Raw genomic sequence first — 121,896 nt, forward strand, 5'->3', positions numbered from 1 at the left:
GTTGTTGCCCACATCTTTTTTAAATAAGAAAGAGAATAACAGCAGTGCCCAAGTTCTCAGAGCTGAGATTTTTTTGGTTGTGTTTTTTTTTTTTTTTAAACTGTTATCAGGAGGACTGCAGGAGGCAACACAGGGTTAACAAACACTGTCAGTACAAGAAAACTGTGGATGGTGCCTGCACATGTGGGATTTCTGGCTTCATTGTGCCCTGCCTTTAGCAAGGAGCATTAATTCCCCAGGCCACTCTTCGCACAGGCACAGCATATTGGTCTTACGGCAATTTTAAAGTTTTCTTTGTCATGGTGCATTGTATACAAAAAAATGGTCGAACTCTTTCCAGTTCACTGTATGCAAAATCAAAACAGAGAATTACCTGCACCACTGTTTTCAGAGAGCTCCCAGGTGCTGGAAAGCTTTAAAAGGCAAATTTCCTTTTCACAGGAATCATTTTCTCACCTTGAAGTGGCACGTTGTTGGCTGTATGAGAGGTTGGCCCAAAGAGGCAACCTGAATGAGTGACCGTGGATGAATGGATGGCAAAAAAGTCCTTTTCAAGGCACCCTGAGATCAGGGATCTCATTGTCAACCAGGACAGTGAAACAATATTGACCAGAGGAACAAAGAGCTGCCTTTACAGAGCTCTGTGCTCCATGTGGCACAACACAATTGCTCACCTCGGGGCAGCACCCAAGGGCTCACTGGAAGGGGCCTCAGTTTGATGGGTCCTCTGGAGAAATGACCATGGGGACCATCAGATGGACCAGCACGAGGTGTGATGCTCATTAATAGGTTCACCGCAGTAGGACACAGCAGTTCCTTTCCTTGCAGTGGGGAAATAAATGTGACCCAGTAAAACGAAACAAGTTGTTTTTAAATATTAAAAAAGCAATGACTCTAGAGAACAGATACATAAAATCATCAAACTCACATTAAAACTGTTGTGTCGTTTGCTCTAAGAAGCTGGTAGCTTTTTAAAAACAGTAAAACATGAGCATGTTACATCCCAGACGGTTTGCTTTTCTTCCCCATGTCTTTTATTCTGCCCTGAGCCTCTGAAAAGCACTCCTTTCCCCCTCCTTTTGTTTTCTGTTTGTAAAGCTTTATACATTTCAGGTTTTCGTCATCTTCTCAGATCACTATCTTATTTTTTCATCTTTCTTTTCAAGAAACTTCTTTTTTCCCCATCTGCCACCATCTTCAGTATAATACTTGTCCCTTTAGGATTTCTTTTATCCTTCTCATCTTTACGCTTTTCACTTATTCTTCCCCAGATCCTTCATTCTTGCTTTTGCTTGTCAAAACTGTGTTTCTTCCTCCTTCATGGGGGAAGAAGTGGGAAGGTTGGGTGGACTTTTTTGCTATGAACACCCAGGAATGCTCCAAATAATACTTTGAAACCCTGCAGAGGAGAGCTTGCACGAGTCCTTCAACACTTTCAAAATCTGCAATAGCAGTTAATGGAAGTCTGACTAATGCTTGAAAATCAGCAGCTTATTTTAAAGCGGTGCTGTACCTTCCCACCAATAACATTATCAGGCCTTCCTCAACAAGCTTTTATTTTTACATTAGAGGCTCTACTCCATGCTTTGAAACCCTTGCAGCCCCGTAGCAACTTCTCTCTTCTAAACCCCAAGACACAGAGCAGGTGACGGACGCAGTCTCAGACACCACGCGGACACCTTTAGCTCTGGCTGGATTTCTGTTCAAATCAAAGGAGAGCCATATTGCTATCCTGCTCACAGAAAACCATGTCCAGGTGTACCCAGGGAGATTTCAGAAGAGCAGCGAATCCGGTTTAGCTGGAAGTGAGCGTATGTAAAACATCTTCAAGCCTGAAAGTAGGGGTCTAGCCATGGCTGCAGGCCTCTGTCAGGAGAGCAGCGGCTCAGCCCTGTGGGCACTGCCACCCCCGAGGGCTGGGGTAGCATTCAGTGCCAGGGAAGGATACTGGGGGAAGGATCTAGAGCCTCTTCCCCGCTTCCCGATAGATGTGCCCTTGCTATTTATTTTGTTCCAAAAGGAATTTGCAGTAGTAGTTTGGGGATCTTCTGACATTTCACTGACATTTCTTCAGGGCTTTTTGTAGCATGATTATTATTGTCATTAGGTACCCTCACATGTTAATGCCTACACTAGATTTAATTGTGTGCATTCCATCTGGGGGCCAGTTTTTGCTGTGAATTCTTAACATGCACCCAACCTAGTGCCTCCATGGGCCTGTTTCAGCTGGACCTGTTCTCCTAGATAGATCACTTAAGAGGTCTGGAAAATCCTCTGCAGAGCTTGCAACAGATAGAATTGACTGTTCCTGACAAGTCTACCATTTTTACTGTTTTCCATCTGCCTACCAAGACTGCCTCATTCTTCTGAAGTACCTAAGACCACTTAAAATGTGTCTAAAGTTTGATGCCAACTTCCTAGCCCTGCTTGCCAATTCAAAAAATCTGTTGCAAAATATATGTCAATACATTTATTCCCAGACTAAGGCAACCACATATTACTTAAATGCTGGGGTAATCCTAAATGCGATCGAGAGGCTGGTGCTGATAACAGCGTCTTCAGATACAAAACAGCTTTTGTAGAGAGTATCATTTCTAGCATGAGATATTTAAAACCTTTTCTTCTCTCACTGAACGCAACAGGCCTGTTTCGGCAGTCTGGGCATGTTTCCTGGCTTGCTGTCCGGAGGGCAGCCGAAACTCGGCAATTGCTTGCTCAGGTATGAAATTCATGAAATCGGAAATCAAGGGCAGGAAGGCCCTGCCACGAGCAATCTAGGTATGAGTATCTGTTCTTGCTCCTTGAGTTTCCTGGTTAGCTTTTGCTCTGCTAAGACTAAAATTGTTTGGAAATCACTGTCTGTAGATTTTAGGCTTTTCTTCCCCGCTGGTAAGACTTGAAGCTATTTGAGATGTTAAACAATTTGCGGCTTCTGAGGTTGGTTGTGGTGCTGCCTTTGTACAGATAAATATAGAACCTGTGGCATTTTGAAAAGCCATTTGGAACAGCTCTTCAATACAAGCACTTTCAGCAGAGATTAAATACATTATTTGGGTTTTCTGCCTAAAAAAAAAAAAAAAATCACTTAAAAAATTGGCAGAAATACCATTTTCTTCAAATGACAAAGTTCTCTTTCCCCAAATTGAGGCTGGCAGTTGGCAGCTCTTTACAAAGACAATTTTTTTTTCTTTCCTCTCTCCCTCCCCCCACTCCTTGATTTCAAAATAACCTTCAAGGCAAAAAAGCAGGACATAACAATGTAAAAAAGAAATAGAAACTGATTAAAATTTTTCACTCCTTGAACAGAATGCTTTACATTTTAACTAACTTGTATCAGATAAAATGCTATCACATTCCTACACCAGAAATTAACACATTGCAGGAAACTGGACACATACGTTCCTCAAGGAATTCGCTATTCGGAAGTCCTACGGAAGAAATTGAAACACAATACAAATAAAGACCTTTATTAAAATCACTTGGAATCTTATATGAAATTTAATATTGTATAATATAGGTGCAAAACCTCTGATATTAACAAGACATGATACATGTGAAGAGAGGACATTAATATACATATAAATAGAAAAACTAAAATGTGTTTGACAGTGATATATTAAATGGCTACATAAATGTGATCAGAATTAGGAGAATATGTAATTTTGTATTCCTTAAGCAGCGTCTTCTAAAGCAGTATACATAGTAAATTGCTTTTACCTCTAGTGTCTGCTTTCCTATGAGTAACAGGAGATGCGTAGCAATATTATAGGCACATGCAAAAGCAATGTAAAAGATATAAAAACAGATGCAGAAGCCAGGGACTTATTTGTTCTTGGCTGCCAGAGGCTTACGGCTGATCTTCTTTGACTTGTCGTTGTTCTTCTTTGGAGGTTCAGGATTCGCCTGCATGTGTCTGCCATAAAGACTGTAAGGAAATGAGACAAAGAATATTTGTGATACAACCATTAAACACAGGCTTTTACTCTGCAGCACGTTAAACAATGCATCTAGTTACTAGAAATAAAAAAAGGAAGGTCATATTTATTTTGTCTCAACACACTGAACTTTCTATTAGATCTCATGCTGCAGTCCATAATACTAGGTTTTTCGTGACTTATCAGGAGAGGAACATCGGGAAGAGCAGGCCTTTGGAGCAGTGAAGGAGCAATCAGTTTTGCCTTCAGAAACTAGCAACCTTTATTCTGCAGTTATGGGTTTAAGGCTCAGAAAGCTGCAAGGATGTGTATTCAGGTCGACAATGACAAAAATTGGGTTGAACTGGAGAGATAGAGTGCCCACTTAGAGCAAAGTGAGCATCATCCCTAACCAGAAAACCCAAGGGCTTGATAATGTGACAGAGAGCAATGGTGTCACAGCTGCCTTAGCTGCTCACACATGATTGATAGTACTGGGACAGCTACCAACACATCAATGCCACATTAGTAAGTACCACTGATTAAATGTTGACAAAGTATCCTACAATTAAGACGGCTAGCATTCACAGCGAAGCTAAATAGACTACATGGCTGAGAGGATCTTGCTAAATATCACATAGTAATTAATAGATAATTTATGAGTAATCCTGATTAAACTAAATTAAAAACCTACCCAAAATAAACACAGCTCAAACTTAACTTCCCTTATTGACACAAAGTGCTTTTTAAAGACGTACTTTGTGGGGGTGTCAGTGCATCTAGAAGGGAACAGAGATGAGCTTTGTTTCTGCTCATTCAGCTGTATAAACACTGGCAATGCTGACACCAATACTGAAATCCCTCTGAAAGGTGTCCCCCTGCTAATACTTCAGCCCGATGCTGGTGAGTGTCCGCCCCAATCCGTACTAAGTTGTTGCCAGTCAAGCTGGACACTAACTTCTACCACTTGATAGGAATTCTGCTACTGAAGATAATGGCACCAGTTCCCACAACAGCCTTCCTTGTGTCACTGCACCTTCACCTTCTGGTGGACTTTTTCAAGAAACAGGACAGATCAGGGGCTTGGGGTTGAGAAACTGCGTCTTCCTAGAATTGCCTTTTGCTGTGTCAAAATCTGGATGGGTAGCTGTCAGCACTGTCACCACAGAACCCGCGTCCTGCATTTTCACACATCTGGGGCACGCAGAAGGACCCAGCTGTCACAGGCGAGCTGCACTGGTCCATCACACACCCCCTCACATGCACTCTCCCCTGCTGCAGTCTGTGCACGCAGCTTGCATGTCCGTCCAGCCCTTGCTGCAAACAAGGACCAGGTACAGATCCTTTTGCTACTTTTGCTTAGTCCTGTCAGGACAGACTTAGTTACTCATGATATGTTGTCGCTTACCCAGAAAGCCTGACCAGATAATACACAGTTCTGCAGTGGGTATCACCCTGAGCAGGTATCTCAGGGATAAAGTGACTCTTTATTTACAGTGACCTCTTTTGCTTGGCAGGCTGAAACTAATTTCAGCAGAGGACAAGCCCTCTTTCTTCTACAGGGCCTGGTGGACTATGCAGTCAACTGTATGCAAGAGACATTGAACAAGGATCCAAACAGATAGAAATACTCTTGAATTACTGTGCCATAAGGCATGGCCATGGAGGGGCTATTTATGTCAGATACAGAGAGATTTTAGCTAAGACATACATTGCTCCCTACAGCTTCCTGAGGAGGGGAAGTGGAGAGGGAGGTGCTGATCTCTTCTGCCTGGTATCCAGTGACAGGACGCGTGGAAATAGTTCAAAGCTGCACCAGAGGAGGTTTAGACCGGGCATTAGGAAGCATTGCTTCACCGAGAGGGTGGTCAAACATTAGAACAGGCTTCCTAGAGAGGTGGTTGATGCCCCAAGCCTGTCAGTGTTTAAGAGGCATTTGGACAACGCCCTTAATACCATGCTTTAACTTGGTTAGCCCTGAATTGGTCAGGCAGTTGGACTAGATGATCATTGCAGGTCCCTTCCAACTGAAATTATTCTATTCTATTCTATTCTATTCTATTCTATTCTATTCTATTCTATGTCAGGAGGTTAAAAGCTACCACCTTCTCTGAGCTTTATTTTGCTGTATCTGGAAGATACCTCAACCCTGGGGTTCCTGGACTGCAGAATGGGATTAGAACTTCTCGTAGGGTGGGGTGGGGAGGCAGCACTCGCTTTCACCTCCTCAGCAGGTGCAGTTTTATATCATGCTGCTAAGCAGGCTGCTATCAAGGTACACTGTACCCAAAACAGCCTTGCTCAAGGAAAATACAACTGTAAACTACGACATTACTTCACCTTACGGAAATTTTATGTGTGCCATCACCTACCGTCAACAAGGGATCAGATGCCATTTCCTGATAAACACAGAGAGCCCTGACCCTCTGTGACAACTGCATGTTTACTATTAGCTACAATACACATATTTTTCTTTTCATAAGAGATACAGCCCCAACAGCACAAAGCTATATTTTATCCAAGTCAAATATCGATCGTAAATAACTGTCCTGTTTTGGAAGGTGTTGAGTTGAGGGAGGGAAGATATGGAAGGAGATAGTTCGGTATCAGGAAATACTATCATTGTGGAAGAGCACAGAAGTGTCATCAAGGAGGTTGTCCCATCAGAAAACAATCCAGGGTAGAAAAAGTCAGGGAACAAGCAGCATCTTGTTCTCAGTGATACGTAGTGCAGCATTTGGACCACTGTCAGCAATAATTTTGTAACTCTGAGAAGTCAGCAACAGCGCAGTGGAAATGCATGCTCAAATCTGTGAACACCAATAGTTAAATACTAAAATCACATTCAAGTTGTTTTTTGGCTCTAGAGGAATAATGCTATGTTGGAGTAGAATGTGAGTTTTTTTCATATAATAAGAAAGTCCCCATTTGGGACTTTAAGCACTGAATTAACAGAGAATCCACTGATCCACTGTATCTGAGCACAAAAAAACTTCGCAGATGGGAACAGAAGTCCCCTGTCACTGTCCTGTCTTCCATCTCCTGCTGCCCCACAGCTCCTTTGCCCTGCTAGTGCCAACCCAGAGAGGACTATAACAGCTTTAGTGGTTTTCAGGTGTTACATACCCTTTTTTTGCTCAGGTTGGTTTAGGCTCCAGTTTTTTGCTTTGGAAACCTTACATGAATTTCCCTCTCAGATGACACTTTTGGCATTCATTCTGCCTCTCATTTCCTGCCTTCTCAGTGCAAATGTTCAAGTTGGTGGACTGGCAGAGCTCAGATTAGTGAACTTTTTCTAAGTAAAAGGGTGTGGTGGGAATTCTAATGACTATACGGATGCTTTTGAAGTGCAGAAACTGAATATTGACAATTTTGAATGAACTTCAGAGTTCTGGTAAAGTCTACTTGGGCAACGCCTTTTGACTGCGAAATGAGGTCCAGTGGCCGCTGCATGTGTTAAGCAGTAAAAATCCCAATTGACCTGTAAGTATTTTTGGTAGCAGTTTTTCTTTGATATTTGCTCCTTACAATATTCAGTGCTATTGGTGCTCCAACAATTCTCTCCGCCCTGTAAAAATACTATGTCAGTAGCAGTAGATGTGCACGAGTTGCAGACATCTGCAGCACTTTCACATTCTTTTTACTTATTCTGATGTCCAACCACTTCTATCGGCACATGCACTGAAGTTTCATCCAGGAAAATAATTATTGGGTTTGAAATAAGCAAATCAAATATATCTACTTAGGTTTCTCTGGCAAAATTTCAAGGAAGTTTCAGCTGCACATTGCTATCTCAACTGAATATAAGTGCTTTACAGTTCATCACAGTAGTCTGCTACACAAAGAGCAAGGATCAGACGTATTTAGATTATACAAGCCTTCACAGACAGGGACTCTCTCTTGTGTTTGCACACATCAAATACGAGGAGACATATGGTGTCACAACAACATTTAAATACAATAATGACTGTGATAATGCCTCTGGGACAGAATTTGCCTTCTGTTACACTAGGGAAAAGAGAATTCACGATTTTCAATGAACTTCTGGTACAACAGACACCACTTTTATAGCTCCCAAGGAAAAAAAAAAAAACAGAAAAAAACAAAAGAAAAGAACTAATGGAGCTGATCCGCATGGAGAAGCAACTATCTGAATTACATGAGAACCTATAACCCTTTGGCTGTAATAGATGTGGAGTTTACATATACAATCCTTAATGATTTTGATACCTACTGGAAGGATACAGCCACAGAAACCATAGCTTGCACGTCACCGTCTGTCAGCCAAGCTGTACTAACTGTGTACATGCTCTTGCTCTGGCATCACTGCGAAGTCAAACGTGTTAGGCAGAAACACTCGCACACCGTCCTCGGCAGCGGAGGTCAGCTTAAGACATGCACACAGACAGTTACGCAGCTCAGTTGATGGACGGTCATGTACTAGGAGATGGCACCTAGACCCTTAGCGAAGGCAGATGGTCTCCATAAACAGACAACGGAATATTGAGGCAGATTGTGGCTACTGTTTCAAGGCAGATTTGTGAGATAAGTGCCGATAATACATTCATGGCAGCACCTTCACACTTGATATTTTGGAACGTCACCTCTTCACGGGGTGGGTATAGCTCCGAGCAGGACACTACACACAGCTTGCAGACCAAAACCTCAGCTGAAGAATAAAATCTACAGTGCAAATAAATATTTGAGATGTTTGCTGTTTGCAGCAACAGTCAGAAGCTAGTTATTATAACCACAGTTCACAAAACTGCTGAACCTTTGTAGACTTAGCAGCTACAGTATTGCATGCAGCCTTCTCATTATGTTAAAGTGAAAGGGGAGATTAAATGCAAGACTGAAAATGCAGAAAGCCCTCAGATAGAGATTTCCAGTTGCTTTCTTTCCTTGTATATATTTTTCAAAGCAAATATCTCTCATGAACATAGATGTTTCTTTGTATGCAAATATAAACATAAACAAAATCTCCCTGCATTCTCTATCTGCCCCATTGGAAGTAACAAATGAGAGCACTATGGCTGCTGCAGCAAAACTAACAATATCAAGTGAGAAAGATGCTCATTAAACTTCATCATTCTGTCTACTTTAATGATGCTTTTACTTAATAAAAATTCCCCAAGCAGTTGCAAGGATATTAGGCAAGGTCTTTGGTTATGTATCAGAGGTCTAAGCTGTCACTAGCAAGCATGCACTTCAGGAGGGGCATTCCCAAGAGAAAAGAGTGAATACAGCTTTCTTGTAATAAATTCAGAGAGAATCAATAACCACAGCCTGCCACATTACTTAAGCATTTAGGAAAGTAGGTGATCCTTCTAAATTAAACTACAAATTGCTAAATGTTGCAATTTACAGCATAAGATCAGGCATGGAGCCTTGTAACTTGAAATCATACAGTCTTGCTACCAAAATCTCTGAATTTAAAAAAGAACCATAGTTAAAATTCATAAAGTTCAAAAGAGCAACTTTCAAAAACCACCTTCAGCACAACTGCCTCCAATTTTCCTCTCTTGTACAACAAAATACTCACTGGCTGAAGGCTACGTGCTCCCAGAGATGAAAAGAGCAAACTTGCAGAAGCTAGTGAACTACTGTAAAGTGTCTGATGTACACATTGATTTTCCTGAGTTTAAGCATTTTGAAAGAGGAGGATTTCAAGAACGAGCCATAAGAAATACGTTGCTCTCACTTTACGTCTGTAATAGACCTACAGGGTGAGTATGCAGTATGAAAAGGACGCACACAGTTAAATAAGATCCTGGAGAGGTGCTACCTCCAGGCATGTACCCTAATCTGAGAAACAAAGGTGAAACATTCCAGCACTGCTCACTTGGAGCTCAGGTTCAGGCGGGTATTTAATGCTTAGAGGAAGCTTCAAATGTGGGTATTCACAGTGACCTCAACAGGATGGTCCCCAGTCCCAGCTGCTGAAGCAGGAGAGGGGAAAGTCTAAATCAGTGGTGATATCACTAGAGACCCAAAGCTGAAAGAAGTGCTTACAAGACTGATATGTGCTGGCTAGCCTGTATCAGTTAAAATTCTCAAGCACTTACTGCAAGATGCTTTTGCCCTGGCAGTTTTTGTGTAGCTTATTGCTGCTTCTGGTATCCCCTCTGAGTGACTGAGGTTGGCCTTTTCTCCTGTGGGAGCTGCTAACCTGTCACCTTCTCAAACCGCATCTTCTCCCAGGAAGGGGACAGATACCGGAGTTTAATTTGCCAGAAATGTACCAGTGAGGGAAAACAGTGGGGGTTAAAATTACTTTGCAAGTATCATATTATTTTGGTAGTTTACCAATAATTTATTTTTACTCTCTGTGACATAAGTTAGATGATTAAATTAAGAGGAACATTGCATGGGTAAGTGAAACGAGTATCTGGTTTCCTTGCACACTCGGATGGCAAGCTGAAGTTTTTGGATTCTTAATAAGGAAGAACAGACAAGAGTGACTCATTTTATTCAGCTAATTTTTTGCCCCTTGTTTGCAATTGCTCTGAGAGCAGATGGCAGCAGTGTCAGAGATGTTCATCATCTGAAGCTCTCTGCAAGTTTCTTCAAAAAACTCAGCTTTGGCCTCTCATCTGTCTGTGTACCAGTTCACTCCTCATGCTCCAAAATGGAGGCAGTGCTGACTGGTTGAAGGGGGCAGGCGCTGGCGGTGCTGCATGCCTGCTACGCTGCAAAAGCCTCTGGGCTACTAAACCTGCAGCTCTTAATGTGCTGTAAAACTGCTCCAGTATTTTTAGGTCTGTAACAGTTTGTCTTCCTCTATTGCCCACTCACACTCTGGTATGCCTAATACTTCAGACTGCCCCAAATCCCCACACCCCAGAGCCCAGCCCCAAGACACTCCGAAGTGTAACAACCTGTGATATTTTTCCATTCCCTCCACTTGCCCCAGTAATCTTCATAACCCAAAGTTCCTGCAGAGTTTGCCCTGGCATCACCCTCCCTAATCCCCCCAAGTCCTGCACTTCACCTTTCAAAGAGACTTTCTGCATCACCAGAAATCCCTAATCCCCTGAAGTGCTTTCTGGGGTCTTACCCCCTAGAGGTGCTCCCCAGGGGAACTGATCACCTCTTCCCATCTTGGTTTAGCTCTTTTTTGTAGCTAGTTTCATTTTTTGGAGCCCGAATTAGATAAGAAAGAGAGGATTCAGTACAGGTGGAGAGCTAGGTATCCAAGCCCATGTTGCAGTCAGTGGAGATCTGGCTAACAAAGCCAGTGGAGTAGAGAGCTTTTTGGCTGACCAAATGTCTGCTGTGAGATGCTTAGTTGCTATACTCTGTTACCGATTTTCACCAACTACCATGGACAGTGGGCAGTGGGCAGCTAGCTGACACTTAGACACTCTCGTTTAGATATTTTAAAATGCTAGATGAAGTCTACCCAAAGCAACCACTCCCTCTCTGTTCCCACTTTGCACGCTCTCACAAGCTGTTAGCTACCTTACATTATAGAGTCCGCTGAGTCACACAGTCCAATGTTGACTTACTGCAAATTCCTACCTAAAAACACTCCAAATCTCGATAAGCAAAAAAAAGTATTCTGCAAAACTGTCTTACAGCTCACTGTCTCAGCGACTGTGTAGAACGTGCATCCTCCAAAATAAGCCCACCCATCCCATGTGTCTCCTACTAGCCACTTCACCGTTCAATTCCCCACAGGGCTCCCTTCTGCCGGATCCCTCAACCCCAGTCTCTCCCCTTTACATTTGCTGTACCATATACCTGAACAAGAGAAAGACTCAACCCCTATGTGCCATGTTTCCCACCCTCTTTCCCTACAGGTTACTGTCAGAGATGGACCCTGACCAGAGGGACCTCTGGCCTGAGCTCAGGAGCTCCCTGTGGTGCTCCTCACAACAGCATCGTCAGTCCTGCTGTGACAACTCAGCAGTCCAAACACAGCAGTTGTAAAGGCAATACAGTCCCGTCAGATGCATAAGGAGACGTGTCTGTGTGGGGAGATTTGAGCCGAGGTAACTATGATTTACAAACACCTGCTCTCCTATAGGGCTGGCAATTGCTGGATAATTTTAATTCTGCCAGACATGTCCACTCTTAAACTGGTTAATTTAATCCCTGCTTCTTTGAATTCACCATCTTGCATGTTAAGGAGAACTAATTTTTTTTTCCAGAAAGGAATTCCAAGTAGGTGTTAGGCATTTCTTTAATTAATATACAGTAATAAAGGAAAGCCTTCTCCTTATATTCTCTGAGGCTAGCAGCTTTTTGAAGCAAGTACTTTAAATGTGAGGCTTGTTAGGGGAGCACAGCTGGAAGCTCATAGAAACCTAGCAAAAAAAAAAAAAGTCTTTTTTAAAGGAAAATGTACAGGCCAAGATTTGCAAAACTGGCTAATGACTTTGCACACCCAACTTTAAAGACCTTACAAAAATGTGGCTTTTGGCAGAGAGGGTTTTGAAAGCATATGGAACACCAGCATCTGCTTTCTGAAAGTCAGACCTATCTAATACCTAGGGAGCCCAGCACTGAAAATCTCAGCTGTGCTACAAAGCCAGAGAGACACACAAGGGGGACCTCCATGGAACTGTCATGAAAATGGAAAGGAGAGGACGTGCTTATGCTTATTTCTTTAAAAACAGAGACAAACGTGAATTAAGATTTCATCTAGAGAATCTATTATGCTGATAAAACAACCCCCAGCTAGTCCAGTATAATGAGATGGCAGCCTGAGAGGACCAGGGAGAGAACAATTTGTTTCTGCACCTGGATAGTCCTATCAGATTATCTCAATTATGAAGAATTTCTCACCTGGGACTCACATCTTCAAGTGCATCCAGGAGGGCTGACCTCCCTTCTCATGCTCCATTTCAAATGGATCGGTGAGTGGTTCAGCCTACACGTGCAGCCCAGTCCCTGGATCCACCCCAGGCACGGAGAAACGTCATAGGTCAGAACCTGAAGTCCTCACGGCTGAGGATTCCCACAGACTGCAGTGGAATACTTTTCCCCCTGTTTTCTTTTCACAGATCAAATGGTGCTTTCCCACTTACGTATGACCAGAAAAAACAATTTAGTGCCAGATACAGGCATCAGCTATAAACCCTGAGCACTGAGGTATCCACTAGAACAAATTACGTCCTTCACCTAATGAATCAAAAGGAAGTAAGAGCCGCAGAATCTGCACGAGCAGGCTCAGCTTCTTTGGCAGAAGCCAGCACAGGTGGCTGCAGAGAAAAATGCACCAGCAAGAAGGAAAAAGACTGTTCAAGTGAGAAAGTGTGTTCTGTTTACTGAAGTCATCTGTATCATCACAACCGTTGTCTTTATGTAGTTGTAATTCCATGAGCATGCAGTAGATAAATCAACAGTTTGCTCCATTTCACCAAACCATGTTGTTGGGACCATATTCAGGGCCTCCTGCCTGCTCTCAAACTAACCCCGGACAGGCAGCGAACACAGTGCAGAAAACATACTGGCACGCAGCACAGACACCTTCCTGGAGCCACCTGAACACACTCTTCTTCATTCTTGTGTTATTTTAATGTTGTTGTCCACATGAAGTCCTTTGGGCTTAAGTAAACCAGTGCTCATTTTCCTTTTTGAATGCTACACTAAGGGGCTTGCTGCTCAGATAAATCCCCTTACATAATCTTTATTATTGATTTACTACATGCATTTTGCTGTGCACCTAATTAATATTAAAAAAAAGGAAAACAGAGGGTAAAAATAGCTAAGTGCAAGCCAAGGAACTTTCTTTAAGTTATTCTATGCCTGGCAGGTATGTATTTCTTTTCCCGTAACTAGACAAAGTGTACCAATAGAAAGTATAGAAGTGACTCTGGGGAAATACTGATACACAGAGTCTCTTTTTTCCTCTTTTTTTTTTTTAAGCAAAACTGAAGTGTCTGAGTTAATCTGAGCCTGCTCTGCTGCAAACTGAGGATGACCAATTTCACTGGCAGTAGCAGGGAGAACATTCAGGGGACTGCAATTCTCCACATGCAGGGTTTATATAGCTGCCCTGCTCTGCTGGGTCAGCTCACACACCTCTCCCAGGGTGTCTACCTTTGTCATCCCTACTGGCTGCAGGACCGGCTGCCTAACGGCTCCTCAAAATAGACACAAAGACCGAACAGTGACGGGGGACACAGTGACACGGTGGGGAACTCTACCAACCTAACTCCCCTGAATCACCACTCCCGAGACCCTCAAAGGTGAAGGACTAAGCCTCGGTCCCACCACACAACCCACTTGCGTGACCCAACACAAGAAATTCTTTCTGGAAGGCTGTGCAACCTCTGGGGACCACTGTGTAAAGGGGGCATAGGACTTACTGTGGGATGCTTAGGGGGAGTCTTGGGATTGAGCAAAAGTATTTAAGGATTATACAGGATTTATGAGATGTTTAGGGGAAGGACCAAGAGAGTGGAAGGGAGGGATCAAGGTGGATGGCAGACAACTAGTACAGGAAAATGGAGAGAGGATCAGGCAGGGGAATAAATGAGGCCAATAGTGTGCAAGCAGGAGGCTGGTCAGCACACTTGTTTGGCTAAGCTCTGTGCCAGATCACCTCTACTTTGTCCTACCCAAACCCTGTTTCTAACTGTTTTCTGTGTGAGTGTGCCCTCTGTTCTGACAGCATGCACGCATGAGCCATCAGCAAAGTTCAACCCAGACTAGCTGGTCACTAGGATGGACTGAGTCCTAGATACTGGAGAGACCAAGGGTCTGGGACCAGCTTCCAGGGAGGCTGAGGGGCTGTAGGCTGGTAAGACTGGGTCTGGGGGCCTGATACTTGAAACATCAAGATTTGGGAGCCAGGTACCAGAGAGATCCCTGACATAGGGTTTTCCCTGAGCATTGATCTCTAGAAATGCAGCCTGGCTGTTGTTTGTCCCCTCTGTGTTTATGTGGCCATCTGTCCTCCCGTCATGCTAATGTGTTCATGGCTGGCCATGTGTATATACGTGTATATACATGTTCTGAATTTGTGGTTAGCCTTGCTACTGGCAGGACAAAGGAACAGGGATATGGAGCAGCTGCTCACTGCCATTGGTGGAGGAATCCCCTGGCTCCTCCAGCCCACTGGATTTAGCTGCTCAAAAGCACTACCAGGAAAAAGGTGAAGAAATGAGGAAACTCACTTCACCTTTTTGACACAAGGGACCACATCTGAAGTGCTACACATCACAGACAATCCAATTTCACCCAGTCACTTGAGTTGGCTTTGTTTGACTCATGTTGGATATACTTTCCAGAAAGGCTGTTCCAGGGGAACCTTCTTGGATTGAATTTTTGAGCATGCGTAACACGTCAATGCAAATATTGAATTTTGCCATCTTCCTCAGGAAATCTCTTTCCAGTTCCCAAATATAGCCCTTTCAGCTACCCCCTAGCCAACATTGGCACAAACACGCCAATGACGTCAATCTTCCAGACGCTCTGATGAGTTGTGCTCAGACAGGTCCACATACGTGCAAAGGAGCAAGGAGATTCAAAGCCAATTTCAAAATCATTGTCACCATTCATGTTAAAATGCTGGAATTTTGAAAGTCAGAGATCAAGTACTTCATTATGGAAGCAAAAAATATCAACACAATGGTTTTCCAGTTATATACATCTACTGCGGAAGACCAAAGATGGTCACACAGATACCATGTAATAAAATGATCCATACTATTCACCCCATTTTCCAGCCAGTTTTGAACAAAGCATCACACCATTAATATTTGGCAAACAATTACTGGGTTTTAAGCAAATCTTTGGCATTTTTCCATGGCTTTTACTGTGCCAACAAAGCTGTTCCAGAATCTTTTCAGGAGGGACCTATGTTATGTGGCAGCCAATAATCTTTATGGTAACACTGCAATGAAAATGTCGCTTACTGTAATGAGCAGAGATCATAAGTTAAGCCCCCAGCTACCTTTCTATTATTTTTCATTACAGTCTTTCTGGGTTTGTTATGCTTCAAGAGTACTCAGGGAATTACACCAAACTAGGCTCACTAGTCAGCTCTTCATTACTCAGACCACACTGAAACTGAGCAATCAGCAAACTGAACCAGCTCCTGAGGTGACACAAGACACTAACATTTGTTTGAATATTTACCATTTCTTTTTTATCTTGTCCTCTTTCTTAAAGCTCTGTTCTGTAAAACAAACTTGCCTACAGTTGGAGGTGGTTCTGAAACAACAGGAAAATCACATAATATTTTTTCATGCTATTAACACCTTGAGTGAAGGGTTGGGCTTCCTTTCGTCTACCAGAAACAAACTGTGATATACTCATGTTTGCCTGACAGCAGTGTTTTTCCTAGATCTGTGTTCCATAGTGCTGGATGAGCTGGGTGAGACAAGAAGTCTCACTTGCTATGTGAATCCTTGTCCCTGCTCCATTGCAGATTTTTACATTGGCTTCCTTCCCTCTGGCAAAGCAAGAAGCTGACCACCCCTTTGGAAAACAGCAGTTACACTGACATCAGTAAGTTCTGATGTCATCCAATCCACACAACTTCCCAAGTTGCTTTCAGTGTCTTTCAAGGTCCACAGTGTGAAGAACGTAGAGCCTTTTGAAAGGCTTTCTTCTCCCCTGATATCCGTCAAGATGAAATGACAACATAGTGTCAGTCTGATTTTGGTTTCAACAAAATCAATACAAGTTTTGCTTCTGATTTCAGTGGGTGCAAGGTTTGGCCTTTAATGTCACGCAATCTATTCTTGACAACTGAAAATCCACTAGTGCACACCATGCAGCACAGGCTATCCCGTGAGACAGGTCTCATCACAGTCTTCTTGGAAATCACCTACATTTCTTATTTTAGCTCTCTCCTGAACAGAGTGACTTGGGAAGTGCAAAGACCTCTAGATTACTTAAGAATTACAACAGAGGTTTCATAATAATTTGTGTTGTAGTTAGTGTTAGCAACTGAGGCATATCTTGGAAACTGCAAAACCAAACACAGCTTTATGATGTCAATCAAACAGCATGTTCTTTGTTATTTAAATCATCTACACATGGCCACTATTATCCATGCAAGCAAACCGCACTTGCAGTACAGCTCACAAGCCCCAAACTATCCAGCTACCTATGAACAACATCTAGGCTGGCTATGAACACTGGAGTGAAAATTATGTCTTCTCATCAAGTGTTAGTAATAGCTTGGGCCAATGAGTCACTCTGTAAACTTCTTAATGCACGCATTAACCAAAATAGTTTCTCTTCCAAGGAAGGTGGGATTATGCATACCGATATGATCTGTTTTTGCTGAACATCTTTTTGCCGTAGGTAGGCAGCACTAATCCTAAATCATTGGTGCTTATGTACGCTCATGAGTTAGAGGAACAAATATGGAACTTTTACTTAAAAGGACAAGAACTAGTTTACTCAATCATCAGACATTTGCAAAAGGCACCCACAGGAGCCTTCAAGAGTGATGCAAAATAAACCAGTGGTTCCACCTGCTTCTGGGCAAGAGGAAAAGGAACATGGTGTTGAAACCACTTGCACTGAATCAGTCTAAGTGCCACGGTAGCAATGAAGGCAGAAAGAGTGCAGCAATGGGGAGCCAAACCCCAAGCTGCAGTCTTAGAGGATAAACTGCAGGACATCTACTCTGCAACTTCTTAGAAACATGCTGGAAAACACATTGCAGGGAAGGCAAACACAGTCCTTGGACTACTGTCCTTACTTTCTGGTTCCTCACCACACAGGCTAGTAACATGTTTGCCAAACCCCAGGCTATGCAGGCAAGGTAGCAAACAGGCACCCCCCTACTTATGAAACCGTCCTAGTATTCCCCAAGCTGGCAGCATGGAGTGGATTAATGAGAAACGCAGGAGTGGGAAAACCAAAGTGGCAAAAGATTTGTCAACAGCTCTCTGTCACTAAGAAAGTACTTCATTAGCCTGTCAATTGCACAGTGTCTAGGAGATACATTTATTGACAGCTCACTGCCAATTGATACAACATCTATAAAAAGCTCTTCTTATGCAATGAGCTTGCTGACTCACATGATCATGAGATCTATAGAGAACTAATAGCTGTACTAAGCCCCAAATTGCTCTAATTTCTAAACAAAATGAAACCAGAAGTGGTAAAATCCCACCAACATCTCAGCAGCTAGACCATATTCACTGCTTACAGCACAACATTTTAAAATGAGATTCATTTTTTATACACTTCATAGGTGGGGTATGAACTCACGGTGAATAAAAGTCCTTATACAAAACACTGTTTTTCACTTCTATGGCCATTTGTGCTTATGGGATTACTTTTGAAATACAGGGAGTCGGCATTTTCTACTCCCTCCATTTAGCATGGAAGTACCCAGTGATGTTCAATTCTGTATGCCAACCAACTGCTCTGTGTGGTTGGGTTCCTCAGCCTCTCATCGGGTTAGGATAATGCTGCGAATGGCTAATTGATCCTGCAGTGGCTTTAACAACTGGCAGTCACTTCACACAGCCAGCAGCATTCCTGCAGCGCACACGCTCCTAACCCTTGCTTGCTTTGCTTTGTACGACCTGTTTTATCACTTCATGATAAGGCAGCGTCAAAGACAGCGGGAGTAACCTATTCTGGCATCTCCATCTGGCATTATATATCAGACTCATGCTGCTCTGGTGGATTAGTTTCAGATCCCTGTTGGCAGATCAAAGGCAGCAATAATAACCACAAATCAATCCCTCTTTAAGACCTAAAACATCTTCCCTCACATAGGACGCCTCATTTCTTCACCACCCCAGAGCCCTTATAAATACCAACTTTGCCTAGACACAACAGTTATATGCAGATACCCAGGCCCTGGAGAATTTGGCGCTGTGTTTTCAGCTGCTTTCTCCTATTCACTGACAAAGAAAACGAGCAGCATCAGTAGAGAGGGGCTCCTGTAAATTAAACACTTGAGTCCCTGAAAGTCAGAAAGCTGCTTGGTGCCAAAGTGAGGGCATACAGAGAAGATGGCTTGCTTCCCTCAGTCTCATCTCAGGTAATATATTTTCCAGCACCCATCAGTGAGACAGTGCTGTATTTTCACTGAAGCACCCAGCTACCATCAGCTCACAGCTCAGTGCTCTAAGCCAACCAACAGATGTTTTCAGAGCACGTGTTCAGATACAGAATAGATGCATCTCCAGTTGAACAACTGCACTGTGGACAGGTTGCTTTCTAACGGTGTTTCCAGACAGCTTACTCACTTGATTAGCACATGCTCTAGAAAATAAGACTCAGAAGAAAGGGGATTCACGAGATTCGAGATCCACATGGCTGCTCCAATATAGGGGGAACATCTGGTCCCTTTCACAGTGACTGTGCTTGCATTCTTGAGATCGCACTTGATTTCTTGATGCTCACCTGTTAGGTCTTAGCTCAGGCAGTGGGAGTTAAAATATGACTCAAAGGCTAGGTATCAGCTCTCTGCCTGGCTATGCTTTACTGTCAAAATGAGATTTTTACTGCAAGAGAAGTAGCTTTTGTTTGCTCCCTCTCCGTAACACCTTCACAGTGACAAAGCTGTATTTACCATGATGTAGCTAGGCAGTTCCCTAGGACTCAACTCACCCAGAGATACTGCGGCAAAAAAAAATCTGTGCCTTGGATTTTACAGGAGAACAGCTATTATGCTGTAAAAGATATACCTGCATGGGCAGTGAAGACATAAACTCTTCCTCTTATCTTTCTTTAAGTCTTTCAGTCTTGTAACTTGCAGTTTGAACTATGTCTCCGAAGAGACTACAACCAGCTACGATAGCAACAGTTCAACATTCCCACGTTCTTCCTACAATGAAACCCAGAGATAAATAGTGAAAACGATCGTTGCTTAAAGATCTTCTGAAATTTCTAAGAAAAAATGTATCAATTAAAGGCAAACAGTCATAAATCCTCTGGTGCCAATATTGCATACTAGTACAGTTTGCAAAGGCCAGAAAGACCTGCTATTTCAGGGTTACCACCTAAGGGCCCAAAGAACATTTTGTCCTAAAATTCTTTCGAATACAAACATAAAGTACTTTGATCCTGATTTTTTCAGTATTCAATTAAGATACAGTTCTACTTGATGGACTGTTTATCACTGATAATTTTTTACTATACACATAAAACTAGAACATTGTCTCAACATATGGAAAATGTGGATAGTACATATTGCTCATAGCTGCACATAATTTTAAGAAGAACTGTAACTGTACTATTTCTAGATAATTTTTAAACTATGACAAAGATGCATGCTATTGAAGAAAAATGGCAAGCCTATAAAAAGCTACATGTGTTTGAGTCAATCAAGTATAAAGAGTAACTTTTTTCTTATAGTATGATTCTTTTACATGCTAGTGTAAGTAGGAAGTCAGAAAGATGAACCAAAGATCAAGAAAAAAAGACCATCCTCTTCCTCCCCCTTCCAAAACTGAGCTTAGAAAAATACCCTAAAAAGAAAAAAAAAAAACCACCACTAGCAGCTTCTAAGACAGTTTAATAAATCTTGGGGAAGGCCTTAGTGTTGAATTTGCCTTCCTGGTAGTACCTAAAGCACTGCTACTAAAGCAATACAATAAAGTTTATGAACTTGTCTTTACTGCTGCATAATTTATCTTTGAGAAATGATACTATGGCGAACAACTGCTCTCTGTGAATGTCTTTGGGGCTTCAGTGGACTGCAGTTTTTATCACAGCAAGTAAACTGGATCCAGATTGAACTCCAAACTGAAATATATTTAATATATTTTTTTATTAATGAAAAATACTTAATTCAAAATTTACACTACTATACTCAAGTGTTTTCTTATCCTCTACGTCAACTTCCCAACTGAAGTGTTTTTGAGATACTTTATACTGAAAATCAAAAGAAACAAAATCCAGAACCACTCATATTTCTTTCTATTCAAGAAACTTTCCCTTTTCTTTTTTATTAGTTTCCTACCTAACGAAAACCAAATATATCCCTTCATAAAAAAAACCAAAGAAAACCCCCAAAACCCAACAAAACCACACTGCAAATTCAAAATAAACTTAACCAAAACCCAGCAATCAAAGCCAAAGGTACACTGACTTCACTTCTTCACCTGGTCTAGTGTTCACGGTATAGTTTGCTCAGACCACTTTCCAGCACTGTCGTTACACTGCTCTAGAAAATGTTTATTTTTGGGGTGCATGCCTTCTGTCAGGTCAGCAAGTTAACATGACTACGCAGCTGTTTGGTTACCAGATTTAATGTGATGGAGGCATAGGAAACCCTAGGCAGAGGAAAAAGGTAAAGGAAAGAAAATAGATCAATCAATTTTTGTAATTAAAAAACCGCAAACAAATTAGATGGTACAAATCAGAAGGTGTAACTACACATAGGGACACGCATACATGTTATGAAGAAAACTTCGTTGTCACTCAAACCTCACAAGCCCATGCAAAGCTGACACAAAGAGTGGTGAGGAACCAGCACAATGGAAGGGAGACCCACAGAGTAAGGGTCAGCCAGGATCTCCCACCAAGGAGGTATTAGGTCAGTCTGTAGAACAGCTTTGTAAGAAAACTGGCAGTTATTCAGCATAGCCTGGAAAAAACAACTGTGCTGAGGGACTGATGACCTAAGCGCACACTAGGGTAGTTTTCATCTGTGGATGTTATGATCGTTGGCCAAGCAGCATTTCTTTGTGCGTTTGTCTGTAACAAGATAATTTCAGGATACTGGATTATTTGATGAATTCCAATATTTCAGGGAATGTTCTAGGCAATGGGCAATGTCATATTGATTTTGGTGAAAACAAGAAAGTGAAAGGGGAAAGGTATATATACGCATAGGGTTTGTGACCTCTTGCAGTTAGCAGATGCAGCTGTTTCAGACATCCAAATCTGTGGGTAATGGCCCATAGATCAAAGAGCCAGTGAATGGCTGCCATCTTCTTTGCCAGTGTTAAATATCCCCCCTTTCCTCCCATATTCTTGCAGCACTTGCTCCCAGTACAGTTTAGAAACGCTGACACCCAGAACAAATTCCCTCAGGGATGGGAAGAAAGTAAGAGCTCGGGAAAGGACGGAAGAGAGGAAGGAAGAGCTATGAGGACAAAAGAGGGATGAAGAGACACAGCAAAAGCAGCTGACCTTGGCATGGGAAAAAGAGGACGACACCAGTATATTGCAAGAAACACACAGGTAACTCTCACTTTGGTGAACAAAGGGAACATGGAGTGAATGAAAGAACAGATGAGCGTTCAGACCATGTGAATTCAGGGAGCCCTTACGGTATAGAACAGAAGAACATGGGGGGTCCTTGACTGATGTATGGAGCACATCCCTCAAATGCTGTGCAAGTTCTCCTTAGTCTATGTGTTTCAGTACCATTAATTCAAGACTAAGCACGTTCAGCATGAGCACAGACTGCAGTAGACCCTTCCCCATTTAAACATACATGGTGCTTGTCACTTCCTCACATCCATCTTTTGGTAACATTAGCTCCGTTAATGAAAAAATAAATGTTGCAAAAGGGAAGTATTAACATAACCAATATCAAGGACATTAATTTTAAAAATGCTATTTATTTTGTATCAGAGTGGTCATATATCTTGATCTTGAGCAGTTCTTAGCCTTGTCCAGATTCTGATTCCATGCTATGGAGACAAACTCTGTCCTGACTCTCCTTCCTGCCCATGATTCATTCATTTGACATCTTTAGTACTGTATCCACTTGATGGGCTTCATGTATTTAGTAAAAGACAATAATTCTTATTTAAGCAAAAATGAGTTTTTTAGCGCAAATCCTGGATAGTGACTTACTGTGAAGTATAGACACAATACAGCTCAAACTATCTGCTTGAAGAGAGAAGTCATCTGGCTCCAAACACAACAGTTGGCCTGATACTTTGTGAGAAATTTGCAGCTCCATGAAGAGAGTGGGTGAGTCCCCAGTCTCGAGGGATAAGCACTAGGTTCAGTGAGCTGCCTACAAGTATCACTCAGCGTCTGGCTTTGAAGATCCATGTTACGTCCTAACAGTGCAGATGCAGGACCCTAGTGAAAAGACTTGTGCAGGTAACTTGTCTTCCTAATCTGCTCCTGTAACACAAACCAACCACAGATGTCAACTGCATTTTCCCCAAATCAAGAGAAAAAAACTACAGAGAGCACAAAACTACTGCTGAAGCACAAGGAAAAGGTCAGCCCACGGCTACTCTTCATAGTTTTTTTGATTTGCCAAGAGAACTAGGCAGCCAGTGCAGGAGAGCTCATGCAGCCTCTGGGACATGAGAGTGGTGCTCTCAAGGTACAGAGGACCTGGGAATTCTCTCCATAGCAGTCACTGTTAGAATTAAATCCAGTATTTTCAGGAGTGCGAGAGGAAGCAGAAGCAATTACCCTGTCAGGAAATGTGCCAATAGATAACTTGGGAACAACCTGCATACGTGAACACAAGGTGAGTTTATTTCCACCACCTCCCCATCCGTCCGAGACATGACTTCAGTTGCTCGCTAGCAGACGCCGGGCGACCTCAGTGCTCTCATGCACTCATACAAAATTACTGCCCGTCTCCCCAACGGGGCTCTCTGGCAGACATCACCTGCTAAGTTAGCATTACTGAAGCCCCAGCTGATATTCTCTTCAAAACTCCTCTGTTCCTCCCTTTCTCGGTCACTATGGCAACGTCCATCATCCTGCAAACAGCACCATCCAACTCGGGGCTCACTCCGCACTCATTCATCTAAGCTGTTTTAAGAATCGCCTCTTTTCCCTGTGCAACGTTTCAAAAAACTGAGTTTTACTCCCTGCTGATGCCCCCACATCTTTGACACAGTTCCACTGCCCTGTGCTGCAACCATGCTACCCCAAATGCAGTCCCACTCTGGAATAGGTAAAAGAGCCAAAATCAAAACCAAACACAGAGCATGTTGTGTGAGTATCTCTAAGTAGGCTGGAGGCAGACTGAGGACCTTCTCTTAAAAATCCTGGTTCTTGTGAGCAGCTTTCCCTTTTAAAAGCTGTCCCTGCTAAGTAAAGGCATTGAAGATCAGCTGAAGATAGCCAAAATAAAAACAGTGAGGCAAGGACAAAATAGCAGAGCTTTCCTTTGATCTAGATTTTTTCCAGGATACATCTTCCTTACTTGCTATTTTGTTTAACTAGGCTGTGACTATATCTTATTATTCCTCACATTACACCCATTCTGTATTTACATTAATCCTGGCGTGGGGGAAACAACAAGATTTCATTTAACTTGATTCTGTTCTTACTGATTTTTTACTATATTCTTGAAATACTATTTCAGTACTGGCAACTTTAGATCAGATATTCTCACAGCCTTTCTGAATATTTTTTTTTTTAATTTGGAAATTATTTTTAGTAAGGAAGGGAATACGCTTGTGGTGTATTTTTTAATTCTGCCAGAACAATGAAGAACAGGCCAGCAGTTCACAGCTTCAAGATAAAATAATCAGCACATAAAATAAAAACAGTTTGAAGAAAGAAAACACTTTTTTGAAGGAGTTTTCCATAATTTTTGCAAAAATCAGTTTAATAGTACTGCTGTTTACGTGTATGGGGATAAAAACTACACATGCTACAATGGGAGATCTGTAACTTCTCTCAATACATCAGAGAAAACAACATTTTCTTTCAGAAGGAAAAAGTCATTTTTGTTGAGGCAGTATATAATTTTCCACACACAAATGTGTTCATCCAAACCCAACCTACATGTCTCTGTACCTTATGCTCAAATTTTCTCTCACTGCATTCAATACATTAAGTGCTGCCTAACTCCCACCTCCTGAATTCAGAAAAAAAATCATTTTTCCTTTAAAAAAAACACCCTTTGAAATTGAATGTATTCTTATTGTTATAGCCTACAAGTTAGAGGCTGAAAACAGCCATTAGTTAACAACCTACCCATTACCCTGTAAAGTGTTAACAACACGTGAACCACTGCTGTAAGGAAATTGCCCAAAGAAAAGGGCAGGGCACACTTCCTGATCCGCTCTCTTCTAGAGAACAAGTACCAGGGGTTTACCACTCAAAAAGCCTCTCTTTTATCCTCCTGTGCTGGCTAACCTTTGCTAGCCAGCAAATGAAAGCATGGGCCACAGCACGGCCAAGGGTTTAGCATCCCTGCACACACTCATGCATCTAGGTCAGTGTCTAGATCCTGGAAGCTCTGTACCTCTTCTGGAGCCACTCCACCACCCGATGGACAGGGAGATGCTTGAGATTACCCACCACCGTACTCAGCACACTGAAGGCTCCGCACCCCTTAATATGCTTGAGCAATCAAGTCAAAGTGTTTGCTAGTTACTATATTAAAAGAGGGGAGTGGAGGTACTGTAACTTGCACTTTTCTAGAAGCACGAGGAAAAGAGATGATCCAAAATTGCTCAGAATCATTTTAAAGCCTGTAAAATCAAGCTATGATCCCAAAATAACATGATTCAAATAATTCAAAGTAGTCACAGAGTTTAGCAATAGTGGTATTAAAGGAAGCGCAGTCTACCCAAAGTAAACAAGGTGAACCAAAATCACACAAAGGAAACCTAGAAAGAAAGATACCCAAGCAAGAAAACCCAAGCAAGAAAATACAAGTTGGTTGTGCCTTTGACGTTTGTCCATCATCCCTCTCTCCCACCTACCGATGGGTAATGGGAGGAAAAGGCAGCCAATATCCTTTTATATCCTAGCCTTGGATTACTTGGTGTCCTTGATTTCTGCTTTTACTAAATTCTCCATTTTTCTGCTACTGCTGCATTTCCTCCCTATCTCTTCCCTTTGCCTAATCAGCTGATTCTCCTCATTTATCTTCCCTGTCGAGAATCTTGGCTTTTCCCATTTCTCTTCCCTTTCCAGCTCGTCAGCCTTCGCCTTCTTACTGGTCTTCCTCCTGTACCACTTTTATGCTTTCTTTCTTCCTTCCTTGTTTCTCATCATTTTATCACTTCTTTTTTTTATATAGAATACTCATCTTTCCATCTGTGCTCCCTTTTTGCCTCTCAGGTGGTTGGATCTGAATAGGAGTGACTTTGTTTTGAGACATTTAAGTAGGAAAATGAATGACTCTTCTTAGTATTTTCCTCAGCAGATGGACACACACTACACAGAGGGGATCTGCAATAACGTGTTTTAAGATATTTCCCTGGATCCCATATCATCGTTCAAAAATATTTTAAAAGTATTTAAAAAGGATTTCATACAAAACATTTCATATAAGTCTTTATGGGAATTGCAATAAGTTCCATTTTTTTCCTTAAAAAGTAGGCATGAAATAAAAGTTATTACTGACATCTGTCATATTTTAAATTCCTTTATAAAATTTAGTAGTGGCAGCAACAGATGTAGCATAAAACACTGTGAAACGATCTCCTTAATAGAGCATCCTTTAAGGAAAGCAGCTTCATCATTGACAGTCATTTAGTAACACAGGAGGCAGCTTCCCAGAAGATATTTGCTGCTGTTATATTAGAGGTAATTAAACTATAAGGTGATTTATTTCTTTGCAGCCGTGTAATTGAACTTTCTAAATCCATTAATGATACCTTATGAAAGTATCAGCAGATATGGAACATGATTATCCCCAGTAAAACTGCGTTTACAACACAGAGCCACAAAAATTCTACAAAATGCCATTTATTGGCAAAACATTAATATATTAAGGCACAAAGGACAGTGCACTGATGGTAGAAACGCTGTCACCAAACGTACGTCTCTCCTTCACCCTTCCCCCAGCTCTCCCTTTCCTATGATTGACAGTGATTTTCTGAGAGTAGGCATTATCTCCAGGCAAGAAAATCTGTGTACATAAAAACCAGTTTTACATTAGTCCTATTGCAGCACTATTGATTACTAAAGAAAGCTGTAGGCAACAAAATATATATATTTTTTTAAAAAAAATAATGTGTATTTAAGAGTGGAAAAACACCCCTCTGTATAGAAATTCAAAGGAGTATCAATGTCTCACATATTTTCCCCATAACCATATTAACTAATCCAGCAAAAAAGATCCTTGATATGTCATTTGCTGATTGATGAGCACAGAGAGCTGAGACCCGAGCACGGAATTTTATTGCTGAAGACATTTTCATCTGCAGCCAAATCACCAGGGAAACACTTTGTCAAACAACTTCATTCTGCAGGGAGACTTTGTGACAATATTGGCAACTTAAGAATTTGTTCTGTTTTTTCCGATAGCATCTACCTGTCCATGTTGAGAAATATTTACAGTAGCGCTGCAATTCATGCAGATGTCCAGCTTAAGAACAAGTGGTTCACATTTCACTGCAACAATATGTAAAAAATAGACGCTCACAAGCTCTATTTTTTTAAATATCTATTTATCTATATATAAACAATCCAATATATTTTTCGCAGCGTTTAATACCAAACCCCTGTACTCTCATAATAACAACTGATCTTACATTGAACATCTGCAGGGCTACAAATTGTTACTTGTTTTCAAGAGCTCAAGTACCGCTTTTACCCTTTTTTTTTTTTTTTTTTGCAGCTGGGGGGGACTGAATCTAACAAAATGCTGCTAACTTTTATACCATCAGGTTAGGCAAGAAGTTGGGCTTCCAGTAGGACACCATGGCTTAATGTATCCACACTCTAATCCTCTTGCTGCTCCCAAAATTGCTAAGGAATGTGAGTCCCGCTGATTGTCTTGAAGCTTCTAATTATTTTCTGTGTTGAATGAAATTCCCAGGTTTCACAATTTTTTACTGCGGTGGCAGCAAAAGTGACCTACTATGAAATTTTCTGAGCTGATTAATAGCCATTCAGTGTTCTCAATGGCTCAGCTATGCTGTCCACAATGGGCTAAACCTGATAAATCTAAAACCAGGTAGCCCCAATCAGGATTTATGTGTAAAATTGTACGTACAATTCCTTTGTCCATAGACGAGCATAAGAAAACAAATGAATGGCCAAACAAGATGGTTAAGACTACCTGGCATGTGATGGAGTGGGGGAAGCCAAGAGCGTTGCTATTTCTCTGCCGATACAGGGTTAGAGTTTCTCCTTGGGATTTTAGGGTTAAATCCTCTAAGTCTCATTGATAATTCTGCATCTGAAAATGGGGAGTTAAGCCGAACAATCGTAATTTTTCCCAGAGAAGTTTCTCTAGGTACTGTGATGCCATTTTACCCGGGCAATCTGCCAATGGCATTGTTCCACTGGCTAATTTAAAGGATGGGGGATCAAGTGTTTAATACTAGCTGCCAGTCAGCTTGCAAATAAAAAGGCTTTCATCCAGCACTGAGCATCCATTTCCACCATTCCTATCACCACAGGATCCACTCAAACCCCCGCTGCTGCCCATCTTCCTGATGCTGCCCTTTGAAAACACACACAGAATTATGCTTTTAAAAAAACCCACCATGCCACATGTATATTAAGCAAAAATAACATGCTGAAATATGTTTTGAGCAGGTTACCACCAACTTCATTACCTTTTTTTCAGATATGAACACATTTTAATAGTTAGCTCTTTCGAAATGTATTTATCTGTGTCACCTACTCTTATCTGAAATCCTCAAGGTGGTCAAGTTCCACCTCAGACAAATCACCTCCCTTGTTTCTAGATAAATTCTGGCAGGGATGAAGGCTGAACGATTTGGTGTGAGATTTTAAAATTGCAACTCTTCCTACCTGCTGTTTCATTTGCTCTTTTTTTCATAAAAGCTGAATTAAAAAAACCCAGCACATTCTTTCCTACACCATGAAGAAACAGCTTAGTAAAAACAAGTGGGTGGGTCTTTTACTGGCTAAATTACATTGTGAGTAGAGCCACATGCCTAACACTCTCGTCTGAGACAATCTACATAGCTTTCTAAATGACAGCTGTGCTCTTCTTACAAGGGACAAGTCCCCAGCACTAAGCTGCTTTTGCAATGGCTGGTGAGGGGAGCACCCAGCGCCCTGTTCACTTATCCTCAGTGTGAAAAGTAGAAATGATTCCTCTGGGAATCAGCCTGACACTGCTGCTCTTTTCCTAGCAGATCATTTGTAAACATTCTTTTCCCCTGGATCTCTGCTTTGTGATCTTTGGCTTGTTGATCTCTAGCTGGTTACTACAGCTTGAAAGTTCAAATGGCACGCAAATAAATATAATCCAGACAGCAATGTAGTAGTTCTTACACTCCAGAAGACAGAGCACACAAGGACAGGTTCACCAGACACCTTGTCCAGCTGAAGAGGAAGCGCTTTTCCCTTTCTACCAGAGCATATGAATACAGCTTGTTACAGGCACTGCTGCGTTAACGTGACAGGTTTACAATGCCTTTGCTTGCTCAGCAGTAATGATCTTTCAACATTCCTGTCAGATCAATGCATGGCTTTCCTCGGGATGCATTTACTGGAACACTGGTCAGGAGGGAAGGTAACTATGCAAAACAGCATCCAAACCAGACAGCTCCATGAAGAACTGCTGCAGTGAGAGACATGGGGCTGTTTGCAAAGTTCTGTGATTCAGTGTGCTTGAAGGATGCATCCCTGACCCTTCACAGACCACACTGCAGCACAGCTTTTCCTTGTGTTCCCTACAGTCGTTGAGGATTTGGACTGAATGATCTAGATTTGTTGCAAGTCCTTTCCCGCCACTGGGTGGTAATTTTTGGCAAATATCTCACCCCATCTGGTCTTTGCCAGTGGCAAACAGGAGACAGTGGGAGGCAGCTAAGGTATTGTCCTGAACATACTTTGACAAACTGCAAATGGAAAGAAATCATGCGATATCTCATTACCATAAAAACATGCTGTTTTTTACTCTCTCCTAAACATAAGCGTAGCTACACATAGCTTGATCACGAAGACCCATTAAAAAACAGAAACAAAACAAAACACCCAAGAAATGACAGTTCAGCTATTACTGTTGAGTAACAAGTCATTTCTTACAGAGCCCATAGAGCAACTTCTGCATTTGAGACAAAATATGGTTTGAGTGGAAGGGGCAGACGAGAAGGGTTTTGATCTTTCTTTTTCATTTTTTTTTAAACACTTCACTGTTACAGTCTAACGTGGTGAAACTAAATTTCAATAACAATATATGTGGTCTTTTTCTTTTATATTTAAGCCATTAAGTTTTAATCTTCTTGCTTTACTCAAGAGTAATAGCTGTGAACAGCATTGCTATTAGTCCAAAGGGAGTTCAGAAGGTTCTTCATAGTTCATTTATAGTTACCTTACTCACAGATGCAGGCCATATAAATAAGAAATAATTGCTTATTTTGAAAGTATCATTTTTTGGACAGTGGAAAGTTTATCCCACAATTTGGAAGCTGTTTCTCAAGCAACTTCATTTTTGCAGCTCAGAATTACTAACGTGAAAACACCTTCTTTCCACATGTCAAACACAACGCACTAACACTGCACGTGTCTGAGTCCCAAACGTGGCTTCACCGAAATGACGCTGCCTCTTTCAAACTTGCCTTCTCTAAAATGGAAGACATTAATATCTCACCAAATCATGCTAACATTGCTCCACCTCAGGAAGCTGAACCCCAGCTTCTTGAAGAGATGTCAGAAGACTGCTGCTATGGACTTATTACCTAGTAACAAGCTTTAGGGCACAAATGCTAGTTTCACCTGAAATGCATCGGTTTAGTCATAAAACAAGGCAGCTTTACAATAATTCAATAGGAATGTACCTTGCCATTCAGTGCACACAATCTCTTAATAATAATTTCCCCTCCTGATCTGTTTTAAAAGAAAGCAAAAGCCAGTGCTGGTTGGCAAGAGCAGCCAACATCAGGAGGAAATGAACAAAGCTGGTGCCGTTGCCTCGCCGGGCTCCCGTTGCTGGGGGCAGTTACACAGTTAAGGTCATAACTGAGCAACTGCAAACGCTGCATTTTCAATCCTGCTTCAAAACTATTATTTAATCCCTAATATATTGCTGTCTCCATCTGAACACCAGAAATAGTATGAAATTAGGACTCAGTACTTATTCATGAGATCAAATCTAAGCAATTCTTCTTTTCAGGATTACAGGCTTGATTCTCCTCTCATTTGCTCACACACAGAAAAGGAGTTAATTCTGCTGAGGTCAATGTCAGTGCAAGAAAGGGACGAGTCATTCCTTAACCACAGGTCTGTACCGAAAGGGAAGAAGTGATTCCCAGCCAAGGTAGCACTGACAACAGCAAGCAGTGAAGAAGCAGAGCTATGAGTTTCAGCTGCACAAGACTGCTGAGCCTTATGTTGTTGTATCTTTACTGCTATTCTTACTTATTAAAGCCAGCTCAAATATGTTCTGGCATGCTGAGGGTCAGACTTTTCTCTGAAGAACAGACAAAAGCAATGTTTGAAGTGTGCTCTGTTTACATGCCATGGGGCTCATCCTTGCTACGCGTAAGATGAAACAGCACGATGGAGCTTTGACCTCTTGCGTTAGTGGACAATCTCTCTCTATACCTTTAAGAAGTTAAGAGACAGTCAATTTACGGTATATACGTTTTTATGTTTTACCCTTTTCTTACACTCCAGGGTAAAAGATCTAGCCTTTGACATCAACTGTCAAGACTATACTCAAGAATTCAATGGGTGGACTGGCTATAGTGATAAGTCCACAGATGATTGGGAAATGTTACCCACAGAATCAAGTCACACTGGTAACACATATAGTGTGCAAAGACACCAGCAGATTAGATTAAAATCCAGTGAAATGCCTGCAAGAAGGTTTAAATTTAATTAACAGGATACAAGATTCAGATGGACAGACAGGAACAAAAATAGACAAAATGAAACGAAACCCTGAAGCTCCCTCCTTTCCACCACAGAAAAGAATTGGGGGGAAAAAAAAGCCATGGATATTTTACAGGTATGAGTATTAATAACAGTTTCTATATTCCTTTTACTTCCCTGTGAGGGAACACTTTTTTCTGTTCTGACAGTGACAACTTCTTTGACAGACAAGAATACTCTTTAACTCCACAAGGTACCAACTTAAACTGCCTCTTAGGAAGGCTCAAACACCGATGAGTACCACAGAGTTCGGGGAGTGTCAAACCTGAAAACCCCTATCAAAATCTTGACAACAAACACCACAGCCTCACACCTACTGGCAATCAGCCAGGCAGATGAAGGAATTACTATGTTTGCAAGAAATTTTATCCAGAAGTACAAAGCCAGGATGATAGTACAAAGAAATGTGTCAACCCGACAGACAATACATTTCAGAATCAGAAGAGTGACACAGCAGACAAGCCATGCCGAGCAGCACAGCAGACATCAGCAGCTGAACGGCCAGGACCAGCGAAATAACACGTAGGTAACAACTCTTCCCCATACGCGCTCTCACTCTTCTCTGGGAATGACTAATTTTTAACTTGATGGGATCTGAAAAAATCCCACCAGAACAGAAGAAACTTGTTTTGCAAGTTTAAAAACCATTCCAGCTTTAAGGAAAGGAAAGCATGAGGAAGCCTGGATAATACAATAAAAAAAATGAATGGAGAGCTCAGTTTTACCAGTCTCTATTCAGGAAGAATTAGCAACTTTGTCTTATAAGACACTATAACCAAATGAGCTCTGACCTCAGAGGACATGGCTGACCTTGAGTATTAGATCTATCACTAATACATGGTGATGCAGCTAGGCAACTTTTTTTAATTAGCCATGCATCTCCAGAATACAGGAACTCACATCAACCATAAGCCAGAAAAAAGTGCGATACAGAAGGCCACACTGGGCCAGAGGATTTGTCACTGGAAAGATCCCTTTGAGATCGGATCTACATAGTATGAAGAAGTATGCTGGAGTGCCAATATATCTATTATATTTAAGCGGCTGAAGATCAGATTTAAGTGCTGAAGAATGTGAAGAGAGGTTCTCCTCCGCATTGCATCTGCTTACTGAACTGTTGGGGCTTCAAAACGTCTCTCCTCTGCCTGCTTGGCCAGCCCACTCCCCAAAACACCCCAGTAACTCCACTGAAGCATGCTTCCCCTCCTCTGGGTGCCCATAACGTTCTCTTGGAATTGACTCAGGGAATTTATGTCTGATGCTGTCGTGGTTTAACCCCAGCCGGCAACTAAGCACCATGCAGCCACTTGCTCATTCCCCCCACCCAGTGGGACGGGGAGAGAATCGAAAAAAACCCCTCATGGGTTGAGATAAAGACAGCTTAATAGGACAGAAAAGAAAGAAAATAATGACAATGATAACAATAATTTAAAAAAATGACAATACTACTACTAAAAGAATTAGAATATACAAAACAAGTGATGCACAATGCAATTGCTCACCACTCGCTGACTGATGCCCACTTAGTTCCCGAGCAGCAATCCGCCCCTCCTGGCCACCTTCCCCCTGTTCATATACTGGGCATGATGTCATATGGTATGGAATAGCTCTTTGGCCAGTTTGGGTCAGCTGTCCTGGCTGTGTCCCCTCCCAGCTTCTTGTGCCCCTCCAGCCTTCTTGCTGGCTGGGCATGAGAAGCTGAAAAATCCTTGACTAACACTACTTAGCAACAACTAAAAACATCAGTGTGTTATCAACATTATTCTCATACTATATCCAAAACATAACACTGTGCCAGCTACTAGGAAGAAAACTAACTCTATCCCAGCTGAAATCAGGACAAATGCTTTTCATCACTTCTTAAGTTCTCACCTCCTCTAATTTGGCAAGTCTATGGCATTACGTGAAGGGACTTCAAAGGTTAAAAATGCAGCTTCTAGATTATCTGGATCACACCTTTGCTGCTTGAAAATAAGCATCTTTTCTTCCTTGAGACTACTTTTCTCTTTTGCTTGGCTGCTACCAGCATGTAATAACCATCAGGAACACCTGTTGGGGAAACTAGCAACTGCCCCTCAAAAATGTACTGAAATTACCACTCTTCTGCAAAGAGGATTTTCTAAAAGCTGGCTATTTAGGCCGCTTCCAGCCTGCACGAACACTCTTCTCCAGCAGGAAATGCAAGAATTTTTCTGTATCAGGATCTCATCTGTTTCTCTGAAATTTCCCAATCAGTACTTAAGAATGAGGTAATTTTTTAATCAAAAGCCTATTCTGTGAGCTGTCTGCCCTCAGGTCCATCTCATTCATCTCTCTGGACATGGGTTTCAGTTTTCTCCTCTAAAGAGGTTAACAGATTGCTGTAATTGGATGGCCCCAAGAAAAGCGCTTCAAGCACCAGAGCAGCTAGAAACAGAATCCAGCCCATGCTCTGAGCAATGAAAGATTTCCCCCTTATTAAATATTGCTAACAATGTGTTTTAAGTACTTCAGGGGAAAGTATGATCTAAAGAGTTAATTCATTTGTATCTTGCTATGAGAAGGTCTTCCCTGGCATTCAGGCTACAACTGTCCATATCCCACTTGTAATAGCTAAAAAAAATTATTCTGACTAGTGTATTCATCTTTTAAACATCTGTAGACTGTTATGATCCTGTAATTAACTTCCTCCCCTTACTGCATTACCAGCAACTACTACTGCCACAGAAGCACAGCTCCTCATGTGTCTTCTGCTTTATTTGCAAGCCCATCTCCTCAATTATTTTCTAAAATTACTTTATGAAAATGCATGAATAAGCAAAGATGTCTTTACTGAACTCTAACCTTGTGAAATCTGTACTGTATTTTTCATCATTAAAAAAGCACACCTAGTTCTGCATTCTTTCTGTGTTTTGCTTTGGGTTTTTTTAGGATTGTAACAAGGTCACAAGGTATCTTACTGTAATTACAACAAGCAGAAAACAAAACACCTTTCAACTAATCATTCATAGTCAGTTAAAATGGACGTCTGAACAACACGCAAAGCTATGTGAAGCGTCATCTTTTAAAAAGCCTATTTCTGTAAGTGAAAACCTCATTGAGTGTCACATACTCCATCACAATTAAGACTTATTGAAGTTTCAATCTGAATATGCCTTATGCCTTTCAGTTGAAATATCCACGTAGAATTGGTGAATATTTATTGAGAGTTAGTATAACACTGAATAACCAAACAAGGGTAAAAACATATGTGCAATCCTCTGTGATGGCTGTAAAAAAGAAACTATGTGAAAACCCCTAACTACCAAATCAGATTAGACTTTTCAGTATTATAAGCTGAACTGAAGCCTTCCCCATTTTCACAAAACTGAATATATAAACTCTGCACTGACAAAAACTCAATTGTTATCTGTTGATACCACTCACAGATAAAAACAGTCCCTGGGATGCCCCAGCACCACACAATGGCAACCTATGGTATGCAGAGTACAGGGAGTAAGTCCCACAGTACCCAACAAGCTGAATCGAAGATGATACATCTGGACAATACCAGTTAAATCCATAAATACGGTGACTCACTGGAAGGATAATAAGATATCATCTCTTATTGAATTGGGATGTGCAATGATGGATACCCTAAAGAATGATGGATACGCTTCAGTTAGAGGGAGAATTTCTGCTAGACATAGGGATATCAGAGGCAGATCTGAAAAAAATATTTACAGCCTTCAGATGAAACACAAATATTATATCAAAAGCATTTGCTATATCACTTAACCCAGGCAAAGATATAAAAACACTTCTAATGTGTCATCTTTTAAAAGCAAGTCTTCCAGAAAAATCCAGTTATCCAAAATATGTTTCTTATATTTCCTGATGCTAGAATTTTGAAGCAATGCATTAATCAAAATTGTTTCTAAGAAGTGAGGTTTTTCTTCTTCCTTTTTGTTTTTAGGGTTGGGACAGAGTAGCGAGGTGAAAAGGACAACAGACTCATTCATTAAATTACACACACATACATATTCTTTTACATACATACTGTCAAGAAAGTAAAAAAAGATCACTATCACCCAAGTGTGAATAAAAAAATGTAATTATATTGAGAGTTCCTGTTTTAAAGGCACCAGAATTACCTGTCACACCAGAGCACTGTTCTGTGGGTCTGAGGGACAACTTTGAAAGGCATTTGTCAGCGAACCGATTCACCAGAGCTACCAAACCAATTCACACAGGAAAACCGTTTAACTGGCAGCACCTACAATACAATTGGACTGAAAGGAAGAAATATTTGCTTAAAGTCTGAAGTGTGTAAGACACGGGGACAGAAGATGGCAAAAAAGCTTTCTTAAAAATATTGGAGCAATCAGCCAGGACCATTATATCAAGCACAGGGGAGAGCTCTCTGGGAGCAGAAGCACCAGTGAAGCATTTGTCCCACATTAAGCCCTGCTCCAGTGACATTTCTGTGTGTTGTTATTTACATGCTGAGAAATTCTTGCAGTGCGCCGAACTAAGGGTGCTTACTCTGGAGGAAAGACTTAATGACAAATGTTATTTCGGCAACAACACATCCTCCTTAAAAGCACTGTCTTTAAATCTAACTACAGATCTAATATATTTACTAGAAACTCTGCTTGAAAACCTGTGATTTCCCAAAGCCTTGCTTTATGATAGTTCCTCTTTTCAGACAACGTTTTTCAGCGGGTTCTAAAATAGCCTGGCTGCTTCCAACATAAAACCTAAACATATCTCCCAAAGCATCAAAAAATACAACCAATAGATAAAAACACTTCATCTAACTTTTTAAAATACTGTTGTTGGAGTTACAAATCCAGGAAACATAAATAAGAACTGGGGCCACTAGGTGTTCTTAAAAGAAAACTATTTCATATCGTTATACAGTTGCTTTGAAGCTTCTGTAACTCTGTCAAAATGGAGGTGAGAGATTTTATGGGTACAAGAAAAATATTTCTTAAGTTCTAGGTGTTTCAAAACTTGCCTAAAAAAATATGTGCATGCTGAACATATGTGCGAATGAGAGGGACAAAGGCCCCCTACGTCATCTAAGGTGCAGACTCCAGTTCCAGCAACTGCACGATTTGATGAACAAGTCATCACTGGTATGCTGGGCTGTGGATTTACAGCTCATGAGCTGCTCCCGCAGGAGCTGCCCACACGTGTCCTCCAGCCACGCAGTAAACGGCAGGTAACTTCTACTAGAGGGGTAAAGCACCTTTGCCTCAGGACATGACGGTGTGTTTCGGCAGGTCTCAGGGAGCAGCTGGTACGCTGGAAGGCGGTGTGACCGTGCATCTCACCCTTGCTCTGAGCCTCAGCACTGAAGAAAGGGCAGGGAAGCACACTTGTAGCAGCTGAGGTCTTAAAAATAGCTTCCAGCCCAAAAAGCTGAACTGGCCCTGAATTAATCATAGCCTCTCAGGCAATGCAGCAGTTACAGAGCGACTCTATGTAGATCACGGGTCAGCAACCTTGCACAAGTGGCATGTCAGACTGCATGCACCCATCCCAAATCAGCAGAAACCCAACAGATACCAGAAGATGCTGCATCTCAGAGGAAAAGAGGGCTCTCCTTTTACCAGCAGTATCCATCCTCTGCAGAGGAACCAGCTCTGCTGAGACGACAGCTTAGTGGGGGGCAAGTGCCAGAGATGCTACTTCTCTGGGGCACCTCCCAGCACACAACCGCTAGCTCCTCTTCTGCTAAATGCCACTTCAGGTACACGGCCCTCTTTGCAATATACTCTTACACACACTATGTCAAACAGACAGCTGACACAACATGAAGGTGCATGGGGAAGAAGAAAAACCCATACAAAGGGGTATTCTCAGCCCCAAGTCTCAATGCATCTCCTCTTTGGTACGTGTCACTCACTCCTCCTGTCACCCACAGGTGACTTCTGCACAGCCTTCTTCTAACTCACATCTTCTCTATACCACTGAATAATAACAGTTTTTCTGCCCACAGAGCTTTAGGTGGATCCATCTCCAATAACCTAAATATTATACATTTACCCAGAACATGAGTACTCTGGCTGCATGCAAGGAATGTCCAGGAGACTGAAATGCAGCTCCTTCCCAAAGGCAAAAATTGCGCCTGGGAGGTAATGGTGTAGCCAGATGCAGTGCCTGGGTCAGGTGATGGCATGTGTTACGGACTACTATTCCTACATACACAGCAGATTTCTGTGTTGGTACAGAGGCTGTTTACAAACCGCTCTGCAGATGCGTATTGCGACATCCCATCATTATCCAAATCAATGTGCCTGTTCCTGTCTGGTCTATGCACCCCAATTTTTTTTCTGTGGGAATAACGGTGAAGGGGATATGAAGAGGAGTGGTCTTGCCTTGAGGCAGCAGCAGAATGAGGCTGGGACGCACAGCTGGACAGGGAACTTGGAGGCTCAGGTATAACATCCAGCACTTTCTCTGGCACGCTGGTCTGCACGTCTTCATGCTGCCATGGGAATTAAGCAGTAGAGGAGATTCTTCACAAGCTAAGTGTTCGACTAGCTGCACACTAAGCATTCACCCTTAATATACGTATTTCTTAATGACCCTAGAAGCAAGAGGAACAGGATGTCACATGAAAAATTTCTTTCTACGCTTTCTTTTATTGTATCCTTTTAGCAGCATTGTGTGCTATGGACTGCAGGACTGGATGAGCCTTTTTTGACCTAGCACAACCATTCATTCCTGTGGCAGATCCTCTTCTCTTCCAGCAATCCATTTTAGAGAATTCCTGAACTGGGGTCACACCTAGCGTATCCTATTTAACAGGACTTTCTTCCACTAGTTTGTCTAACTGCTTCTGGAACAAGTTTAAGGTATCTGTCTCTACAACTGAATGACGTGTAATAAAAACCAAACCACGTCCCTACTTCCTTCTGCTTGTTTTACACCTGTTCCAGATTATTTCTCATCATTCTTGGATTATGAGAAATACTGAGTAAAGTTCCTTATTCATCTGTATCATGCCACTTATTATTTTACAGCTCTCTAACACATCCTGGTTGATCATTTCCTTTCCAGGATGGAGAGTTCAAGTCTATTTTTGCACATTTTTATTTCTTGTCTTATACTTCTCCACTGAATACACAGTTTTCCAATATTAGTTATCTTAATTAATTTAAATGCCTTCCCTTCCTAACTAGGTAAAGCCACTGAAAGCCTATAACCTCTGAATCTGCAACCCTTCAACTATTTCTAGTATAATCCTGATCCAAAATTGTAAATTTTGTTTTGTCACCCAGTGGACTCATTTTTCACCCTTCTTTTCTATATGATTCCAGGCTGAAGAGATTTTGTTACAGTTTTACAGATGTGTACTACACAAATCACTTTTAGATACAGGTATGCATAATCTTAACCTAATAAATATTTTGAAAGTTACGGAATAAGAGAAATTGTTTTACAGGCTTCAGTTGGCACAATGCCTTCTAAGACAAAAACATTATTTTTATCATGACTGCTCACCTAGAATACAATTTCTGCCCAACAAAATCCAACAGAAAAAAGAGAGAATTAAGAATTCTTTTTTTTTCTTTTTCTAAATTAAACAAATCCTTATGTGTCACGATCTCCCTGCTGGGCCCTTCTAGGTCGTGCTGCCCTTTCACTCAGGAACAGATTCAAGCCCTTGCTGTGAAATAAACAAACAAAAAGTATTTCCCAGAGGAATAATTTTATCCCTCTCTAGGTAAGTCGCCCCCCTGCCTTTACATTCCCATATTACTCTTGAAAGACACTGACAGCAGACTGAAGGCTCTGTCACACAAAAATTACATCTGCAGAGGACAGGAATTCAATCTTGTAACACTTCTTCCTGACCGGATAAAATTTTTGTAGACCCTCTCCTAAAATGGAAAGTGTTTTTCTCTTTCTAATCGGTTTCATCTTTTGGCAAAACGAGCCTCACAATTTCAAAGGAGGATTGTGAACGAGATGGTTTATCAGAGAGGAAAATGACAGCTACCGGCTTTCTGACTGCCAGAAAAAAGGAACACAATTAAAACATTAGCCACCCCCTACTGAACAGAAAGACTACAGGAGACAGGTATTTGCCTGAATATCTGCTAAGACTAAAACCATAACTCTACTTTCTTAGAAGTTTTACAAATAAAATGAGAGAAAAGTGAGTCTGAAAGGGAAATTGCAGTAGGTGGAAAACAGTGTTTTAGGCTGGATGTAACACACTTCTGATCATAGAACTGAACTAGTATCACTGCAAGCGAAAAACTTCAGTTAAGGACAAGCAGAAATCCTGCCAGGGCTGTCCCAAAATATTCCTGTTCTGTAACAAGAGATCCACCGCAATATAAAACATTCGTACTTCAGAGTTCGTACTGTTACTCTGAACATGCTTCACTAACAAATAAAAACACTAAAGAAAAGTTGATAATTAGCCATTTTCTTTTACTTAAGGAAGGAGAAATACTACTGAGCAATAAAGAAAACTTGAAATGAAAAAAAAACCAAGATAATTACCAGAAGAACATCTCCCTCAGCAACACTGAAAAATAAAGAGCAACAAAATACGCACAGTCTTCCTACAGACAGCATTTTTTTTTTTACTTTAAAACACCCTGACATGACAGTCAAGTTTTACAAGATGATACAACACGTCTGTTATTGAGCAGAACTACTCTTCAGAGCATTTCTACAACTTCATCTTTGTGTCCAACAATGCGCCTAACGCTGAAGTCTGACAAACAATACCTATTTGGCCATCTCTTACTGTTTAAGGGGTTTAACAGCATTTTGTGTAGATAACTATGTTACATACAAATACTTTGTCATTTATTTTGGAGGTGATGTATATAGTTTACTGTTAGCCACAGCAAATGCAAATTTTTTTTTGGAAAAAAAACCCCCTACAATTGCTTATTCTTGAAGCCTGTATTTTACACCTTTTTGAGCATAAGCAGATAAATTTTCAGTGTCACTGTTGCTGAGATTTCCTGCTATTTTTATTTTCTACTGACAGAATATTCAAAGCTGACAAATGTTGTAGAACAGACATAGTTATTAAAAGCTTCAATTTACAGCAAATAGTGACAGTTTGCTTTTGCTGCTCATAAACCAAAAATCTAAGAGGTGTAAATAGAGGGAAGGTGGCAACAAAACACTTAGTTCTTTAAATAATTTTACAAGTAATGGTGATACAGAATAACACACTTGCTTTCATTGTGTGCATCCAACATCATCAGGTTTACAGATCTTGAAACAGCCCTTTTAAATTTGGCTTATACAAAAAACCCCCAGGTACCATACGCCTAAGTGAACAAAAAGACCAAAAAGATAAAGGATAAAGTGTACAGTATATTTAAGCACACCTCTTTGAACTGCTGGGCTTCACTGTGAAATACAACTGCTCTTCTTTACTGTGGTGATGCTTATGTTTGATGAAGTGGTGTCTCTCACCTCTCTGGCTTTGGTCCCGAAAATTATTATTTTGCCTTCCTCACTCCCCTCTCTTCCCCCACCATAAAATTTGGGTAGCAATTACTACTAAAGTTTTTCAACACTCAAAATATTTATATTTATCTTTCAATAACCATATCAAATACTTTATTTCAGCACACAGGTCTCTGAATCAGACTAATTTTAAGCCCTTTTGTGCAACAGTGAGGTAGTTGTCTGAGATGATAAGGATCCCTGGAAGCATAGCACTCTCTGTGCTTAGAGACGGCTAGTCAGATACATAAAACATTCCTGGTATTAAATACTGAATTGCTGGCTGTATATCCTGTAAATTAATAATATTCTAAGGTAGAGTATGAAGGATAAGGAAGGAAAGCATACCTGCCACTTCAGGGTAAAGACTAGCAGAACTCAACTATGTCGAGGAGACCTGTAACACTTGGTATGTTGGATGTTCTGGCACTACTGCACTTGCCAGTGCACATGCTCTGCCCAACCTCTGCACCCGCACGAAGGCTGAAGCAGCCGGAACGTGTCGGACCTCATCTCACAAAGGACCTACAGCAGGTCTGTGGATTGGCAGCATCCCCTGCATGATGGAGCTTAAGGTGTTTGATCTCCCCACTAGCAAAGAGTACCAGCACAAGAAAAAGTGATTTACTGAGTGGCAGAAGTGAAATACGGAAGACTAAATCATGTTATCCAAGCTGAGATCATAAATTAACATTTTGAGTAACTATACTGTGATTGCAGCGTCCTACAACCCTAACCTGGCTGGTGTGCACAGTCAAACAAGTCTGATGGTACAGTTAACTTTTTAAGAGATCTCCTCTTATTTCTTCCCCCTAAAATCTTTTTCACTGAGCAATTTTTTTTCCCACATATTCAACTCTAACTCAAAAAAGGCCTCCCTATGCTTCAAAACCTGTGTTACTAAGTCTCCATTTTGCACAACTGATACTCAACAGTTTTGCGTAATTTTTCCTTTCACTGCACTGTGACAACTCACAGCACAAACAAAGCATAGCACACACTGCTTTGCTCTCCAATAAATTAAAAACTCCTAATTTTCAGTACTCATCTTCAGTACATCAGGCTTGCAGGAAAATATTTTTTGCTTTAGTTATAATATGCACAGTAATGGCTCTGAAGACTGAAACAATAGGTGTTTCAAACAAAACACCAAATCAGTTGTTGATTTCACTGGGGAAACTAATTTAAACACAGGTGTGGGTTCTGACCAACGCAAGTTGCAGCATGTTTCAATAACCGGCCATACACCATCTGTATACCATGGGATGAATAAAAAGGAATACTTAATACATACCTTAATAAGAACAGCAATCTTAAAGTTATATGTTTAATGCATCGATTTTAATTTTATTTCTTACTTTCTCCTAGTTATCGTCTCAGCGCAAAAAAAAAAAAAAGTAATGTTGACTAACAAAACAGTGAAATTCTATTTATTTCATCTTTTCACACTGAAATTTTTAAAGATGACCTACAGAAGACAATCTTTCAGGCTTCATTGCTGCTTCCAAAAAATCCCCAAAGGAAAATTCTTTTGAAAGCCATATGTGACAAGAGCAGAAAACAACCTCATAAGGTAGCAAGCATGCTGTGGCACATTTCTCTACTTTAAATACTTATTTTTGCTTATGAAGAAACTTGAAAGTTTTCCGTTCATATTCTTCCCTGACAAGGAAACTTAACTTTTGTTTTAAAGGAAATAAACTTCTGTCCCTCTTCTATGTTAAAGAGTCTTCAGGATTGAGACAGAAAATTATTTTTTTAAAAAATCAGAAAATCTACTGTAATGTGTTATGTGTGGTTCACACCTTCCTCTGGCAAAACACACACTATAAAGCAACACGATGGGTCTGAAATAAGAGGACTACAGTTCCATGACAGAGGATGGAGGTATTGCCTTGCAATGAACTCTGCTCACTGAGAAAGTTGGAAGCAAACCGAACCTGCCTTCCAGATTTCATGTGGCCTTTAGAAACAGTTGCTGACCAAAATTATGATCTCTCTGCTGAAATGCTCCCCACCCCCCAAAAAACCCCATACAGTGTCAGGCCTCTTTTTCCCCTTTTGGTTTTGATGTCATTATTTTAATCTTTGTTCATTTAAATACTACATATTTACATCATAATTATGCATCTAAGGCACCACGAACAGACCTGAAGATCATCCAATACTATGTAGCAACAAAGAGGGTGCTAATTAATTATCACTTCAGTAGCTTTTTAGGGAGAAGGAAAGCACAAGGTACTTTCTTTTCTTCTTTCCTTTTTTGGGAGGAGGGAGAAGGGGAGAGGAAGGGTGAAGAAAGGCCAGACTTTGAGAACACAGCAAGAAATAGTGTCAGAAAAATAAGACTGACAGGACACTGAGAACTCATCTGCTTCAATCTTCTGCCTCATGACAGGATTAACTCTGGTTTGTCTTGAAATCTTTTTAAAGATCTTCAGCAATGACAGAAGTCAATTTGAGTCCAATTTTTTTGTATTATTCTCACTCAAGACCACACTTTTTTCCCCTTCCTCTTCTTCAAAGACTTGTAAAATATTTGAAAACATTTCCACATTTACTTCTTCAGGGTAAACCTCTTGACTTTGTCCATCTTTCCTCATAGGTGAACTTTTCTAGCCTTTGACTTTGCCTGTTCCTCTGCTCTGGACTTTCTCTAATTGGTTCCCATCTTTCTTGCAGCTGGGATATGTACCTTAAAATAGGGCTGATAGAACTGAGTACAGCAGGTGCATTACTTCTCCCATGTCACATAAGACACTTCCCCAGTGATGTGGTGGCATTTGCTGACCCTCTGTGGTTCCAGAGCTCATTCTGCAGCTCCAGTGCTCAGCAGTAATTCCCAACCATGTATTCCTGCACCCAGTATTTTCCACTCAGCTCTGCGGAACTGCAGGCTATTCTTTTCACAACACTACTTTTCAGGCAGTAGTATTTATATTTCAAACGTTATTTTATTTCCCCAAATCATCAATGGTGGATTTTCTTTATTGTAACTCTGTCTCTTGTACTGTTATCTTCTCTTCAACTCTGCTAATCACTTTATCATGCTGTCACGTCTACAGAAAAAATACTTGTCTATTGTTCTCAAATACACAAGTTCCAAACTTTTCAGAGGAATACTTTCTTATACAAATAAACTGTATCACTAAACAGTCAGTAGGCAAGCAGTACAGTAAGTAGAAGAAAGGGAAAGAAAAACAATGTCTGATATAAACACTGATATACCTTGTCCCTGTTATTCATGGTATCATATATCTCTTCATTTTTTTCCTTTATTCTTACCTAGCAACTGCTTATAGTGCAACCTCAGGACCAAGCAGTAGAAGAGAATGTGCACCTTTTGTGCAGTAGAGTGACAATTTCTCCCAAACAAGCGAGTGGAGGAAAGAGGATCTGACTTGCACTATAAGATGGGGTTAAAGACGGCATCCAGGAAAACTCTGCTTCAGAGATCTGCTGAAACATCTGATTTCTCCTACAGCAACACTGGCTATTCTAGGAAAACCAGCCACTGCCTTCCTGTAAGTTTTCTTTACTCACATTTGGCTCAAGAAAGAGGCTGAAGACTTGAAAATGTTCTCAAGCATTCATGGCCATTCTGAAGAGTCATTTTCCAATGCAGATACTTACACTCTGATCCAGTAAAGTGCTAAAACTAATGCCCAGGAGGTGGAGGCCTGGCCGGTGTAGGCATCTATAAGGGAATATATAGCCATTAAATGAATTATACAACACCTCTGATTCAGGTGCCCCATGCAACAAGCATAGTAATGACAAAGAGGGAGTCAGAGCTCTAGGGGGTGTAAAACTGTAATGAAATAAAACTTAGGCTGGCTAATGTGAATAAAGTCTTGGGCAAATTAAGTTTTGCTGCAAAGCCTTGAAAATTCTTCCACCAGAAATCAAACAAGTTTTGGAGCAACCAGGATTTGAATCCTGATGCTGTTTCCTTCACAACACTCTGAAGATCTGGCCATTCCCCACTGTCCAGATAGCAAAGAGCGTCATTTCCCTCTGCATATGTCACTCCTCTCCAGTCCATACCAGGAGTTACCAAAAAAGGTTTACCCTTCTTCACTGCATTGTGCTCAATTTTGTGTTTCTCTTTAGTTGGTTCTGCCCAACTCCAACCTGATACAAAAGGACCACCTTTTTTTCCCCCTATCAATCCTGTTTCCTCTGCCCTATCAATGATGTTAGCTTTATTGTCCCATTTACCCATCTCCCACATAGCAAACTCCTGATGTTCTTCTATGAACCCATGTATGGACAAATCTCTCCTGACATGCTGTGGCAAGGAATTACCCCCTTATAACTCAACATTTTCAATGAGGTCCCACTTATATTGTGAAGCATCTAAACAGTTATCAAAAATAATAATGAAATTATAAAGCACTTGGGAAATGTTTAATCCCTTTGACATTGTTTTGTCTTTCAGACTCCTCAGTTCTCAAGATCAGGAACTGTCTTGTATTTGAGTATCGTCCAGGACAGCATCCAAAATCTAATAATCATAACAGCAATAAAAGCAGTAACACATTTCAGATGCTGTCCTTAGAGATTTCATATTCCAAAGGGTTCAGCCAATTAATGGAAAAATCAATGTTGCCAGTAATTGCTTTTAGAGTTGGTTGGTTCAACCCCTTTGAGTATGATGGTTATATTTCCACCCACTGGGTAAACAACCATGACAGAAAGCTCATTTGCATGACTTTTAGAACACACCAGCACAAACTGAAGTGATCTGCATGATTTGCAAGGCCTACAACACGATGTTTTTTTCAGTGCATGTGCCAACATTAAAAAAACCCTCTCTTGCAACTTAGTATGGGAGCAGGGTATTAGGAAAAAAACCCCAATAGAACCCTGTCTTTTTAGCTGTAACACATTTTGAACTTCTTCCACCACTTAGTCAACAAAATTAGCAATCAGTAGAAATCCTAAAGTGAGACGGATGGTTTAGTTACTGTCAGTAACATATTTCAGAGGTCTGTAACAAATAGCAGCATCAAATGAATAAATAATGTTCAAAGTCTAACAGCCAGCTTCCCTAACAGTGTGAAAATATGTAAATGTTACATCGCTTTACTCTTCAAACTGGCTCTCCTTTCATTCCTCAGAGACTCTTCTGTCAGAATAACAAGCTAAAAACAAAATATGAATGACAAGTGCACATACTTAGCTGATTGAGAACATAGAGTCGAACAGTAACCATATTAATCTCGTCTCTCAAAGAGGCTGGGTGAATTCCAGGCAGAAATATTGATTTTGATCTAGTCTACTGCAGTGTAGATTGATAATTGGTGTTCAAAATCTATGCGGGAGTGCTTTCCTCCAAAACAGCAACCTTCAGCACTTTTCTTAGTTCATTTAGGACACCTAGAATTTTATACTTAAAACCCATTAACACTGTCAAAATCCTCTGCTATTTCTATGCATCCTTGACAAACATCTGACTTGTGAACTTCGAGTATATACATAATCATAGCCTAAAGATGTAAGAAAACTGTAAATGTTATCAGTGACTTTACTCTCGATCTGGATTTTTTCAGTGAATAAGTATTAATCATATTGAAGCAAATTCTTTCTTTAGTGCACTATTGTCTTGCTGACTTGCCTGACTGTAGTACTGCAGTGACATTATTACCCCTCCTATGTCCCGAACGCAGCTCACCAGTGCCACACCATCCTCACTGTCCCCTTCCATATACCACGCATCTGCCGTCACGCTACAAGATCCTAAACTCATTCCCAGTAATTCATCATTCCCTTTCCTGCACACCCTCCTGCCAACTCACAAACCACCTCACCAGACCAATGCTCCTGAAGCTGCTGTTTAGCACGTACAGGAGTAAGATGCAGTGGATTACTTGGTACACAGTTGCTCACTTCAGTATCAAACAGCGGCTCTCAGCTCCCATCACTGTTCATTTCTGCATGATGGTGCCTCACCTGAAAAGTTATGGCTGGTCCAGCCACAGTGGTGGTTCTGTGCCACTATCCCTATCTGTGTATTAGCAGAACAATTTGATCTTAAGTATAATAAAACCCAATGAAGCCCTCAATGAATCAAAAAGATCAGTTCAAACAGAAAAGAGACCCAGCAGTTAGTGAACTTCCAGAACTTGCTGGTACAGGAGATTGTGCTGGCAGACAGTCTCAGGAGCTTCAAAAAAGAATGAGATAGATTCGCTGACAACAGGTCTGTAAATAGGTGATAAAAGGAAGAGTGAGGGATGTACTCTCCATCACCCCTAATACGACGATGCTGGGTGCTGGGAGAGAACAAGATGAAGGGACTGCAGGTGGCAGGCAGTCTTGTGTGTCCTCCCCGAACAGTATTTCCTACCGCCTCTTGGGGGGAGGCTGCTGGGCTCGATGGGTCATGGGTCTAACACAGAAAGTCTTTTCTTATGTGCTTAGGATGTCCATTGTAGAACCTGGGAGCTGAAGCAGTCAAACCACAGGTAAGACTAGCCACAAATGAATGATGCTGTAAAGGTTTTATTCAGAAAAAAACCCAATATATTTGTCCGAAAAGGTCAAGAATCATTATTTTATATCTAGCTATGAAAAACTCTCAAGCTACTAAATGAAAACTGAAACATTTCATTTAGAAGTTTCACTCTGAAAGGTTAAGGAAGCAGTTGCCTAAACTCCAATTAGTGCCGTATCCCGTGATTTTCACACACTAATTCACAAAGGCCCATTTTAATTAAAGGAAAAACGCCAGGTCACTTTTTTTGGCATCATTAGGTGGAAAAAAACCCCACAACACCCAACAAACCAACAGCAAAAAAACCCCAGCAGGCACAAGCAGCTGTCTACCACTCTGTAACACCATAAATAACAGTTACATTAAATCAGACTTCAGGAATAAGGCCCAAAGTTTGAGCTAGTGTTACTGACTCAAAAAGTTTCTGAGATTGCAATAGCAATAGCATTAAGCATTTCCCCTCAATAGAGTAGGTTCACAGGGAAGCAAAGGGTATAATAAAACTGATGACAGTATCTCATTGGCTGCTGTTACAGAAGGACTGACCAAGGGTAGTTATTGGCCCAAAGTGTCTATTATGTTGGTTAAAAAAAAAGGCTGAAAAAATTTCAGCCTCCCCTGGTAAAATTGATGTCATGTTGTTCTGAGAGGGAAAAGGGCTGTCTGCTCTCTGAAGGAGAAAAGAAAGGTTAAGCTTTCCAAGTGGTCCATCTTTCATCCCCAAAACAATTGTGCTGACAGTAAACCTTGAGCCTGCTGCTGCCCTGAAACCCACAGGTAGTAGGAAGTGTCACTGCTTGCAGAGACTTAGCAAAGAAATTAATACCACTGGCTCACTATTGGCCTGTAAGCACAAACCCGTCCTGGTCTCTCAGTAGCTTCCAGCCAGTCTGCCTCTTTTTGTGCTGGATACCCAGAGAGAAACTCCTTCCAATTACAGAACTCCCAGAAAGTCCATCAAATATCTTTTATCTACAACACTTGTGCTGGCAGAACAGATGGGTGAGGCTGTTTGGACAACCACGTCCTTCCCTTAAACTGCCGCCCAAGTAGAGCTGTAAAACGTTGGACTGCATACAGAGAAAATCCCTTTGCTAACTGTAGTGGAAATACAATTTCACAGAGGGTTTGAAGCTCTGTTGCCTGGCTGGGTCACCCCTTTCAAATCAGCACATAGTTTGACGTTCACTGCCACCAGGCTGTAAGGTTTCGGAATCTAGTCACTTCGGGTATTTATCTTGTCCACTCGCTATAGCAAAACTTCTAGTAACCACCATCTGGGAATTGATTTCTGTTACCACGTCACTTCAGAGAATCACACCTGGATGTACAGACCATTACGACACAATACCTTTAGGTTAGGAAGAGGCACGGGGGTAATTTGTGAGAGGAGTTTTTGTTCTGCCCGAGACATAATGAAGTTGAATAGCGCGTTTTCACTGTGATCCTACTGGCTTGAACCACAGCATCACGCTTTCTGCAGAGGAAAAAGACTTTTTACAGGTTATTCTGCTGAAAAGTTAAAATAGAAGGCAGTCCCCCACACCTGGTACAACAGTCCCAAACATTTGAGCACAGGAATGAATGAACAAATGAACAAATATCACTATGGAAAGATATTTTACTTAGTTTATGTAAGGGTGAGCTCAGACAGAAAGTGGACAAATAGGCTGGCTAAAAAAAAAAAAATTCCTTGGATTTCTCCTTATGGATACTTACACTTGGCCAGCAAATCCAGCTAGAAACCTCCCCAGAGACATAAGGTAAAACGCATGCAGTTGCATTTTCTTTCTTCTGGCTTTCCTTATTTCTCATTTTTTCCCATTTTATTTGCAGCATTATGCCTATGTGGAAGACCTTAATCTTGCAACAGGATTTCCTTCACCACTTGGAGTCCAAACAATTTTGATGCTGTGCAAAATCCTTTGACAAACAGAGAGACGCTGCACTTCCTTGGGAGCAGGGAGTGCACAGCTGGGACTGCGTCTTTTGTCTGAATGTAAAGCAATTGCCGCATGTCAGGCGTTCTATAGACAAACCATGGTCATGGTAGCAGTGGTCACAAAGTGATTTGTCATGCAGATTTGTCATGGTTAGTTTTTGAACTAACGTGTTTTTTTCTTAAACTGTTTTCTGTTTAATTATAAATGGGAATCTGGATGTATTCCAGCAAGACATGAAATAATAATGTATAAAAAGGGACTGTTCCTTTATTCTCCACCAAGACTTATTTAATGAAATGGAAAGTGTCCATCTGATGGTTTGCGCAGAATTTCATTAGCCTCTAATTGCTTTTGACAACTAGTGGAAATAATGCTGCATCACCATGCAAATGGCAGTACAGTAACCCATTTCCAAGGCATTCACTGTAAAGCAAAACATTCCAGCTACAGTATCAGACTCCTTCAGCCTTACACAACAAGCCCCAACCAACTTAACTGTTCTACACTCCTAATGTGGAAATGTTTTAAGTTAAATTTTTCTTTCTGAAAACTAAGCTTTTTCTTCTTGTGCTCTTCCAAATTACTTAAAAAAACCCAAAACAAACATGGTTGACAAAATAAGATACACAAGATGCATCACCTTGAGTTCATTCTGGATACTGGTACGGGCAGACTTTTTTGTTTGAATTCCACTGGAAATAAAGATGTCTTACTTGTGTACACAAATTAGCCAATGGTTTGTAGAACAGCCACCAGATAAGGTAACTGTCACTATCTTATAGTCACTCTAACTGCGTATCAGGTTGGTGGAAAGCCTTCCCATCCTGCATCTCTTTTTTCAGCAAAAGAGTATTGTTGCCCTGACAAATCCAGGGAAGCAGCTGTGAGGCACCACACACTCACTAGGTATATAATTGATTTTTATAACTTTGCTGGGCCATCTGTGGGGAAGGTTATAAAATTGCATTATGAACATGTTTCGCCATCCTATGATATCTTTAAAAGAAGCAATTTATAGTTGTAAGCTGGAGAACGGATAAGCACATAAAACTTAATTAAATGCATATTCTAACTTTTTTCAATGTATATCCCTTTTTCATCTAAATAAAACCTTTTTTTTTTTAAAAAGCAGCAAACAATTATATGTAGAAAATATGTATTGCTAGGAAACCCTTTGAAAGTATTCTTAAATGTAAACTGCAAATACATGTTTTTAAGAGATGCTGATAGGAGTTTTGGAAAATGCCCCACGTATCGTTCTAAAATTTAGACAAATTTCCATTATAATGTCATCATAAAATGGTTCAGATAATGTATTGAAGCAAGACATAAGAATAGAGCAGTTCATCTAGGCAGCAACCAGTTATGAATAATTTTAATAAATATGCAAAGACTACATTCTGCCACATAAAACAGCTAGTAAGTTGTAAACCTGCAACACATTTTTAGGCTACAGTACGTGTGTATCTAGAATTAAATAATTAATTGTGACCCCTATGAATATTATAATTTGGATTCTGCAATATCTGCATTTTGCATCAGTTCCTCCCTCGATTCATTTTGATCATCTCAGTATTTTACCTATGAATATTATTTTTACAAATTTACTTTTAACACCATTCATATTTTTATTTCATGCCAACAGAATTCTACAGTGCAATGCCCATTGTTTTCTAAATCTATCCTTCTTCCTAGAAAAGAATAAAATGGAACTGAGTTAATGGATGCATCTACTGAACAATACATAATTTCAGCATTAAACTAAATATATACAGGAATGTGGGAGAATATTTATGGATAGATGTGTGCGCAGAGACACATACACCACGAACATATAAACTCATAACTTGTTAGAAGTCCTCTCTCCCTCTAGCAGAAACACAGGGGGTGTTTTAGCTTATCTTAATCCAGTCTCCCTACTTCTCCAATATGTATACTCGCTAGTGCTCAGGCATATATTCCCATGCCAATCTACGAACATTTGAGTGAAAGTGGCCTTTCCGATTCCCAGCTCCACTGTCTGTGAAATTTGTTTGTGGAAAGGAAGATTTAATGTGAAATATGTCCTAGTATTACCTAATATCACAAATCAATCCTTTACAGGGAAAGAGAAATTACTAACCTTCGCTCTTGTGACGAGGGTCTCATTTTCTTACGCATAAATGTTAACACCTTTTTCAGTGAGGAAGTAATGAAAGCAACTCACACTACTTTGTGAACATAGGTAAGCCTGGCTCTAGTAAACCAAGTTTCAGAGGATTAAAACATAAAGAAGCAATGAAACTAAGTTTATGAATAATTATCTAGATTAGTGGATGCATGAGTTACCAAGCAGAGGGAATATGAAGTTTTAATTACCATTCATAACACCATAAGCCACAGAATACCAGGCATTTACAAGTCCATAGGTAAATATTACTAAAAAAAATAATAATCAAGCAATGCAATACTTATGAAATTAAATCTTCAGAAAAAGGAGCAAGCATCAGTACTGCTATAATCCAATGGGAATCCAAACACAACACCAGTATGTAAAGGAAGATGTTTATCTTTGCAAACTGAAGCGTCAAGTATTTGTGAGTGCTCAGGTTACTGTCACTAGTCTAAATAAAATGCATCTGTGGGCTTCAAGTTGATCCATAAGAACCTTTACCTGCAAACTCTCTTCCATAAAACAATGTGGGATGTGCAGATTATTGCAACTCTCAGACACGTATTTGCCACCTCCAAAGCTATGAATCTATGCAGTGAATCACCTGGAACTGATACACGACTATCAGCCAGATTTTGATCACAGGCACTGCTGAATCTCTAGAGCAATCTAGTTGGTAGTATGTCATCATATGAACAGGACTGTACTTAAGAGGAAAGCAGGACAAACCAACTTTTCCAGAAGAGATTAAAATCTCATTTTGGCATGTGTCTACAGAATAGTCTCAAAACTGACGCAAAGAGTAAACAAATTAATCAAAATCTAAATTGTGAAATGCCAGAAACGCCAGACTGAATTTCCAAGAATTTCACCCGACTTTAGAAACTATCTTGTTTCAATTCCCAGAGTAAAATTGCAAATTAAAGCCAATCAACAAAGGAGTCAATATTACTAATTAAAAAAATGCAAAATGGCTTGGTGGAGAAATTTGTAGACAATATAGCATGATTTGATGTACTCATGTGTAAAACTGTTTCTGAACCATCTCTCCCAGTTATATCAAAAGTATCACACCAGAGACCACCTCAGATGCATCAGGTCAGGTACAGTAAGTATTCAAATACACTGAACAGAATTCATCCTCACTAGCTTCTAACAAAAATGCAGGGTACAAGAGACAACCTCATAAAAAAGAAAACATCATCTGTCCCTCAAGTTCTCCATACTACTGATTAGAGCAGCTCTTGACCCTTTCCATCAGCGGTAGGTCCTATGGAAGGCGCTGCAGGATCTTGTTCCTGAAGAGCAGGAACCTACCCTGCTTGAACTCTGTGTGCTGAAGAAAGGGTAGATCTTTATGCTTTTGTCCTATCTATGGCACTCGAGAAACTTCTAGTCAAGTTATGGAAAATAAAGGCCTGGCCAGGTAGATTTTACACTGGGAATGAAGTGAATGGAGTTCCCAGTGAATGGAGCAAACAGAAACTGTGTGCTCTAACGCTGGTTTGCTATTGACTGGCTGATTTCTTACCAGCAATCTGAACTGCAGATTCTCCATGGTAAAATGGATATACGTTTTTGTTTACTGTATACGTATTCAGTAGCCTGGTACGACCTTTAGGAGCTTATGGCCCTAAGCTAAAGTTACCTTGTGTTGAGATCCTTGAGAAGTCACTGTATAGAAGTCACTAAAGCTATACATGAAATCTGTGACAGACACAGGACTGGGATTCCAACTTACACCTTGTCAGCTTCCTGATACCTCTCCAATTTATAGAAAGACTTGGATCTCAAACTCCCACTTCACTATTCATCCAACGGATGCTTCCAAACTTACTCTGGGAGTACTCTGAAATACATACGTATTTCAAGCAAGCCTCCTGAGCCACTGTCCAAATCACAGCCTTTAATCCACAGTATTTAACAGCTCTATTAACTGTAGTTTTATATATTCCACCACAAAGCTGTCCTAAACCTGGACCAGTCCAAACTCCAGTCTGCCTTAAAATCAAGACCAGAAAAGATTAGTCCTTTCTATTCTGAATGCAAATGCTACCAAGCAACAGCCATATAAAAGGCATACAGAGAGATGGTTAGTTATTTTGAAGTGTTAATGACAAATACACCAGCTTAGAACTTTCATGTCTCATTACAGATTTGTCTCAAAAATAAAAAGAAGATAAAAATCTACTCTTGAAGTAAGATTCATGCAGATGAAACCGCAGGTAGGCTGGTAAAGAGAGTTAAAGAAAATGTGCAGCTGCAGTCAGATGTTAGCATTGATTACTGGATGTTATCATTAGTTTTAAAACCACCACACCTTTATAGCTGTATCTATAAGGGAAATAAGAGAACTATATCTAGTTCTCTTACCCCTTACATACACCACTAAGTGAGCAACCCACAGCAACCATTTTCAGCCATAACTCACTTGAATTGGAATCAGACCAGAGAGATAAACTTTAAGAGCTACAAGACAACAGTGTTTCTGTAAGCCGTTTATCCCATAGACAGCCCTATTTTCAGTCATACTTAGAACTACAAACAGAAAAAGAAAATGCTGAAGTTAAATACGTTTCTCCTGTAAAAGCACACATCGGGTGGAAGAGGGAACAGTAGGGTTTCTTTTGTGTCGTTCACAGTTCTGCATCACTTGGTAGCCATCCAGAAACATCCTTTCTGGTTATTAACACAGAATAAATTCACTCTTCCTTCAGTTATTTTTTTATTAGGCAAAACATAGGAAAGCTAGCTACAAGAACTCCACTAATGAGACTTGCGTATTTTCAGCATCACCAGATTCATGTGAAATACACAGGCTGTCAGGATTTTTTCCCTTCCCCCTATTTTCTGTACATAGACAAATCCAGACTTCCCACTGGTTCACCAATGTTGGGGAGTTTTTATTTTTAAGTTCTTAAAAACACTTGTGTTCTCTTCATAGGAGATTTGCTTCATTTGGTGCATGAAGTGAAAAATGCACATAAGGACCCAAGTTCTTCTCCTCGTGCCTTTGGACACGCAGCTGAAGAGCTGATGTAACCAGCCCCTGCAACTTAAACTTACCCCAGCTGGGCTACCTCTTCTATGGTTGTGCATCGCTGCCCTCTGGGCTAGCGCTGGCCATCAGGCACAGAGTTCAAGGAAGTAATTTAGACTAAAACTGCCAAAATCAGTGATTAGTTTCCAGCTGTATCAGCTCCCCGAACCCCCTTGCCACATGGTCACATGAGAGCCAGTGCTGGCCTGGTGTGACGGGTGCACTCAACCCCCTTAACCAAACTAGCAGTAGTTTGGTAGAAGCTCCAAAGGAGGTAAAGGCCTGAGCCATAGCTGGGCCAAGAACTCCTCTAGACAAACCACAAAGGAGCAGAGTGACCCAGTGAGCACCGATGCATATGAGCTTGGATCACTGATCATACGATTAACACATGGAAAGTGGGTGCTTTTTCCAAGACTCATTTATCAAGGAACAAAGAAAGTTGTGGGCACAAGGAGTCTCGTGCATACCTCCCCCATTGTATGCAATTTGACTATGAGCCAACCACTTTATCCCATAAATATGACAGCCTAAGTGAGCCTTCTTTGAGCTTTCCCTGCTAGGCAGTGTGACTGCACGGCAGTGATCTTCTCTTGAGCTGGGATGCCTCTCAAGGTTGCTCCTCGAGGCAGAGAGACCTTTTACCAACGACAGATCGTTGGATGAGCCCAATTTGAGTTTTCCCTCAATTGCAACTGGACTGCATGCCAGGCAACTCTCCCCTTGAGCAGGGACACCTCTCAAGGTTTGAGATTCTTTACCAGAGACTGAGAGATCCTTCCTTACTCAAGGCGGAGAGACCCCTTATTCGCAACAGATCCTCGGTGACTGACAGCATGCTGAATTAATACTGATGAAATCCATGTGTCTAATTCCATTAGACATAAACCATTGAACAAGTCTGGGACTAAGTCTGGATGCAGTCACACCTAGACCCCTCTCTAAGAAGGCGTTTAGAAAGCAAGGGGGTCCATTCTGAACCTTGTGATTCAACGGGAGGTTTTCCTTACCCTTTGTATTAATTTCATTAGACATAAACTGTTGACCAAGTCTGAGACTAAGTTTGGACCTAGCCGCACCTAAGCTCCATCAGGAGTTTAGAAAGCAAAGGGGCCGACTGAACCTCGTGACTCAATGGGAGGGTCTCCCTTACCCTCTTGTGTCTCCGGTCTCTGTGTAAATCACTCTAAATCGATTCTACCTCGATTTTCCTTTGTATGTTTCTTCCATGTAGTAAGTAATAGAGTGAACTTTGCCATCAAACTTTGTTAAGTCGCACTTTTACAAATTCACATTAAAAATCATTTTTTATAATACCTTTGGCAGTGATTCTTTAAGTGATCTATATCATTCATCCGTGACACCTGGGTGCACGGGTAGGAATGCACAGCCAGGGTGGACACACAGGGCTGGCGTCACTCGATTGCTTCAGCAGCATACCACCTGTGGAGTGGTGGCCAAGGGCCCAGCCCTCCCCTCCGGGCCTCAAGAGCATGACTTAGTTTTTTGGTGAACTGTCTTGGCCTCTGAGGTGCCCCCTTGACTATAGGGACAACCTAAGGTGACTTTCATCCTCCTCACAACTGCTTGACATGCCTACGTTTGAGTACTGAGATGAAGCCAGGCTCCATAAAACAATGCCATTTTCTGTTTTCATCACTCCCCAAACACCCGCCCTCCTCTGCGCACAGGGCTACCAGCTTGCATGTGGATTTTCCTGCTAACACATTCACGCCAGGGAGCCAACAGCAGTTACCAGGGGAAGGAGAAGCCACCAGCCACACTCCCTGGCTTAGTGTGGTAAGACCCAGTATGGTCTTACCACACACCTGTAGCTACGTCCCCTTGCAGTCAAACAGGCCAGCCGGGCCAGGGAAGCCCGTTGCTCATGCACAGACTGGGGAGAAGACTCAACCAATGCAAATGTTAAATGCAAGAGTGTTTTGGTAAGACGAGCATTTTGCTTTAACAAAAAGGTAGATTTGGGAAGTATTCAGCAATGGCTTTACTCGGTTACAACGACAGCCACAAGAAGCATGACCGGGAAATTCTTCTTAAAATACCAAACAAGAAACAGGTAATCTTTTCAGAAAGTACAAAGATTACTGTAGCAAATAAGACACTAGAGGTTTAACTGTAATGAAAATCAGAGCTCCTTATGCAACTGGATCAGAGACTGAAGCATATTTGGGGCACGGTGGTACTAGTTGTAATGTACTTCCGTCCCACCCTACTCCTGAAGCACATACAATCTACTGCAACTAACTATAAAAGTTTCAGGTTTTAAGTAAAGTTCTATATTACATTTTACATAGTAGTTTCATGCTTTACCAGAATCGTGCTAACATGAAATATACATACATATATATAAAAAATTGAAGGCAGAAAAGTCTAGCACAAAAGGAAGCAATTGTCAGTGATGACCATTTCAATGAAAGTGCAAACAAAACCTCTGACCCCAGCAGTAAATGCAATACACAAGTGTCAAAAACATGTAATCTTGAATGATCTTTTACATGCCACTTTGTTCACCCTATTAAGATGCTAGTTGTTTCTTTGATTTATCTCATAATAAATTTTTGATGACTAGTGAGTCTCATAAAAATTGCTCTGGTGCTGACTACATTGATTAATAAGCCCAAAGAATCGAAACTGTCAGAAATTCATGTGCAAGAGTAAATTACTGCCAAACATACATTAGATATTCCATAAAATATAGAATAAAAAAGGTTGATTTGGTAATTTTATCTTCCATCAATTTGCTTGATATAATTTATATTCAGGATCATCACTGTCAGTCCTTGCACACCTTTCCTTTTTTTAAAGTCAACATTAGAGTAAATCTAAATTTGGGACAGCCAAGAAATGACCAGGAGACAGAATATCAAATGCAATAAGCAAAACTAACACCTGGAATTTAGCTTGGAAATTATACCCAGTTGAAAGGTGACTAAAAACCATCTTCTTAGAGTTGCAGCTTTTGTAAATAAAATTCACTTGTATTTTAGGAGTCAAAACTGGCACACATATATCCATGCCTAAATCCCATTCTTCCAAAACTGTGATATCTCCTTATTGGGGCCTTTGCAGGTAGCAGGTTCTTGCAATGCATCTTTGAAGAGTCCTGGACTCTGTGGTCCCACTCTCTTTCCTTCGATCCCACTCTCTTCCTTCGATAACTCCCAAAAACATTTAACTTGCAGAAAGTCCCACAACACTAGACACTGGAGCAGGCCAGAGGTAGGCATCTGGGTATACATATGAATAGGGATCAAGTTTCTCCTTTTCCTGTCAAGGGGAACCATGTTTACAGCATTCGGTTTAGGATTTGCTCCATTTACTTCTGCATATATTTACCATCATGTGACAGCATTTTCTTGCAAGATATATGATTGTTGAATTGAAAAATCTATCTAATTATAAATTTATAAGTGGGCGTTATGGATAACAAAAAGGATTCAGGGAATCACTGTTCCCCATTCAGTGAAATAAATGCTGCTGTTTACATCTAGCACTGGAGCCAGCTTCTTAAAACATCTGGCAAAACTATGAAGAGGGCTAATATTCTTGCATTTATTATTATTGCTTTGGTGAAGCTGGAGCAATTGAAATGGTCAGTATCCTAAGTAATTCTATTTACTGTTTATGCTCCTGCATAGTTCACTTTAGACTATAATTTCTTTCCCCAATTTCCCAACCAAGTGTAATAAAGAAGAAAAACTACAGGATATTTTTTCCTGGGATATTTGATACTAACTGATTTTCAGTATATCAGATTTTTAGGGTTAGATTATTAATGTGGTTGGGTACAGAACAAAGTCATTGCAAAGCTGTAGTCAAAAGGACTTGCCTAAACAGGACCTAAATGTGACGATCCCCAGCTTCAACAGTAGGACATTCTTGTTTGGACAGAGGAAAGCATTGAAATGCAGGACTGAGAAATCCTGTGTCATACACAGTAGAAGCTCCTGATTTTCAGGTTATACTTTTCAAGAAAAACTTAATTTTAATAACAAGAATTTAAAATTAAATCTGACCATAACCACTTTCAACATGGTGCCTTAGGTATAAGGGGCTGTAAAAGTGCATATAAACTGGATGGCAGTAATACCTGCTAAAATAAAATCATGGCTTTTAAAAAGTTTATCAGAGCTTGCACTACAAAGTGGCTCCAGCAAATTACACCAGAATCTTTCCCACTCAGCCCTCCACTGGCTAAACAGTTGATAAAGGCAATCATAAAATTAGGGACATTCCTCTGACTAACTGATAGCCCTCACTAGGAGGGTAAAAAAATTGCTAAAGATCACACAAAATGCTGAAATAATGCGAGACTGAAATAAAAAAAAAACCTGGAGTTCAATAAAAACCAGCATGTAATAAAACAGATATGACTGCGTAGAGAATAGAAATTGCAGACAGTTCTGCTTGATTATAAAAGCGCCACTTTTTAATTTATCTCTCAAATAAAACCAGCAAATGTGTGCAGTAACTCTTCTTGTTTGGTTGTAAAGAACCAATCTGAAGAAGAAAACAAGAAAGCAAATCAACTGAATTTTGAAGATTACAAAGGGTTAACAGGCTTACCACTACTTACTCTTAGCTACACAAGTTTACCAGAAAACTCTTATTGCTACCAACATGTTTTCCACATTCGTTCTCAATTAGTATTGTTTTGTCTATTGTTTCCTATTTATTCTTCTCCCTGTTGCAGTCTTGAGGATTTTCTTTAAAATGCTCTATCCTTTTTGTTACCTACTGTAAAGTCCAAATTCTGTTCCCTGCAATACCCTCACAAAAAAAAAAAAAAAAAAAAAAAAAAAAGATTAGGTGAGGCACTTTCAGAGAACATCAGTCAAGCTTCTTAATTGCATTTTGGACACACTGCCTTTGGTTAGCAACAAAACTACCCAGAAATGTTGAGAAAACCCCTTGAATCCATTGGAGATGAGGAGCTGGACCCACCGTGCCCACAGCAGCTAGAGCAGTGGAGCACCCTGTTGGATAGAAGGCCTTAAAACTGTGGCAGTTCGGGTAAAGTCTAAAATCAGGCAATAGATCATCACCTTTGTATACTAGGCATAATGTATTAAAAGCCATGATGGTTCGTACAGTAACTTTCATACCAGGATGCTGCTCTAAAACATATTTTCCCAGAAAGTATCCCGAAGCAATCAGAGGACAATAAAAGAAAATGAATCTGCTACTTTCCCTGGCAGCTTGCCCTAATAAGCATCCTTTTACAAGGTTGTACCTTGCTTTCTTTTCTTAATCTGCTTGACTTCTGCTCTCAAATAATTTTGAGGTGTCTGTATCTAAACACATTTTTAATATCCCTTTAGAACTACTGACACCAGAACTGAATTCAGTATCAGCCTCAGCTGATGCTGAAAGTATTAAGTTCCCATTCCTGTACTCACTAACCCAAGGCTTCTTTTAGGCCTTTCAGATATAGCATTGAACTGTGAGCTGACAGTGCACTTCAGTTATATTACGTCTCTTAAAACTTTCTTCAGAGCCAATTGCTTTCTGGAAAGCAGTATTCACTCCTTTTTATCTCCTCCTGTAATCATAACCACAACGTGTGGTATATCCTGCATACCTTATTCACAAATACGTAACTCTTCTTTGAGCTGCTTTAAAATACACTATGCACAGGCATAGTTCATTAAGTGATCCAGGACAGCCCATATTTTCACTGTTGTCTTTCACCAACTTCCAGGTCATCCACAATTTTTAGTCAGAAACAACTGCATATTTGCTTCCAGATACCTGAGGAGAACATTGAACAGTTCCAGGTGAGATCTCTGTGGAGCTCATCAGGAATGTCCTTGTTGGTAATTATCTCCCAAGACCAATCAGAAAGTTGTTAGTTCTTCTTAGTGTTTTATTGAAATTATACAGTGCTCATTTTCTAATGAGAATGTTGTGCATCTGTACAAGCTAAATGCTTCACAAAATTCTATGTACTTAAAGAGTTGCCTTGACCAACCAAATTTATAATGTTTCTTTAGGAAATAGTTCTCAAAATCGTATTCATGCCTTAATTGTACGAATTATATTCATACTACAGTGATATTCTTTAAATCTTCACTGGTAGAATCCCATGTCTCTTCTTCAGTATTTAATCCAAAATTGATGTCAGGAGTAAACCAGGTCATAATAACCCAGTTTGGTATATTCGCCTTCCTTGATGTTGGAAGGATACTAGCACTTCTGTCACTTTTTGGCATTTCCCTGACACCACAGTTTAATTAAGACTGAACTTTGGTGAGTCCAGACTCTGTCAGTCAAGTCTCCTAAATCTTCTGAGCACATGTCCACAGGTCTGGAGGTTTAAAACCATTTCTCACAACAAAATGCTGGTCAGGCTTCTACTTTGTGGACTGAGAAATAACTCATCTTCCCTAGAAGACCATCCTGCTTGCACTGAACATAGAACAGAAGCATAAGAGAACATGACTTTCCTTCCTTCATCATTATTAATAATCTGACTATCATCGTTCAGAAAAGGGCCCATTTAATTTCTAGGATTTATCATAATCAGATAGCCATAACCAGTCTCTCTGATGACGAAGAGCCTAACAAGATAGATCTCACTTTGGATTGGCCCTCTTTCCCACTGCATATACTTTATTCAATCCCACCTATAATTTTTCTGCTCAGGGTGCCACTTGCCTGCAGCTGCATCTCTCACACTTTGCTTGCTTGCTTAGACCCCAACCTGTCCTCTAGGCCAGGTCCTCGATTCTGTTTCTTACCAGTTTCTTTGACACATCCCTACCTGTTTCTCATTTTGGATTTGACCATAATTACCACTGATTTTTAACTCAGCTACCGATCTTGCCTTGCCCTATAGTTAGATGCAACTTTGTCTTGTTTCCTTACTCAAATCCTGTATCCTACTGTCACTGTTTCCCTACCTTTGGTTTCATCAAGTCCTCAGCTTCTGCACTTTCCGCGCTTCTTCATTCCAATTCCACTTCTAACACAGCCCTAGACATCTGCCCCAGTGACTTAAGCCCTGGGTTATCATCCTTGACATGGTAAATGGATTACTGCATAATATTCTAAACTTTATATGAACGTTCACATCAAAGAGAATGGTAGTATCAGACCAGTATTTATATGTGCAGTATCTATATCTGTCAGATACATCAGTGATAGCTTTGTTTTTATTACATATCCATCTTAGTAATATATAAACACAAATATACAGAGATACGTTTTTTCTTGTTTATCTTTCAACATGGGTTCCAGTTTGCTCTTCTTTAGGGAAGAGTTACAGATTTGCATGTAAATGTTGTCTAAAGATGTCAGGACTCTGAGTCATCTATTTTCTCTGTTGGAAATAATGTACTAATATATTTATCAATTTTTAAAATACAGCCAATAAATACAACATTTGCTTGGAATACGAATCAGTATTTTCGTATAAAATATACAGTACCATGTCTTTGATACAACAGAACCAAACGTAAATGACATTTTTATATTTCCCCACATCAGGTTGACAGAAGATTTTTATTGGTTAATTAAAATTTTTTACTGGTACGTGATAGAAATGTGTGAACCAGGATTGTTAACACTTGTTTATTTCTTAGCTATGATGGATCTTGCTTCCTGCCATCCTTCCAGGGAAGCTTAATTTGCCATGAGTTCATCTTCACAGGAGATGCGGCATCTCAGAGAATCTCACCTAGGGCAGGTCACTGAGGTCATCTCTTTTCCACTATCTTTACCCAGTCTTTGAAACCACCCTAAAATACACGAGGTCACAGCTACCACTGGCACAAATGGTGCATTCACATCGGGGGCCAAATGGCAAAGATACCAGGCTAAAAAGTCACTAAAATATAGAAGTGAGCTCCAGCAATGGACTGTTGGACACATAATACCATCTTATTTCTTGTACAGGGCCCAGGACAACCACACTGTGCAAATGAGAAGAGAAAAGAAGTACTTACTAAAAGTTCATCCTATGAGCACGTGCACAAGAGCAATCCCTCTAGGAACAATGAGAATACCTGTTCTAGAAGTGTAAGTACTTGTAGAGTTGAGCCTAAGAGAAAACTAATGCATGAAGCCTTCTATTCCACAAACTACCAAAGAATACTAGTGACAAAAGAAAAATAAAGATGGAAAATAGCATTTATTATGGTGTATTTTTCTTAGCAAGGCAGGGTAGACTCACACTATCCAAGTTCCTTAAATCTTCATTGACCTTTGTGCATCATACAAACAGCTGAGGCATCTAACCGTACTCCTTTGAATCAAATCTACATTAGACATTTAAAGCAATTGATCTGTGTTCCTCTCTATGGTCTTTATTTCCCCCAGAGAGTCCAGAATACTCACCATTAGAAATTACTCCTGAGATCATACTGTGCTCAATTCAGTTCTTTTCGTATTGTTCCAAGATTAGATAATGACTGGATAATACAAGAAGTTATTTAATTTTACTTAGAGACAGCCAAAGAGAAGCATTTTCTCTATGTATCTCTTCAATCTAAGTGGAGAAAGGAATATTATGAAGATTTTTATAACCTCAAATGAATTTTTACTAATGAATATATAATTTATATAATAACAAGTAATTATTAGGTTATTAAAAAATTTTAGTCTTTTTAAACTATTGCACAAAACTGCCATACATGTTTGTTTAAACAAGTTATTAAATGCAGGAATACACAAAATAATCTTTTGCCTTATTTATATTAACAGACAACAGAGCTTTGTCTCCTTTAGCTTAATGTAAATTGCACTGTGCAGTTACCCTAATATATGTGGGGGGTAGCTCGTCTGAATTTTTCACTCAAAAATCAGGAGACATGAATACAGGACCACAAAGGTCTGCCTGCATCACAGACATGCCATGCTCTGCCACAAGCAATCACATCATATACTCCTGCTCCAACTGATCAGTGCTCACTTTGACACAAACAAGATTTTGGCCTTCATTTCTTGTCAAAGGCTATTTCTACCTGAAGGTTATTACCTTGCTCCCTTAATAATTAGAGACCTTCCTTCAAATATACACCTAACCAGCTTATTTATATTTGTTCTTATGTCCACCATTTTTTTTTATGCCTTAAATGAAGTATCTTCCTCCCCTTCTCCTCCCAATGACAGCAATGAACTCTGTTATCAGTCTTTGCTTTGCTAAATAAACCAAATACCTTTTAAATCTCCTCTTGGCTCTTCATGCCTTTTATCATCCTATTACCCTTCCTCACTTTGCCTGTTCCTGCCTGAATTCATCTTTCATGAACACGACGACCAGAATTGCATAATATTTCCTTTTCTGAACTGGAAAATTTCCACTCTCTTAACCCAGCTCTGGAGATTATGCTTCTTTCTCCTCCCCTCACTCCAGCATATCACACTGCTGGCTCACAGAAAACCTGTAACTAATACACTCAAGCCTTCCTCTTCATTTGCTAATTCTTCCTGTCGGGGTGCTGATTCTCTTCTGTGCTGCTAGCTTTGTGTCATTAGCCAGTGTCACTTAAATACACCTGCTTTTTGTGCTAACATAAAAAAATTAAATTCTTGCAGGTCCAAGACCGTGCTGCACAAGTAACACCATTCCAGGACAATCTTTCCTCCTATCAGTTCAACCTGCCGATGCTTCCATCTCAACTGCTGGCAATTCCCACTTCCCCAGCATGCTTCCCAACCACCAACACATGGATTTTTCACTTGTTTGACCTCTTTTCCACTCCATGATAGGTGGTTTTACTGATCATCATCTTTACATCTTGGACAGCACAAATCACGCAGCTGAAATTAAATAGGCTTAACAACTGTGGAATAAGAACAGGAGTTATTTCAGGATACTATTTGTATTCTAGTGCATTACTCTGAGTACCTTGCCAGTCTCCTCTAGTTGTTAATAATAAATGCTGAAATACTCTTCATTAATATAACCCAGAAGAAGAATCTCTTACTTCATGACCTGCGTCTGCTGCTCTGGAAGCAGCTGCTACATAATAGTGGGGGTCCACCACAACAATTCATTCTCAAGAAGAAAGTGGGGGAGATTGTCTCTAAATAGAAGACTGAATCAAGAGCGGATTTTTCCAGACTGTCACTGCCAGTAAAATGAGGTTTTCAATTACAATGCTTAGCACAGACCAGCCTGCCCAGGGAAACCTATGTTTCAATGCTGCCAAGCAATATATGTTCAGCATAGCATTTATCAAACCATTTCCTCTGCTAAGAGTTAATGTGTCAGTCTTTAAAATGGCTTGCTCTTCTACCACCTTTCCTGATGGAAATGTGAAAAGTACAACTTACTTCCTTTCGCAAAACATCTTGTTGAGGCTCTTGACTCCAAATTGACTGCCTCGTGGGGAAAACCTGCTTTCTAGAAACTTAACAAATGGTGACTGTTCTCTCATAATTCTGCCTAACTGGAATAAGGAGGTCAAACAGGGAGACGACAATTATTAAAGCGTTAAAAGGTGATTGCTGGGTTCAACGGCAGCTTAAAAATGCTAGAAGTCTGAACGCTATTCTAAGCACTCAGGACCCAGCAAATTATTTTGTTTTAGCTGAGATTACACTATCAGGTAATGATGACTGCAATAGACTGTGCTGTGATAAAAGCAAAATCACTACCCTTTCTGTTACGAGAACAAACAGGCAAAGAGCAAGTTTCACATGAAGATTGATCAAGAGCACATGATCAATGCCAGAAATGTACCCAAAGAGCAGCTTTCTGGATTAACTTTGCTGTAAATGCCAGCAACCAAACCCACCCACTGGTACCAATTGCACGTCTCAGCTGTACCTCATCTTAATCAAATCACTAATTATCTCACACTGATCCTGACGAGCATCACAGGATTTCCGTTCTTCATAGAAGCTTACTTCATTGTTTTCTTTCACACACTGATGTCTGTCTGCACTTGCCTAAGTACATTGTAACTACTAAATCATACAATCCATCATCTCTTTGTCAGTACCCTAGACAGAGAAGATCCTCTGAGAATATGCTTACAACATAATGGTCCCTTTGAAAGTTGATTAAAGGCATGAATAAAAAATAAAACATTTAGTTAAGGCCTTTGAGGAGATGAGGTTGCCATTACCCTTTAGTTTTCGAGCAAGTTCTTCAACTGCTTTTCAACACTATTGTGACACCACACGGGGAGTTTAATGGCACCTTCTGAGTATATACAGAATCAAAGCCAAAATTCAGCTTACTAACTTAACTTTCAGAAAGTTAGTACGCCAGTCAGAGATTAAGAATCATTATACGCTTGGCAAACTGACCTATTTCCAAATGATGCTGTCACAGGATGATATGTGCAGTGGGCGTATTTTAGCCAACAAAAGCCAGCAAAGTGCCAAGAGCTGCTGAATTTCCTGTTAAGAATTAAGAGCCCCTCCACACACATTTTCTGCCACAATATACGGCCCATCTTTTTGTCAGCACAAGTCTTCCTTGAAAAATGAGGGTTGAAAAAATCACCTGGCATCATTTCTCATGAAAGGTAAGGAAATTAAAGGAAATGAAAGAAGCTACAAAGTAAGAAGAGCTGATCTGAGGGTCCTACTGGCTAACACGCTTCTGAAGTAAAGTGCAATTCCAGTTTTACACTTGGTGCTTAAGTACCATGTAAAACAGGAATGTGAAAATGTAAAGTACGCAAGACAAATGACATTTTACCTTTAGTCATAATCATCCCTCATGGATGTCATCCCTACTTACCAATTAATCACTAGAGCACAAATATCCTAAGACAAGGCTAAAAATGGGGTGTAATTTTTCACTAAATATGCTTGAAACAGCCAGTACATATCACAAAAGAAAGAAGAGGTTTGTGATCCGTTTGGTAGTTGCTTCACAAGTGCAACCTCACAGAATCTGAATGGAAATCTCCAATCACAGCATGCAGTTATGGCTTGTGCCAGCCATCAGTAGAAACCTTAAGGTTTAGTAACGTGACTGCAAGTGAGTGCGTTGCCAAGACTTACTGAGTTACCACTTTCTGGCTAAGATAACAGCAACTGAGTAAATATGATGTTCTAGTCATGGCAAACACAAAACAAAATGTATTAGCATAAACCACTCAGTGAAATGTAACTTGCTAAGCCCCTGAAACTTGGTACTTGTCATTGTATGAGCATACCCTCTCTGTCTTAGCTAGTATAGACAATGTTAGACTTGTAAACAAAGTAAAATCAATATTTCCGATCAACCAGCAAAAGCAATGGGCGTAGGGAGCCACTTACCATCTCTGGAGCTCAAAATCCATCTACCATATACACGCATAGCTCCTGGTTTATGAAAGTTCACATCTTCCAGTACCAGAAAGTAAACTTACTGATCTGATTGTCAGCTGCTAACATATGTGAGCTGTTCTCTCTTCTCAGTGTTACAAGTGAGGTTATCTAAACAGCATTCTCTCCAATCATCCATCTAACTGTAATGCTTTGTCTCAGAGTAAAAGTTAAGCTGTCTGGGTCTATCAAATGCTGCAAGTGAATTTTTAAATTTTTCTTTTCGCTGAATGATCTAAAAAAACCCTAAGAGCTCAATTTTGCTTACTTAGATATCTACAGAGAAAATTATACATTCACATCTCAACCTTGTGATTTGCTTAATGAGAAAAAAGACACACTGCTTGGATATAGGCTCTGAAAGAAAAAGGAAGTTGAAGAAGGTGCATAGTAGTTAGCAGGAAAAGATCAAAATTTCATCACAAAAAGGAGTTTTCATTTCTTCTGTGTTCACAGCTTATACGCTTTTGCGCGCAATAATGCTACTAGACCTGTTACCTAGATTATGCCATTGCTTATGAGTTTTAACACCTAAAATCAAATGCAAACAGAAAAATGTCTGTAGCAGATGGCATTCAAGTAATTCTCAGATCACATATTTAAAGGAAACTGGAAATAAAAAGGACAATCTTTTTCAGCAGGAAAATCCACAAACTCTCTTTATAGCATGTGAAACAAATACAATCAAGAATCAAAAGAAGTTGCTACTGGGATTCTAACAAAATTATACACATTTTTTTAATTTATGGTTTAAATATAAAATGGTTATATGCTGAAAATAAAAAAATGACATCTAATTACTAACATCTGCATGCATTTAGTTTTCATCACTAATCTTTGAAAATAATGATATTTTAACTGAATAAGCTTCTAAGATCAAAGTAGAAGCCATGAATGAGCCACGGAAATTCTTTGATTTTGTTTTTAGCCCCTATTAATGACTAGAGTCTGATTTTGCTTACACTGTTAACTATACAGGATTCAAATATTTACTGTGGACAAAATCAAAATCAGCCCATTAGCCAACAAGACACTGTTACACCTCAGCAAAGAACAAGACAGCAAACATAATATGGCTAAGTTAAAACAAAGAGCAATAGCTGAGGCAAGTGATGAATTACAGGACCTTTTATGTCAATTTTGATTGCACAAGGAAAGTTGCCAAAGCAGTTTAACATAGCCACAGTTATAAAATCATTTATTTATTTATTTATTTATTTTTATTATGGATACATAACAACAGCCCCCCACCCCACCAAACTGAATATGGGTCAAATTCTCAAAACTGCACTTCAGTCCTTGAAACTTTGCTGTCCTCATGATGCCCGGAGCGGTCCCTGTGAGAACTGCATGAAGGTCCCTGATCTACACTGCTCAGCAAACAGAAATATAAAATTGACAATAAAAAAAATTGCAAAACGTTATCAAGAAACCTAGATGCAGCTACACAATGGACTGTGGGGAAGGGATGGTCTGAGGAGACAGACAGCTGTTTCCCTACACCATGTCTGTAGTACAGAGTACTACTAGAAGGGTGTTGCAGCCTACGTAAATCTATGAATAAATCTCTTGAGAACACATAATACAGCATAAATATCAGGACATTTCTGAGACACACAATTTTTGTAACCACTCCCATCTGTGATCCTTTTCACTTAAATTCTGTAAATGAAGAACAGCCTACAAAAGCCATTGCTGGATCATTTAGTTTCACATAGAAATTTACATCTCAGTTACTTAATTGGAATCCCAAAACCTTAACTAGTGAATACTCTCCTTTGGTAATTGAGTTCAGACAGCTACCATATAAAAAAAATGTCAGAAATGCTTCTGAATTATTAAAACGTATTTTTAAAACAAAGGGGAAATGCAAAAACTAACTTTCCAACCTAGAGGTTGTACTGTGTGTTGTATTACCCACTGCTTCTACGAAGACAGCATTAAGGTTGTTGTCAGACACATAAAAATAAGTTCCCATCTAACATTTTACTGTGGACTGGTAACATGGAAATTTTTACTGAAAAGCAATATTTCAATTCAGTGAATGATTAAAGACATTATTTCCTAAACAAATGTTTAGCATTTGTACATAGAATTTTGAATTAAAATGGAGAAGTCCCACCATGAGGTTTATTTTTTTCCTGTTACACTGTTGAAGAAAGCACGAGTACCTGTATTCCGCTCTCGTGAGACCCCACCCGGAGTACTGTGTTCAGCTCTAGGGCCCCCAGCATAAGAAAGACATGGACCTGCTCGAGCAGGTCCAGAGGAGGGCCACGAAGATGACCAGGGGGCTGCAGCACCTCCCCTGTGAGCACAGGCTGAGAGAGTTGGGGTTGTTTAGCCTAGAGAGGGCTCCAGGGAGACCTTATAGCGGCCTTTCAGTACTTAAAGGGGGCCTACAGGAAAGATGGGGAGGGACTCTTTATCAGGAAGCGTAGTGATAGGACGAGGGGTAAAGGTTTTAAACTGATAGAGGGTAGATTTAGATTGGATATTAGGAAGACATTCTTTACTGTGAGGGTGGTGAGGCACTGGAACAGGTTGCCCAGAGAGGTTGTGGATGCCCCCTCCCTGGAAGTGTCCAAGGCCAGGTTGGATGGGGCTTTGAGCAACATGATCTAGTGGAAGGTGTCCCTGACCATGGCAGGGGGGTTGGAACCAGATGATCTTTAAGGTCCCTTTCAACCCAAACCATTCTATGATTCTATAATTTGAATTACCAGGGTTGCAGAGTTTTGTAAACCAGTCCAGATCAAAACAGGTTTGAATTCTGGACATCTCTTTCAAAACATAACAACGGGCATCCAAAAGCATTAACAAATATCTACGTCAATCTATAAAACCTTACTGTACATACTTAAAATTAGTACTTCTCAAAGCCTTGTAATGCTTGCTTTTTTACATCTCTCAAGTTACTTAATAGCTCTTAGAAATGAACAAGTGCAAGACAATATCAAACAGTCTTTGTGGTTTCCTAACATGTCTAAATCATGTTTATTTACCTTCTTGTCAGCAAAATTCCTTAATATAAATGTACAGGTTTGCATACTTGCCCTGAATACCAAGCTACTGCATGGATTATGAAAGAAGGGTGTAGCTGATAACACTTTCCCAAACACACTACAGGAAAAAAAAACCCAACATAGCTACAGTATATAAGTGACATGTAATACTTACTATTTATATGTTTCTGAACGAATGTATTCAAAAACATGAGATACTCCCAGCTGGAACTGGTCAGCAATAGGGGTAACCCAAGGATTGTTCTCTGCTTTGAAGACTTGTTTTTGACCAGTCAAATCCAAATTACCTGAAAGGGATTAAACAAAACAGCATATGAAAAAAATTTGAAATATGAGAAATTTGAAAGAAATATCTTGCTGTGAGTATAAAACTTTTCCTTTGTTTCACAGAGTACAACCATAATAAAAGCAAGTATTTCAGTCTTAGCAGAGAGGAATAGGAGGACATAGTAGTTCCCACCATGATAGATGCAGTTCCACCCTATTCATTTCAGTGCTACTACATATTGCACAGCAGGATTGAACTCAGCCCATTGCATATAATATTTATTCATCAAATTAGTTTTACGCAGGGCTTAACAGTGCTTAGGTGTTGGGCCCTCTCCACCATGGCTTGCAGGAATGAAAGGAGAATGACACTGTGGCAGGAGTTTGCTCTGCTGAAGCTTAGCACTGCAAAGCATTTCTCGATCACTGCTCCCAGCCTAATGTCAACAAGCGATGCCCAATCGGCTTTTTGCCTTCCCAGTACCCAACGTGTTGTTTGTACCAAGATCCTACCACTGAGCTGTGGTTATAGTTCTCTATACTGAGAAAAACAAACAAAAGCATTATTCTTGCAACATGCCAGTTTTACCTATGCTGTTGACAGGAAGACTTAAGAGACCTACTAGGGGTTTGCTTGAGGTTTGTTTGTTTGTTTGTTCATTTTGTAAATGTTTACCACCCAAAATGAAAACAGTACATGCTCTACTGGAACTCCTCATGACTATGAATACAACAGGCTGAATTCCAGGATGGTCTAGCCACTGAAATATTTTCTTGTGTTCTTTAAATCAAGAAAACTGTGCTACATTTTACATTTATTTTTGTGAATTTTACGATGAAGAGAGGCCTACCCTCCCCCTGGAAATCTAAAGTAACAAATAAAAAAAATAAAATAATCTTTAACTGTGGGAAACAAACCAAAACATTACAAGGTTTTGAAAACTGAGCCAAGCTGTCAGAGAAATCTGAAATCAACTTGATGTGCTAGCTTTTCAAAATTAAAGGCACTTATGTAAGCTGCATAAACACACATGCATGCTATGGGAGCTGCTGCAAGCCGTGTGCTTGCTGGCCATTTCGGTTGCATGTTCTACATTACAGCTAATCCTTGATGCACTTCTCTCCGTAAAAAGGGTTAACACAATCAGAGTGAAGACAGACCACGATACCCTGTGAAAAGATGTCATGCATCTCATATCCGCCTATCAACAAGTTACCATTACCCTAGCAAGCTCATCTGTCAGCTGTTTGAGGCCTATTCATTTGAAATAACAACAGGCAGGGAGCATTTCACCCCTCTGTCAGTCAGGCAGCAATTGCCCTCGCTGCCTCACGCTTCAGTGCGCCTCGTTAGGAGCCTCGCACCCATCTCCTTTATTAAGGGACTCAGCAGCCCTGTTCTAACAAGGATCAGGAAGCAGGATTAAGTACTGTGACAAAGAGGACCTAATAAGCTACAAACTGGTGTGTCTAAATCTATGCTGGCTCAAGGCGCAGGCTCACGCTGCTCGCTATTCAGTTTTCAGGCACAGGCCACCAGGGAAGCAAGCCAGCACGGTGATTAGCCGTAACCCTCTGACCGGTACTGCTATGAAGATCATGTGTCACTCAGGGGCTTGCTTTGCAATTGCAAATTGGATTTTCCATTTTATTACCTGCAAAAAAACCACATACATTGCTCTCCAAAACTACCAACGCTGTAAGCACTCACTTGTAATTGCAGCTCTGCAAGTACTGCATCAAGGTAAAATGACCAATCTGTGTACAACTAATAAAAATAGTTAAATTTAGGGAGGCAAGCTTGGTCCCATCATGGGTCAAATTCAGTGTTGCTTACAGGAATAAGTCACACATTCCCAAAATCTCAATAGCCAGGGTCTCAGCTGAATCCTCTTGTCCCGAGCTGTGTCAGAAATTTACCGCCCAGGCAACACTGCTGTATGTTTCCATCCCCGCAGCGCAGTGTGCCCACTTCCATTCCAAATACCACATGGCCCATTTAAATGTAATTAATTGTAATAAATACTATTCTACTAAAGCCAAAGAAATCTTACAGCAAAAAGAGGACTGCTCAAGCAAAATGAACTGTAAGACCCCATGCCAGAGTAATCACTTCATTTTCCTCCATCTTCTGTTCTTCCCCAAAACACACTGGGGGCAGGTACAGATATTACTTTTTACCTTCAGAGGGAAGAGGCAGGCAGAGGCCCTACGGGTAAAATTAATCTAATTACAGAGGAAATCGGGGCACCCGGAAGTCCAGCATCCACACTGAAATCCACCCCCTCCCTGCCCAGGACTTCCCTCTGGGAGCCCTGCTGCCAGCAGCTGGCCTGGCAGCCCATCCCACCAGCCGCCTACAGCTGGAGCAAGAGGTCAGCTGCCACCTCATAGCCCAGGCTTTTAATTGAAGAATTTAATCAAGTGTTGTAGTGTGAAAAGGAACCACCCATCTGTCCTCATGGCAAGCACCAGGCAGAGAGCAGGTGCTCCTCCGCAAAGGAGTAAAGGAGGGCTGCCTCACAGACAGCAGGAAGGACAGGGCACCTGACGCTTTAAACTCCTCCCCGTTTGATACCGAAATTTCCATCTGGAAATGAAGGACAGAGATGGGCAGAAAATTAAGCAGGATCAGAAGTCACAGTGAGCCTGCCCCACCTTATCAGCACTAGGGAGGAAACAGAGTCTAACACTCCTGTCACAAGGCAAGCCACTTGAGAACAAAGAAGCTGTATAATTAAAACTGAGACAGGATGGAAACGTGTCACTCCTGCATCACCATACATTGCTTGGGGCCATATCCTGGTGTCCTTTCCGTGCTTACAGCTAAACCATCCGTGAATTGAGGGCTTACCTAATTCTGCTCCAGCTGCAGGACATCCAGGAGTCCCAAGCACAAGGCCAAAGTCTCAGTAACATCTCAGAAACAGTACATGCTGGGGTAACCAAACACATGGGAGCCCTGCATGAACACTTCTGCCCCAGTGCACCAAGACGAACCCAGCAGCACGGAAGAGATGCTCAAACCCGCCTGAAGCAATCACTCTGGTACCAGGCTCACTGCAGGAGTGCTGTGCAACTGGACACCTTACAAGATGTGTCCCTGTTCCCTCCCACCCCCAACAGTCTCCTTGCCTAGACTGCTTTTACAGCAGTGCTGTGCTAAGAAATGCTGTTATTCCATCCCTGCAGCACTAGAGCCATGGGCCAGGGAAAAAGCCATGGCAGATGTGCCTTCATGCATATTGTCTAACAGCAGCATCAGCAGAACACTATCCCCAGACCTTTAGGAAATTTATATACTGTTCTGCTACACAGATCACATCAAATCCCTTGGATATTTTTAGTAAGCAAAATACAAAATTGCCTCTAGTAAAAATCCAGTACTGAAGATTCAATCACAAAATATATTAGGGTTGGAGATTGCATTGGTCATTGCTGGTTTGTTCTTTCCATGCACATCAGCCTATTAAAAAATATTTATCGTCTCTAAAATTTGGCATAACCAGTTGTTGTGGTTTAGGCCCAGCCGGCAACAAAGCACCATGCAGCCGCTCACCCACTGCTACCCCTCGGTAGGATGGGGAGAGAAAATACAACAAAAAGGCTTGTGAGTCGAGACCAGGACAGGGGAGGGATCACTCACCAATTATGGTCACAGGCAAAAAACTGACTCAACTTACGGAAAAAAATAAATCAATTTAATTTGTTACCAATCCTACCAATCAGAGTAGGATAATGAGAAATAGAACCATATCTTAAAAACACATCTTCCCCCCCCACCTCCCTTCTTCCTGGGCTCAGCTTTGCTCCCGATTCCTCTACCTCCTCCCCCCTCAGGAGCGCAGAGGGGCAGGAACGGGGGCTGCAGTCAGTTTGTCACACGTTGTTTCTGCCGCTCCTTCCTCCTTGGAGGGAGGACTCCTCACACTCTTCCCCTGCTCCAGCATGGGGTCCCTCTCACAGGGGTCAGCCCTCCAGAGCTTCTCCAACGCAAGTCCTTTCCACGGGCTGCAGTCCGCCATGAACCGCTCCAGCGTGGGCTTTCCCACAGAGTCATGGCCTTTTCCGGGCCCAGCCACCTGCTCCGGCATGGGGTCCTCCATGCGCTGCAGCGGCATCTCTGTACTGGTGCACCTCCTCCCTTCTCCTTCTTCACTGACCTCAGTGTCTGCATGGTTGTTTTTCTCTCACATCCCACTCCTCTCTCCGCTGCAGGTTTTTCATCAGTCTTTCTTCCCTTCTTAAACATGCTATCACAGAGGCACTACCACCGTCGCTGATGGGCTTGGCCTTGGCCAGCAGTGGGTCTGACTTGGAGCTGGGGAAGCTCCTAGTAGCTCCTCACAGGAGCCACCCCTGTAGCCCCTTCCCCGCTACACAAACCCCTGCCACAAAAACCCAACACACCAGTAGACTAAAATTGTATTTCTTCATAATGGACTTAAGGTTCTTGCTATTTTGCCATACTGAGAGATCAACTCCACTGCAATGCATTACAATCACATGCATCTGGTAAGAGAGGAGGAGAAGGTTATCTTTAAGACTAGTCAGCACAGCCCCTTTCCTAGACCACAGAAATGTTTTTCAAATTATTTTTGAGCACTTTTTAAATTATTCTTATAAATAAATAAATAATCAAAACTAATATCCCAGAACCCAGGTCTAACATGCTTAAAGAACCTTCTAAATTCTAAGCCTGAAGGATATTTTTTTAAGCTTTCTATCTTGAACAGACATAGATTTCCAGCTAGGAAGAATGCAAAGTGGACATATGCTGCTACCAGCAAGCAGACACTGAAAAGAGAACAGAGTCTGGAAAAGAGAAGAGCAGAGATAAAGGTCTAACAGCTGACTGCTGTGGACAACCTGCACAGAATGACCAAAAGCCACCTAAAAGAAGCCAGCTGTGTGGTCTTAGAAATACCTGATCTTGGCTTTTTTTTATTCTGTCTCAGCACTCATTGTATCTAAAGACGATGCTGAACCATTCATTAAGTTTGATTGGATTAGTGTGACTGAACTTCTGTGTTTAACCCACCTTAAAAACAAATTGTTCCTATGCCCAACTAGTAAGCTGTGCAGACCTGAAAACTGCCTGCTGCCCAAATCTTGTTAGCTGCCACCTGGAAGCTACAGTAAATAATTCTACATGAAAATAAACCTTTGAAAATTCAAGGACAAAATCAAAGTACGCATATTTTTAATTTGAATGTATTTGAACTTATGCCATCCATTGACTGAAAATACCATTTGTCACTGCTTAAATTCAGAGCTCCCACAGCCATGGGTGGACAGAAGGGACATCTCGTATGACAGTGGGCACACCCCATCCTGAGTGACATTAAAGGGAAAAGGCAGCTACAGTTTCCCTGCACCTCCCTTAATAAATCTATCCTGCATTTGATCTAAAACATGACAGTTTCTTGTTATTTTCCTTCAGTGCTGTTGAAATAAAAAGTGGTTTGTGTGAACATTCATATTTTGCTCAACTGCCTGCAAAGGTCAGAAAAGAGCTCATAAAAGCAAATAAAATGCTGCCTCCTGCAGTCATGTTTGCAGAAAGTAAGTGTCAGAGCCAGTGATAACGCTACCTATCACTTTGACCAAGGGTGTCTCCAGACTTCCCAGGCTCCTCCTGTCCATTAGATCCAGCCTGCAAGCACCTCTTCTATGCAACTATAAGCCCCTCATCCTCTCGTGACATATGATATACGGAGTGTATAATATTTACCCAATGTATGTATACTTAAGGTATAGTAAGGTATGACTCGTGTACACAGGCATTACTTCAATGCAAACAAAAGAAAACAGAATGAACACAAACCTGACTTGTCCTTTCCACTCAAATGCCCCCTGGCAACACTTTAAATACTTTCAAAAATTAAAAGGTGAGATAAAGTAATTAAACAACTCTGACATTTGAGAAGTGAACATTGGCATTCAGCGTAAGAAACATGATCCTAGCTGTAAAATACCAGATCAACGCTTCTTTGTAATGGTTTAAATTCATCCCTAGTGGAGCTTCATTAAAATCAATGGAAATAATTTTTAGCCTGTATACTGTTGAGTTTCACATCTGCATCCCATTGATACTCTGACTGCCTTTCCAGCCTACGCTCTACTGCACTGACCTCAAGGAGAGTCCTCAGGCTGCAACACATCCCTTTTAGCAACTCCTCTTAAGACTGCAATTTAAATGTTCTTTCCCTTTACAACGCAAAGGTCTTACTCTCTCACTGTCGCACATAAGGACAGGAGGAATAAAATTAGTTTTATTTCTTTATTTAGATATAAATACCCTTGAATCCTGTTTTATTAAACGCTAAGTAAGGGATCAATCCACTACACTAAATTTAAACTTAGGTTATATGTTTTATATGCTTGTTTTAGATTTGCTTTACACTACAGGGCTTATAATTTTTATTACTTTTGTGGCATGTGCTTTGTCTCCATAGAGAGATTGGTTTAAGCATGGAGGTGGAAGAAATATCATTACTATTATGTCATAAAAATGATACCAAAGCAATTAATTGTGAATGATGTCTTAATCTATGTAAAAAAATGAAAATATATACTGATTTCTATGCCACAAAGTGTTATCAAAAGCAAACGATTTTTACACCAATCTTAAGCACATGTAAGCTGTGCATCGGTAATTCATATCATTCCTATAAACAAGTAAGATCATCTCTGCTTTGAAGACCTCTATCACTTTTGAAGGATTAGCAACAGAAGAGAGTAGATTTAAACAGTAGTTATAAAGGAGCAGTAAGACAACAGAGAGCAAAGACTTCTTATACATAAGTGAAGCGTGACTCAATCTTTTTGGAACCAGCAGAAATATTCACAGAAATATGCAGTATGATAAATAAATCTACAGCTCCATAGCATATGTCAAAAATATACATTTGCTTATTGATGAATTTCTATGCACTAAAAGAAAACAACTAGTAAATCTAAACCTAGACTGGAGCGCCTCCAAAAGATCGATCCCAGCAACACTTTTGCCCTCTCGCCCCTACATTCTTGTACTGGAGAAGGTCTAACAGTATCACTTGGAGCCACCAGCACTTCAGAGAACCCCGAAACAGCATTTGTGGTGGTTTTATGTAACAGAGGAAAAGGTTCAAGTCTCAAATAACAAGAAGTCAGATTCAGTACATACAAATAAACCAAACAGATACTCCAGAGCATCCATCAGACGGAAGCAGGCTGGAAATCTTCCTCTGACTGCTTACCTGACCACACAGATGGGAATGCCTGCAGCCTCACCTGTGAGCGTCGGATGGGAAGCCCCAGGGTAAGAGAAGGCTGAACAAGCAATCTGAAAGCCAAACACTGAAGCCTAAGCCCATCCTCGGTTTTACAATTATTTTCAGGGACAGAAAACAGGAGTGCAGATACTGTAACATCACGCATTATTCTAACAACTTCTTAGATGTAAATGAGAATTTCCAATAATGAGTTCTGAGATTAGACCCCAACTTGGATGTTCACTTGAATACATCTAACAGTAGATCTCTGTGTCAGTTCAGTAACTGAAGAGTTTAACAAAGACATTTCAAACAGAAAAACATCTGGTCTGAAAAACATCAGGAGATGGAGACTCTGCCAGTGGTGTCTTGTTCAAATGGTTCAACACTGTTAAAATGCATTCTTTATTTCAGTGCTGAACTGAGCTGCCTTAGTTCTCAAACACTGCTGCTTCTTCTGCCCATCTATAAGGGAGAAAGATGACCTGTGCTTTCTTCTCATGGAATTACTGAGGATCAGCAGCTAAGTCTTCTCTTACTCTTCCCTTTGATAGGTTAAATAAAGACTCTGATTATTCTGTGTGATCCCAGAATAGCTACTCCATTTGCTTCAACTCTTAGCAAAATGACCACAGCTGAAATAAAGTAAAAGCAGACCAACTAAATCTTGAATTCCGTACCCTTGACATAAAGGTGAAGTGATACAGGGCAAACTGGTATTGCCTCAGCTACCACTATTACAATTCTACGGGAAGAGGATTTTACTCTCCAGCACTGTCCTACCTCAACCTTTCATAGAAGAGAGTTTAAAACAAAGTGAATTTAGTCCTGAGATATTTATACGAAATTCCAGCATCATAGCAAAGGTCAGCCAGAATCATTATACCAAAGTGTAACGGGGAGTCTGGCACGAGGAGACTTGCACTCCAGAATGTGTCAGGACTGAAGATGAAGCCTGGGAGAGACAACAGAACGGATGAAATGCCGAACCTCTCCCTTAAACCACATTTCAGGTATTAAGTCCAGGCAGAATATAGACCTAACTTGGCTGGGCAAACTCACATTTCCATATTCAGGTGACAGGAGGAGTGGCTAATTCTATGGGAACAAGGGGAGAGCCCTGGCAATTTCTACCATCACTCCACCCAACAAACCTAACCTTAGCAGGACAACTAGTAGAAAGAGTAAATAGTATTAACATTCACGGATGAAAGCCACAAAACAGGAACTTATTCAGTGCAGCACACAAGGCACTCCTAGCCCAACAACACTCTGCTAATGGCGTGTACTTCCACATGACAAATCATGCTGTTCAACAGTCAAACTCCACCACACACAGCCTTCAGGTACCAAGGCAACCAGCCCGGCTGATGCCGTCGTGTGGGTAGCTAAGGGGAACGGCAGAAGAAATAGCTTTTTGACAAAAATCCAAGAAATTACTTCAAAATGTTTCCTATATTCTTTCTAAAATTATTTCAAATTACTTATGACTCGATTAAATTCATTTCTCCCACGTTCCTAATGTAAGAGAGAGACCATTTACTAGAAGACCTACAAGTATTGCTAAGTTTCACCAATTTCCTTATTTGAAAGGTGACATGTTGTGCTGGAAATACCATTTCCTTCACTGCTCTGTGTAACAAATGTCCGGCGCTGACTGGGATCTCGAGGGGCAAACCAACAGTCACTGCTAAGTGTTCCCAGTGAAGAAACCCAAGAAACACAGTACACGGCAGACAGTTTTTGGAACAAAGGGAATTAACGTGATGTCAAAGTAGTTTAACATCAAAGACATTTTAATGGCATAGGAAGTATTACAGGCTTAGAGGATCAGCATCCCAATTTATTTTGAAATATATTGCACATTTTTTCCAACCTCAGAAACTCCCCTGGGATTCTCAATTACACGGGAATTCAACAGAGCATTCGCTCTTTGAAGGGTCCCTATCAGACCAAAATCTCGTTAATTTAAAAATATGAGTTTAAAAAGGATTCACTGTATTGCTTTTGCCCTGCATCTTTGAAACTTCCATTCAAACACAGGTTGCCAAGTACTCAGAAAAGCGAAACCACTTTTAAGTACTGTGAAACACGTAAAATGAACCATATTTAACAACAAATATAACATTTGCTCAGATTGGCTCTAATTACAGTACTCCTACCTACCACAGCTCCAACAGAACAGATGAAATATTTGCTGACAGAAACATCATTATTATGCTGATGGTACTTATAATCAGAGTACAGTCAACATTAGGAAAGCCTACACACACACTGTAGTCATCTGAGAAGTGACAGTAGGACTTGCATATTTTAAAAACCAATGTAAGATCAAATCTGAATCTTGGGAAGTTTGGTAAGAATTAGAGCACTGTAAGGAAATCAATGCCTGTGGTGTAAATCTAAATGATAGGCTATAGAAAACATCTTTCTGTGTATAATGAAACTGCAGAGTTGTCATCTCTTCCCATACACCTTAACTCGCATCAAGTTCCCTGTGGAATCAGCCTGGTTTCTAACTACATAAAAAGTGGTGGGTTTTGGTGGTGGTGTTTTTTTCATTTTTTAACTTAAAATGAGCCTAAAATGAGAAACACAATTAGAATATTCACAAATTTTCAGAGATGCTTTTCTTACATAAATACTCTGTCCGTGACCTATCTTGTCAGGTATATTTTCCTGTTATTCCTTAACTACTAACTGCTATATCAGTAGTCCTAGAAAACAAGTTATTTTGTTTATCCACTGGGAAGTTTAGTAAAGCTCCTTACTTTCTTACACCACCTTTGCCTGAGTTCCAAAAGTAGAAACAGGTAATTTTTTTAAAATTGCAAGGTATCAATTAGTTGTTCCAGTGCTCAGACCTGGTGTCCAAAGAACCCCAGGATGTTCAGGCTTCCAACAAGCACCACAGACCTATATTTGCAGGTTTGAGCAGTGCTGTGTTGTGACACAGGTAGAGTGCAGTGACAGTTTATACTGAAATAAGAAAATCTTGGCATTTAGATCAAGTATATTTAGAAAAGAAATATCTTTTGTGAAATAAGTGATTCCTACGTTTGCACATGCCTGTTATAATTACCTAAGTAAACTGCTATTTCGATTAATATTAACTTGAACAAACAACTGCAGCAACTACTTTGAGTAATATAATATTCACTCACAAATTCTAGAGTCATTTCAAAAGCCTAAATTTTAAAATGTCTTCCTGTGATGGAATTATTGAGACTTTCGGCAGGATTCCTTGAACTTTCTATTTAAAGCCAATCCTTTATCCATAGAAGATAATTTAGCTGTTCAAAACTAAAAAATTATGAAAGAATTACTTAGCCGTCCTGACATACAGATTTAATTTACAAAATGTTTCACTCTCCTTAAAAAGGAACATGGCTACTTACCCCATCCAGGTTTTTTTTTCTTTTTTAAAGAGCTTGAATTTTCTACTTTTCAAGTATGTATCTAACTTCACAGTTTTGATAGTGTCTCCCTTTACCTGAGGAAATTATTTGATAAACTAGAACAGTATTGAATAGTATACTTAAAAGCCACTGATGCCAACATTCGGTTTTGGAAAAAGAGGACGGTAATTGAAAATGCATCCTTAAAAATCACGGTTCTTCCCATATGCATAAACATGAGTGAGCTCCGTGTACGTGCACGCACAAGTGTGTTGGCGGCAGGGTAACGAACACAGTCAACATTAGAATCTGGGTTTTAAAAATCATGCCATTTATTTTCACTTCAAAACCGCAAACCTACAGATAAGCTAGTTACATTCTCTGGGTGGCTATTTACATTTAGCTACAACTTTGTCAATATTCCGTACCCTATACTACTCTTACACTCCTGACTCCGCTAAGAAAGTCTTTTATGTGGCATATATAGGTCCACCCAGATGACCATACAATGAACTTAAAACAGTCATTGATCTTACTAATCGCATCTGCCACTTTACACGGTTCTTGTTTCTACTCGGCTTTCTTTCCAAACACCGTTCCAATTGTTAAATGGTCAGAATACACGAAGTGACAGATTTAGTGCTTCCTTGGCAATTTATATAACTGACTGCAACTCTGTTGTTGCAGTGAATCATGATTTATTTGTCTCGCAATGCAGCACATAACCTTTTAAATGCTAGGGAAAAAAATGCCAGCGCTTCTTTAAAGTTTATATATGACTGCCCACCACCATTCCTCATGAACGGGTTTTTGAGAGACAAATGATAAAAACAAGCTGCAAATTCCACCCACCTACTCCCGGCCATTTCCTGCGTTCATCACTCACATGTACTGTATTTACAGAAAAGCACCCTCACCCAGAGCACCAGTGCGCTCTTCTAGACCCCTCTTTTCCTCCTGGGCAAGAATATTTGTCTTAAATTAGTGATAGGTATTCTCTGCTAAACACAGAGGAGAATAATATTGATCTCCCCCAGCCCTCTTACTGGCGCGTGCCACGCTCAATCACATCAGGTGAAATTAAGAGCAGACTGCATGGTTTTATTTACTGGTATCTCTTTCCATTCCAAAACTGTGATCCCAGTGCCTGTCTGTGGCCTTTTCTCATACCCTACTCTCCATGCCTTCTTCTGCACTTACTTCCATTACCTTTAAAAACCAGTTTAACGTACTCCTCCCCTTCTCCCCGTTCAAATACATTGTTTTATTCTGGTGTTTATATTGTGCCCATCTCCCTGGTAAATGAACGTCTAATGACTCATTGCTGTCCACCAGTGCCGGAACTAAGCCAATCAAAAGCCTTCAGCACCTTTAATTATGAAGTGATAATGAGAAAGGAAAGATTGTTTACTTTAAATGGAACAGCAGTACCTCCAATTACTGCAAATAGGACCTGCTCATTGAAAAGCTATTTATCCAACATGCACAGCACAAGTATTTGGATAGTTCTCCTTACATTATAATTCAATTTTAAAAATTTAGGAGGGAGAACTCAGAAAGCAGATAAAATTGTTTTTCCCTCAGATGGTGACTATGGAATTAGCAGTCCATTCATTAGGGTGTAGCACTCGCATACCACCTTTCACTGGTAGACTTTAAACTGTCTGCAAAGGCGTGCTTCTCTAAATTGCCCTAGTTTGCAGAAGGCAAAACAGGGCTGCCAAGATGAAGTGACTTTTTCTCATCATTCAGCAGATTCATGCTTGCCTGTGGCCTGCTCCTACCTGATCTCAAACAAGCCCTCCAAAGCCCAGCCTGGTGCTTCATTTACTAAAATCCATTCCCTAAATGTTTGCCTAGATGTTTAATAAACAAGCAAGAACATTGCTTTGCACAGTAAATATGCTTGCAAGTTGCACAAGTTACAAATCTAGACTTCAGTGTAATGTTCTCTGGAAATGCACCCCAAAATCTAGGCTAATTTTAAATATTTGAGATAGTTCTAGCGCTACATATGGCATAGACTGCAACAGAAATTACGCCAACTGATCATGAATAAGGATCTTGGGTAAGACCATAAAATGAAACATTGGGAAATTAATACATGAAGAGAAAAGTATAATTTATAGAATAGCATTTGAGTAATAAAGAACGGAGGTGACAAGGACTTAAGCTGTGTCAATGCACCTCATCCTGATCAGGCGGGGCAAAAGTACAAGTCCTTTTTCTACCAGATTGTGATATTGTTCTATAATGCAAACAAATGTTAACTAAAAGGAGAAATGCCTCCCTTGGCCATCCTGAGTTGTGCAGGTCAGTGCAAAATAAACATCAAGAATTTTGTTTCAAACGTTTCCATTTGGTTTGGACAATGATGGTAAAACTATTTAAAGTGAGTTTGCTGGTATGCTTGTAAGGCAGCAGCATGTTTTAGAACATTTAATTAGCCACAGAAGGTGGTTAGACTCAGTGCAGCATTTAACTTCCACTTTCTGAAAAAAACCAAGGCTATAATTTAGGAAGCTACATAAAAGTACATTTACGGATACTACATGCTTCAGAAATGTTATTGCTGTTGAAAGAGACTTTATAAATAAATATGACTTTGACAAAAAGCTAAAGAAAGTATACCTGTGTCAAGGAATAAACATCTGAAATTAAGGAAACGAGAGCAACTTTCATCTACCAGATGAGACGGTGAAAAAAACAAACAAAAAAAACCAACTCAGCATCATATAGTCCACTAGATTGATAAAGGCAAAAAAACTGTGGCGGGTAAACAAATAAGAGTCAAAACAAGCATCTTCCCCCACCTCACAGAAAAAAACCCAGACACTTTCCTTTGCTGTATAAAACAAAAAGCACACATTGCAGACTGTCACATTTATGCACACAGCTGCCACATTCTCTAATGGGTCGAAGCAAGTTCTAATGACAACAAATAATTTTGCTTTATCATGCTAACTTCAGTCACTATCTTTCTGAGTTTTGGGAACTATTATTTGGAAGGTACTAGTAGAAACAAAGAAGCTTCCCTACATAACAGTCCACAATAACAAGAAACAAGGAATAAACCCTGTGTAACAGATGTTTCAACAACAGGTAATTGATGTAGCTACATTATTCCCAACAAAATTATTTCATGACAATCTTTAAAAAGATCTGAAACCAAATTCTGGCTTGGGGCAAACAGGCACTACTTCTATTGAAGTTAATGCCCCTCACATAAAATGGAATTCTGCAATACAAATTCAGCAACATCACTACTTAAGTTTCAAAGAAAAACTCTACCTTATAGGTTGAAAGAAGCCACTTGTAATCATATTTAAATGGCCAACATCACAAATTCAAAGTACATCAATCAGCTCCACTGCTTTAAGTGAAAGAGCTGTCAACTCACTAAGAAAGGTAGGCTACTGAAACAGAAAAACAAAAAATTCCTCTAATTTAGCTATATTTTACTCTAGTTGATCAAACTTCCATTTTTACAGGAACGGTCACAAAAAAGCCACTTATACCGCTGTCATTTTTGCTTAATATAATTTTGGCTGATCCAAATAGTGTTCCCAAAACCCAGCCAGAGACAAGAATAGCTTTGCAGATCCAATATTTATGATATGTTATATAAAGCAAGATGGTATGTACAAATTGGCAGTCAGGTGTACTAATGCACAAGGAAAATGTAACATGTAAAAAACTAATAAAACCAAACACACATCATCTTCTGGCCCCTCCTGCATATCCAGTAGGAGTGAAAAAGTGAGTGTTTCTCAGGGGAAAGTAAATATTAGCAGCAATGACGACTTAAGCATAATCATTTCCTAGAGTTTAACAACTGGTTTCGTTTCAGAGGAAAAATAGTGCATCTTTATTGTTATTATTCAAATAAATAAATGGACATCCATAATCTTACCTAGTTCTGGGGGCAGCACAGTAAGACGATTTCCCTGGATGTGAAGTTCCTTAAGCTGAGTGAGCTCACCAATTTCTTTAGGCAGTGATATCAGGTCATTGTCTCTAAGACTCAGCTAAGAGTGAATATAAAGTAGTCAGAACAATTTTCGGTTACCATAAAGCAGCCTAAAACAGAACTCTGCTCCCTCTGCCCCCACCTTTCTCCTCAATGCTCAGTTCTTCCAATTTATTTACAAGTGTCTGCTGGTAAACAAGAAACAGTTCCAGGTGTAGTGGTCTATTCCTGCAAACATACCCTACTACTCCTCAAATTGACTAGGTTCTATTCCTACAAGCGTTGCAAAAGTGAATTGATTTTCCAAGAATTTAGATAAATTACTTACTATCTGCAACTTTGTGAGCTTCCCAATATCTGGCGGCAGGATTTCAAAATCGTTGTCACTTAGATAGAGTGCACGCAAGGTGGCTGCAAATTAAATAGCAATATATAAACAGGGTGGCATATAACCCAACCATTTGAGGTCTAATCAATAAAAGGGAGTCAGGTTTGATTAATAATCCTGACTTGGTGAAAAGCCTTTGACATACCCAGGGCTCACAATAATAACAAGCAGGTCAAACTTAGATTTACTGGCTTATTGTATTGTTGGTGAGTTCAGGAAAATATCTATATTCAAAAGGACTGGCATAATTAACAATTTCTATAATAGTAGACTCTGGCAGGTTCTGGCATATAGTCTCAATGCTCAGCTGTCAGAATACAGTCATTACTCTTTATTACCCCCAATTCCTATTTATTAAATCAATTTGCATCCTAAACAAACATTAAAAAAATCATCTGAGTTTTTTGGACAAACACACATCTATGTTAAGCTCTACAGAAAGCACAGCCTAACACTGGGAAAGAGACCTTAAGAGAGCAATACAGAAGACTCAAATTGCATAATTTGTAATTTCCATACTTAGTCTCTACAAAATTCACAGAAGAGATGACCCAGCACAACCATGTAGCTTGCTATTATTGAATGAGTATACATGACAGTTCAGAAAAAAAAATTAAAATGGAGACTCACAAAGAACTGTTGGGTGCAGCGGGAATGAAGGTGGTCAGGTCAGCAAAACCTCTCCTCCCCACCAGAGAGGAGATCCCATTTGTCTTACGCAGTTTACTCCTCCTCCTCTTTTCATTTCATTAAATGTGACCATTTTTAATAATGCTGAGTTAAAAATTTCCCTCTGCCAGGTTACAATCACAAAATCTCTCAGACAGCAGCACTCCTTCCTCTCCCCTTGCCTGTCACTTTTGCTGCTAAACGCACTGATCCTGAAGCCACTTCAGCATCGTACACTGAAAAGACCAGTAAGGTAGCAGAATCACTGAAATCCAGAAAGTGCCAGAATTCAAGTTGCTTAGGCAACCATAATGCAGCCCTTTTGCACATATGCATTACAATACCTTTATTTTAACTCTCTGAGTGTGTATTTTTAACATGTGCAAAGGTCAGCTTAGCTCTACCATTCCTGTGCCAAGCTTTGTAACCTTAGCATATTTTTTAACATACTGGACACTTCAACATCCATGTGCTGTTAAAACTATTTTAGTAATGAACCATCAGGAACACAACTGTTTCCAGAGACAACACACAACAGTTGCCTTGCAAAACAGTTTACTTTCCCCTGAGGCTTGCAAGCTTCCATGAAGTTTTAACTGAGTATGGAACCCAAGGAAATATTACTCAGAAGAAAACTAATACACCATTACTAACCAAGTCTTCTCATGTCCAATGGTGTCAAGTGACTGTGTATCAGTGATAAATATTGCTGAGCTATGTAGAAATATTCAAGAGATATTCAAAGAAAAACATAAATATCAGAAAAATTCTGTTGGAGTTTGGTCTCCATCAAATAAATTTCAACCGCAGAAAGCAAAGCACCGTATCATGAAGATTTGTAGAGTTTTTAGAAAAGTTTCTTACTCAGATAGAAGAAGTTTCCTGGTAAAGAATTTTCATTTAAGTTGTTGTAAGTCAAGTCAAGAACCTCTAGAGCTGGTAAAGAGCCAAATCCCCTTGGCAAGGTGTTTAATCTGTTCATGCTGTAGGTAAAGAGGAAAAAACAGAACATGACATCAGTATTCACTTCATCTAGTAGGCGTAATACAGGCAACAAGAATTTCATTTCTAAAAAATGTAATCTACACCAAGCTTCCCTTTTGTTTTGAAAAGGGATTGATGCTACAAGATACTGAGCAAGCCTTTTGCGATGCAGACCTTTTTTTAACTCTCACTCCCATAAATATGCCCAAAATTTATGCACTTGCAAGGGATCCCGTTTGTTATGTCAATCAACAGCCAACGTGAAACATGAAGCACGAGGGAGAGAGGTGCCACAGTGCTACGCCCAGCATAAACAGTGTGCCATGGAGAAAGCTGGTCCTTGGTAGATGACCTATCTTCTAGCTAAACTACAAATTACCCTTTTGCACGTCATCTTGACCATCTGCCATTCCGCCCTACCACATAGTTCTTCACTATGGTACCAAATACAAAGAGGAATACCTCAACTGCACGGTATTTATGTTCATTGATAACTGCTGCTCAAACCCCTTCTTAAGAACAGCAAATTTGTGTCACTAGATAACTATTGATGCACATGGAGCATGAAGTAAATAAAATGTCAGTCACAGTCATAGAATGGTTTGGGTTGGAAGCGACCTTAAAGATCATCTAGTTCCAACCCCCCTGCCATGGGCAGTCCTCTGATCGATGAGGCTTAGTCTAAATACAGCTCATTCAGCCAGTCTTAGAGGGTTTAGGATAGCAGTTCCCACCAGCAACAGCCAGAAGAACATGGGGAAAGCTAACAGAAGGAAAAGGTTTCTCTGATAACCTGGAGCAGACAAGCTACAGAAAACTAACTTCTCTCTGACCTCAAAGGGCTCGAGCAAGGTGATCCAGATAATCACTACAACTGCTGCAACGATGAAGAAAGGCAAGGAGCTGGAGACTATATTCATTGAACCTTACTGTTTGTGTATAAGCTAGAGCTCTGGCTGCTTATCATATGAACAGAAAAGAACTACCAGCTTATTATTCATACTGTTCCTATTGCATGTACACCAAACATATAGCTTGCATGTATGCATCTTGCTTCGGTTGTCAACTGAGTTTGAAAGTGAAACAGAGAAGATAGGGATCTTCAGGAAGAGCATGTACAGGTAGCCATTTTGAAGAACTGGATTTTATTCTTATGTGATGACTGGAAACAAACCTTTCACGTGTTATCTCTAATCATATTCTGAATTTGACTCTCCTTCTGATGCAAAAATGATAAATAGCAATAGCCACAACTGAAGTCAAGATGTAATATGAATGTATGAAGCATGATGTAACACTAAAAACTATGAAAACTCAAGTCGAAGTATTGACAAAGCTGGGTACCCAAAAATAATCAAGACTTTCGGCTCTAATCTGTAGGGCCTTCCCTCCCCCATGCAATCTTTGTCAAACACTGAGCTATACTATGTGATAAATACTATGAAATACATCTGTAGGACACTTAATAAGCCCATCTTCTAAAAGTTTGTTGGCCACTGAATTAAACACAAAAGCAGCTGCACCTCCAGACTAAGCATGATGACTACACATCCATGTGAGCAAAGGCAGGAGAAGCACATACAACATTTCTTTTATAGACTCTCAGATACTAACCTCACCTTTCCTCTCCCACTTTTGCATAAGCCAGCCCCACCAGAACAAGAACCCGTAGAGATCAGCTCTCTGTAGCTAATCTCGAGATGAAATTTTCTTCCTCCTCATCCCCCATAAGAAGTCCCAGCAGGGACATGCACCTAGTCTTACTGTTGTAGTAGTAGCTATTAAAATACAGAAAGGCATTCTCCACTATTGCTACTGCAGACTCGTCACTGTTTTTAAAACTGTTCTTTATATCAAGTAGGACTAAAGAAAGCAGCTCCTTTTTCACTAGTAAAAAGAATAAGCGGCCCTGACAGCCTTCCCTTTTGTAAGTAAGGAACAGGGAGAGAAAGAGTGTTCTCCCTTATTGACAACAGGCAGAATGGTATCTATTCTTTGGAATGGAAAAAGAACCAGCTGAAAGTCCCTGCCCAGCTCTATTCAGCCCTGCAGAAGTTCAAACGTTGAGCTCGTGCCACAGAAACCGTGCCACATCTGCCTTCCAAATTTTTTTTTTTTTTAAGCTCTCAGTGCAGCAGTACACCTTCCCTCTTCCACCCCACCACTTGACCCTTCCGCACCAAAATCCTCCCCAAAATAATCTATGCTCTTATTGAAGCTTCCCCTCTCCCCCAGGGGGCTGTTTTGATGCTCTGTGTGTACACGTGCACTGCAGATGACAAGAGGGTTTCTGGGCTGCCCCCCGGCAAACTACTAGGGCAGAACAGTTTCCTCTTCACTGACTCCAAGGACCTCTGAAGCAGAACCCATTTTGCAGAGCTAAGGCTGGGCTGTAAATCCTGTGCCTAACGATTATGGGTAAGGAGGGGATTAAGAAGGAAGAGCATTTAATCTACAAGATCTTGGGCCACATGACACATGAAGGTGGGAACTGTGGTTCCAGACCTAAATGTCTGCTGGTCTTAACCCCAAGTGGACTTTTGCACTACATTTTTTCCATTAATGAAGACCAGTATTTGAACTACACCAACACTTGTCACTGCTTTAATCCATGGAAAGAGCCCAACGTCTTCCTCCCTCCAGACACTGTAACACTTCCATATGCCATTCCAAAAATATGGCTTTAACCCCCAAGATATATAGAATCCTAATCATGAATTAATATTTGCTCTGAATAGTAATTCCAGGTTCAAACAGATATTAAGGCATGCTAGAGATCTAAAGTGACCAAATAAAGACCAGAGAAGACAGATCATCATGAAAACATTTATTGGCATTCCAACAGTTCAAGATGTAATTCAATTATCAGCACTTTACAAAAGTATCTAAAGCAGAGTACACAGAGCCTAGCCAAAATCATTCGGTATTTAAAATAGTAAAAAAACCCTCAGTTTAAGCTGTTCAGAAGTTAGAAAGAATGTTTGTATTTTATAAATTCAATAAGAAGCCTATAAAGCTAAAGTTTATCCCTACTAGTGCTTTACTAAGTAGTTACACTTTAATATGCCCAGTTAGTTTTAAGAAGGTTCTGTGCTTCACTTTTATTTTCTTAATAATTCAAGAAAGCCTTCTGCAACTGCAGTTATTATAAAGTATCACCAACTCTACTGGAATATAGTATCTGAACACTTAACAGGAATGCCTCTGGCTCAAATTCAGTCAATAGTAGCTCTTCGAATTAAATGGCACACCACAATTAAAGATTTGCTGCTTCTTTTACAGGCTTAATAGAAATAAAAAATTTCTTCAATCCCAGATTTGGGACTTTGGAATTAAAGTCCTAAATTAACATGGAAAAAATTAGCATTCAGCTTTTTGTTTGGGTTGTTTGGGTTTGTTTAGAACAGAAAATAGAGCCTAGCTCTTACGCAGCAACCACAGAATTAAAGAGACAGTTGCTAGGGAAGTAAAATTCAATAATTGTTAAGTTTGACTTCAGTATTAGATGAATGTGAGTTGCTGTTGCCCTTAAAGGGTTATCAGTATACCAGAGTAAATGCTTGATCACTTTTAAGTATCTGATTATCCAGGACACTAGCTAAACACTCTGAAGCCGTAATTGCCAAGTTATCCTCACAAACACTTTCAAAAAGAAACTTTAACAGCAAAAAATAAGAAGTTCCAGGTTCAGTTGTGACAACGTTTGACAGTACCTCTATTACAGCAAATTTCTGCATTAAGATACGCACCCAAGATTCAGGTGTTTGAGTTTCTGAAGGCTGCTAATCTGTGTAGGCAGCTCCTCAATCTGGTTGTTGAAAAAGTTGAGCACTTCTATGTTTCTCAGGTCTGCGATGTTTGCTGGCACAGCTGTGGGAAAGTTTTCACAGTGAGAGACTGCAGTTAGAGTAAGCTACCTAGACCATAGATGCTCTGCTAGAACCTGTCTTTTGCTCTGTTTGTACAGTGGCTGACAGTAGAAATAGCATCTAATAGCTAGTGCAATAAAAGCAAAGTTTGTATCAAAAAAGCCTCCTATCTGGAATCTGTTCTCATTGCTGGAGCAGTCACTTTGTACTCTTCAGAAAATTACTACCAGTACTGTAAGATATTTTGACTAACGTAAAGACCATTGCAGAGAGAGACAAGGACAACAAATGCTCTCATAGACTAACAAAGAGAAGCAGCCCGTCCTCTGAGTTGGTGTAGCACACACAGGTCTCAAAAGAGCAGAGCCCAAGAGACTTGGATCATTTTATTATTTGAGTTGAAAAAATGAATGATACAAGTAGTTACACCAAGACAACAGTTTTATGAAGGGTCTTTAACAGCAAACATGAAATAAAAATTCATTTTTAGCAATGGCCCATTCTGCTTACTGCTTAAATAATCCAGTATCCAAGTCCAAGTCCATTTAAGATACAAAAAAATTTACAAAAGTAAGTTCAGCCCTAAAAGATGAACTGTTCAGCCAAGCCCATTTTCAGTTACCTCCCATGAGTGAATAACTAACTGACCAATACACATATATGGCTACATTGGATTACCAACAAATCAATATCTGATTATCTAGAAACATGAAAAATAAGGCAGAAGCACAATATGAATATGCCTGTGCAGATGAGGTTAAAAAGCTATTCAGATTTGCCTCTTTCCCCTCTTAAACTTAGTGAGATTTAAGCAGACAGCTGAGGATTACAAAAAAAGGAGGTTGGCAAACCACCTGCACTGCAGCTTGCACCTGTGTTCAATATTCACCTTGGTTCAGTCTCAACTTTGACTGCATCAGGAACCCATAGAGTGCGCATCTAAAGAATTAGAAGTTTTTATGAGGCCATGATTTTCTTTTATTTGTTGGCATGAGGCAATCGCAGTCTTAAAATGGAGTCAATGTTTACAAAGCAGAACATTATAGTATGTCACATTTACTAGATTATAAGCCTAATTACATTGTGAACAATAACAGGATCCCTAACAAACATTCTAATTACACTACATAAATATTACTGTTGAGGGTCATATTCATTGCAGGAGATTTTTAGCAGACTTTTTTTTATAAAGTCATTAAGGCAAACCAGAAGATTTAAAAGCACTCCCTTTGTGGTATTTTCCAACTGGTCCATGTGTATCTGCCACTCGATGGCAAGAATTATGTGCCTTCAGAAAGTAAAGGGTAGTGTACTACTACTGTTTGAAATTATTCCCTAACAGAAGTTAACAGAGGATTTTAATTGACATAATTCAGCTGCTTCCAGCTTCAATATTTCACCAGAACAGTAATTACCAGTATTAAAATGTTTTCCTTTCAGAAATTAGACTTTATAATTTGACTTTGATGAGATGCAATGGACTGGCAAACAGTGTTCCTGCTCTTCTCAAATAGATACTATGTTTATGCAAGACTAGGAATCAGAAGTACTAGCTAAGACAGGTTTTACTTTAGTCAAAGCCTAAACAATGCTGAGACCAAATGCAATTCTCCCGAAGTTATACGGCTGATGCAGTTAGTAAAAACTTGGTCTGAAGGTTTTGGCCTTTTGGACAGTACAAGAGATTACACTCTCCTAGAAAAAACAGTGCAACTTAACATCACAAGTTATGCTAAATGTAATGCAGAGCTCTGTTGTGGGAACACTGAAACAAGATCCTGACATTCAGGAGGCCAAACTCACCAAACCTACAGTCAGCTTGGCTGCCTACATGTCATTTCTGTATGTCAATTATTCAGGCTGAAAACCATCACAAGATGATCAAGAAATTAAGAAGCTATTATCCAAGACACTGAAAGTTCTCAAAGCCAACTGAAAAAGTACATCTTACACCAAGGACAATACTTGTATCACTACGAAGACAGGAAGCCCCCAAAACTTTTTTGATCTTGCTGTGAGGCCAGACTACAGAGGCAATTTGTTAGTGCTACCCTCATGCGAGGAAAGCCAGCAATACCTGACGTGCATTTCAGTTGAATCAGTGTTGGGCACCTTACATTTAGTCAGTTCTATTCACAGTGGATTTAGTTACCTAATGACCTCTTGCATCATGAAGTAGCAGCAAAGCTGTTCTGCATCTGCAAACAGACCACAAGATGGGGACAAGTACCCTCCAAGCAGCCTGACAGAGTCCAAACAATAAGTGACATCAAAGCAAAAAGCTGGACCCAGTAATTGAGCCACCTTGAACTAGCAACACTGATTTAGTGGATGTGTCCTTTCAAATACCTGTCCAAACCAGCTTGTTTCCCCCCTCAAGAACAAATGAATTCTTAAGCTTGTATCTCACTTCTGACTTAAGCTAGGAGACTGTGGAGAGAGGAAGAATCTTTTCAAGGAAGAAGGTGAACAGTCATCTTAATTTAAAAACAAACAAACAAACAAAAACACAAAACAATCAAAAAAACCCCATGGAACTACCCAGAAAAAGATGACACCTAGATATCAAGACAGGAAGAAAACAGCTTCCAGAGATTTGTTCATTAAGATTACACTTGCACTGAAGATCACAGCATCAAAGAAAACCCTAGTTTCAATGAGTTACTACACAGTTGAAGAGTCTCAAATTCTACCTGCTCATCCCACTTGCAAACACAGGGCAAAAACTCAACTTCCACTAGCTAGTTTATCAGAAGTTTTTAATTTGGTTTTCTTTTGTCAGGGCACAGGTGTGAGTAAGTGTCCCTAGTGAAAAATAGCAGCTGTGTCCGTGTACACTGTCCGCTAAGTTTCTGATATACCTGTATAATTCCCACATACCGTATTTCATGTTGTGAATCACACTTAGGATACTTCATATCATTATTTTCTTCAAGTCATACTAAAAGTTGCATGGGTAAGCAGGCTGAGATGAGAAAAAGGCTAAAAATTTAGCAATTGTATTTTTTTGTTTGGATGGAGAGACGGGAGGTATTTCGTGAGAAGGAAAAACACAAAAGTAGCTCAAGACCAGGCTTGTGGTAGGGGAGAGAGGAGTTTTTCCTGTAACAGCTTATTTTCTGGTTCAACAATTCAGATCCATTTGTAATATGAATGAATGCTCTCTTGGATTCAAAGAAAAACAGAAGACCAAAATTGACTCCTGTTAATACTGGTCTTGTAGCTAAACTGCACAAGTTCAGTACCTTCAGGTCTAAAAATCAGCAGTGGTCAAGCAAGGCTGACTAGGCATATAACGTCCTCTGTTCTGAACTTTACACGACTAAGTGCGTCCTGACTACCATCCCACTGTTATGTTGCAAAATTCTTTCCAGATATATAGCAGACTGCCAAATACCAAGAAATTCATGTTCTGGCAATACTGAATTCCACTCGAGTCACCTTCTCATGATGAGCTGTGAGAGTGAACTGTCAGCATCCTGGTTCCATTCACCCACATATTTACAGTACGATCCACAGTGTCTTAACAACTCTTCTAAGACCATCTGCTGCCCAGTGTCGTTAACAACTAAACTCCCCCTCAGCAAATGCTAGTAAAATTTGGCAGCCCCATGCCTTTGCATTCTCCTGTGAAGCTTCAGTCACATCATGAAGCCCCATTCATATTAAGTCTCACTTCACAAGACCAGCAACAGCTTCCTTCCCCTTGTTCAATACTGGAAATTGCATACAGTGATTCACTATGACAGCTATAGACTTCACCTTCATTTCAAGAGTTTGGTTGAGTGTGAGAGAGAGGGTCTACAGGCTGCACACCAAGCAATAAGAGGTCTTTGTTCGTGCTCCTGAAAATAAGGATTGGCATCTTGCTATACTTCAAAGCATTTAAAAACAAATATGCTCTTTTTTGCCCTGAAGTTAGTGGCAATTCTTTAGGCACTAAAATATATTCTCATCAGAGCAGTCTTTCACTCAAGACAAGTTATGACACTTTATTCCTACATAAGCAGCAGCTGTTCAAAAGTTCTGATATGATTTCCAAAACATACATAAGAAGGATTAAATGCTACTATTCAATGCCTATATAACTCGACACCTAAGTATGCTGGATCTGGACCTTAGTTCTCTCACCACATCAAGAACCAGAAGCCAACACTAGACATCTATCTTTACTAGAGGTCTGATGTTGCCCTCTGTTGGAGAACAGATACTGGGTTAGATGGACCTTTTACCCAAGACAGCTATCAGGCAGAGCAACATGCTAAGAACATTTAAATCAGTAAAAGCAGCTTGGAGCTAAGTGTCTCAGATGTAATGCTTTCTCATAAAGCGGGAAGTCAAGTGGTTTCACACCATTACCTAGAACTGACATCTAGATCCAGCTCCTTTTGTATACCCAGCCTCTGACAAAGGAAGAAGAACAGAGAAAATGGAAAAGGAGGTGCATTCTTTCCCTCCAGTTCCACTCTGCCACTCTTTAATCATTCACCTAGGTTTCAATACAGTTCCTCTTGTGGTGGCAGGGCCCTTCATACAGCTGAAAATGCACAGGCTTCAGAAAGTCTCTTTTTCTGCAAATGATCTCCAGGATTATTTCTCTTAAAGCTTCTGTGAAGCACTGGAAAACAACAGGAATCCTCACAACTTTAAAAGTAAACAAACTCAGGTGTTTGCAAGATTAAGTCTCCATTTGCTTTTCATCTAAAAGATGAAACCTAGTCTGATTTTTTTGTATTTAGTAGGGACCAACATTAAATCAAACATTTCTGAAGACACTCTTAAGAGACCCATATCAAAATTTCCTTTACAATTTAAAACTAAAATATAAAACATTTTAGACAAGGAAGCTCAGATGAAAAACGTGACAAGTCAATAAACTACCCAACTGGACAAGTGAAATCACTTAGTAAAAATGTAAGTCTCCATGAGAGGAACACATGGTATGTAAACCGAGTTAAACATTTCAGTTCATTTATACCTTAACACTGAATGTTCAAAATAAACATTGTCCCACTGCTGCTTGGAAAATGGTATCTGTAATACCTGCCTATTCATAAAACTGTGCACGAGTAAGCTTATGATCGCCTCAATAAATATGATTCAAAGGCTACAGAAAACTTCCCATTGAATTCAATGGGGTTTGAATCAGACATCAAGTGAAATAAGAATTTTATTTATTTAAAACATGATTAGTTTCTTCGGCATTCACATCTTTAGAAGCTTTAAGCTGCAGAATCCCTGCTTTTTCAGAACGTTTCTTTAGTTAATGAAGTAATTTCGCAGTACCTAGGAATATGACGTTCAGTAGTACTCCAAACCTTTACAGGTTCTAAGGGAATATTTATCCAGAAGAGCTATTAAAGTAGCACTACTTGGCAGAGAAGAGATTTATAAGACTATGCCAGTTTCTCATTAAACTGTTCCACTTAAAAGCTGGTCAAGACTCAGACACAGTAAAGAGAACTGAATACAGACCTTTGAGAGTGCTATCAGTCCACTGTAGATCCCAGGTAAGGTTTTCTTGCCAAGAGCAAGAACCTACTTCTTAAGCCTAATGTAAAACCTGTGGGCTATACAATATAATAAACCCAGTTCTGCAGACTGTTGCTAATCCAGTTAGTGTGAACAGGAACTTTTAATGAGTAAGGATCCCTTAGAGTAAAGGTCATAAAGACATGAAATGTTACTCACATTTCATGAGGGAGGAAGAATTTAGAATACTAAATATATAATGCATTCTGTGCATCCAATATAACTGTACTCATAGAGCTGGAGTCATGTTTAGATTAATTTGACAAGGGTTCTGTTATACTGAGAGAGAAGCAATCAGCTTCACCAAAATGAAAGAAGAATTAGCAGAGGGAGAACACAACAGTATTCATTTTAAATATTCATAGGCATGCTGATATCATACTTGGCAGTTAACTGGAGAGAATCCTGATCCCAAGTGAAGCATACAGTACTTAATTTACACATTATGTAGTTCAAGTTTCCCCTTTTGCCCTCCCTCCACCCTCTTCCAAAGATGCATACTAACCTTCCTCACACTAAAAACATTAAAACCAAACTTGTCTCTTTAATCTTCAGCTCTTTCCAGAAACCAGCAGAGTTCTTTTTTGCAATTATCCACAGAAGCACTGCAGTTATGAAAATGTTCTTATGAACATGTTTAAATTATACTATAGCTCACTGATGTGCTACTGTGCTAACAAAGCAATTTATCAATAAACAGTTTTAATTTAGAAGCCAGAGTCTAAGGAGAAGTGCTGTGAGCACAAGAAAGGCTGAGAAGAGACTGGGAATCAAGTGACATCTAGTGAAGACAAAGGACAAATCTGTTCTGCTCTGAGAAGAAAGCTTAAAATGCACTTCAGAGCTTGGAGTGCTAGTGGATACTAGAAACCAGGGGCTGACCTTAGGAAGGGATTACTAGGATGAAAATAAATCACCTAACAGCAAAGAACTGAAACCACACCAAAATAGCTTACAAAAATCTTACGTTTGTTAGCTTTTTTACAGCAGTAAGGAACAGTACTGTTCAAGTGAGGATGGGTATGAAAATGTGGATATAAACATGCCCCTTCATTTCTACAAATAATTTTGAAGAAAACAGAGTATTAGCCAAGCTTTTTGAATTAGTGTGACATGCAAGTATGGTCATGGACCACAGCATCTTCAGCTTCAATAACTGTTTTGTGAGGAGTGCACAGTTCAGCCAAGATGCTTTGCTATCTTATTTTTATGTCAGGAGAAAAAAAAATATGTGGTACACCATGCAAAAAGTTGAAGAACACAGGCTACATCCCCTTGTTACAGGTCAGATCATTTGTATGTGTTGATATTTCAACAGCAGGGAATGGTTAAGAAAATAACTTCTGCAGGACTAAAGAACTTTAGCTGATAGTGTTAAATTGAGATTTATTATTAGGCTTCCACCAAATGCAATTGCAAATGGTCTCACTAAATCTCCATGAGTCTCCTTCAGGTGTTTAAGTTGTTTAAGCATGATCTTTTCAGAGTTTCACACTACTGCACAGTAGCTGGCTTTAGTTAAATCAAACCAGCTGAAGTTCAGCATGTTCACCTTCCCCTCCGTCAATATTCTCTTTACTTCAGTCTATTTAACATGCTTTCTGCAGTTTACAAGAGAGACTAACCAAAGATGCCCCGAACACCAGGTCTTGAACAGATACTACAGGTTACCCCTCACAGGTTAAGGTCACTTCAGCCTCTTACTCAGGAATACTGTTCTACTTGTGTGCTTAGCAATGCCTGTTTACAAAATCCTGCTTTCACTGTATCTAACAAATAGTCTATAATTTCAGTTCATTTTATTGGACAGTATTAGTATTTTACACTTTTTATACCACTGAAATGTTTTTAAGAACTCCCGTAGGACTATTTTTCACTGCTACTTGGATTAATTGACTCTTCCCCCCATTCAGCATCACAGACTGCCATGCTGACACTGTTTATCGAAGACGCCAGCCTGTCCTCTAAACACACACGCAGGAAGAGGCTGCAGTCAAAAAGCTCACGGCTCAAAAACAAAGTCAGCACATGTGTTTACACACGATGTTCTTGTTCCAGCCCTCAGAGCTGGAAACGAACTAAACTCCCTCCTAGTTTGGGCTCCCTATAGCCAGTACTTAAAGCCACTTCTCTGAGTCTGTATGGTACAGAGTCCTCCCTGCGCCTCTACGTTAGCTGATCCCAGGCTTCAGCTGACTATACATTTCATTTCCAGCTACAGCAGATATTCCTCCTAGACAAGAGAAACCACATTACCACAAATTGCCCATCCTCAGATAAAGATCAGGAAATTATTTCTCCCTAAGGGTTATTTCACTCTACAGTATTTTTGACACAGGGCACCAATGGAAAGAGTAAGAGGCCAGATGGGTAAGTGGTCTGAAGGGAAATGCTGTCTCATTATCCACTTCAAACCAACACACCTGATTACTAGAAGAACAAAAAGAATAGATAGAAAATAGAGTACAAAACCAAGTATACAAAACTAAATCCAGTTTCCCCTCAATCTAGACAAAATCTACCTTCTCACCACTGTCCTTCAATATCAGCAAGAAAAAAATTTCACTCAGCTTATTAGACAGTAAATTCTTCAAGCTGATAAAAAATTAAGCTCTTTAATGAAGTGAGTTCACTTGTGCAACATTCACTATCTTTGAAAATGCCAATTTCAAAATAGTCTGTATCTGGCAAGAGGATTTCCAACAATTTTACATTACAGCCTGTACATACACATAGAGAAAGATCATTTATATGGGGCTTCCACAAAAAAAATTACAGCTATTTCAAGCCACTGGGAGATAAGTGAAGACACAAGAAATTTGTACTAAAACATGTCAGAAAACATTGAGACTTACAAAAAAGGAGTTAATATGTATGCAGATGCCTTTTAATAAGAGAAGAACAACAGCTTCTGAAGAACTATGTTTAAGACAAGGGATTTGTGTCTAGCCCTGTATTTAGTACGTACGCTTACTTATGATGCAAAACTGACTTTGTTGCTATACAGCACAAACTTTGACAATTTAATTTATGCATAAATTGGGGTAGTTTCAGCATGCACTCTTTATACAATTACAGCACAAAACTTTCATAAGATATTCTGCTTCATTCTCCCAAAGCTTCTTAAAACCAAAATTTATATTATTTAAAGCTAAAATGCTCTACCATCTGTACTTTCTCAGAACCAAAGGTTTGGGTTTTTTTCAGGGAGAAAAGAAAAAAGCTAACAAGGTAGTTAATCTAAACACTTGTGCAGAACTCAGATGTCACAAATTTAGTACGGCATATGTATAGGGATCTCCTTTTCCCTCCTCCTCACATCCCCCTATGCACTGCATTCATAAAGATATTTCCCTTTAGAGATCCCTGCACCAGAAATAGGAAGTAAAAACAAATCAAAATATATAACAAAAATGAAAGGCTTACAGTCAATTTAAAGCACCACTCCCAAGCACAGTTGAGAGGCCACTGTCAGGCAGAAGTCGTGTGCTTTGGACACAACCCTAGTTTCACTACACAGATTGCTTGCTTGCACCATTTTGGGGCATATCATGTCAGTACAACAGGGTGGAATGACCTACCAGAAGGAAGCAGAGACAGAAGCAAAGTAGAGGAGAATACAAGAAGCAACAAAGAGTAGAGAGTATATGGGAATCTAGTTCCCTCCAGAAGTCAGCAAGTTTGCTATATAAATAACCTAATACCAGGCAAAATGCGAAGTGTCAGACAATACCAGTGGGAGACACCATAACACATTTCAGCAGTCTGAAGAAGACAAAGCAGCTAGACTGGGAAGGAATTCAGGACAGACAGATCCAAGACAACTGTCTTTGGACTACCTCCAATACATTTAGGTATGTCCTACAGCCAGAAAGGTGACTTATCAAGGAGATGCCCCAATATAAAAGTGACACCAAGGGATTTTAGCAGCATGTTAAATAAGATCAAGGACACAGTCAAGAGGGTTAACAGCAATGAAGGGACAAGCTTCTGTGCTGGTCATGCACAGAGAGCAAGACAATTTAGAAGGAGATGGTAGAGCAAAGAAGCAGTAAGCTGTGTGAGCAGGGGGAAAAAAAAAAGGGGGAAAAGTTGTGAACTGCTCTGCTGGAAGAAGGCAAAATGCACAAGGATGATAAAGGGTGACCGTGTGGCTGTCAAAGCAATACGATCAACGAGACACAGCTATTCTGACAGGATCAGAAAGTGAACTCAGAAACAAAATTCAGGTGTGGAAATGGGAACCAGTAGCAAAAAACTAATGGATCACCTCACAAAAAGGAAAGGACTAAAGATGAGTAAAGGATTACACTTGAGAATCAAGGAAGAAGCAGTGGAAAGAGCAGAGGACAGTGTAGGACAGCAGCTCAGAGGAAAGGGAGAGGAGGACAGAGAACATGACATCAGGTAATACAGGGGAGCTTTGACAAAAAAAAATAGTTGTTTCTGATCTCTCATCATTCAGACATTTGATAATATTGGGCAAGGAATCAGAGCACAAGAACAAAAGGACAGAAAAATCATCAGGAGTGAGCTATGAATAGCAGACAACTTTTGAGAACATTTAAAGGCAGCACAAGAATACGGTGAAGCTGGCGAGTACAGGATCACCTGAGGTTAAGGAGACTGAGGAGAACAGCAAAAACTAAGGTGCTGTCCACCGCTACCTACCAGGCAGGCTGAATTGCTACCAGGAGCGTAAGCATCTTCCCACGAAAGAAACTGCTAAAGATATTTAAACAGTGACCTCTAATGGACAAATCATATAATACCGGTATTTCCACTGACAGCAGAAACACTCATGGACTCCAGGTACAATCAGATAATGACACAAAAGCTAGAATCTCTAGATCCTCCAAATGATTACAACGCCAATTAATCATCTCATGCAGGTGAGTCAAATAACTGTCAGAGTAGTTATAAGTCATCAAAACCCTACAGCATATCCCAAAAATAAGTGAAAATAAAACATGTCAAGTTGTCAGGGTAATAGTTGCACATGTACTGATGACCAGCACTCGTACCTGTTGTCAATGCTGAAGTACCCTCTAACATCCCAGCCTGCTTTCCAATCACATCTTCCCTTCTGTGCACTCCTGGGCTGGACAACAGTTAACCTGAGCTTCTGAAAGCTCTTCAAGCATACTTCCTATTCATGATGTAGTACAGGGATTTTAATTGTCAAACTTCATCAGCACACCAAGTAAGGATATTAAGCGTGACTATACTAGGATGTGAGATTTTGTATATGCTTTAAGTAGCTGGAGAATACCTTGAGTTAGCCTAGCTATCTAAAGTCTAGAAGTTTCAGTACCACTTCATACTTAATGGCAAAATAGTTCACAAAAGCTGATCTGCAAGGGAAAAAAAAAAGTCAGGTAAGGCATAAGCCACAATATATATGCTTAAACAGTTTCCTTTAAAAATGGGAGTTTCTCTGTTGCTAATTCTACTCCAATTATTGCTCACTTACAAATCTAGTGGCATAAGGGGACCAAAAGCTGAAGCCTAATCTACCCTGCTGACTTCAGTTCGAGCCTGCAAAGGTACTTTTTTTCCAGTCAAAGGCAGCCATTTGGTGTTCTAGTGCAACCAATTTATAAAAAAAACTAAGCCCTCAAGACAATGTGATACACAAACCTTATTCCCAGCTGGGAAAAAAACCCTCATACTCACTGATCTATTTTACACTGTCTCCCAGAGCTCCAAACCATTCTGCTTGAAATGACGTGGGGTGAGTCCCAGAGTAGAAAAGACAGCCAAGCTTGGCAATATGCCTTTCCTCTCCCTTACCTGGGCTCCCCGGACATCCAGTATTCTGCAATTCCCAACCTGTCCCCCGGAACCATTATGAAACCACGAAGTCTAGCCGAAGAGGTTTCAACAAAGTAGGACAAAGTTTGATTTCAAGAACTTCTATGAAAAATTCCTTAACACAAAACTTCAGAAGCCTCATGACAGTCCAAACTGTTGGAAACCAAGCACAGCATAGCACACGACTGGCAAGACCACCCCAGATCTGCATGTTTTGCAGGGCCACCCAGCATCAACCATGGAGCAGCAACATGTAAGCATATGAGGAAGCACGCTGGCTGGCCCTGCAAAACATGCAGATCTACACCAACACCCTAAGTTCACTTTGATCCCGCACGGGGGTGTCAGAAAGAGCAAGTGGCCAAGATTGCTGCGGACTTTGAGAGAAGTTACGTTCCACTTGAACTTGGGTGAAACAGTCCTAAGTAGAAGCGCACAAAACAGTAGAATGGATACCCATAAAAATTACTGTTGCACAGAAGATGCAGAAACAATATTTGTGATTGACAAAACTGATCAAGCATGGTTTCTACAGAAGTACGTCTTGTGCCTCCAACTCCCTCCATACCCCTCCAGCACAGCTATCCTAATTCCCTACCACTAAAACAATCCCACTGAGCAGCAGGTGAATGTCACCTGTATGTCCCCCAGCTACCATCAAATGACATGGAACAAAGACAACTTGGTCACATCTACCCAAACTAATTCACCACACTGAAGGGCAGATCTCTATCATTCAGCCACTCATTCCCACAAATTTGAGGAACATTTGTCACGACTTCAAATCCATTTATTTTGATGTTAGCCAATGTGTTCAAAATACACCTGGGTCAGGATCAGACAACCTAGGCAGGCTAACAGCATAAGCATGACTGTCTTTAATTTTGCCTCTCAGCTGTACACTGGATAGAAGGCTTTAAATCACTAAACGATGGAACAAAAAATTCCCAGTACAATATACGGAGACACTGGCTCATACACCTACATTAATTTAAGAAAAAACACAAATATACACTTTCTCCCTCTGCTTTCAACTGGATTGTCACAGGAGACCCCAAAGTGGAATCATCTGAGGTTTGTCACTTACACAGCAACTGGTTCAATGAGACTGCAGAATCGCAGCTATTTAGCTTCCCCTAGTTTTCCTTCTGATTTTGAAGCATAAGAAGTTCTCATCAAGCAGCAAAGGACAGACTCAACTGTTTCAGAAGTTACCTAGAGCAGAAGCAGCCAGTTCAAGACTCCTCCATTAGCACAGCACCAGACAGCTGAAAAAAAATCCAGCCTAATATTCTCCAGAAAAATCAATGTGAATTCAAGTACTTCTGATAATGATTTAGATATGTAAATGCACAAGCACCAGCAGTATGAATGGCATACTAAAAATATTAATAAAAACCATGCCACAAAAACATTCTAGGCAGTATGATGGATTTAATAGTGCAGTCCTCATACTTGCTAATGAAACTTTACTTACTTTTAATAGAGTTTGCTGGCAAAAATATGAACTATGGTCACATAAAAATAGGCATATCCAGTTTTTACATGTATTTATTCTTCCAGACAGACATATTTACTCTAAACAGCAGGGAAAAAAAGCAAGCAGAACACTCATTTAAATGGCAGAAAACTAGTATAAGATGCTAATATGACCTTAGTGTAGCATGTCAAGTGTCACTGCCACCAGCTTCCTAGTCATTTTAAGAACAACCTGCTAAGACAATTAATTACATAGCTTAAAAGATTAGGTCAACAGTGTCAAATACGAGAATATGAACTTGAAATTTAGCCTTTTAAAAATGTGTGCTGTCTATTTAAATGTCTACATCAATTTGTGAAAGAATAGTAAGTTTCAGGCTTGATGAGTTATTTCTCAGGAGAAGCAGTGGTTTTACCTTCCCATAAAAGAAACCCAAACATAGCGATTAGAAAGGCTGACAGAATCCCTTGGCTGAGAGAACAGATACACTTGCAGCCTGCCGATCTAAGGGCTACTTTGGAAGAAAGCAGTAATTAAAAGCTGAGATTTAATATAACACAATTTAATATAATTTAATATAACACAATCCTTAAACTAGTATTTTGAAAACTAAAACTGCTGTAAACAAATGGTGTACTCTGGATTTTTCTTGAATAGTTTAAGTCTGACTGAACACATCCTTCTTGGACACCTCTTATTACCGTATCTTTTGCCTCCCCCAGTCAGGTCTACAGCTAAGACCCATAGCTAGGACATAGGTTAGTCACTTAGCTTTTAATTCTGGTGCTCATGCTGAAGCATGTCACCCTCCCCAGGCTCAGTTCTCAGACAGCCAAGTTTACCGCACTTCATGTTTCCTTGCAGGAGTTTCAGCCTGTCTTCTCTTCCTCAGAGCAAGGTAGATATCTGCTACCTGCCCAGCCAGTTGTGTGTTCAGCTGAACTCACCCTTTAGCTATGTTTAAGATTTGTAAGGTGTCACGTGGAAGAGATGATTAAGTCCTTGCAAGTCTGTTAGCTTTCAACTGTTGTAGGATTTTTACAAATCCCAGAGAAAGAATAGTCAAGTTTACCAAGACTAATGCTTACAACTCATTTCATCCTTGTGCGAGGTAAGCAGCCATTCAGAGAGAAGATACCAGAGCAAATAATCGCCACCAGAGAGAAGTTCTGCCTGGCAGTCCTAGGTACTCAACTTTGGATGAGTTGTCTGACCACAAGCATTAGACAGAGGCGTGCAGAATGAACTGCTATCTCAAGGTGCCCACAACCCTCCAAAAGCTGCAGAGAAAGCTGAAGTGGCTGGACACAATTAACTGCCTAGCTTTTAAGCAGCTCAAATTCAGAGACAGGTGTCTCCTTGCAGTGACCTGAGGAAATACAAAAGCCACCAGCTGGGTGGCCCTGTAGCCAAACTCCATCCGTGGCTGACAACAGATGCCAGACAGCAATATGCCCAAAGCAAGTTTGCCATAATGCTTTCCCAAAACAGTCTCTCAGCTTCCAGCCATTTGTAACTTCGTGACCTTCTAAACCAGGGGTAGAGCTGTGTGTTTAATAGCGATGCTTACGATTTTCCCTGCCTGAATTTGCCCACGAATTTACCCATTGGTCATCATTTACATGTTAGATGCCTGGAAATTGCTGGCCATATTTATAAATAAATTGAGATTTCTTTGAAAACTACAATAGGGAGAAAAACATATAGCAAGATGCCAATCTAGAGGACACTATACAATCAGAAGCAGGGCCTAGAATACTAATTCATACTTCTCACAGCCACTCACATAGTGCCCATAATTTTATCTATTTCCTCCTCCTCCTACAAACCCTTTGAGCTACACATTAGCACCCAATAAACTGCATCCAGAGAAGAAGTGTTTATGTGCTAGAATCTAAGAATATTTTCATTTGTTCTTCATGCTTAATCCTCTGCAAATGCTCAGAGCCTTAAGTGAGATTTTCTCATTAATACATACGCTTTAAATAACAGATACTATCTTACAGCTCATGCAGCAACTAGTTTAGAGTTTGACAGGTTGGGTTTTATTGGTTGGTTTGTTGGGGTTTTTTTCTTTGTGTTTGTTTTTTTTTTTTTAAACCATCTCAATTTATGAAGCTTTCCTTGGGTATAGCCTGGTACATGCCAAAGCACCTACCCAGTCATCTCCTCAACATGCACCCCCTTTGGTGGTTCCATTCCCCTCCCCATTTCATGCACTCTTAAAAAATTCAGTTCCAAAAAGGGAAGGATTGGTTGAGATAGAAATCCACTGGCACATGCAGAGAGCAGACAAGGACAAGCAGAAATCAAAACCAACACTTTTCTTCTCTTTAGAAGATGCACAGTAACAGGGATCAGACGAAATGAAACTGCTTGTATTTCAACAACCAAGAAGCAGGAGCGTTTTGCACAAGACACTGATGGGTAAGCCTGAAGCATTTGCCTACAAAAAAAAAAATTTTTTTTTGCCTTGTAAAAGTCAGTCTGATATCTGCCTCCACTAAGCTAAGTCTCACGTTTATGTTGCTCTCATAACATGTTATTCACCAACACCTCACTTACGGGCTTCTTTTCTATGAGAAGTAGGATCCACAAGGTAATAACTGAAGGTGGTGTGTGCAGTACAAGCAAGACACAACTTACACTTAAAAGATTTTTTTCTGACAGAAGTAGACTGCTTGATTTTCATGCCTGAAGCTCACATTCAGTTGGCCTTGCTCCCATGTTTGGTTATAGATATAATGCAGCTGAGCTGTAATTTATTTTTACTTGCTTCAGTCAAATTATCTATCTATCTACTAAAATGCAAACTGTATCATTTTTGTATTTTTTTTTAACTGCATCCAAAGTCCTCACCTAAACATAAGGACTTCAGAGCCATGGTAGGGAATGGATTTTTTGCTGAACTGGTAACAAGATTGAGAATTACAGATCTTCCAGTATGTGGCAGATCTGTATTGAAGTTGGAAAGGCATGTTGAACATGGCTGCTAAGCCACATCCTCAATCTCTTTTTTTTTTTAATGAAGTGCTTCACCAAGAAGCACTCTTAACAGTGACATTGCGCTCTATTTAAAAAAAAAAAAAAAAAATTTCAAACTAGCAGTGTCAGCTTTTCAATATTGCTCAACTGCCTGTAATGAAGTCTGAAGACAGGAGTATACTTACTTGTAAGCTTGTTGTGACTCAGAACCAGCTGTGTGATATGAGACAACGTAACTGCAAATGAACAGAGAAAGAAGTTAGTTTATGGACATGGCAACTGAGAGCTTCTATCTATTTCAGCTAAAAAAAGAGGCAAGTTATTCTCTCCGCTCCAGTAACTCCGGATTCATGTGCACTGTCACAATAAACAAGACAAGCTCAAGACTTAAGGACATATCCAGCCACTCCTCTGCCCCTTTACTTCACGTTTCTGTTACTGCATCAAACACGACTTGAGCAGTAAGTACTAGTGCCTCCCAGCAGAGGTCTGGTTCTGGGCACACAAACACCCTTCTCATTTCCACCCTTTGAATCCTTCCCAAGGAAAACCTGATAGGTACTCCAACATTTATCCCAACAGAATACATGCCACATAAGCAATTACATTTCCACATGTTCCCAAGTCATTATCAAGTCACTGCTAGATTTAAATGCTAAGTACCAATAGCTGCATTTACAACCTCGCATCCACGAAGCACAGTAGCAGACCAGCATCGTTGCTGCATGGCAAATGGCCAGGTGACAACATGCAATATTTACTCAAATTAACTGAATGATCTGATTGATCAAAGCCCCTCAGATTCCACCTTATTGAACAACTGACTGTGGGGCACAGGGCAGCTACAGAGACCGGCACTCCCCCTACACTTGTTCATCCTTTACATTTCTTCTTGACTACTTCCACCTTTCACACCACCATCGCTTTCCCTAGATGCTCCAGAGCCCACAATTGACAACAGTATCTGATCAGAAAAACATGCTAAATAGTCAGAGGAGAAACTTGTACCTTGAAGGAGTTCTCAAACATCTTCCCCCTCCCTGTAAAAAGTTTATTTTATTGGAACTAGAAAAATGGAAAGATTTTCCTCCCCTACACCTTTCTCCTTACTTCCAGTGTAGCCTCTTCAAAACAGCTCTAGAAATTACCTTGCTGCCCCTCCTAGGCAGCTGGGAACTTTTCCTGCCTGAAGGACAGCTGTGGTGCTACGTCTCTCATCCCTCAGAGCTTTCCTCAAGCAACAAACATCACTAACATTAGCCCAGAGACAGCCCACAGGGGTCTTGCTGCCTTAGGGAATGAAGATATCCTGGTGAGCATGTGTGAAAACTGGCCATGCTAATCAATACTTACTAAATTGCAAGTTGGAGAAAACAGCTTGGAGAGCTTTTACTTACCGATATAGCAACCTGTTTCAGATAACCCTTGAAAGCTCATGACTTACCACAGGCAAATATAACTGTTAGGAGAATGAAAGCAGTCACTCAAAGGCAGAAACAGATCAGAAAGTTCAGTGATATTAAAAAAAAAAAAAAGCACCACCACAGTTCCCTGTGCAATTGCAGGTTGTGGAGGAAAGAAAGGCAGGGAGGAGAAAGGAAGAAACAGTGCACCCACCCTAAATTTATCCTAAAATATGAGCGTTCTAAGTACTGCCTGCACCACCTCACAAAGCAGAACAGAACGACAGAGAAAGAAGCCCAGAGAAAGTCTGTAAGAGTATTGTAGAAAAACCAGCACTAAAGGGCAGGCAAGAGCAGCAGCCTCCACGAAGAGCTCTAAGCTTTAAAACATAAAAGGCACATCAGCATCTGAACCATAAGCAACCATTTAACACTACTGGTTAGTCACACATATAGCTAAATATAGGAATGCAATTTACACAAGAAAATGAGAAGATGCTGGAGATAGTTACAAGCTTGCAAACAAATGCCTAAGTACTCCTTATGCATTTATTTCTCTTGGTTTAAATATTTTAACAGCTGTGACAGTCAGCAAAAGTCAACATTTCATGGGCACTTGATATCCAAGCCTGACTCGTAACAACACAACCACCAGAAGGGCAACCCTACCAGCTGGCATCCTGAGACGAGAAGTGCTCTAGTCTGACATCTCCAGCTCCAAGGCAACTTAATCTACATCAGAGCCAGGTCCAAACTGACATCAGCAATGCCAGGAAAAACCATCTTTTCCTGCATTTAACTTAAGAAACAAGCCATTCTAGAGCCCTGAGGCTTTGCCTAGACTCACCAGCATCAACAAGAAATCAGCCTTGCTCCACTGTATTTAAAGAGAAACAATGATTTTCCTACCAGGCAGTGGAGTTACCTACTCTGCCCTAACCCATTTCCTCCCACCCTGCAAGAAGAGTAATGGATACCTTCTGCATTACAATTCAAACGGCTTGTGTGCCTATCCACGTAATGTCCTCCTGTCCAAGAGTGCCCTTTTCCCCCTCATAAGCCAATACAGGAAAGGTCCAATTTGTCAAGTAATATCTTCCCAAAGCCTCAAATGTTCAAATAAATCCTAGGTTATCAAAAAGGCAGGAAAAAGCACCCAATGTGTACCAAAGACTTCCACCAGCTTTGTACTCTCAGTCCCTGTCACAGTGGCAATGGTGAAGACTAGCTATGTCACCATGCCTTTACAAATCACCACATCTGTGTGTCAGGCAGCTCTGTGTGTTAAGGATGCTGAAGAGTGCCTTTAAGGCTGAAGTGTGGAGCATTACAAAGAGCAGGGCTCTGGCTGCTGGCACCAGAACCAGGAAATGGCATTCCAGCTTTGTTCTTGAAGATTTGGGGTACAGGAACATTTCAGAATTTCTCCTTTGCCCTCCCATGACAGTAGCATTGGAAAGTAAAGACTTTGTTTAATCTACTTTTAAAAAAAAATCCATTATTGTTTTTGATACTGTACAAAGCTGCTTCTACCGCACTGTAAGATTTGTTTTTAAAGCAGAGAAGTTGAACTAAAGTGGCAGAACAAGACCAACTAACATCACCCCACCTCCTTACTAAAAAGTCAGCATCTCACCACGAGCACAACGGACAACTGGACTCCTAACAGGTGGGACCCCTGCATCGCTGCTGCCAGGCAAAGGTCTGCAACACCCATGCTGAACTGCAGGTGCAGCGCTGGAAAGTCAAATCAGGCAGCCAGGCACAGAGTGAGTTCTCTTAGAACTTTTGCACTATTTCTTTTTTTCCTTTGTGCTTCCTTTGGTTTATTAAAGCAGAACGAAGACTGAAGCTGTCACCACACTTCTGTAGCCTTGACCAGTTCATTCCAGTTTTGCACAGAGCTTTGCCAGCTTCAGGACAGAATCCAAAATTCAGATAATCTGTTCTTTATTTTGTTGGAGTCCATAATGCATTTCATTACATTAAAACCAGCAATCCCCATTACGTGCCTTCTAATAAGCAGCTAGACCTACTTGAGAAACTGCATGAGGAAAGGCTCAAATTTAGTTCATACATTCACCAATATGACAGGCCTTTCTCAACTCTTTTCTGCCTATGAACCACCTCTTCTATGAAGAGGCTATGACTTCTATGAATGATTATTTTTTAACACTAAGGCTAGACATATCCAAGGTTATCAAAATAAAACAAACTCTTTAAGGTAGTGATAAGGAAGTAGTTCTGATCCATCCCCCCATGCCCCACTAAGTGAAATACCCATTTAAAGCATACAAATCAGAACGACAACTCAAATAGACTAAAAGAATTGTTTAGGATTTTCTGTTTCTGTGCTCAAGATGTAATTCAATATTTAAAAGAAAAACATACCAAATAATATTTATAAATCCTGCAAGAAGCCAGCTTATGAGAAGACGCCACTTGCATGCAACTTATTTGCACCACAGAAGTATAAAGTCACTGAACAGCGCTAAGTGCTAGACAGCAGCACACATGCAAGTACCTGCTCTGGATCACTTACAAACTGAACTAAGAAACAAAAGAGTAAGAAAAGGAAGTGTTTTGCTAATAGAGAACCAAGGCAGACCGTGAGGTAATCCATGTGTAGGCATATGGTGAACCTTTCCTGCCATGATTTCATCATCTCTATACACAGGAAGTGAGGATGCTTACTCAAGGGCAATTAAGCTTTGGGGCTGCAGACTTGGGTCTTCTGAACATCAAACTCCCGCTGAATTTAAATATCATAAAAAGCTCTGTACATATTTAGTTTTTAAAGGTAAGCCTGCTGACTAAACCATCGAGCCATGTGTACTACTGGCCTTTAACAACACAAGCTTGCAAGCATTATTCTCACTAATCCCTCTCCATATTTGTTGCATCGCTGTCGTCTTCAACCGAGTCTATTTTCAGAAGGGTTTCTTCTCACATGTCTATACAGAATAGAACGAAGTCCCAATGTCAAAAACTTCAAGGCCAAAATCCCTAGACCAAAGACATTTCCATCTGGACTTTACTGTCCAAATTTGACTGAAGCCTAGATACCTTGTCTGAAGCTCCACTCTCTCAGTCAATCCTGATGCGTGACAAAGAATCCCATTGCATCTTTGACCTGCAAAGCAGGCTGACATCCCCCAAAGGAACAAAAAAGGCAACATGCTGATATTATTTTGAAAAGAGCAAAGGTTTAGGCATCTGTGCTCTGGGCTACTTCCAGCAGCATTTTAGCCATATCTAGACAAAAAGATTTTCAATCTTGAAAGGTCCAAAGCTACTACCAGTTTAGAGACAGATTTGCAAGCATTTTAAGAAAGGGAACCTAGATATAAAGTGGCATTTGGTCACTCCTTAACAGGAGGGGAATTTGCTCACTTACATTAAACTGACCTGTGTGAAACAACCAGCCTCTGGAAATATCAAATTTTTCAGTATGCTGCCACTCGCCTACTCCTGTGAAAAGGACTGTGCTGTGGGAACAGCTGACAGAGGTTTTCCTCATCCTATATATAAAGTCAATTCTGCATGACAACTAAACTATCAGCCCTTCTGATAAAGACATCTGTCTTAAGCAACTAATTAACATCCCCACGTAACGTCTAGAAGGCTGAGGGGGGCCTGGTGGGGCCGTTTTGCTTTGGATGTATGCAGCTCAGGTAAGTGTAACCAGTAGGACTCACTGAGGATCACTCAACAGGTCAGACGATTCACTCCAAGTGCCAGTTCCCCGAGATTCGAAGGGCACCGCGATTCCCACAGGGGAATTACTATAACCTCTCTATGATGCCACTGGAGGAGCTCCTAGACACTAAGAAGAACCTCCTTGAGGACTGCAGACCTCAGATGCCTTGTTAACATTACAGTAATTAGCATACAGGCGGTAAGTTATCTTGATTTCAAGAATGCACCAAATACCCACACAGAAGTTTGAGGGTCAGGATACTACTGTCTGCCAGAGCAATTTACTTGCGTAGTAATTACAAATTCTCATCACAGTCCCACTCCCACTATTGCTTCAAAACAGAGTTGGTCAAGGGAATTAAGCTCTTCCCTTTTGGCCCTAGTATCAAGCCTTTTCATATACTGCTGCCATGCACTGCAAGTTAGCTTTACATAAAATATTTAGATGACAACACTTAATTTTTTTTAAAAAGGGAAAAAAAAAAAATCCACAACCCCAAACAGGAAGACTCCAGAGACCTTGCTGAACCAAGATAAGACATTGTCTGTCCCATCGGAGGAAGTTAATGCAGGATGAGCATTACAGTACTGTACAAAACAACTTACAAGTAGCCTGCCCCTCCATCTTCTGTGCTTTGGTTATTTTAGGAGCAGACAATTATATCAACACTAACTTTCTGATAAATAATTCTAGGCATGTTAATTCCTACCACACAAGCATGTACTTTATGTAAAATATTAATAGTTTACAGATGGAATGATAACGAGAGCAAATTAACACTTACAGAGTAAATAGGATTTCATCCAATATTCCTTCCCTGACAACAAGACTACAGAGCAGCAACTGTCTCAAGTTATTTGGGCAAAATAATTCCTTAATTCATAGCTTCCCCATATCGATCACTTAAAGATACATAAATGAGAGATTAGAGACTGGTCCCTACTCCAAGAACAATTCCATAATTGTTGATGGCTGTTTAAAGTCCTACAAATAAATGCCCTAACCATCAGGCTAGGGAAAAGGCACATCATGCCCTACTTGCCGAACCTGACTGTTCACCCTACAGGATGTCTGTTAATGCTCTCTACCATTACCTGTGCGTATTGGGCACCTTGTAAACAAATATGATCTATTTCTTTCACAATATGGAATTAAAAAAAAAACCATTAGAACACTTCCACAGAGCAAGACATTTTTTAGAATCATTCACGTATGGATGCACGCCTATAGTATAGACGTGCTCACAAATGGTATAACATTTGTTTTGTCACATGCCAGAATAATAAGAAAAGCCTTTAAGGTTTAAAACTGTTTCACGTGGTCTTTGCATTACTATGATGAGCTGAAGCACAGAACACCTAGATCAAGTGATATTTTTAGTCTCAATGAAATCTCTTTTCTACAGAGCATCTTAGAAAAGAGATTTCTCATATCACATTTCTGAAAGCCTCAAAAATTCAGATGCTCTGAAGGCCTGTAGCACAACTGTAGTTTGTACTTTAAGTCATTAGAAGAAAACATGGAATATTCGAGGAATATTCCAAAAATTGAACTCAACTTTTAGTAACATTAATGAACTCCTGAGCGAGCAGTCGTTCAGGGACTACTGAACTTTTCTTCGTGAATCTGAACATCACATTATAAACAAGCTGATAACTCCACTCTCCCTTTACTAAACACAAAAGCAGGAAAAGATGTAGAGGTTGCCAAGCTTCTAGGTCTAAGCTAGTTTACGACAGTTTCAGATACCGAGTGTCAATCTCCATCCAGATAGGAAAAGTATTTCATCTTGATCTGGAAAGAGACATTGGTATTTGACAGAGGCAAGTTTGGTCTGTTTTGTCTCTCCCACAGCTCCTACAGAGGGTGGAAGTCAAGGCAAAAAAAAATACGAGTGGCTGCCCTGTATTGTAGCAAGTCATTCACTAGACTGGAAAGAGAAGCCAGAAGAGAATTCTGTCCAAGCCAGGGCATATATTCCCCATTCCCTTTTCTCCTCTCTGCCCCCACATAACACCAGTTTTCTACGATCACTTAAGATTTATTTTTTTTTTTTAAAACACATATGACAAGAATAGGTCTGCACCTGAAGGAAGAGGATTGACCCACTGAGCAAATGTTACACAGTGCACTGCTTCCAAATGCTTGTGTCCGCATTAACTCCATGTATTTAAGCTTTCTTAACTGAATTCATGAGTCCACTAGCCACTCTGCAGCAAGTACTCAAATATGCAGTGCGACAAGGCCTGGTCCTTTTCTTGAAGGATAACCAAGACTACAGGGAGAAGCTTACTTCAAGAGTTACTGGCCACTGTGGGAGGGGCATTCACAACCATTAAATAATTACATGAGACAAAATCCCTATCAGGAGCTATTGAACACAGTAACTTAGGAGTATCCTCTAACCTAGTAAGTCCTTAAACCTCAAATGGCTGAACACAGGGAAAACACCACCAAAATGTTCCCTCCAATCATAACCTAAACTTATCCTTATCTCTGAACATCTACTAGCGGCCCTCATTAAAGGCAAGATGTGAAAGAACAGTCACTGGACATGAATCATAATGGTTGTTTTTAACAAAGATCTTTATTTCACGGAAAAAACAAAGTTTCTGAAAAGGCAAGCTTTAACACTGCACTGGAAAGATATCCAACACACCTAGAAGGGAAGGCACCAGGTCAGACTCATCTAGCTTCCCTGCCAGTGCTGACAGCCAGAGAAACCCAAACCACGCAATCTATACTAGAAAAGATCACCCATTAAGAGTCAGATGACAGGGTTAGAAAACAAGAAAGTTTAACATTTTCTCAAACCATTACCTAAAATTCAGAGGTAATACCTCCTCATTACTTTTTTAAAGGCATATTTGGAAGAAGTTATTCCTTCTCCAGATGGAAAGTGGCAAATACATTGATGATAAAAAAAAACCCCAAACCATCTCAAATTGGAGAAGGCCCCAAATCCCCACGCTAAATCAAGTCACACGACGTGCACCAAGAGCATCTGCACACAGACTTCTCTGATGCAGTGTAACTAGGGTACCACAAGTCTGCACTTCACATATGGAGCTCCCTGCCAAACAAGCTTCAGATGCTTAATTAGCAGCTTGGTATCAGGGACCACCAGCAGACCAGTGTCCCACATTGTGGTCCCTGACCCTGCCTGCACAACAAACCCAAAATGGTCTTTGTACAAGAAAAGCTTTTTTCACTTTAGCATTACTGATGTGCATCAACATGACCTTTTTTCCCCCGCCTGAAAGATCAAAGCTGGCTAATTAATTATGTGTCTTAGTGTTGAAAATAGGCACCAAGTCGACTTAACAAAAGCAACAGTACTCTGCTGCTGTGCCACACTCTTAATGCATTAATCTGAAAGGGATAAGTACAGTTCTGAAAATGAGTCTGTAGTTAATGCGAGCTAAACACTACTTTGTCTCAAACAACTGTTCATCCGATAGAAATACAGTGAAGCTTTCTATTTAACATGAGTTCATATATATGGGCTTTACAATGTAATCTTCCTGAAATCCTACACACAACTCAGAAGCAGGAAAAGAATCAGTAAAGGGTGAAGACTTAAGAACAGAACCTAGTTCTGCAAAACTGTACTTAAGACTTCATCCTTTACTGATGTGACTGAAGATACTTTGGTCTGCTCCCGACTCTGCAGACAATGGTGAGCTGGTTGTGAGCCATACATTTCCCTGAAGTCATCTCCATCATGTAAGAAGTTACATACACTTGCTTCTGGTTGCTGCAAAGTTTAACAAACATAGTAAAGAGCTAAACCAGGATACGGTTAGAATTTCAAGTATGTTGGTTGTTTTAGATTTTGCTTTTTTCTCATTACATCATGCATTCAGGAAAATTTCAGCCTGTGGCACACGTTTAACTCACTGCATATCAGCTGTATCGTAACATCATATGCACTCTTAGCCAAAGCAAAAGCAAGGCAAAGTTACCTGCCTTGCTCTTCATTTATGTGTTCTCCAGAACTGTGACAGTACGTTGTTAATGGTATGTTGCATTTGCTGCAAATTAACTACAGCAAATGCAACATACCAATCATGTAATATCCAAAGTATGATATTGCTGTATCTGTAATACAGTATTACCTTACTCTCCTTCAGAGACCAGCCATGAGTAGCTCCAGGTTAATGTCACCCTATCCCTTTCAAAAACCAGTGGAGATGCTACTTGGCTGGTGTTTTTGCTTCAGTAGCAGGGAGAGGCAAGGACAGACAGGAGGCAAAGTCTCCCCATCACTCAAGTGCCAGAATGACAGCAGTGAGAGACAGGGAACACTTCGGGTGGCAGATGGTGCACGGGCAGAGGTGATGGAAGAGATGGGAGGGAGTCCCAGCTCCCCACGCCGGTCTCTCCGGTGCAGTGGAGCAGGGGCTCTCCTAAACACGCTCACGGCTCGTTATGGTGCTGTTGGGAGCGGGAAGCAGAGGGTTTCCCCCTGCCCACGAATCTCTCCCCAAGCCCCCGATGCCCAAAGCTTCAGGCCACCCCCGGCACAGAAGAGGCTCGGGCAGCCCCACCACCGCCGAGAGGCCGGGGCAGCAGCCGGGAGCGGAGCGGGGCGGCCCGGACCGCCCCCCGCGCCCAGGGCCGGCTGCGCCCCCGGCCGGCGGCGGCCCCGGCTCGTCCCGGGACAAATAAGGAAGTTTCCGCGCTCTCCCCGCCCGCCGCCGCCGGTACCTACAGAGGCCGGGCACGTCCAGCATGTTGGAGATGCCGCGGTCGCACATGTCCACCTCGGGCTGGTTCTTCTCCCTGCTCTCCTCCACGATCTTCTTCAGCGACTTGGACATGGTCTGGGCGGGGCACAAACGGACACCGTGAGGCGGGCGGGCGGGCGGGGGGGGGGGGGGAGCCGGGCGGGGGCGCCCGCCGGGACAGCGCGGGGACTGCCCCCACCGTGAAGGGGCCCAGGGCAGCGAGCCCGCCCGCTCCGCCCGGGGGTCCAGGTCCCGCCCCGCCCTGTCCCGTCACACCCGCCCCAGCCCAGCGGAGCCTTGACCGGGATGCCAGCCGCCCTCCCGCCCCCGGGCGGAGGAGCAGGCCCGCCGCTGCCCCCAGGGCGACTCACCGCGCGGTGCTGCGGCAGGACACAGCAGGACGACAGTCGGCGGTGCGAAGGCAGGCGGCGGGCGGCTCCGGGCGACTCCCCGCGGCTGCACGCGCCCGCCACGCCCCGCCAAGCCCCATCCCACCGCCTCCCCCGCCCTCGCGCGCAGGCGCGCCGCGGCCCTTCCCCGGGAAGCGTAGGCGCTCCCCGCGCCTTCTAGGGCCGCCCGCCCGCCCGAGCCGTTCCGCCCACGGCTGGGAAGGTGTCGGGCCAGTCAGCGCGCCTCCTCGGTGCCAGCCCGCTGGCCATTGGCTGGAGGCGCCGGAGGAAGGTTCGCTGGCCAATAAGCGCGCCCCGTAGGTGATAGCGGGTTTTAGGTCGCAAGCCGCTGGGGTTCCGCTTGCGCAAGTGCGGCTTTGGCGCATGCGTAGCGGGGGATGGTGGCGGGTGCCGGGTGCCGTGTGGCCCGGCCCGGCCCGGCTCGGCCGTGCTCCGCTCCGCTCCGCTCCGCTCCGCTGCGCTGCGCTCCGCTCTCAGAGTGCAGTACCCGCCGCAGGCCGGGCCGCTGGGCCTGGCGTGCCCGGGAGCACCGTCCCGCTGCCCGGCCAGCTCCCGGCGAGTGCGGCCTTGGGCAGCCGCATGCCATCGCCAGGCTCGAGAAGTATCCTGCCAGGCAGAGGAGGGCAGCCCTGTGAGAGGGGCTGCTGTGTGGTTTCCGCCGCCCTGTCAGGCACCGGGGACGGGCTGGTTGCAGGAGCTGGCACCTTAGGGGAGGAGACTCGGCTTCCTCAGTGCCGCTGCTCGGGTGGTGGCCTGTTTCTCAGCAGGCTCACTTGGGTGCTTGTACATCGGGATAGGCGGCGGAACTTGTGCTAACGCCGTGTCTGAGGTTAATTGTCCTATCCTGTTACAAGCCTCGTAGGCTTACACAGCTGACTTTTCAAAATACAATGTTAACACCTGTTGCCACTTCTTCAGCACTCGGAAAGCACTTTACAAACATAAACCCGAGAAGATGGATTGTGGTGGGTATGGCACCATTTTGCGCAGAGGAGACGTGCATTCGGGTGCCCTGTCCCACGGAGCGCTCTTAGCAGCGGCGGCTCCTCGTGCCCTGGCAGGGGTCTGGACACTGGCAGGGGTCTGGACGCCGGCAGGGCTGTGCTCTGGGTGGTTGGTCAGCTCTGTGCCCCAGCTAGTCAGCGACAGGAGAAAGGAGAAGCTGCAGAGCCATGGAGCTGGAAAGCTCAGGCTCCCTAGGAACTGACCAAGTACGATTTCAGAGCACTCTGAAGTTTGGCAAAGGCTACCTAAGGCAAAAGATGTTATTACAAAAAAATTTGGGTTCATTGAATCAGTGGTTTCCATTTCTTCAGGTGTCTTTGTGGATTTTCTAGTCAGCTCTAGTTGCAAAACTGGTCACAAGGCGGGGCCCAGGTTCTGAGCACTTTTAATTGACCTTATCAACATGATGTTGGAGTTACACCCTTACTGCTTAGAATGTATTTCTGCGTATAACATCTTTGATAGGAGTTAAGTTCCTACTTTCTGTCATTCAACAGATACAGAACCTCAGAGCAATTAATGACTAAATCTATAAAATGACCTAAGGCCAGGCCACCCACTGAGAACCACAGCCTTGAATGTTGCATGTGTGCTCCCTACTCACAGCATGGTGTTACTTAGAAGCCTAAAAATAGTATCCACAGAAACCAAGATGATGAATGGGAAGGTGCCTAAGCCAGCAAATGAGAAACACTGCTGGAGGTGCAACTTTAGCTTTTCCTTTTTTAGGAATGTAAGGATTCAATTCTGGGTTGCAGAATTGTAGCATGTTTATCCCTAAATGGCATTTACTGCCTTGAGTCCTTTCCTGAAGTTACCGTCTGCTTTCAGGTCTTTCTTACAAAACACAACTGGAAGAACTTCCTTTTATCTAGATTGCTCAGCAGAACACACGGTTGCTCAGATGTACAAGACAACGATGTACAGTTCCTTTTTGTCTGCAGGAACATAAATCCGGATCCCTTTCCTGTCCTAAGAAAATGCCCTGATTGCCACCAGTCAGTTGTCCCAAAGACCTACGTGCTAGCATGTCTGCTGTTCTTGTTTCATGGAGAATGATTGCAGGCTTCATTTAGTAGCAAAGGCTTAGGCAGATTTATTGTCTATAAAATATGGTCCTAACTTGCTTATTCCAACAAACAGATAAAGCACACGTGACTCTGACAAGATGCTCACAAAATGGTGTCTTCGTGGCTAATGAGAAGCTCACCTGGCTTCTCACTGCCCCATTTATGCACTGATCGAAACAATAGCGTATTACATTGCACATGGCCTGGATGTCCATGTTCTACCCCTACCATAGAAGTATTTAATTACTACCCGCTTAATAAACATATTGCCATTACTCCCTTTTGTCAGGATTGGGTTTTTTTTACCATCCACCTAGTTTCATTATCCTCTTGTTGTGTAAATAGTTCATCTATCACTCACACCTTCTATGCGATCTACTTTGGTTCCTGCTTTAGCAAACCTTTCATCTGAGTAAACGCACTAATCAATACCCTAGTCAGGTCTGTGTTGGATTTGGCAAAGAGGAGTTGCTGTCAAGCCTTCCTTTTAAAGTTTCTCAGCTCCTTGTGAAGCACTAAATATCAATTGGATGAGAAGGAGTGGGAAAGTAAGTACACATGCCACACTGTCGAAGGGTCAGGTCATTCCCTGATCTTGAAAACTTAATTTTCAGGTTGTTCCATCAGCAGTCATACTCATGAAGAGTAATTTCCTGCAGAGGGCCTATGCCACTGCACTAACCTCATCTCCCCTCTCTTATTCCCTACCACCTCTTCACAGTATATCCAGTTCTTCTGTAACCCCTTTGACCCCAAATATCCTTAGCTCCCCCTATACGCCCAGCTAGAGGCTGGTCAGCCTGTGTCCGGGGACTGGCTGGTGGAGCCCTTCCCACATGTACGGCGGCTGAGCTCACAGTACAGGCTTTTCCAATTTAGGTCTCGCTGTACTATCCAGCGACTGATTTTTTGCTTATGAAACAACTATAAAATATCTTTGATATCTGTCAGATTTGTTCTAAATTTGTCACTTGGCGTAAATGGTTGCAGAGCAAATGCCTGAATTCTTTGCAGAAGCTGGCATATGCCTTCTGTCCTTACAACAGCAGGCTAAAGTAGGTGACTGTGAGGTAGATGTATGGCCAGGATTGTATGGCAGAGCTGCAGCTGCCGTGTGGTGGTAAGAGGGGGGAGAAGTTGCTCCCCACACTGGTTCCCCCCAGCCCGCTCCGGCTGGGCAGCGAGCGCTGGACGTGGCTCCCGCTGGCTCCTCTCGCTGTGCTGGGGAGCAGCAAGGGGACGAGCGGCTCTGGCATTGCCCTTGCTCTGGCTGTCCTAGGTAGTTCTTCTAACCACGGAAATGAGGTTTAACATTATTATTCTATTTTTTTCCTTTTTTTTCCCCTCCAAGAAAAGCTATCATAACAGTTAACATTAATGCAGGGTTAGCATATCGTCAAAATGATACAACAGCAACGTGCACCTGCAAAAACAGTTGTGTACTGCTAGGCACTGCTACTAAAAATGTATCCATCAACATTACAGTAATTATGTGTGGTAACTGGCACACAATATTTATTTTGCTGATCTTTGCCTTATAAAAGCAAACTTCTAGAATTTGGCCTCTATTTTTATTATCAGCTAATAAACATTTTAAACGTTTATTTGTTAGTAATCCTGTATTGTTGCTGTAGTTATTATGAACAGCAGTCAATGCTATGAATTTTTGTTACATTTAATTTTAATCTGGACTACAGAATAATTCTGTGGTTTTAGTCTGGCAGCTGACAAAAAATAATTACACTAAATATGTTAATTCTGGTGCCTAGGACACTTATCTTGAGTTACTGTGGGAAACTGAGACACCTCCTCCTTTGCTTTATGAGCCGAGTGCAAACTGTTTTTCAGTCAATTGCTTTGTAAATTTAACTAAAATTAGCTAATGTTTTAAACTGACGAGCACCACAATTTCTAGCATTTTAGCTGTATATCTTCTGTCTCCTTTACTTCAAGTAACTATAGCTCCAATGGTCTCATTGTGGTATTACTTCTCATTTATTGTTTATAAAGAATAGCCCCACCACATGGGAAGGGCAATTAAAAAATACTGTTATGGACCTTTTAGTGCTTATCCTTCAAATTCTAGTCTTCGGAGTGCTTACCATTCATATAGAACTGTCTCATAAAATATACCTTTATGTAAGAATAAATATGTATAGTAACATGCAGAAGAAGATTTACACATAAGTTAAAAACATGCAGGCTCTAGGAAGTGAAAACATGCACATTCATTATCTGTGCTTTGTCATTGACGGGGGAGGTTGTTTGTAGTCATGCAGGTATTATAATATGGACATGCAGCATTCACAACTACGACATTATCTAAAAAATAGACAGCAATGTGCACAGACATAAAAGCAAAGATATTCATAGCAGTATTGTGAGATGAAGCCATAAATCTTATTAAACACAGATTTTGTCTTTTGAATTGTGCACTGCAAAAAACACATAGAAGTTTCATGGAATAAGTCTTTTAAAATTACCTGTTTAGTTGTTCCTGTTTGCTTTTGCTGTGCATTCATTTTAAAGCAAGTGTTTTAAATGACTCCTTACCTTCCAAGACAGAAACATAGCTTAGCACCAGCTCTCTCCTCTAAGGACCTCCACTTTAATACTTCTGCAGTGATATTTCTGTTGTGGTTCCTCATATAAAATGTTAGAGGAGAGCAGTGGGTTACTTTGTTCCTGTTTTTTTAAAGAACGGGTTTGATAATTTACTCTAATTTTAGACTTTGACTATTTTTGGCGAGAGTCAGTTGGGCTAGATCAATTGAACCTTGTACCAGCAGCTTCATTCAACAGTCTTCACAAGCACAAATTCTGTGCTGGACTTTCATTTTTTTCTAAAGAACCTCATGCTTTTTACTCATTTGTAAATAAAATTATGCACACGTATGGAGTATTTGTGACATTTATAGATGCACCAAGCATTAGTTATTGTTAGATTAAAAAAAAACAAACAAACTT

The 121,896-nt window shown here is 40.8% G+C and overlaps 1 protein-coding gene across 2 annotated transcripts; it reads right to left on the reverse strand.

The window, feature by feature from the left end:
• Positions 1-3,451: 3,451 nt before the first annotated feature.
• Positions 3,452-121,500, reverse strand: RSU1 (Ras suppressor protein 1). 2 transcript variants are annotated; one of them, XM_050915648.1, is made up of 9 exons: positions 121,483-121,500; positions 116,429-116,540; positions 106,797-106,847; positions 90,681-90,801; positions 86,812-86,930; positions 85,219-85,301; positions 84,834-84,948; positions 70,154-70,286; positions 3,452-3,925 (listed from the first exon to the last, which is right to left on the reverse strand). In XM_050915648.1, exons 1-9 carry the CDS (start codon positions 121,498-121,500, stop codon positions 3,823-3,825), a joined length of 855 nt encoding a protein of 284 aa, XP_050771605.1. In that variant the 3' UTR covers positions 3,452-3,822. The 2 variants fall into 2 exon arrangements, with proteins under 2 accessions (XP_050771605.1, XP_050771606.1); XM_050915649.1 differs by lacking the exon at positions 121,483-121,500 and adding an exon at positions 116,816-116,873.
• Positions 121,501-121,896: the final 396 nt, after the last annotated feature.

Source organism: Gymnogyps californianus, chromosome 2 (genome assembly GCF_018139145.2).
Source record: "Gymnogyps californianus isolate 813 chromosome 2, ASM1813914v2, whole genome shotgun sequence".
NCBI lineage: Eukaryota > Metazoa > Chordata > Aves > Accipitriformes > Cathartidae > Gymnogyps > Gymnogyps californianus.

Coding starts and splice junctions, on each gene's coding strand:
- RSU1 (XM_050915648.1), bottom strand. Junction 86,931..90,680: donor CTCAAACACCTGAATCTTGG/GTGCGTATCTTA, acceptor CTTTACCTACAG/CATGAACAGATTAAACACCT. Junction 70,287..84,833: donor TGTGCTGCCCCCAGAACTAG/GTAAGATTATGG, acceptor AATCCCTTTCAG/GTAATTTGGATTTGACTGGT.